The following is a 144179-nucleotide window of genomic DNA, read 5'->3' as shown; positions in this document are numbered from 1 at the left end:
GTGTTGAAAGTGTAGGTCCTGTGTTCCCACACTCTGTCTTCCTCCTTTCTGGTGCTGCTGATAGTGTTTTCTTCCCCTCCTGCTCCCGCACAAAGTTGCAACATTGTTGAAAATTCAACTATCAACACCGTCTGCTCTTACATTCCCACACATTTTACCCTCTTTCTTGAGGGATCCAAATTTTATTTTCTCATACCCTGTCCCACCTGCAAATTAGGGGCATAATACTATAAATAAGACTTTGCCAATATGGTTCCTTATCACAATTGATCAAGATGGCAAAAGATTATCTGCTGCGAGGGCCATCCAATTGATTTTGGAAGAGAGAGGGGCTTCGGATGATGATGTTGACAAAGAGGTTTCAGAATATTTTACATTTCTGAAAATTCAGAGTCTGACAGTGACTTTGAAGAAGAGGATGAGCTTGAGCACCATTTAGTAACAAAATGAAGACGAGTACCCCATCAGCAGACAGCTCCAAGACCAGAACAAGCCCACCAGACAGCAAGTGAAAAAATATGGATGTCATTAACTGGTGAAATTGAATGGTCTTCTTGCCCAAGAAATGAGCCACCCTGCAGAGCTGTTACTGTGATAAGCCAGGGCCAACACGGCTGACAGTTACTCATGTGCAGGACATCAAGTCTTCATTTGAGCTTTTCATCCCAGATTCCATCCAGAAAATTATTCTGGATTGCAGTAATCTAGAAGGAAGGTGTGTTTTTGGAGACAGGTGGAAGGAGATGGACCAAATTCATCTAAGAACCCCAAAGGCCTACTTTGGGGTTCTTATCCTTGCAGGAGTTTTCAGGTCCAAAGGGGCATCCACAGAATCCCTGTGGGATGCAGAAACCGGCAAGAACCTTTCCGTGCATCAATGTCTCTGGAAAACTTCCACAAAATTTCCAGGATTATCCGTTTTGATAACCGAGACGACAGACCAGCTCGACGGCAGAGAGACAAGCAAGCTGCCATCAGGACAGTGTGGGATAAGTGTGTGCACCACCTCCCCCTGTTTTACAACCCTGGGCCTAATGTCACCATTGATGAGCAGCTGATCCCATTTAGTTGTGAAACATATTGCTTCACGTGTAAATGTGTTGTGTCTTTCCACTCACTCCACTTGATTATAACTGATTTATGTTTTTATAACATTTTATAAAAAAAAAAAAAAAAAAAAAAAACGAGAAGCACATTAATTCATAAATGTGATCTAACAAAGGTAAAGGGAAAAAAATAACTATGTTTGCTGTTCATATGGCTTGTAATTGGATGAAGTAAACATCTGTTTAGTAATTTAACATAAAATTGTTTGATAGTGTTAATTTGGAAAGCCAAAAACTCTAGTGGGTCCACCAGACCCATGAACACTGGCTGAGTAACAAAAATATGAACACCACACAAGGGTTAATTACTCATTTGGAGAAAGTACTTTGTTACACTACTCGTTACATTGATTCCTTATCACGCTGTAAAATGACCTGAAACACATTGTCACATAATTATCAGTTAACAATACAAACCTTAGGCTACACCCCCACACACCAGCACAAATCCCTTTTCTATATTTTTTCTTTTTGTTCTTAGTTATGAAAAGAAAGCCAGCGACACAACGACAAGAAGAAAACCAGCACAAACAGACTTTACAGCGATCGCCACAGTGATTCTACTTTAGAACCACGAACAGGTAGAAATAAAGTTAGCTTAGCGTTAGCATATAGTCTGTGCAGATGCTTGCACTCTCGTCCTTTTGTGCTATAAAAATGAAAGTAATGTCCATGTCTCCAACCCTATTGACAGTCCACTGTTTTCCATAAACTGAAATCAGCTGATTGTAGCAGAAATGCACATAAAGAAGAAAGTATTTTTGTTTGATTTTTTATTTTTTCATTTTATCCGCCTCTGCTATGCATTGCGATCATTGTCCCGTTGCATGACTAAATTTCTTTCGCTTTTCTGATAAATGGGCTAATACTTAACTCTAGAATATTTTGGCATACAGAAGACCTCGTGGCTCATATGACTGCAAGGTGCCCAGAATCCTGTGGCCTGTATGGCCTCCCTGCATTGTCAAATACCACTGATATGTGTACCAGTGACATCTGACCCTCCAATTTGGCTAGAGAGTCAGCAACACCAAATTTTTACTTTCACCCAGAAAGATGATGTCCTCTAGTCCAAATTTACAATAACCCATAAAAAACTATTTTAATGGTTCTACTAATGGAAGAAGACCAAGACAAGGCTGCATGCCCAAACATGAACATTGCATGAAAATGATGTTAGGCTACATCATCTAAAATCATGATTAGGGAAGTTGCACCTCTCATAAATTGTTTTTATGTGGACTAAATTATGACATCAGCATGCAAAGCAACCAGCACATATTGTGGGCGAATGTGCTGCTGATGACGATCAGACCAGATGTCACTGAGTCGGAAACCTGAAGACATTAGAAGGGGTGAGCTGGTTCAGCCCCACTAACAGTAGGTTATCTGTGAATTTAAGTTGTCTCCAGTGAAGGTTTCTAAAACTTAAAGATTTAAAATGTTGAGTGCAATGCAGAGGTGGGGATTAATGCTATTTCTTTACATCTCCATCAGTGTGGCTCATCATAAAATCAGCACACCTTTTTGTCTCATCACAGGAAATGACACCGAGCTGTTGTACTTCTAAAAGTCACTGAACACCACCTGGCTGGCACCAAATGGCAGATGAAGTTAGCAACTGGTGTTGAAAATTTAGCTGTTAAAAAGCCATTTTCCCCAAGAGTTGACACAAACGGAAGCAAAGCAAAGACTTAAGTTGTTCACACTTGTTAGGTTGACAGAAACATGACTCTGAATGAATGCTAAATTTCTAAGTCTAACTTACTCCATGTTTAATAAGCACTTTTTTGCAATCCTAGTAAACTAATAAGTTATAATATATAGTCACCAGCCACAGGTGCACCTGTTCAACTGCAAATATCTCATTGGGGGGTTTTAGGGGGTGAAAATGCTTTGTTGATGTCAGAGGTCAGAGAATAGCCAGAATAGTTTGAGTTGATTGGAAGGCAATAGTAACTTAAATAACTACTTATTACAATGAAGGTATGCAGAGGAGCATCTCTAAAGATCACACTGTGTGCCACTTCTGTCAGCTAAGAACGGGTCACTGAAGCTATAATTACCACGGGCTCACCAAAATTGGACAACAAAACATTGGAAAAACATTCCCTGGTTTGATGAGTCTCATGTTTTGCTGCACCATTTGGTTGGTAAGGTCAGAATTTGGCATAAACAACATGAAAGCATGGCTCCATCATGCCTTGGAACAACAATTTAAGCTGATAATGGTTGTGTAACTGTGTGGGGGATATTTTCTTGGCTCACTTTGGGTACCTTAGTAACAACTGAGCATTATTTCGTATCGTCTCTGACCATGTCCATCCATTTACAACCACAGTGTACCATCTTCTGATGGGACAAAACCTCTGAGGAATATTTTCAGCCTTTTGTTGAATCTCTGCCACAAAGAACTAAAGCAGCTCTGAAGGCAGCGTGGGGTTCCAACCCGAAACTAACATGTTATACCTAATAAAGTGGCAAGTGAGTATACATTCACTTTGTGGGGTTTTCCATTAAAAAAAACATCAACTTTGAAATGAATTTTTCAAAGTAACAAAAACAAACATAAAACTGATGTCATGTTTTATGGCCTTTAAATAAAGAACACCAGCAAATTCTAAGCTTCATATATTTCTTTTCCCTATCAACACTGTGTTCAGGTAGTTCAGCTCTGTGAGTGATCTCAGGACAATATGAGCAAAGGAAACTATAGACTAGAATCAATTTATGGAACAGAATACTGATAGGAGATTCATCTTGAATATCAAAAATGCGTCATTGTTAGCTGGTTGATTATTCCTCAGTTGGAGGACTTCGTCTCCCTCTTTCATAGAGAGGAGGCCTTGATGCATTGTCAGTCTAAGAAACTGATTCATTTTTAAATGAATCATTTAAACCACATCTAAAGCCTGGTTTCCCTTTATCGTTCACTGGCCTGAGACAGACAGAGGTGGAGAGCCTTCATGGCCGAGCTACATGCCAGCCGGTATTCTGGACATTAACTCGCTCACTTTTCAAACTGACTGTGAATGCCCTTCAGAGCCAGACACCGGCCTAAATGCCACTACATGCGGCTTTCTTTGATTGTGAATGTATGCAGGCTTTATTTCCATTTCCATTATTCCCCCTAAATCTGTTATAAAACAAACAAACAAACAAATCCTTGCAAAAATGCTCACACATGTGTAGTTTTTCACACATAGGGATCTGAGGTGCTGTTTTTCACTGACATGTAAGGACCCATTACATTTACATCTGCGGTTATCATTGCGGTTGTTGCTTTGAAATGAAATAAATGTGGAAAGAAAAGTATTGATTAGCCTTTGGGAATATGTAAAAAGCCAGATGGACTCTGTGAAACCCTTGATCTGAGGTGGTTTTATATAAACACATAGCATAAATATATAACCTTTGAACTGCTTAGTTGATGGGTTTGATGACCTAAGTTTGTAAAGTAATACCATTTTCATTGTGAAATGTTACACCATTTAAACAGCATATACTTTTAGCACTGCCAGCAGCTTTCTTATGGCAACTTTTGAGTCGACAATCCCACAAACACACTTTGCATTTTGACTTCCATAAAATTTGTAATCAAAGTTTTCCTCCTCCAAAACAAGCCAGACCATCCGTGTTTTTTCTTCCTCTGTGATCCATCTTTCCCACCTGGCAGCGAGGTGCCATCGACAAAGTGACATCCTCTGCATTCATGAGCACATCATCATCTGCTCTCCTCACCAGGAATTAGCCCTTCATCACTCAAATCTCACAGAAGCTTTAGAAGTGCTTAACTTTTATCTGCATGGGGCACTGAGAAATGGCTGGGGCCATTTGAATCGGGTTAATAGGACAATATTACAACATTTTTCTTAAACTAATCAATGCAAATGGTAAATTCCCACTGGTAATTAATAAGTAACTTCAGCCTATTTCCCATCGAATTGCCTCAGCATTCATTTCATGACTATATCTGTGCAAAGTCATCCTTCACTGCCAGCTCCTAGTGACTCTCCTCTTTCTATCAGTGGCTGTATGGATTTTTTCCAAATGATAAATTGGACACAGGGAGCCGCTGAGGTGTGACCAGGTGTCAAAGGGGTATAGCTTTTTTGTCTTAAATGGTCCTAATTATGCTGAGGACCTTTAGAGCTGTTCCAATAGGCGCTGATAAAATGTTGTGGGATGTAACGCTACAATAATCAATGAAAGTAATGCAAAGCCCTCTGCATTAAATGTTTGTATTTTTTAAAGTAAAGTTGCTCTCTTATTTCAAAATCGACTGCATAAAATAAAATAGTCACGTTTCAGTGCTTCAGAGTTGCATCAGTGTTTGTCTGTCGTTCACCTTCTCTCTTTTGACTGAAGAAACGCACCGATTGTATCCCATCCATCACTTCCATCCATCCCTCCTCCCACTCTTCAAACCCAGAATCGAGTAACGGTTAATTTCTTGTCCACTCTCTCCTTTGGCACCGTGGAAGGCAGAAACTTTGCACCGCATAACGCAGACTGGCATCTTCCTCCAAGCGATTCCAAACGACTGATGCTCTTTCACGCGTTGAGAAAGTGGAGATGAACCAGTTCGACGCTTAAAGAGAGGCATTGAAAAAAGTTGTGGATGGTTACTTTCGCGCACAAATATTTAAAGGACTATTTTGTCTCCATAAGTTGCAGGGCTGTGCAGGAGCAGGTCAAATTCTTCCCTCAGCAAACCTATCCTCCGCAGGCAGGCTGGAAGACCATCCACCCGGGAGATCACAGCGAATCCGAAGAGCGCAGATGATCGCATCTGGTGTTTGTGGCGTCGCGCTGGTGCTGGGGTTGGTGGTTCTGATTCCGGTGGTGGTGAACTCCGCCGGAACTCCTGCCCGCTATGAGATGCTCGGATCCTGTCAAATGGTGTGCGACTCCCACGGGACCGCAGCTACGGCTACAGCCAAGGCAACCAACCCGATCAAAGACAACCGCCTGGTTCAGTCGCTTCCCACGTTCATTCAGGGTCCTCCAGGAGAGCCGGGACGCGTCGGGAGGATGGGTCCCAGGGGTCCGATGGGCGAACCCGGGCCACCTGGACCTGCCGGTCCTCCCGGGGAGAGGGGGCCACCTGGCCCTCCGGGTCTACCGGGGGCACCGGGAGCGAACGGGCCAAACGGTGCCATCAGTGCAGCCACTTACAACACCGTCCCCAAGATAGCCTTTTACGCAGGACTGAAGAAGCAGCACGAGGGATATGAAATACTGAAATTTGACGATGTTGTTACAAACCTTGGAAACCACTATGATCCCTCTAGCGGGAAATTCACCTGTTCGATACCGGGGATTTACTTCTTTGTTTACCATGTGCTGATGAGAGGCGGGGATGGAACAAGCATGTGGGCTGACCTCTGTAAAAACAACCAGGTAGGACAACTCACGATTGCTTTATAAAAAAAATAAAAATAAAAAAAAAAGCTTGATTATTTTGACATTAGTTTTCTTGCAAAAAATGTAGACTTTTTGAGATTTTTACGCACAAGTCGCACATAGAGCGACACTTCCTGGGTATTGTGAAACAAAGTTACGTGAGGGATTTTTAAAGCTTCAAATCAAGATAAGACGTGGAGCTGTCCGCGGTTCTGATTTCGAAACGAAGCCGTTTCACAAACTGTCACATTTGCCTTTCAGGTGAGAGCCAGCGCCATCGCCCAAGACGCCGACCAGAACTACGACTACGCCAGCAACAGTGTGGTTCTTCACCTGGAGCCCGGGGACGAGATTTATATTAAGCTGGACGGCGGAAAGGCGCACGGGGGCAACAATAACAAGTACAGCACCTTCTCCGGCTTCATGTTGTACGCTGATTGAAACGCGGACAGATCTGCTGAAGAGACGAGAAAGAGAGAAAGAGACTGGGAGGATAAAAGAGCTTCTCTGCATATAGCTTGCTTCACCGCTCGTGCTCAGTTCAATGTCAGCTGGATTATTAGAGGCAGAGCTCACCGTTTCTATAACTCGAACAGAATCAGCAGTGATGTGGAGGAGGTCATGCAAAAACAGAAAACTGTGCTGGGCAATAGCGACGAGCTGACAGTGTAATTACAAAACCAAAATAACAGTTTTAATTTGTACAGCACCCACTTGTACCCTTGTCACATTGATTAGTGTTGCTCGTGCTCCCTGAATGAAATGTCGTGCTTTATGAATTAAGTTTGCAGACGGTAGCTCGTGTGGTTACACATATCCCTGTAGATGGAAAGTTTATAATGTGATGACTCACCTATAGGTGCAAATATGATATATATATATATATTCACATGACCGCTTACAGTGCTGTTAAACCATTTGTGTGCTTTATTTAAAGGCAAAAAAAAAGAGTCACAGTGGGTGAAATTTGGATGAAAATGTTGAAAAACTGTAGTTATGCATGTTTAATCAAAATGACGTTTTAACACTGTGCAACATTAAGAGACTTGACAAGAAAAAAACTGTAAAGGGCCATTCGTACTGATGCACGAATTCATCAGTGTAACTCGTTTTTCTTGCGTGTGTCAACATGGCATCTGGTTGAGACAACATGGTGGTCTGGTGGTTAGTCACAAAACTGGACAGCCACCGCTGACAGAAATGTTATATAACGCTCATCAATCTGCTTGCTGATTATTAAACTCCTCCAGAGTCGACTGTCAATTCAGATGTAAAATGTAGTGCGGTATTAAATCCTCACGCTCACTTTGTAATCCTCCTCAGAAGATTAATCAAAGTTAGATAGTTGTTCACGCCGCACAGTCAGCTGTGGCGATCGCGCCATTGATCATGTGGCGAAGTCACCCTGCGAGGCCACCTGTTCCCAGATGAGAGGAGAACATGTCCTTCATCCGGGCCTGCCAGCCAGTCAGCCTCCCATAGACACGCAGACACCCACCGAGGGGCAACAGGACAACTCATCTAACACAGCCACATTGTGTCAAGAGCAGAGCAGCATACTGATTAGTAATGCGCTCATTATTTCCCCTCCATATAACGTGTTTGCATAAGTGTCGCCTACGAATATAAAGAGAGCAGCTATGACATTGAAATTACAAATAACAATAAAAAAAATTGAAAAAATCAATTAGCACCGTGTTTGTGAGCACCTGGAAATATTTATCTTGGATTGCAATCACACTTCTACTGACGAGCAAAAGATTTTCTCGTGCTATAACAGGCACCGTGACCCTGCAAGGCCTCCTTTATTAATTTGCTTACAAAGTGAATCATGTATAATCACAAATATTTAAACAAAGAGAACATGTTTTGCACTAAAAGAGCCTCTATAAAAATCCAAAAGCCTGTAATTATTTTCCTTTGAAATATAATGGACGTTTTGTTTTGCTGAAAACGGTGAAATTAAAGAAAAATTTACATATAACGGTGGCAAGCTCGTTGCTGTATGAGCCCAAGAACACGTTAATGCATGACTCCGGATCGTGATCAGTATTCATTACGAGTCGTCATCAGAAGACGAATAATAGCCGGGTGAATTCGCCCTCCTCGCGCCTCTATTTTTTTAATTATTTGAAGGTCAACCAGCATTTAGGATTGTCGATAAGGATCTTGTCCACCTGGTGCTGCGATATGCCCCTCGTCAGCATCTTTGGCACGATGTTCTTCAGGATGTGAGAGTAGCCGTGGCCGCCGTACTTGGTCAGGCGGTTCTTGGTGTGGATGTCATGAGCGATCACGATCTTGTCCTCATAGCCCTCCTTCACCAGAAACGCCAGGCTGAACACGAGAAAACAGTGGGGTGAAAAATGAGGGCCCTCGGTCTTTTAGCCTTCATTCATATATAGGAACAACATATATACATGAGCATAACTTATTCAGCTCTCTTAACGTTATGGGAAATTTGTGTTTCTATATAGCGTTACTTTAAAAAAACAACTACACGATGAGCTCTTCTTTATAGTGAAAGTAAAAGATTTAAGGTGGAGTTAAGCTCCAAACACAAGGATTTCTATTACTGGACTGGACACTGATTCCTGGAGGTTTCAAAATAGTGAACAACACGCACACACAGAAGAAATCCTTACTCACGCTTTCACTCTCTGGCTGTCGCTGGGCATGTCCACGTCCAGGTTGTACGGATAGTTCAGCATCTCAGTTCCAAACAGATCATACTCCAGGTAACTCCCCAACTTAGCAAACTCCAGCAGCTCACCTTCATCTAATATCGTCCTTTAAAAAAGGCCAAAATAAAGCTGATAGTTAAGATGCTTTGTTTGGAAAAACAAAGCTGTTGCAAAGATGCTTTCCAGATAATGATGCATGGCGGATCAGAAAAAAGACGGCGCTTTTTGAAATTTGAATTATCAATCCATGAAACCTGTTACCACTGATATTCATTCCTATTCTTCTGTAATTTGGCATACCTCAATCACTGTCTCCTCATTTCCCTTCCCTAATGAAAAGGCTTCTTGACATGCTCCCCTCCACTGAAACCATTTCTGATGAGGCTTCAGTGAACAGAAGGACCAGATGCATCTCTGAGGTCCTGTGTCAGACTTTTGTTGGATTTTTTCTTATGTCTTAAGTTCATGACTTTCACATATTGTTCATCTGCTGTACATAGCACTTCCACTTCTTCAGTTTCCTCAAGATTTTTTATGATTCACTGCACATCATGCTGAGATATTCAAAAAGCTATCAGTTTTAGGCTAAGAGCAACCTTGTTTGTGTAAAAATAATACATTGTGCCTATCAAACTGTTTTATCTTTGACATTTTCATAGGTTCAACTAAAAAAGTTGGAACAAATTATGTGTTTTTGGCTGCTCGCAACAAGTCCTAAAGATACAATTTAAAACTGGATCTTTGCTAAGTTGCATGTTATACACATACAACACTGATTCATCCCTTGAATTAGATGGGCTCGTGTTAAGTAGTTAAAAAAGCATTCCTCTAAATATGGTCAGGTATACATATAAAAGGTATAAAATTACTGAAATAGCAGCCAAAGAAAAAGAAATGAGGGGTGTCTCAGGACTTTTTGGCCAGCTGTAACTCAAGTCTGAGAACCAGAAAGCCTTCAGCAGCTAAAAATTAGGAAATATGGAGCAAACAGCATCATTTCAAGCAGTCACTGGCAACACAGTCTCACGAGCCTGACCAAGGACACCAAGGTCCAGGCTTTTTCCCTTTCCATCTGCTAAATTACTAAAATGTATTAAGATACTGAAATAAAAAATGTTTCAAATTAAATGTCAGAGAGGGCACGTGTCACAGGAAATTGTGTGTTTGACAGGAAAAGGGCACCCTAATTTTCGCTGTATCTTAATGACTTTATTTTAGTGACATCTCACCTGTCTAGGTGAGACATAACAGTTTTGCTGATGTCACCACCGGCCTCCTGGAGTATCCGAACGATCTCAGCTGGAGCGGCGTGATCCCTGCCAGGATGGATGATAACAGGACAGCCCAGCTGAGCCTGAGCGTGCGCCGAGGCTCGCAGCACTTTTGTCTCGCTCTCCGTGATGGGCCAGCTGGTGCCGATCTCACCGATCACACCGCAACGGATGTCTGTGCCGTCAGCACCGTGAAGGACCTCACTGATGATGATGTCTGTAAGCTGAAGGTCAGGAAATGAGGAGCTGGCGTGTGTTCATTTATTGAGAATACGTTTTTTAATTTCCCTCTTTCCCTTTACTAAGGATTGAAGGAGATGATGAAAGCATAGTTGTAGTGTGTCTAAATATCACTGAGTACGGTATTCTCAGGGTCATTCTCAGGTGTAGCTACCAAAAGACTAGACAACGTTGTCAGAAATCCATTCAAATCAATCAAAGGGCGTGAAAAAAAATCCTCACATACTGAAACAGGCCACACTATTTGAGTTAGCATGCTTAAAACTTTCTAACAAAGGTGTGTGAGCTCCAAACCCCACCACAAACTGGGTCGCACCTTCTCCACACTCATTCCTTTGGTGGCCTCAGAGTGGGTGCAGTCCACGTAGTACCCTGCACCTGCAATGATGTGGACCCCGGTGTCCTTGGCCAGCTGTCGGAGGGTGGGAAGGTCCCGTTCGATTCCAGTGGTGGTGTTCTCCACTATCGTTCCCCCGCCGGCTCTCCTGTAGGCCAGCAGCTCGTCCCGCACAGCGGCGGTCTCCTGCTTCAGGAGCAGGTTCTCGGGGGAGCTGTACGGGTTTTGCCTGAGCCAGAACATGTGCTGCATCTGAAACGGGTTCTCCGCCACTGCCTCGTCACCTGGGGGAGGGGGCGAGAAGCAGCACTCGAAGCTCATGGTCAGGTGCTCGTGGGTCATAGTACGGCCAAGCTGGTCTGGATCTACTAAACCCAGCACGGTCTGGACCCTCCCGCTCAACTCAGACATGATGCTATGAGGAGTGTTCAAGATTTCCCACAACCTGAAAAGACATACAGTATCATTTTTTATTTATTTTTTACATCTATTTTTTTTTTTTACATCTCTCAGACAAATATTTCAGTTTTTAGAGAATGATCATTGAGGTAATTGAGAAATTTGGTCATCCCATGACTGTAAAGCAGAGCTGCTCCTTTTTAAAAATGACATTACCTACAATTTCATGTCTGCACCCACGAGGCTTATTTTCAACATAAAAAACCAACTCATTTAAAAGAATCTCAAACTAGTTTTTACCTCGACATGACGATGCTGTACATGTCTGCCAGGTAGAAATGCCTTGCAGATGTAGCCATGATTTACACAGGGGGAAACAATTATCTGATCCCCAGCTCAATGACCTCAATGTGCTTGGTGGTATGTTTTGGGTCATTTTTATGCTGGACGACCCATCTTCAGTGTTCTTGCTGGGAAAAGGAGGTTTTAGTCCAAGATATTACGGTACATGGCCCCGTCCACTGACGTCCAAATCAATTTATAATTTTTAATGCGATGTGATCTTTTTCTAGATCTTTGGTTGACATTCTGTCTCGCTCTATTAAAATGAAGCTACCATTAAAATTAGAGACTGTTCATTTCTTTGTAAGTAAACAAACTTATAAATTTCTGAGGGTCACTGACGTTGCTCAGCTTGTGAACACAAACAGCAGGCATCTTTCATTCCCGCCTTTGGCTGCAGCAGGTCTGCTTCTTTAAGCTTCTGTTATTGACTCAGTTCCTCATATTTATTTAGGATTACTCATAGACTGTATATAAGAGGATTACCCACGACCTTTTACATAAAACATGATTTAAACCAGCACTGAGTAAGAAATGGGCCCCTGTAGACCTGTCAATGTTTGCCACTGTCATCTGTTAGCAACTCCACCCTCTGAATGTGCACGCGCGGAAGACCTGAGCTGACCCTGAGAGCTGTTGTAGGCTTGACAGTCGCCGTCACGTGACCGCTGAGCCTGGTTACCGATCAGTGAAGCCAAATAACAACATCCATCCTTTGTTTTATAGTCCTCGTGTAAAGCTTCGGCCGTGCCGTGCAGCACTGTTACACATCAGGCACGTGTGTGAGTGCGTGTGTGTTGGCAAAAAGACAACGCATTCGCTCACCCTGCTGACTTTACAGTGCATACCAGAGCGGGACCTTTGGACTGCCAAGTACAAACCCCGAGCCACACTTTGAAAAGTTGCATTTACTTACTCAAATCTTTGCTGTATGCTCGATGAAAAAAAAACCCTTCAGACCAGCACTGTACGCGTTAAGTTGTTACTCTACTGGAACAAAGTAAAACTGCTTCTCTTTAAATAATGTGCAGCGGAGTCAGACCTGCAGCAGTATATTTAGGGGATTTAAACTTTCACCGAGCTTTAGAATGAACTGTATATAAACTGTAAGACAAACAGTCTGCTGACCTTGTTTCTGCTCACTTCAGCCCACCTCCTCCTTCAGCCGATAGCTGCTTTGACAGGTTAGCTGAACGCCTTCGGTGATCATCGCGAGATATCGCGAGAATACGCTTCTTGTAGCATATAACAGGGAGAGCAACAAAGTTTGTTGAAATATAGCGCCAAATCACAACAGCGGTAACCTCGGTGCGCTTTATTTTGTAAGGTAGATCCTTCAATAATACAGAGAACACCCCCAACAATCAAGCAACACCCTGGAGCAATTAATTTATTGTAATTTTTTGTATTGAAGAAGCTATCTTCTATTTTTATTTTATTTTATTTTTTACATCCATCCAACTTTTATCTGATCAGGTAAGGTTAACTCAGAGGTTCCCAAAGTGTGGGGCCCGCCCCCTAGGGGGGGCGCGGTATGAAAAGGAAAAAAAAAACACTTGGACACTGCTAGCATAATGGACAGGTCTTTTGACGGGGCTCCCACACAAACGCAAAGCAGGAGATGAAGCATAGCCAAATATGTTTTCAAACAAACTTCCTTCTAAGCCAAAGACTAGAAAATATGGTGAAGCATATCTTCCCTTTGGCTTCACCTGCACAAGTGCCAAGGTAGGTCTCCCCTGCAGAATTAGTTTTCTCTGGTGGGAGCACGCATTGGGTTCTCCAAATCACGGACAAACAGTATCCCACATTCTTGATTTTTAGTTCACAAACACTTCTTGTAACGACTAACTACTCCTGACATTTTGGAGATGTTAGCTCTTTATATAATAAAGTTACAGTGGGATACAAATAATATCAGACTGATCCTGCTGTAATTTGTTCCCCCGGTTCAAATCACGGACAAACAGCATCCCATCCCACAGTTGTTCATGTTTTTAAACCCATTTTGGACAGAGAGGCATTTTTTTAAAAAAATTATTGATAGCAATGTTGAATATTATTACTAGAGATGGACCGATCCGATATTACGTATCGGTATCGGTCAGATACTGACCCAAATTACTGGATCGGATATCGGCGAGAAATAAAAAATGTAATCCGATCCATTAAATATCAAAAAAGCACCTCACAAAACTTGCTACACGGTGTAACTCGGCTCATAACCGTAGCACGTTGCAGCAGTATGCATCACCTGATAGAGCGGCTGTGTGTATTTGTAGCCTTGCTAGCAATCCGGCATTTCATCTCCGAGGAAGTTTTCCCAGAGAGAAGTAAAGCAAGTGTGTAAGTTCATCTCTGAATGTTTGTAAAGCATTCCCACGTTAAGCTTAACAACCGATATATGGAGGGACTGCCTCTCTCTCTCTCTCTCTCTCCTGCTGCTACTTCAATCGTGAAACTGCTTAATGATCAGCTGATCGGCTTTTCTGTCCTGAGTCCGTCTCTCTTCTTAGTTTTTGGCCCACTTCTCACCAGAAAGAGGAAACCAGCGGCTGAACAACAGCAGCACTATTAAGCTTGATAAGCTGTTGTTAGAATTTATTTAATATTACTTTCTACACCAGGATCTTTTTCTACGTAGCTGACGGCTGGTAACTGTGCAGGGGTGGATCTAGCAAAGTTTAGTCAGGGGGGCCGATAGGGCATGAACAGGGAAAAGGGGGCACAAAGACATACTTTTCTTTCTTATTCTCATTTAAAATGCCTAGCTTTTAATAAATAATTATCTGACTCTTACACCCAAAGTTTTAATCTGATGTAAAATATATAGAAGTCCATTACTGTATATAGTAACTGTTAAGTCTAATATACCCTAGTAAGCTATAGTACTTTTTCCTTTGGGAAAGTACCATCTGTGAATTCTGCAATTCTGTTGAAGAAAGATGTTGAATCTATTTAATTATTCTTGAAAAATAATTTATTTCTGTGCATTTTTCCACACTGCTTCAAATTAAATTTGATTACATCGATTAAGCATCATGAGGTGGAGGGTGGGGGGTGGTTCCCTATTTTTTTTTTGCTGGGAGTTTGCAACCGTTTTAGTTAGGTTGCTTAATATTTCTGCTAAGTACTCTTTAAAATACCAGAATAGGGAGGATGGAGTAGGTTTAAGTTTATTAGATTGATCAGTATTGCTGAACTATGAAATATTTTGGGCGCAGTGTATTTTTTACATACAGGTATAACAGAATAGCTTTAGTGTTGTTATTTATTTAAGATAAGATAAGATAAAACTTTATTAATCCCTCGGGTGGGTTCCTCTGGGAAATTCGGTTTAAAGTTGAGTATAAACTTATACAAAATGCAGCAAGATATTAAAAAAACGTTTTATTGATTAAAAAACACACTATATCGGATTCATATCGGTATCGGCAGATATCCAAATTTATGATATCGGTATCGGTATCGGACATAAAAAAGTGGTATCGTGCCATCTCTAATTATTACACAGGAAAAAATCAACTACACGTAAAATAATTACACCGTGACGCCTCTGCCTTTCTAAATGGAGGGACAGTAACTGCGTGTGTGTATGTAAGCGTGTAAATACTGCAGATAGTCAGATTAACAGTATTTTGTCTCTATCTGCCATTCTGCAATTCATCTCATGTAAACAATAACGTGGCAACATGTTACCAATTTCAACGGAATTTGAAAACAAAATATGGGTGTGTGTGTGTGGTTGGAGGGTGTGTTTGTGCGGGGGGGGTTACAACATTTTTCTTGTAAAACAAAGGGGGGCCCAGCAAAAAAAGTTTGGGAACCACTGGGGTAACTAAAGCTCATCCCAGCTGATTGTGAGTTGGACCTTAAAAAGACTAATCAAAAGTGTTATTAAAACACTTTATAAACCTCTTATAGATGGTGATTAATGAAATGTTAACACCAGTTTATTTTGAAAGCATGAGCAATTTAACAGATTTATTCACGTAACCACATCAAATGGGAGGACATATGAAGATGATGCAGGCTTTGGGAGACAGACTGTGACTCTTTCTGTTTGCTCTTCACTCAGCAGATGGTCTCCACAGCAGCATTTGGTCTGCTGGTGCAGGGAACTGCCCTGTGAGCACTCACCATAGCTCTGGCCGTCCCTGCAAATGGTTTGGCTAAATCACATGATGCAGGGGCCCGTGGCATCCATTTGTCAACAAGATGACTCCATAGATCAGAATGATAACATATGGGACTGGGTTCAGTTTTCATGTTCAGAGTGAATAAATGGCCATATGGCTGTGGTGTTTTTTTGTGTTTATTTTTTCATTTATTTATTTTTTAAGCCCCACGGCAGACTGGCAACCTGTCCAGGGTGTATCCTGCCTCTCGCCCTAAGACAGCTGGGATAGGCTCTCCGCCGCGAGCCTGACAAGGATAAGCGGAAAAGGATGGATGGATGGATGTTTATTTTTTGTCTTGCTCTAACCCAACTGTTCCCAACTGTGGTTCAAACAGGATTGTTTAGGTTTTATTTCATCACCTCTAGATCTTTGTTCCACTTGAAGTTGAAGTTGTGTCCTTTGGACTAAAAATTGTGGAAACCCCACTTATTTTTATCGATTTCTATCACGTTTTATGTCTCTATCTTCCTTAGTTTACTCTGTTGTCTATTCATTAGCATTTAATGAAATAAAAACTCTTAACAATAAATAAAGGAGAAACATTTTGACTCAGTTTTACTCCCCAAAACAGGCACTCAAAATGAGACCAAAATACACGACAAATCGCAGAAATATACAAAAATGAACCTTACACAAAAAAAGCACTTATATATATTTAAAGAAAATCAACCAGTATTACTTATAGTAAGCTGAGAAACAAAATCAATGCTGCCAGCCACCGTGACAGCAACTACATAAGCACATAAAATAATCAGGCAAAGTAGCAGGAATACAGAACAAAGGTAGTGAGTCAAAATATAAGGATTTTTCCAGTGCTGTTACTCATGAGCCCATACCATACCACTGCAGGGTTCCTCATTACAAGAGAAGATGTCACCTCCCGTTCATCTGCATGGATGACATATTTCCGAGGGTCATAACCAGAGGGAGATTCTCTGGCATGAGTAAAACCATCTCTCATGTGGACTTATACTTCCCGAGGCCCAGCTCAGCCTTTAACAAGCATTTAAAATAGATATATAGTTTGATTTTATGGAGATAATGTTCTTCTTGGGCAGTTGTTCAGTCCTGATCAGAACCATCAGATTTGAAAAGTAGAGTGCAGGCTGTTCTTTTTCCGGTTTGGAATGATTGTACAGCATACATCTTTAATCACATGAATTGGTTTGAATTTGTTTTGGATTTTCTCTAATCCACACAGGGTCCAGACTACACATACACCTCCACTAATATTTGGTCAAATGTCCCTTAGCAAGTTACAACTTGAAAAGACGCTTCAGGCATAACTGTGGCTCGATATTTGACAACTCTTCCTGGCAGAATTGGTAGAGTTTAAATCAGTTTGAGGCAGATTTTAAGGATAACCTACACATTTTCAATAGGATTGCACTCTGGGTTTTGGAAAAGCAATTCCATCAGCTTAATGTTTGGCTGCTTTATCCATTACAAAACCAGTTTTGATGCATTTGGCATCATTGTCCTTTTGGAGCACCCAGTTATGTCCAAGTTACCTCCATCTAACTGTTGATTTGATGTGAAGTTGAAGAATTTCATTATTCCGTCCATTTTGAGGATGATGTTGTCACCACCATGCTGGACAGCTGGTACAGTGTTATTGGGTTTGAAAGCGTCACCTTTACTCTTCCAAAAATACTTCTTGTCATTGTGACCAAATAGCTCAATCTTTGTCTTGGCTGGCCAGGAAACTTTTCACCAGAAGGCATTTGGCTTTACCACGTGGACAGCTGTAAATATCAGTCGAACTTGAAGGTGTCAATTTTCATGCAGTGCTTTATTTTTTTGGTCAGCATCCCCTCAGTCCATGATGAAATCTCTCCGCACTGTGGACAGTGACACTGGTGTTCCAGCAGTTTCCAGTTCATGGCAGGCTTGAGTCTTGGTGGTTCTTTAGTTATTCCTGAACATCCTAACAAATTTCCTCTCATCTGAGGGTGACAGTTTGGATCTTCTTCCAGACCATGGCAAAGTGATGACACATCCAAATCACTTCTACTTATGTAAAACAGTTTGAACTAATGATCCTGGAATCTGCAGTTGTTTGGAAATACCAATAACCAATTCTTTTTATGGTGGCAAAGAGAAAGAACCAGTTGTAGTTGATCATGATCACTAATGAAAAGTTAATAGATCTTGTTGAGTTGAAAGACACTGTAGAACCTTCAACATCACACAATATTAATGTGAGTTTTACCCGGTGTGGATAAAAGAAAATCCAAAATAAATTCAAATTTGTGCCACCAGTTCTTCTTTGTTTTTTTAAGTCATTAAAGATGCATGCTGTACAATAATTCCACCCTGGAAAAAGTTTTTTAAAAAATCACTGAAAGCCCAAACTTACCACCGCGATCGCGCCAATGAATAGTGTATGGAAACGTTTTCTTAATCTTATTTTCATTTCTCCTTTTTTCACTGTAATTTAGATATAAATTCAAGATATGATTGCGCATAACCTAAAATCATTGCTGTGACTGCTAAAAACTCTCTGAGACTGGACTTCAGGCAGTATACGGAGCAGAAAATCGGACAAATGTTGTGCTCTGGCGCCCTCTGGAGGCAAATTAAGGGAACATCAATTGTAGTTTTATGTGAAAGGCAAAAGATAAAATGCTTTAATCGTTTTAAATACCCACTGTTGTCCACTGAAGTAACTGAATATACACATAGCTGTACTCTTGCCTGAGGGGGGGATGTGGTTCTTTCAGTCAATAACTCTGATGTGAATGACAATAAAAGCTGTGGCGGCCTGATTGTTGTTTCTGGTCTGTGTCACATTTTCAGGCTGGTTAGGCTGACCAGTGCTTCAGGCTCTGTGAATCAATAAATTAGTGTCAAGAAATAAAAGTGAGACAATGCATTATGAGGACAATGAACTGTGATGTACCGCAGAACTCACCCTCAAGTAGCTACAAAATTCAGGCAGAGGCAGAGGTTTCTTGATGGTCCACAGACAAGAAAATGTGACTGAACACTGACCTTCCATTCAGGTTTTATTCATTAAGATTGTTCTATCATTTAAAAGACACATCCTCATTATGCCTTTCTTCATGCCTGGTTTGATTTAATGGCAGGAAATACATAAATCCAACTAAAGTAGAAGAGAAAGTACATCTATAAAGATTCACCATACAGCATCTGAAACACTGGATATCAGTTGAGTATCAGCTACAGCTTACACATTAATAAGTCACTGTAACAGTCATCACTCATTTGTGAAGGCTTTCCACAAGATCTTGATCTCTAGCTGCAGGGCTTTTTATCCATTACATCATCAGACGCATCAGTGAGGTCAGTCTGATGTTGGCTTGTTAAAGCATGGCTCGCAGTGTACTTTATATTTAAGTGTATTGTGGTAGATGTGCATGCCTCAGGGTTGTGTGCATGCTCTTGGTTCTTTGTTTGCCAAAGAAAGTCAACTCTTTTTTTTGAAACGAACCATTTTTTTTGTGCAGGAACACTTGAAACAGGAGATGTTAAAGCTCAGTCTGAGATCTTTTTCAGCCAGAGGGCCCAAAAAAAGAAAAAAAGAGATAACTGAAGTGAAATATAGTACCGAGTTATGTTAAATTTCCCAAATCTTATAAACATGACAAATTTCTTTTTTAAAAAAACAAAAAACAAAAAACGGCTGTGTGCCCACACAGACGGTCAGAGAGAGTCCATGTTTCAAAAAACAAGAAGTTTCTGTTGGAATCCAATTAAATATGAGTCCAGACTGGAGATTCAACATAATGCTGCTTTTACTGATTTTAGGGGTTTTGTTTTCTTTTAGGGATAAAGAGATTTAAACTTGAAACACAATATTGTGTAAAATATTAATACAAGCAATCATTTTAAATGAGACCAATGACAGGAATAAAAAGCTCTGCAGAGTAAAACTACACCTTAGAGTGTGAATGCATTATTTAAAACATGAAGTGGTTTCAAAGTAATGAATATACACATAAAAAACTAATATTTGCTGCAAACAGAACAGGAAGAGGAAACAGACTTTTGATTGTTGCAAAGTTCCATGAAGAGATGAGCTCAGTTCATTTTCAACTCAGTTCAGTTCTATTTACATAGCACCAAATCACAACAACAGTTCCCTCAAGGCAGTTTGTATTGTAAGGTAAAGACCCTACAACAATACGGAGAAAACAGAGTAAACGCCAACAATCATGTGACCCTCTATGAAGAAGCACTTTGGTGACAGTGTGAAGGAGAGACTCCCTTACAACAGGAAGAATCCTCCGACAGATCCAGGCTCAGGGATGGGTGGCTATCTGCTGCGACCAGTTGGGGGTGATGGGAGGGAGACAAGACGAAACACAGTGCAAAGAGATTAATAATGACTAATGATTAAATACAGAGTGGTGTATAAACACAAAAACATACAAAGTTAGTGAAAAAAAAGGTGAGTGAAGAAGAAACAGTCGGTGCATCATGATGCACCGACTGTTTCTTCTTGCACTGTGCGATGGGACGCTGATTACAGGTTTCTAAACTCCATGAATATTTACTTTTTTTTACTATAAATCCCAATCGATGACCATGAATTTTGCATGAAGCATCATGCTAATCCTTTTATCACAGGTCCACATGACAAGTTGATGGTCTTCAAGTTGCTTCTTATCATGTGATCTCCGATATAAAAACCAACTGGGTAAACATCCTCCCAGTTCTACTTCTGGAGCAAGAAAAAAACTTCATCATGGCTCCGAAAGCTTTGGTTGTGGTTTGTGCTCTTTTTATGGGAATGTGCATCATCACAACAGGAAGACCTGCCGTTGCAGCACACGCCTTCTGCAAGATTATCTGGTAAGAGTTAATTTATCCATGAGTGGACAGACTTCAGATTTCCTTCTTTTAACCAACAGTGATTGATAGATAGATTACATGATAGGCTTTTTCTTTTTTTATTCTGTGCCCAGGTTATTTGGAGTCCTGTGTGATAAAGTTAGCCTCACCATTGTGACACAGATTAAAGCCATGGGTTCATACAAGGTCAGAAGACTGCTAAAGTATTGTGTTCTTTTTGTAGGGTGAAATAAATATTTATAAATAAAAAAACATTTGACTGAATTTCCATTCCAGCTGGGCCCTGTGACTCCATTCCTAATCCAGGCCAACCACACTTCTGCACTCGGTCAGGTCGAGAGCGTTAACTTCACCATGATCTCCACATCTATGAGCCTGGGCTGCCAGGTAGAGGTAAAAGATGTTTTCCTCCACCTGATCAACACCTGATCAACACAAGATGATCTTTGACTTAACTCTGGTGCAAAATGTGCTAAACATGCTTGTTTTGATTACTGATCAGGGTTCATCTGTGTCTGCATTTTGGTACAGCTTGTTTGACAATGGCACTAATTACTGCAATCTGCACAATGTAATATAAGGCACGTTTTCACACACTCTGACTGGATTCATTCTTACTCTAATATTAAGCTCTAATGTTTCTTATACGCAAAGAAAACCTTCCACACAAAGAAAATCCAGTTAGAATCCAAACCTATGATGTGTAAATGAGTCCGGTAACTGTCTGTCTTACCTTTTTGTCTCCTATCTGGATAGGAAGTGGACTTACCGAAGCTCCAGGCTTTATTGAGTTCACTAATGAGTGGCTCTGCCTCAGATTTGGAGTCTGTGCCTGCAAATAATCAGGAGATTTGAAGTGATCTGTCACCGTAACTGGAATTTCTGACAATATTTCAAACAATAAGAAGAGGTTCACTGAAATAACAGCCACTGTTTCTGCGTTAGCAAGGGAACTTCTTCTCTGAATGGTTTGGTTTTGAGTAATCTGTCTCAGCTCATTTTTGCATTTGCTGCTGCAAATATGTGTGATTTTATTTTAAAAAGTTTCATCTTATCCATCTATATTATACTTATTTTTCACTGAAAGATGACAAATGTTCCAAAAATAAGAATTCAAATGTGCCAGCATGAACTTACTTGGAGCACAAATCAGAAGCATGATAACACAAGACCTCTTTATTACATTCATAAAAAGAGGTAATAATAGACTAACTGCCTTAAGTGGCAAACAAACACCTTACTGACAAACCCTAAACAATAATCCTTTATTCTATATTTTCATTCAGTTTTAATTTAAGGCATAAGGCAATATATTAAAAACCTTAAATGTTGTAAATAAATAATAGTAAAAAACAAACACAAGACCATTAACAGACTTTTTTTGTTCCCCACCTACAGCATGCTGTGCTCTGACTCTCACAGGCTTCGGGTCATGCTGAGCAGATTTATTGGATTTTCTTTAAGAACAGCTCAGTTATTAGCCTCACAGAGTTAGGGTTCACAATTATTAAGAATTATTGACAACTCTTAGTTGAATTTCTGTAAACACTGTTATCATTTGCTTGATTTTGCAAGTCTTGGCTTCATCGTCTGTGTTTTCTCAGCAGCGTTGTTTCTTTTTTTGCTTTTTTTCTGTTAATCTGATAGCAATCAAGCATCAAATCAAACATGCTAGCCTGCAAAAGCCGCCTGGTCAAAAGTCAGAACAGCAATCTTAGTTGGTCACAGCGTGTAATATTCTCATCTCTTATCTTCTCTTCACTTCACTAAACTGTGAACGGGTTCGACAAGAGGTCGCCCGACAGCGACTATAAAGTGATTATACACATAAAAGCGTAGGAGCGCAACACTCTGACTTTGTCATGCAAGCCACACGATTCTTGAGCAGTAGGAAAACAACTGGTCATGGTCGGTTTCATTTGTTTTCCTTATCAGAAGAATTCTCCTCTGCCTTCTGGCTGAACACAATCAGGAGGCAGTTAGTCAATCTGATTGGTGTATTATTGTTGCGAGATCAGGCTTTAAGGAGGAGGTAATATGTTGTTACAGGCTCGTAGATTTTCACTGTAGTGTCAGTGTCTTCATTTATCCAGGCAACCAGAAAGCAGCCAGCACTCCAAACCTGAAATGATTAGCTGATCAATGAGGTAGAAATTTGGGAAAAAAAAAATCGGTGCGAGTTTTTTCTTCAGTTGGTTAAAAGTGCTGTCAAAATAGGTTGGGATCAGCTTGTCCTTTATGTGGAATAAAGCTGAATTACCCAGTTTATAATCCAACCATGTGTAAAAGTATACTCCTTGTTCCACTCCTTTTGACCTTTTGACAAAACTTTTCCCCCCATTTTGAAATAACGATCTTGAGAAATGTACAAGAAATAAAATTCACATGGGTTCGATGTTTATGAGCACTATTGACTTGAACTGGAACAGAAAAGTCAAATTCTCAGCCCAGAGGATACATGGGCTTTCTGGTGATTTATTGGTTTGAGATTGTGGTTTAAGGGGCATAAAATCTGATGTTTTACTGATATTTTCATTACTAGTACATCCCTACTGTGCAATGCAGTTCGGTCTGTTTGTGCTGTCGGCAAACTGATATACTTAATCACTTAGAAAAGGGAATAAATGCAGGTGGTGCAGCTTGTTTAAATAGATATGATGTGTATAAACACTGTATTTTTAAATACATCAAAACGCATTTGCATTTACGTATGACTGAGAAACCACATATACAACCATAGTGAAAGTTATGGTTGTATATTGTATGTCCACTGAACAAGTGGAGAACAAAGAAGTGGCAGGCCAAAACAACAACAACAACAAAAAAAACCCACTGCAGTGGTTGAGCATTATTTCAAAGTCATGTGCTTAAGAAATAAGAAAAAAAAAATCAGAAAAGACCTGACACAGGACCTCAGAGATGTATCTGAAGCCCTGAGTAAAGTGCTCTAATGGACCCTTCAGTTGGATCAACTGAAGGGTCCATTAGAGCACTTCACTCTCGTACTGCAGGCTTACTTGTTGTTCCTAGAGTATTTAAAAGCAGAATGGGGGGGAGAGCCTTTAGTTTTCAGGCCCCTCTTTTGTGGAGGGGCCTGATTCTAGTTTGGAATCAGGAAACAGGCACTATCTCTACTTTTAAGATTAGGCTTATAACTTTCCATTTTCCTAAAGCATATAGTTAGGGCTGGATCAGGTGACCCTGAATCCTCCCTAGTTATGCTACAGTAGGTGTAGGCTGCCGGGGGATTCATGAATCATACTTGTTATTAAGCTCAGTCTCTCTCCCACAGCAGGTCTTTTGTCCTGTCTACCTCCTCTCACCCCAACCAGTCACAGCAGATGGCCCCGCCCCTCCCTGAGCCTGGTTCTGCTGGAGGTTTCTTCCTGTTAAAAGGGAGTTTTTCCTTCCCACTGTCACCTTGCTAATAAGGGCTCATATGATTGTGGGGCTTTCTCTGTATGTATTATTATAGGGTTTGCCTTACAATATAAAGCACCTTGAGGCGATTGTTGTTGTGATTTGGAGCTGTATAAATAAAATTGAATTTAACTGATTTGGACTATTTACTACAGAAATGTTCTCAGTAGAAAGGAGACTGTTTCATTAAGGAAAGGTAACAGGAGGAAAATACTGAGGTATGACAAGTTACACCTTAAACATCATACATTTGACAAAATGAGTCAGGTTTACAGAGCATAGCTACGGATCCAGATCTCACATCAGTGCAGATTTAAAAATTGCACTTTTTTTTTTTTTTACAGTTTTGCTACAGTGTATTAACTGTAGCAAAACTGCAACATTACCAAAGCCAAGCCCATGCTCTCATCATAAGTAAATGAGGCTTCTTACTAAAATCAAATCAATGTTTATGGAAATAATTTTTCCATACTGTAATACTTTCATGATGGTTCCCAGTTGATTGTGTGGCTCAGGAGGTCTATTAAGAAGGTCAGCAGTTCAATCGCTGCTTCCCAGTCAGCATGCTGAAGTGTCTTTGGGCAATGTACCAAACTCCAAATTGCCTCTGATGCTTCTATCAGTGTGTGAGTGTGTGTCTGAAAGATAAAGTGTGTATGCATGAAAGCAGTGTGCAAATATGAGCAGCATTATGCACATTCACATAAGTCATTCCTGTTTTATAAAAGATACTCACCTGTCAGCCAGTTTTAGAGGCTGCGGTGGTTGGGGCCACTGGATATGAGAATACGAGAGAAGCAGGATGACCCTGTATAGGAAGAAGGTTAAAATAATAATGTTTTATGTCCTATTTACTTGATTTAAAGGACTGACTTATAGAAACACTGTCACCACCTGTTTTTTACAGTTTATCTGATCATTGCATTGTCTGACCTTTGGGTGAATTTACTGGGATGTCCACTCATAAGAAGATTGGCAGCAGTCTGGAATGTTTTCCACATGTGAATAATCCTTCTCAGTGTATAATAAAGAACTTCAAAATGTGTTGGAAATGACCTTATGACCCTTTCCAGATTGCTGGGTAAAAACAGTTGCTTAAGGTCTTTCCTCCTTGGCATTGTGTTACTCTCCTCCTCTCCTTTCAGACCAGCCAAATGCCAAAACTTCTGCTTTTATATAAGCCGCTGATGTCCTGGCTGTTACTTACCCTTTTAACGCCATTGGAAGCTGTAATGGTATGTTTAATTTTGGACACTCAGCTTCTAAATTCTGGCTTCATGTTTGTTGAATAAATATTGATGTAATGTAATTTTTCCTGTGTTCTGGGGATGTATTTAAATTTTAAGGTCAGATTATTTTTATGCCATCTTATGTAAAACCTTTGAACTTTTTTACCATGACTGTACAGCGATTCACCTGGAAAAAAAAAAACAAAAAAAACAGGACTGTAAATCACAACTAATCATAAATGTTTGTTGCTATGTCATGTGACTACTGAATCGCTCACAATTAAATGTGTCACGTTCAGACGTCCTGTTTGAGAGAAGTAAGGCAGTGGCTGTCTGAGCCTCACGGGTACTGCTCCACTTTAACTTCATGATGAAATCATGTCCTCTCCTGTCCTCAGCACTATCAGCCATCGCCGCGGCTTAAACGTGGCCTAAGAGTAAATTTAATCAGGATATTCTCATTTGCCCAAGTCAAACCACAGTCAACAGTGACTAATGTGAAAACCCAGTTCTACTACCCTGTATTAGTCCACACTGTGAGGATCAGAAGAGGGCAGTGACAGTCTGCTTTTGTAAAGATGTAAAGAGATTGGCTTTTATCGGTTATTTAAGTCAATTTAAATACTTAATGCTCAACCTGTAGAGCCTCATTGAAAATAAGCAAAAGAAGATTAGACCAAGTAATTTCTTCTCTGTACTTTATCAGGCTTTTCAGGTGGCAAGTTTGTATCCCAGGCAAAACCATTCGTTGGTTAATGCCATGAAGTCCAATGCAGAGGTGAGTTCACTTACTAGAATCAAAATGAATTATTTAGGATGTTCCAGCTTCTTCCAAATAATCAAATAGTATGTGTTTATTCAAAAAGATCCTGGCTAGTACTCTCGCCTGACAGCAGGTTGGGCATGTTGCTGTAACTTTGGCTGTTATTAAGAATGCTGCTGAATCCATAAGAAGTAGACTGGGCTTGGAAAGTCATTCAAGTACATAAACAGATCAATACAGAACTCGTACGCATTCGCATATCATAGAGGCAAATTAGAGCTTCCTGGTAGGTGGAGTTAATTATTATAACTGGGAGCACCTGGTCAGTCTGCCTGGGCATCTTAAAGTTTGTTTGGTTGGCTGCGGCCTGGTTATTTTAGGTTTTCCTCACACATAACACTCTGCGCCTAACACTCACTCACTCCTCCAACTGCTGACACACTGGTGAAACTGACGAACGCACATTATGAACTTCATTATGATTTATGATTAATAAAGTGAATCTCCCAATATTTGTTTAGGAAAAAACTGACATATAACCAACACCAACCAAACACACAGATACTCAGCTCAAAGAAATTGTTAATCTGTTTCAGCTGCTTTGGTGTTAATGGAATAAAAGCAGGTGCACTAGAGGGGCAACAATGAGAAAACCCCCTAAACAGGAACAGTTTTGTCTTTTCCGACTGTTTTTTTCACTAATTTTTCATATGACTAGGCTCAGTGTCACTTCTAGTATATAGCATGAGGTGATACCTGGACCTTGCTGAGGTTGCACACATCGTCTAACTCCTCCATCAAAATGTATCATCGCCAGAAACATGGAGTTCCTTTAGGTGAGCTGCACAAGGCTGTAGAGGGTCTGGTATCTGCTCCTTTGTGCAAGGAGGAACAGGATGAGCACTTCCAGGGACAGATACAGACTTCATGAGGTTGGTCTGAAGACCTGATGTCCTCTAGTTAGGCCCTATGCTCACTGCCTGGCATTGTGAAGCCCAATTAGCATTTGCCGTAGCAGATTTTCAGGACCACCGCTGGTGCCCTATGGTTTTTACAAATGAGAGCAGCCATGACAGACATTATGTTATGTGTTATGTTATGTGATGGTCTTGGAGACATATCCATGGAGGGATGCATACTAAGCAACAGGATCCTGACTGCCATTAGGTATCAGGATGAAAGCCTTGGGTTCCAGCTGGTGCCCAACTATGCCCGTACTCATGGCGAGATTATGCAGGCAGTTCCTGAAGGATGAAAGAACTGATCCCGTTGATTAGCCCCACGCTCGCCTGACTTAAGTCTAATAGAACACCCCTGGGACATTATGTTTCAGTCTGTCCGACGCTGCCACGTTGCACCAGCGAGCCCTGGTCCAGATCTGCAAGGAGATCCTCCAGGATACCATCTGTCGTTTCATTTCCAAACATTGTCAGGCAGGAATTCAGACAGAGAGATATCCTTTTTATAACATTGTTTTTCCTAACATGCTACCCAGTATCTATGTCTGTAATGATATTCAACATGCCTTCTGTTCTCAATGACGTCTGATGTGTTTTTAAAATGTTTCTTTATTTTTTTTAACATGACTACAACATGAACAGAGAAACCATCATTTAGACAGACTGGTTCGTTCGTGGGGTGGTTTTGCAGTTACAGGCACCTCCTCTCATTTATGTCTTTCTGCCATCACTTTGCATTTTTAGGCATGACCTACAAACAAACAAGCCTAACAGCAAAATTTGTGCATGAGTAGCTTTTGCATCTTAAAGTTTTCTTCAGTATTTTGAACACATTTTTGTCATTTTATTTTATTGAGGCGGAGCAGTTTCCCATTTCCATGGTATTATCACAGAAAGAGCAAATTTATCATGCCAAAGACATGCTACTAAAATTAGCTCTACACATAAAAATACATTTATTTGCTCCCTTTTTTCTTTAATAATCTGGATGTGTAAGGCATGAGAAGTGTAAAGGATCTATTGCTCAGGTGAAACTCACTTTGCACTGTTGCATTTAAAAAGACTTGGTCGTCAGGCTCTGTGTGTTTAAAAAAAGATCCCATCCCAACTGATTTACAGGCTCTGGGTCTGTGTTGTAATGAACGGTGGCCCTGCTCTGTCATCCTTGTGTAGCAAGTGACGCAAATATTGCTTTTTCTAATTAGACGTTTTAAACATCTTTGATAAGGGAAAACGACATGCAGGTGACTGGTGTCATTTTTTAAAGCTCAACAGTCACACACAGCTCTTACAGCCATGTTACTGTTATTAAGACCAATGTGTTAATAAAAGCTTCAGTGTAATCAACAAAATTAGAGCCATAACTATCTCTGAAGGCTACGTAGCAACGTGGTAGAAATTTGGCTGCAGAATTCAACCCTCAGTATGTTGTAGTGCTTGGAGTAAATGTTTCCAGCCTCAAAAAGTCTGGCAAGTCCGAGAGAAACAGACTGTGCCAAATTAAAATGCAATTAAAATGCAAGTAAACAGGATTTCTAAAGGATACATGCTGCTGAGTTTTATATAGCTCTTTTACTAATGATCATACCTACAAGCAATTAAAAGAAAAGGTAAATCAGGAAATGATCTGGGGTGGAATCAAACCCGAGTTACCCGCCCTGCCAAGTGCCCTGCCATTAATTTATTTTGACCTTTAATGACCATTAATGTCTATTAATGTAATAATCCATCCACCTTCTTCCTGTTCACCTGGAGCATGGGATAAACTATCACTTGTTATACAGTATCAAGTATAAACATGTCTCCCTGGACTGCTGAATCACAAGATGTAACGCTAAGGGAAATCGTGTTATTTGTCAGTAACTACTGTCCTACTGTGAAATCGAATAATCGTGTGATTTCACACAACATAGCCATGACAGGCCATGGTTATTACAGCCACACACATCTCCAAATACCAGCACTCACACTTACATGCAAACTCATAAACAACCTCCCACTAGAGAAAGTGAAACCAGGTCATGCAGTATTTGTTTATTCTCTTTAAAGAATTACACCTGCAGCACTGATGTAAGCGATACTCAGATGCGAACAGGCCCAAATGTAATAAAACCTTGAGAGGTACTGTGTCTTGCTGATTTGCTTGAAGGCTGCTTGTTTTATTCGGGGCTGACATGTTTACTTCCTCCACAGCTGTCTTGTTGTGTTAGAGGGGTTTTGTGTGTCCTTGCAGTGCCCCTGCAGCACACTATGAGCAATTCGGGAGCACTAATTAATCAGCTTAAAAATGTGCAGAGTGTCCACTGGAAAGTGGGGCACTTTCTGGCAGAGGTGAGCATCTGGTGGCAGAGCCCGCACCCATGGGCTTCGACTTGGACAGACTAAGTTCCCTGTCCCAGAGAACTGGCTCTGGAACAGTCCAAAGACCACAGAGTCACCTCCAAGCACACCCAAGGTACAGGAAGAAAGTCTCTATGTTGGGAAGGAAATGGCAATTGAGGCTGTTTAGGCGGTTTGAGAATTTAGTGAGGGGTATAGGAGAAGGTGCGATTAGGGGACCTTACAGTTATAAAAGGGAACTAAAGTTGCACAATAGAAGGGAGTGGCTTGTTTCAATGCTCCTGTGATCTGTGCTACATTTAAGCTGTTAACATTAATTACACTCCTATATGGTTTAAAGAAGAAGAACTGGATTTATAATAATTATTATTTAATTTAATTTAATAATAATTTATAATAATTTGAAGTATTCACCCAGCAAAATAGTTGTGAAAAGTGTAAAATGTACTATCTTGCAGCTTGTGTGTTGTAATTGCTGTCTGAACTATAGGCAGAAATTACTGTTCTCTGTAAATGTCAAGCATTCAGGGAAAGTTTATGTATTTTGGTCAGCAATTATTTTCCTTCACGTATAAGCTTCGCTGAGTTTTACAGTTCAGAGGTTCTTCATCTGCTTTGAAAGGGTAAAATTTTTCTATGCTCACTTCTAAACTCTGTTTAATACGAGTAAAATAAGTACAATTTATAATGTCAAAGGTATTAGTGTTCCAACAGTCAACATACACAAATATGAGCTGGGTCTTTCAGTAATAAATATGACTTTTTTTATTTTGGCCAAACCTTTAGAAAAAGAAAATCACTTCTGGATTCTTGAATGAGGATTTCTATCCAGGAATTTAAACTTTTTATTTAAAAAAAAAAAGAATGTTATTATTGTTAAAGGTTAAACCTTTCAGTTATCTATTGAAGCAAACTATGGTGAAGTGCTTTCATTTCTGTATGTCAGCTGGTAAGGTCGTGATTTAAAAGAGACAATAATTGAGCCATGTAAAGAGGTACTGCAGTCGTTTGAATCACATTTGTCTAATAGACAGATGGGAGTCTTCGCCACACACAGAGGTTAATTAGATATGGAGTTCTGCAGGGTTCCTTGGTAGGACCAGATCTGTTTACACGACATGCTTCCATTACGTTTTTGTTATTAGAAGGTATAGCATGCATTTTCATTGCTATGTAGATGATACCCAGGTCTATCTGTCAGGGAAGCCAGAAGATGAACACCAGTTACTTAAACTGGAATATTTTGAAAACATAAACATAAAGACCTGTTTCTAAATTTAGATAAAACTGAGGTAATTGTAGTCTACCCTAAAAATCTTAGAAATATAGTATCTAACCAGATGCTTAGTCTTACACAGTGTTACTGGACGGCATTGCCCTGGCCTCTAATAACAATGTGAAGAATCTTAGAGTAATATTTTACCAGCATATGTCCTTCAAAGCATAATGCATATTAAATTAGGGCTGCTTTCTTCTGTTTGCCCAGTATCTCTAAAATGAGAAGCATCCTGACTCAGAGTGATGCTGAAAAACTAGCTCATGCATTCTAGGATGGACTTTTGTAATTTATTCTTGTCAGGTTGCCTTAAAAGCTCCCTGAAAAATCTTCAGTTGATCCAGTGAGAGTAGTGACAGGGTGAGCGGAGGTATTAGCTATATTGTCTTCGCTTCATTGGGTCCCTGTAAAATCCAGAATCAAGTTTAAAAGACTTATTCTCACATACAAGGTCTTGAATAATCAGGCCCCATCTTATTTTAAACACCTCACATACTCTATTATCCCAGTAGAGCACTGCAGGTTTACTTTTGGTTCTAGAGTATTTAAAAGTAGAATGGGAGGTAGAGCCTTCAGCTTTCAGGGCCCTCTTCTGTGGAACAAGGTCCCAGTTTGGATTCTGGAGACAGGCACCCTCTTGACTTTTAAGATTAGACTTAAAACTTTTCTTTTTGACAAAGCATACAGTTAGGGCTGGATTAGGTGACCCTGAATCTTCCCTTAGTTACACTGCTATAGGCTTAGGGTGTTGGGGGTATTCCCATGATGCACTGAGTGTTTCTTCTTTACTCACCTTTTTTCCACTCACTGTGTTTTTATACACCTCTCTGCATTTAATCAGTAGTTATGATTAATTTCTTTCTCTGTACCACAGCACGTTTTTGTCTTGTCTTCATTCCCCTCACCCACAGTTGGTCATGGCAGACAGGTGCCCTTACCTGAGTCTGGTTCTGCTGGAGGTTTCTTACTCATAAAATTGAGTTTTTCCTTCCCACTGTCGCCAAGTGTTTCTCATCGGGGGCCATGTGGTTGTTGGTGTTTTCTCTCAATTATTGTAGGGTCTTTACCTTAGAATCTAATTTATATTAATAATACTTTCTTTTACTTCTGTTTTTCTCAGTCTATAGACATGATAGTGTATTCGCAGTATTTATTAGGCTATTACGACATGTTTAGTAAGACTCTTGATATCTAAAACACTGTGCGTCAACTGCTTTCAGTAGTTGTGTTTTGATTGTGGTACCTGTACTGAGTTTCCTAAATCTTGCCTCTATGCAATAATACTTAAAATGACTACACACTGAAACTAATGAAAATTAAAATAAAAAAAACAAAAACTAATTAGAAAACACAAAACTATAATAACTCTTATTCAAACCATCAATTCTTCCTCGGAAGTGATGATGCTAACCATCACATGAATCACTACAAATGTAAACTACTGCATATATCAGAGACAGACATGTTTTATTATGAAAATCATACCTTTGTTGTCCACCTATTCTAACACTGGCGTTTGTTCATCTTTACCAGTGGTGAGACCATAACCCAGTACAGCAGCTCAGGTCAGTCCATTTCCTAAAATCAGGAAATGGATACAAACAAGGTATTTCCACACTTGAAACTCAGAGAAAATAAGCACCTACCTTCTTTAACATTTAATTCTAACATGTAGAAAATTTGAACCAGAACATTTTCTGCACTTTTCTATTGTAACTCTGAAAGAAAGTGGAGAGTCCCACACAAAAGGCTACATGTTGAGTAGGTTTCCTTATCCTGCATGTGCCATCGTCAGTGATTTAATAATAGCTTTAATAATGTGATTTTTTTTAATCTTCTCAAAATCAAGGCCTAAAAGCTTGGAACATTGAGTCTTCTTGATTGCTTTTGTCACTGTTCATTTCAGACATGCTAAATGTATCTTGTGCAAAACTGAATCCCAGTTTCTTAAATAAATTATCTTTTAATGCTGCATATAAATGTGCCTTTGCATGCTGTCGCTGTGATGGAGAGACGGGTTATGTTTGTGTGAGAGCGTGATAACAGGACACGTTCATTATGCACTCGTTTTATTTACAACACACAACATGTTCTTTATCCATGAAATGGATGGATTAAAAACAGAACTGCCTGAAGGAAACAGTATACAGTCTGGCTTATATATATATATATATATACATATTATGCCAAATGTTTACTTCTTATACACTGTGCCTTGGAGTATATACGGCATGTACTGCCTCTGGCTATCACATCTAGACTGCAGTGACTGCAAAATGCTCCTCGTCTCTTGCCTCTCTGGTGTAATGACTGCTGTCTAATCAGCCCCATCCACTTCCTTTAATGACACTCTAAATTAGCCCTAATGCTTAGCAGCATGTGTCAAGGCAGACCTTAAAAAAAGCACTCAGGAGTCTGGGGACAACCAAGGACATGTTGACGCGCTGTGACCTTCTGCTTTTCACATATCTAAAAAAAATTCCAGCGGTTCGTTCACTTGATGCATGACAAAGTTCACTGAAGAGTTTTTAACCTTTAAACATTTGGTCTCCCTCTCAAAGACGGAAAACCATACGCCAAACGAAATGGTTTGTTGCTTAGGCAGTAACAGAAGGACAAGGATTACTTAGTAGCTGTGAGACTAGAAAAAATATTGCATTTCAAACCCATTTTATTGTCAATTTCTTGCCCTCAGTACAATGCAATGCAAGAGTTGAGGTTCTGAGCACACAGGAATAAATACGGCAATAAATACAGTACTGACCTGCCTCACTTCACACGCTCTGGCGCCACCAGATCCTCACCACAAACACACAAACTGATAAGACATCATACACGACACTGAGCCAAAGGCTTTTGCTTCAACCTGATCATGGATCGACAGGGACTGATGTGCACAGCGATTTAGCACTGCTTCGGGAAAGCAAAGCTGCTCCTGTCTTTACATTTTCTTTCATTACTGTTGACTGTTGCATGAAAACTAGAACAGCAAGGACAGAGAAGGAAGCTAGCCATTTTTACATGGATCATATAGCATGACTGCCAATGCAGAAAAAATCCAAGTCTGATCAGCCACTTCATTTAAATACTGAGGGAAAGACTGGTACGAGGATGACCCACGGGCAACGGCTATGAAAGAATGACATCTTAGTTTAAACACGGCATGCATTGCCCTTATTTAAGATTTAATTTGTATCTGTTACAAATTATGTATAATAAAGGTTTTAACCCATCAATCACAGCTCCATACATGTACCTTTCAGTAGATCATTCAAAGATAAGAACATTTTAAATCTAAAATTCCCTATCTGATATGTTATAAAATGGCATTGCCTCAATATCAGCGGAGGGTTATGTAAGATATCCTGTACAGTTGGTGCCGAGGACCATTTCAAGTACAAGAGTAGCAAAAAGAACTGAAATCACATTATGAATGGAGATGGATCATCTGGCATACTCTGAGAAATGCTACGCCGCACAACCCCGTCGTTACATATATGGCAGACCGACATATTAATTAGGATCCAGGCTGTATTGCATTTATAACACATTATATGGTGACAGAAAAGCTTTTGCTCAGTTTGGCTCCATCTCACGTCGGAGAGAGCCTGTCTTTTTATGTTGTTTTGTTTTCCTAAATTCATAAGATTTATATATGTACTATGCATATATTAAATGACACATATTATACTGTATATGAGAAATATTTTAGATTAAATTTAGCTGTTTTTGTTTTTCCAATAATCCTGTTAATTCCATTTTTTATTAGTTCTATAAACTGGGATTAGTAAATTGTTAATGTAACATAGTGTTTGTATAGTGGTTAGTCAAGAGTTAGATTGCATAAAACAGCCTGAGTTTTAAAAACACAGACAAACCTGGTTAAGAGTTTTTTCAAATATCAAAAAAAGTTAGTGTCTTTATTTCTGCTTTTTAATTCTTCTGAATGTTTAGACATATTTTCTTGATTACAGCAATGCTGTGCATCAAAACCTTGTTGCACAAAGTAGTGAGACGATGGAGCAATCTGGGCAACAGCACTGGCCACTGATACGTGTTGTGCTTGTGGTAAGTAGAGATTATTTGCTTCTATTAAGAAATATGTTGTCTTAAAAAAAAACAGGTGGATCAAGTTATTTTGTTCGATATGAAATATTATGTAAACTTACAAACCTTGTACCAAAAAAACATGGATTTGTAAAGCTTTTTAAAATATATGGATTAACGCTGTTTGGAGTACTGTTGTCCAAACCGGTCAGGTAAAAAGGATGCAGGTTGTTGGTTGTTCAGTATAATAGTTCAATAATAGTACAGTACATCTATAATGCGGGTATCCACCCCTCTTTTCCCTCAAACCTACACTGTAAAAAAAATAGTAGAAATGCAGTACAATGTACGGTTTTAAAATGAATTAATTTTCCATATTTATATTTTACTCATGGTTTGTTTTTTTAATGACCTTCTGATTTCACCACTTACCGTTCATGGAAACTTCTGTAAAACCAAAAACAACAACAACAACAACGAAAACAGGTAATGCACAATGTAAATTACCCGCACATTTGTGCCTTTTTTGTTTGTTTGTTTGTTTTTTACAGTGTACAACAAACGCCCTCCTCTCTCATACCCTCAGGTGATGGAGTAAATGAAAGCTGATAGCCTACTTTCCACCAGGCACAGCTTAGCACATTTCAAGAACAATAAACCTCCTCAAATACTGCTTTAATGTCTGGGCAGTAAGGAATTCACTCAGCATCTTCAACTCTCTGGACCAGAGAAAAGGAGAAAGAGAGCAAAGGGAACTTTAAGCAATGTGTGATTAAGGCAGTCTCATGAATATTGCAGAGAGGTTTTTTTGGCCCCTGTTTTGGAGATAGACTCCACAACAGTCTTGAATTCCTACCTCTAACGGCTGCGTCTTATCCCAACAGATTAGCGAGCAGACGGGTGGATATGAATAGACATGGCAAAAGAAAATCAGAGTATGGTCCACGAAGTTTGATCCACGCAGGGGGAAAAAATATCCCATCAAAAACAACACATCAAGCAGTAATCCTCTTTGGAAGAAAAAGGTCATATTTGGTTCGTGTGTGAATCCGCAGCACAATGAATAATCTTTTACAGGGGACCCTAAATTAAGGAAAGCACAGCTCAGGGCAATTTAATTAAGAAATGAAAGCAAAGTAGAAGCCTATATCTAATTTGTCCACTGAAGTTAGTGCTTGGGGCTTTTTAAGTGGCGTGCAGAGATGGGGATAGACAAAGGTCCCACTTACACAAGCTTAACTCTGTCTCACTTAATTGAGTTCATTCCAAGATACAGAAAAAGTCAAAGCTGATACATACATATTAGTTAGACATAGGTGTGGCTCCAGCACCGTCCTCGTTTGAGTTCTGCTGATCGTTTCACTTCTTTGCAGTTTGCATGTCACGAGTTCGAGCAGTTCTGAAATCTGCCTACATGGCAAACCTCATCTGCTGTACCGTTTACAGCGCTCCCAATTACTGTACTTAGGGCTTGGAGCAATAACTAGACCTTTATCAGAGCTTTACAACCCTTTCTATACAGTGCAGCGACAATCCCTCAGACCCACTCCTGCATGGAGCGTTTGCAGTACAGTATGTGGCGCTGCGTGCTCTTCCTCCTGAACTGGAAAACAGTGTAGAGGAGGACCATCATGCACAGCGCCAGAACGCAGGGGATAGCAATGGCCACCGCTTTCTCCGTACCTCCAGCGCTGTCTAGTTTGATAACAACGTCTGCATCACCGTTGTCATAGTGGCGCTCCTCTACCACCGTGGGGCTCCAGTCCCAATCGGGGTCGGCGGGTAGGCTGTCGCAGCCCATGAAGTCCCTCAGAATGGACCTCGGGTAGTTAGGCTCCACGCGAAGCAGCTGGTTGTTGAATTTCCAGTACTCCTTTCCTTTGTAAAAGTAGGTGAAACCTGGGGATTTAGGGATATAGGCAGTCTTTTAAAGACTTTTTGGGGATATTTTGAATTTGTTAAACAGTGTAGAGACAGATGGAAAACAAAGTAATGGATTGCAAGATGCATCAAAGGTCTCCAGCTGGAATCAACATGTCTTATTCAGCTGCCCCCGCCGCCCACTCAAAACACATTACTTGCTCTAAAAGTATTTCACAGCTGGTTGCACTACTTTATAGTACTATATACTAGTCGTTTTTGTGTTTGTTTTTATTACCTTTTACAGGCATCTGGTATCACATTATTATTTCTTACAGATTTTACAGTCAGTAATGCAAACATACCGTTGGCCTTGTCCACAAAAGCCCCTTGTGGAGAGTCAGGGATGCCCTTCCAGATGGTGATGGGTTTGGGGTAACCCGGGTCCATGGTTCTCATATCCTCGTTGTACCGCCAGTATCTACAACAGGACAGGCAAATATATCAAAAAAGAGTCAATACGGAGGTTCAGGGACACCTGTTAGTTAGTGCAGTAGTCATAATAAGTATTAAAAAATGTTAGCACACTTGTGTTACCACCACTTAGTCACTTAAAATGGAAACAATAGATGTATTTGTCATTTTAACAACCCTGTAGCCTTGAACATCACAGGCATTAATATCATACAAAGACTTAGGACTACTTTGCTCAAAACACACTTAAATATTTTTTTTAAAAACTGTTGCTAAGTTTTTCTTTTACGCGACAGCTCCCTTAATCGGGACTTCACAAAGACGTTGGGTGGCAGTGATTTGTAAAGAACTGCTGGCCAGGACCTCAATAATGACACTGACGTTTTAGCTAATTGGAGATATTAATACTGATGGCGACAGATGTTTTGAAACACTCTTCACACATGAGCAGGGATCATGCACATATACAAGCAGCCATCAGTGGATCAGTGGATAAGACATAATAATCAGACACAGCATTAAAAGGAGAAGTTGGGATAACAGTGAGTTGCAAAAGCAGCTGACAGACAGGATTATGCTGAGCTTGACATCATGGCCTGCCTGAATTTATGCTACAGCTCTGTTTATTTGTGTAACATATAAATTATGCAATATAGAACAAAACCACTTGGGAGACAAAGTCTATGTTTAGCTTGAGATAATCAGGACTCACCAACATGTCTGCAACACTGAAAATAGGTCTACTGCTCAGTAGGTCAACCAGTTCAATACAGAACAGGCCTTCATTTCATGTTGATCTGCTTAAAAGTCGCACTAAGCCCAGAAAGCAATAACTGTAGTTCAGCATTTACCTTCATGAAAACAAAGACATTATAGCCTGGGATGACGAGAGCACTGCACTGGATTTCTGCTTACTGTCACAAACTCATATCTATAACTCGCAATCAAATGTCGTTTTTTTTTCCATGTGACTATTTAACGATCAGCAACAGACTTCAAGTATTTCACATGACCACAGAAAGTGGTAAATCAATCATCCATGCTCTGTGTGTATCTGCCACATAGATCTGTTTCACTAGTAGCTGTGATTGATGTGCTTCTCATACACTTGTGCTCACGCACATAAATCTCGCTGCAAACTGTCATTTCTTTGAATTAGAACAAACACCTCCCTGTCATACACGCAGGGAGAGAGAGAGATAAAATCACGCTCAAGACAAAATGTCTTGTTTGTCAAAATGTGGCAACTTGTGGTTTGGGATGATAGTATCATGACAAAGCATTTTGTCAGCTCCCATCACAGCGTCCTATGACCTCTTAGGATATGATTTAACTTGACAGCTTAACATGTGAGTCACTCTGGCATAAACTCAAACTTTAGGACTTGCAACACACTCAGATAAACACCAGATTCTCATATTTGGTGTGTTGGAATGAATCCTTGGATTCAATTCAGTTCAAACTGCAGGTACCCAATTATACTCTGCATGAACCCATGCACAGGATAACATACAGTCCAGATGCAAAGCTTTTAAGATCAAAGAAGGTAGTAATCTCCATCGTTCCCAAATCAAAAAAATCTCAAATCCCCAGCGGTTCCTTGATCTGGCCAAACAGATCAAACTCAGTAATCTGCTAACTAAGAACCAAGTGGTTACTTTGAATCAAACCATTCCTCATGAGGGCCACCAGGCATTTGCCAAAAGGTACCTTAACAACTCCAGAGAAGCAACATTTTACAGACTGAAGACTGAAGTATATCACCATGATTCTAGGCTGGAAACCGCCCACTGAGCACCACCTCCACAAACCCATCTGCACAGTCAAACAGCGGTGGCAACATGATGCTGTCAGGAGGCTTTTCAGCAACAGGGACTGGACACCTTTTCCAAAGTGGTCCAGCTTGGGCAAAAGCTCACGTCTTGAATTCTGGACCCAAAACAGCATTTCTGGAGAGACTAGAAAAATGGGAGCTCATTGACAATCCTGATCGAGCTTAAACTGTTCTGCCAAGATGGATGAGAGATAATGTTTTTAAAAGAGAAGATGTGCCAAGCTTGACGGACACTTGTAGGAGACTTCAGGCCATCAATGCTGCAAAAGGTGTCCAAACCAAGCATAGCCAAAAACCTTCCCCTTATATCGCAGTGGAGGAAGAGGAAAGCACAAAAGCTTTCTTTTGTCTTTAGGATCTGCTGCGTAACATAAAGGTTAAAACATATTTAAATTGAATTCAACTTTATTTGTATAGTGCTGAATCACAACAACAGTCTTTATATTGTAAGGTAAAGACCCGACAATAATAGAAAAAGAAAACTCTAACAAACAGACGACCCCCTATGAGCAGGGACTTGGCAACAGCGGGAAGGAAAAACTCCCTTTAACAGGAATAAACCTCCAGCAGAACAAGGCTCAGGGAGGGACAGCCATCTGCTGTGAACGGCTTGGGGTGAGGGAAGGGAGACAGGACAAAAGGCACACTGTGGATGTGATGTAATCAATATATGAGTGTATAATAGATCTATAATCTAATAATCATATTCTATCTATAATAGAATATGTTAAAAAACATTCTATCCTTCAAATGTGCCCATGGTGATGGTGTTTTTATTCTGAGCAGTTTCAGTTCTGTCCAAATCTTTACACGACTAATAATCTGCACAGACCTGTCTCCTTTGAAGAAGTAGGTTTTGGCGACATCCTCCCACCAGACAGCTGTCTCGATACTCTGTGTGGGCATGCTACTCCCGAACAGCGAGATATCCTGAGGGTACGAAGGCTGGAGAGTTGTGTCCTTGAAGACCCAGAAACGGTTTCCTAAAATACACGGGCAAAGTTAGATTGCACTGGGACAAAGAAAATAACTAAATATGAGTTCAAAAAAAGCACCACGGGCTTTCAGCTCATTCAACTCTTTTGTGTTGTTGTTTGTCTTTCTTTTCATTGAGGCTTTTTTCCCCTGCTCATGTAATTTCAAGGGTCGGAAGATGTCACCTTGTTTTAAGAATATGTGTTCAGCAGAAAAATCTATGCAGTGTTATCTACAGTACAATACAATAAACAGCAAGCTGATTCTCTGAAGACAACTCTACTGAGACTTGTTGTGTTGAGCTTTATTGAAACTATTGTTGCATTTAATTCAGTTTGATCATAAATGCCTCAGGCGGAGCAAAGAAGGGTTGCTGTGCAGTAAGTAGCTCGACGCTCACATGCACAAACCCACCAATACACACAAACACACACACACACAGTTAAGTCCCTATGAGTGAATAAATAAAGCATGAGGCACCCTGATCCCACAGAGTGACAGATGTCATGTTAATCTGCCTGGTGGACGGACGGCTCCACTGGACCTGCACTCGTTCTCCTACCAGACAGAAAGCAAAACAACCTCACTGTCGCCTGTTACAGTAAAAAAAAAAAAAAGATATGTACTGTAAAGCTTGCCCTGCTCCCCTGATTTTCACATTCCTTTGTATTTTGTGCCTTAATGCTTTGTTTCAGTTCCTGTTTGCTCCCATTAGTATTCTGCTTATGCTTTATTTTCTACAATCTCTCGTTCTCTCCTTTGTGTCCTTCTGTGTAAAGCTTAAGTCTTGTTGCGGTTTCTTGAGTAACTTCCTGTTTTATTTTGATAGTCTGTTGTCACTCATGTAGTGCTATTAGTTTTACCATGTTAACCCTCAGTGTGGTCTTAGTATAAATAGTTGTGTGTTTTAATTTGTGCTCTGTTGTGTTGCCTGTCACCTGCATGTCTGTTTCTCTATGCGTTTCGTTGTGGTTTGGACTCACTGGCCTTCATCTTGGATTAATCTTTGGACTAATAAACGTTTTCTCTGCGCTTTGAATATCAGGTCTTTACACACACATATACATACCAACACAACACAAAATGCCCTTTCCAGTGTTCTTGAAGTGATGGTATGCAATAAAATATTGTTTTAATTAACCAGAATATGGAATTTCTGCAGAAATTGTGGTGGGATTGCTTATCCTGCCTAATTTGGTCTGTGGCTCGCTGCTAATAAAAAATTGGAGGTAAACAGCTTGGCTACAAACACAGAAGGAAGATAGATGTTAACATTTAAAAGCCTAAAAACATGAAAAAAAAATAGTTGGGTTGTATTTTTAAAATGTGGAAAGAGGTAGGCTGTTAGAGACTATTAGCATATTTGGACTTTTGTGCATGTGTGTGTGAGAAAGAGGCAAACAGCAGCAGCTTTACTAGTGTCTCTGAATTTCTCATTCTGTATGGGAGCACACCCATGGATTAACTCTCACCCAGGTGTGCTCTGGGATGCCTAAGAACTCATAAATGACTAAAAAATACTGGCGTGTTTGTTTATCCCATGCTATATTCCCATAGTCAAAATCACAGACATTATTAGATACACATATGTAGCCGGTATGTACCCAGGATACTTAATAAAAGCACATTTTGTCCATTTTTTTATTGGTAGGAACATTTCTTTAGTTTAACTTTTAGTGGCAAACTGTTCGCTACATATATTGTAGTTAAGGATAAAGAAGATTTGTTGTATAAATTTGTGTCTTTTACACTAAAATGTTTTTTTAGTAAAGCCTGGCAAATATGAATGCATTTCCTTGCCCCAAAAGCATATGTAATTTTAAACGTAGCATTGTTTTTACATTTATTGTCATATTGGAGCAATAGCTTCAATTTTGGCATGTGTGGATCAACCAATCAATCACACCTCTGGTGCCTCCAATAAACAGGAAATGGCACACGCGCACAAAAGCTGTCACTTCGTCTAATTTGCTTTCCTCTAAATAAGCTCAGTTCACGCTAATGCATCAAACTGTGGTAATTCTGGCCCTTTTGATTGCAAAGTATAATATGATTAGGTCCACCACTGAAGCTATAATGAACAGCCATCGGTAGCGATGAGTGCAGAGGCTGATTCTGATTTTCTTACATTTTCTTAATTCTTCTTTTTATTGAAATTAATGACCTAATCATGTCAGAGAATATTTGATGTCTTGTTCTAAAATGGTAAAATTGCGAGAAATTTATTAGAGGTTGTTTGTGCAGTATCACACATTGCCCCCCTGCTCTTTATGGTTTAGTTTTTTCTTTACCTACCTTGACTGAAATACACCATCATATTTACATTCATGTTTAGAAACCTACATTATTTTTTGGTCCTGCAGTCATTAGACTGTTTGGTGCCCTAATGCCATCAACAGATTATTTAGGACCAGTTAACGTAAAGGGGGTGTTAACTACCAGTAGTTGAACTACACTCACACACACACACACACACACACACATATAAAGAGCGGTTGCTGTTATTACCTTTGAAAAAAACAAATTTCCCTTCACTGTTTTCGTACACGGCATCAATTTTGGGAGGTAAGCCATTCCAGAAGTAGCTTATCTGCATGGGGTAGCCAGGAACTACCGAATTGTCTCGTACCCTCCAGAACCACTGGTCCTGTAAAAACGGACAAGGTCAAATCATCACTGCTCTTTATCACCACTGTTGAAATCCCAGAATGCTCTGATGTGATGACCTATTTTACCTTGAACACAAAGAGCTCATTTCGGAGAATGGCCAGAGTGTTGAAGCCTCCATCACAGATGTTAGGTTTGGAGTTTGGGCTGGAGGGTTTGGCACTCAGTGGAGGCCGATGGGGTCTGGCATGGCGATCATGTTTACGTGGGTCGGAAGGAGGGTGAAAGCGAGGAGGTGGGACTGTGGGTGGAGGCCGGGTGGGCTGTGGGGCTCTATCCGGTGGACCTAAAAAAACAAAAATAGAACGTATTTTATCTGCATTCCTTTATATTCATCTTTTTCAAAACTTCTGAAAGATTTAAGTCGGTGTCCAGTGAGTTTACAGCTTTTTGGCCATTGCGCCTTTTATTTTGGCACAGAAACTGTATCCTTTTTTTGGCTGAGCATTAGTGGACTCACGTTGTTTTGAAAGCATAGATTGGCTGCCCTCTTTAACAGCTGACAAATGCTGCTTACTGGCATCGAACCCAATATGACTGACGCAGCAGCATTTGAATAAGCAAGTGACTAAGCTTCAGCGCTTGTCTATTTATGTTGTTTTGCTATACAGCTTCAGTGAAGTGTTGGAACAAAACAAGACGTAAGAGTCTTGATTACGTGCTCTTTCAGATTTTCAGCTCGTGCTCTGAAGAGAAATTCACTTGGGAAAGTTACCGTAGATTTTCTGGATGCCCTGTAGGTCATCATGAGGTAGTTTGAAGTCCTCAGTGTCCATGTACTGATAGAAAGGAGCCATGATAGCAGTGGGGTCATTGGAATGCTCCAGACCGAGGGCGTGGCCCAGCTCATGAACCGCAACCAAGAATAGGTCGTTACCTGGAGAGAGGAAGAGGATGGCATGAGTTAGAATCCAAAAGTTCAAAAACATAAAAAATAAAGAGAGATTACACATTATGATAAAACAGAACAGGCAAATATTAACAGTATTAACACTCATAATGGTATGATGACCCTGATTCTCGACCTTTTCAATTAAAATCTGTTTGCTCTTGAGTCCAGGTGAACCTGTAAACACAGGTCTCCATCCACAGCTATCACCAGTGCAAAGGCTTAACAAGTGAAACGTACAGAGACACCCTGCAAAACTAGATTCACAAAAAAGAAAAAAATACTGTGTGAAAAAAAGTTTTTATGATTACCTAGCATCAATATGTAACCTGCTCTGTGCAGACAAATCCAATAATTGTTTAACCATTTATCGAGCCCAAAATGCCAAACACGTACTACTCACAGGATTTTAAATGTGAAAATTTGATTCTTTTTATTGTTTTGTTATTTAAAATCCTGCTACTTTTGGATTACTGTTGATTAAAAATCACAAAGTATTTTCAAGGCTTTGCATTCCCCAGGTGCAGCTTTCACAGTTTTTCTTTTCTTTTCTTTCTTTTTCTTTTTTTTTTACAGACTAACCATTCAGTGCATAATAGTTAATTTATCAGCAGCGAAAGTTACAAGGAAAGCGAACTGGAGGTAAAATATGAAACAGGTCCACTTTTTCTCTTTTAGTACTTAAAGGAAGATAAGCCACATGAGAGCATCAGAGAGCGGGGAGGGACACACTCACATTGCTGCCCAGGGCATCGGGCAAGAAGCGCTCATTTAATGCACCTGAACCCATATGAATGTTGGCACAAACAAACATTGTGAGTCTACGTCACATTGCATGCAAGCGCGCGCACACACACACCCACAAATGAAAAAATAAAAATGTCACAGTTGGTACATATGGCCAGTGTTCAGCTCATAGTGTCAACCTGATTTAGAGAGAAGTACACCATTTAAGTACAGCTTGTGACTGAAGCTGTCCCCAGGAGATTGTTGCCCTTTACAACATGATATCCCCCTCTGCCAGGAGCGCTGCACAGACCAGCGACTGACCGTCAGCCAGCAGCTAAAAGGTTACCCACCCCCACCACCATTTATCTAACACCACCAGCCTCTTCCACCTAACCCAAATTGTCCCATAAGGACTCCCAGGAGACAAGCCCGAGCTACCATTAGCGCACATGTCAACATGCAACATTTACAATTACACCGCTGTGAAAGCCCATTAAAGGTTGCAAAGCTTTCCAGACACATAAGCTGAGACGGGTGCTTTTCAAAATCAGCCCCAACACTCCAAATGGATAACCATGGGATGCTGCACAGGGGTGAACATGAATTCAACTTGGAAGCCTGAGACAGTTACCATTAGGGCATGAGAAGAAAGGGGAGAGAGGGAGAGGAGCTGATGGGTGGCAAACAGGTTACCAGAACAAACATAAAGTGAACTGTAACCCCCCCACCCTCCCCCGCCTCCCCTCAACCCCGATAAACCGGATGGGATGGGAGAATGCAAGCACTTAGCATATGGATATTAGCAAAGTAGCCTAATATCATTAATATTAAATTATATAATGGTACAAATACCAGTGGGCTACATCAAATTCAATAAAACTGAATAAGCCAGCAACCACTGTCTTAAAATAGTAGGGCCTTCTATCCTCTCGTGTGAAGAGCTTATTACACCACAAAAAAACATCAAAATCCTGACAGATGGGGTGATGCGTCTTTACAGAGCACGGGCGGATCAAAGACATCTCTACATTCTTAGTTTTTTGGTTAAGCATCCCTCACACTCATGCCCTGTGATACCATCTCTGTCATATTGCCCTCCTGCCGAGCCATCTGTACTTAGATGGTTTTCCTTCAGTCAGTCCTCATTTATCTCTTTTTTTTATTTCTCTGTGCTTTCCTCACATCTTCCATGCAGTTTTTGTTTATTTACCTTCCTGCCAACATTCAGCATTTAAAACCCTTCTTTTTTTTATTATCTTAAAATCCCCCCTGCCCACCTCCCTCCCCATCCTTGCTGTAGCTTCTCCTTTCTTGTGCTTTGCTTGCTCCATTGTTGCCGGTCTTAGTCACCTTGTCTCATCCCTCACGCCAGCTTTCCCTTTCACTCACCATCATGGTTGGGGTTCCCAAGCGTCCAAGGCTCATCGGAGTCAAAGTGTGTATCTCCTCCTATGCCTGGGCCCGGAAAATAGGCGTGGGCGAGGAATCCTCCCTCCCCATCGAAGGGTGAGCTGTCACCGTGAAAACCAGAAGCGAAGATGATAGTGATGTCCACGTCACGCCTGCCAGTCTCCAGGGCGCTGTACGGAACGGCCTCGAAGCGTAGGGGAGTCACACCCTGCCACACGTCAAACGCCCGCCGGATGGCATCGTGAGTCTCCCGGGCGCCCACCTTCGGGGTAACATTTTTTATGCTGCGGGAAGCCGAACAAGCATACCAAGTGAAAAGGTTGCTGAAGAGAAGGTGGAGGCACTCGCTCTAAAGATACTCTGCAAAGTCCGAGTTTACTTAAAGACACAAATCACATATAATTCCAAACTTCAGGGAGGAAAATAAAACACATCCTGCTTCATTGTCCTGTTAATTTGTCTGATCACCCTCCCCCCCAAACACGCTTTTCAGAATGAGAAGCAGATCCTTAAAAAAAGTTGCACTTGACAACTATTTCAAGCCCGGCAGCTTTTTACTGAACTTTTAACACAGCAGTCGTTATCAGTGTCTGGCAGGCAGAGAGGAATGGGAAATCTTCTCCTCGCTCCCCGTTCATTTTCACGAATAAAGTGCAGTCAGCAGCGGCAGCACTGGCTCAGCACTGATTGACATTCCATTAGGAGAGGTGGCTCATCAATTCAAATTCAGGCAAGAAGGGAGGATTTGAATAAATTGACAGTGTTATCGTCTATTACTGCAGAAACCTGTCAATTTGCAGTTGTGCCAGAGACCCGTTTATCGGTTCTTCTCAGAACCTATTAAAAGCGTGGGCTTAATCGGGCCTGATAAGATGAGTGTTTAAATATTTCTGCTGAGATTATGGATAATTTACACTGTGAATTTTCAAACAATTTAATATTGGGGAGAGAAAAGCCCCCGATTTTCATGCAGCTCTGCTAAAACGGCTCGTTTTGTTTTATGAAAATGATCGAGCAAAACAAAAAACAGGAGGAAAAAAAAGCAAAACAAAACAGCCTGATCTTGTTTTGTTTTTTTGTTTTTTTCGTTTCGCCACCAAGTTATTTATAACTGTGGAGCAAACATACTCGCAGCACACATGGGCACATTTATGTGTTAATTTATGTGTTTCTGGATGTGTGATTATCACTGTATTTTTGTGCGCGAGCCCCCCACACACGCGTGACGTACTTGCTCGGTCTCTATGACAACACGGAGCATGTGATCCCAGGTGGTTAAAGAGGAGGAGATGAGAGACAGAGGAGAGCTGAGGAAATTAACACTAGCAGATCTGAATCCGTAACCTCCCTATGACAACAGGCCTCAGCCGTCTGTCACCTGTAGGTTATGTGTGTTCGCTGCCACTTCTGTCCCGTCAGAGCGTATCTCCGCCTCCGTGACCTTGACGTGCTTCTGAATTTGTCCGGAACACCGCAGCGTGGCTTTTGCATCCAGCTTAAAAAGTGATGAGAGAAGAGAAGAGAAGAGAAGAGAAGAGAAGAGAAGAGAAGAGAAGAGAAGAGAAGAGAAGAGAAGAGAAGAGAAGAGAAGAGAAGAGAAGAGAAGAGAAGAGAGGGTGACTTAAGTTTGCTGACTAAAAAACTTTGGATCTCAGTTTTGCGTCACAAGACAACACGAAGCATTGAAGTGAACTCAGCAGTTCTCTTCCTGACAGGTGCCAGAGAATCACAGAACCAAAATAAGGAATGCAGAACAGCGCTAAACTACTCCAAACTACAGCCCTTCATGTTTCTCATTCATACCCACGTCACAACTACAAAACAAACACAATACATAGGCAAAACTTTAATTCTCACCTCAGGGTGATATCACTGCATCATCATGCAAAATGAGAAGAGGGAGAAGTGTTAAAACCTTCACCTGAGGTTGTGTGAGGCGAGGTGACGCGAGGTGAAACAAACATCTCTGTCTCTTTACTAATTCTTTGCAATACTGATAGCCCATCCTGCATTTTAAATGAACGAGTGGAGCATAATGCATTAACATGACATTAATGGCCTAGTGGAAGTGCATGTGCTGCTCAGCTGTTTGTGTTTGCGCAAGTATGTCCACCACACATGTATACACTCACTCCTTGGTTTTCTCATCCAGTGTCCCTGTGACATTGAGCCCGTAGACACGCTGCATGGCAGCAATAGCTGAGTGCATGGTTTGGGCCGATCGCAGGACAGACATGCCTGGTTCTGTGTGGGGAAGGTAGCCATACCTCTGTAGCCATCCCTGCAAGGGGTGAAGAAGGAGAAAGATTTGAACCATCATATTTTGTCTTGGTTTAAGACCAAAGCTCAGATCTGAGAGAGGGAAACAGGAAAGATTACACTACAGTGTTGCACATTTTGCAAGTTTGGGAATATTACAAAAGGCATATGATTCACCACACAACACACATATCCACCAAACTCTTGTAATGTATACAATACATTAAAAGTGGGAGTATAATAATAATATGAAGGTGCATCATTCATTGTGAATCTCACAAGAGACAGTGACTAACCTTTGGCTACAGTACTACTGAATATTAATAAAACAACAGAATGAGCTGCAGCAGTGTTATATTTAACATCACAGTATGCCTGAGAGTATCAAAAGCTAATTTTGAGAAACACACACATATACAATAATCTATAGTCAGTTATTTAGTTAAATTGTCTATCAAGCACATTTTTTTAGGGTTTAAAGGGTTGCTTGTGTGGACAGCACTGCTAAAACAAAAGCAGCTGAATCCCTGCTGCTGACCTTAGTCAGTGTTCGTGTCTTGCGGCTCTCGGTCAGTGTTCATGAGCAGGACTGTGGCCCTGCCTCCTACTGCCCTAAAAAGCCAGAGTGTGATTTGATGCAAACAACAGAGATGAAGCTAAGAATCATTCAGGGGCACCGACAGGTTCAGTCCTGAAAGTGAGCTTGGCACCCACACTATCCACAGCTGTCCACACACCAACCAGGTGCCTCCCTATCACCACACAGCCAATGAGATATGTTCCAGCTAGCTAATCTGACTAACTGTCTCCTCTGCCCATCCCTCCCTCTCCCTTCTCCCTCTATCCCTTACTCAGCTTTGCTAAACGCCTTTTTTATCCCTCTTATTTTTCCCGGTTTCTCCCGTGGATGCGTTTCCTGTATGAGTTGTGTTTGTTCAAAGGCACAGATTTCAGAGAGATATCAGGCAAGATTTCATTGAGCCATTAAATTGAATAATGGTGTGTGTGTGTTACTGTCAGCTTCAGCATTTAATTTCTTCAGAGTGGTGGGAGGGGAGCCTGTGGTGAGGGTGGAAATGACATCAATTAATAAGGTAGAAAAAAGAAGCAAATCCTATTATGCAACTTGTGTCTGTAGATGTTTTATCTCCTCCAACACTGTGATGCTGCCAGAGCACATCTCACTTCATGATGACCTGTCAAAAAAGTAGCTTCTCTAGCAATACAACAGAAGCGCTGAGGCATTTTGGGTTCATTGTACTTTAAATAGACGGATCTCAGTGCATTCATATGTGCACATTTTGGATCAGTGGGCTGGATCACCTCACTTCATGAACCGCAATGTAATAACCTGAAATGAGCATCCTTCTGTTTCATTGCACCCAACAAATGAGGGATATTTTTTTCCAGTGCGTGAGCTGTCCTGACAGGCTTGGAATGTCTCCATGTTATGCTTTATCGCATGTGCCCACGGTTAGCGTGGGTAACTCAACATACATGTTCTGTTTTTTTTGTTTTTGTTTTTTCCACGCTGAGGCAGACGATGTGGAGGAGAGAGCACGGTCATTTATGATTCTCAGAGTCGGGGGGAGGTGGTGGTGGTAGGGGGGTAGGAGGCCATTTATCTTACCTCAACGCTGAACTGATGATCCCCCTCTCCGGACACGGCACACGAAATCCAAAGCAAAAGATGCAAGCAGAATGCTGCCGCGTAAAAACAATCCGATGGTTTTCTTTTACTGGAGGATACTAAGGTCATAATGACCCGTTTTTCCCAAGTGTTTATTAGAAGAAGCCGCCCGTCTGCTTTGTGTCAAATGAAAACCATCGGGCGAGCTGTCAAGACAGATTCAGATGAAAAAAACGGACCCCGCGTTTTTCTTTCTTTCTTCTTAAATATAATCCCGATGGTGTGATGTTCCGATGTCAAGCAGAGATAACTCGGCGTGTCAGACCCGCTGCCCTCGCCATTCTTATTTACATCGGGGGCTACATCTATCCAGCAGCATCAATGGCCATGTACAGTATCCAGCCTGCGCAAGATAGGCTCCCTCCCGACTCGACGCCTGCGCTTTGATTTCTCACACAGCGCAGCGCTGCTTGGCAGCATCATAAGAGCTGCCCTACAGAGTGCATACGAGATAAAAACGCAATTTCTCAGCACTGCCTGCACATCTGACGTTTACATTGCAAAGGCGACGGCTCTGTGCAGTTTGAAGCGCACACGTAGCCGCATGTTTTGATCTTAAATACCGAAAAACAAAGGCCGCAAAGCCAGATTTTAAACTGTGTGGCTTGCATTTTCGCTCTGATAAAGTAGGTAACTGCCTTTATGCGCTAGACAAACTGCTAAATAGTACCGTGCCACGAATAACCATCAAATACAGTGTATCAGGACAGATGCTGATCAATTGCATGATCGTTTATCTTTAAATGTTGGTCCTGCACTTATCCCACTATGTGCCCTCAATCTTGAGGACCCAGAACAGAAGACCTGATCGACATTTTTAGCGCTAACGGCACCAAAAACCTGCCTGAAGCATAACGAGCCACCAGATGGCAGCATTTCGTTGAGGAAAGAGGCCACTAGCTGCTTTTTTATTTTTATTTTTTTGCCAGGACACTGAAGACAGGACAAACTGAGACCGGAATCCACCCCATATAAACTAATGAGGCGAGAAATTAATCTGACATTCATTTCATATGGCACACAGAAAGGCCCTAGGCCTGTGGGAAGGAGTGCAGTGGGAGCTCATGACAAAAGTCAAATCACACTAAAAATTATTATTTTATTATTACCATCATTATTAATGTTTGCACCCAGGAGGGAGGGAGGTGTGATTTATTTGCCAGCAGACATGATATAGTAATTATATCGATATAATGATAAAAATAATTCAGGGACTGAATAAAAAGATCGTATGGAGACATCAAGGAAAGCTGAGTGGCCTAGTTAACATTTAAGCCTCTCAGCGTGTCCTATCCTGCACTCTTCTGTTTGGCCTATGGACAATTTCAAAAGGAATTCTTGTTTTTCAAAGTGTCTGAATCTGATGTTCAAGTGGAAAGAATGAGGCTACCTGCAGAGAAATGTGAGCTGATTAAATCTACGCTGCAATTCTGATCTGTCACTCGCACAATACAAGGCTGGATTAAATATCACCTGCAATGTGCATTGCTGCAGCCAGTCAATCACTCACGAATGACTCAAAGTTTCCTGTAGTCACGCACACTGAATGACAGATTAGAAGAAATATGATGGCATGGGCACGGCACGGAAGCGATCAGTGTCACCAGATTTAGGAAAGTAACCCTCTACCCAGCTGTGATGCTGAGAAATGAAAGCCTATTAAGGAGCACATACATAAGTGAAAATGTCATCTTAGATTCTAACCATTTATTATGACTGTTATGCATATTTAGATGTTTATAAGAGTAGGACTAAATATACTCAGAACATCAAAAATGAACATATTCTTAGTGAATCTGATCTTTTAATCATAAAAGACTCCATGTCAGACTGTCAGACTCCTGAACTCTGCCTCCTGACATCTGACCCACATTTAACTCATGGACTGAACATACACACACCCACAACCACCTATAACTGAACACACACACAATGGACAAAACCAAACTGAACCACCACTCACAACCACTTGCACTTTATCTAACCACTGTAGAAATTAGCCACATATCACTAATCTAAACTGCACTACTGTAAATGTTGTATAGACAATCATTCTGTACAAAACAATAATTATAGTTCTACAACTTTTTACAACTGTTTATAACTTATATAGTTAATATTTCATATTTCTGTATAGTTTTCATATTTATATCCTGTTCATAGCCTGTACATACTTATAGTTATAGCATATTCATAACAAACCTTCATACCGTGTACATTATAACATACCTATAATAGACCCTTTTTTGTAATATATCTATATTATTGCTAAAGCACTTTCTGGATGGATGCAAACTGCATTTCGTTGCCTTGTACTTGTGACATGTGCAATAACAATAAAGTTGAATTTTATTCTATTCTAACATATGTGTATTACTTTGTTGGTGTATGCGTTTACTACACACGCTTACATATTTTGTAAAGTGCTACTACCAGTATGGCTTCTTCATCTTAGCTGCCCACATCACAATACTAAAGCTACACAGCTAAATTACCTGTGAAGCCTGAGCACACACAACCTTCAGGAGATTATTGCCATTACTCATAAGTGTGAACAAGCTGTTCCATGTTTTGAAACAGGATGTGACCGGTTGAGAAGTTGAGAAAGGGACGGTCATTGGTTTAAAACAGTTCATTCATTTACTTTGAGGTGTTTACTGTGTAACGCACTGAGATGTCATGGAGACCACATGCTCCGACAAGTTGAACGTGGCTCAGAGCCAAAGACCAAGGGCCTCATCAGGAGAGGTAAACCATAATGCAATAAGACGAGCATGCACGAGCACACACGCGTGTGTTTGTTTGTGCGTGTGCACGTGAACTCGGTATTACAAAACAAACAATTCCTAAAATCAAATATTTGCCTTCACTATTTTATTTACTAAGTTTAGCTTAAGGAGAATTGCCTTGAGGGGGGCCAGATGGTGCGATACAAGGTAATCTCACTGGCTTCTCTAATTAAACCTAATTAATTGGTGGCTGACAGTTTGCTGTGAATGCCTGGGGCTTTTCAACCATACCACTGCAGACAGGATTTAGCATGCTATTATTAAAGCTTTTAGGGATTCACTCACATCTAATCTCAGCCTTGCAGTATCTCACATGTCATGAATATGGCAGCCATGACAGTCCAAACTAGAGCAGTGAGATTCACAGCAAGGAGTCAAAGAGTTAATGCTATACACTCGAAGCAGATTAATCTGCATTATGAAGATGCTGAAACAAAATTTGATGGTTCTGCTCATCATTTTCCAGGAGAAGCACCTAATGTACAATTATGCTTTCTACAAAAAGGTAATCACGAGTTCTCAAATAAATGATCTACTTATTGTTGTGCCTTATATCTAATTTAGGGGAAAAAAAGGTCTCTCACATTTAAATGCTAAACAATAGAGCTTTCCCATTGTTTTATTCCAGCTTAATTAAAATGCATCCTTTTGTGAGGACAATGTAAAAACACAGTAAATGGGTCCTTTATCATTTCTGACAGCCCATTGTAAATTACTTTTTTCCCCACTCAAACAATAGGCCAAAACATAGTTTGTTTTGTGTTAATCTATCACACGAGCAAAAGAAAGCATTAAACTTCCCGTCTGAGAAGCTGGAACCAGCTAAAGTTTGTAGAAGATCAAAAACTGCTGCTATGCTACTAAACTGCTTCATTTGTGTTGGTTATCTGCATCCTCCTTCTCTGGATCATAACTAGGGATGCTACGGCTCCGAGTGACAGCTGATCCTGTATGATCCCGTATTTTTTAATCCTCTTTTTTGCTTCTTCAGCGCAGTCTCAACCCTGCCATGTACAAGAAACAGCATAAAGACATAACAACAGCAGCGGCGGCAGTGGGGATTGTTATTTTGTTGCACTTGTTTTAAAACTATATATATTTTGGGATGTTGCCAGTCCACCTGGGCTTTGTCATGCTTATCAGATATAAGACCTTAGGGATAAAGGGGTAATCTCCATCAAAAACATGGTCACATACTGTACCAGTTCTGCCTCGTTGAACCACTTAATAAGAGTCCTTGTATAAACATTAGTCAAAGAAATGTTTTTAGAGGTTGAGGATTATTTATACTGCTCAACTTTTACTGCACTTCAAAGACCTCAAGCTGCGAATATGAGCTTGATTAATTAACTCGTACTGCTAATCTATAATCTTACTTGAGGAACAAATACCACAACACGCAGCGCTTATTTAGCATGAGAGATGGAAAATGTGAGACTATTACAAGGTAGCGCATGCAATTATTTTACCAGCCGTAGCTGTCATCTCTCATCCTCTGAACACGTTCGCCTCTCTCTTTCTTTATCTTACTCTGTTTTGATTTTCTGGTTCTGGCCATTATTCTTGTTTGTTCAGTGTTTCTGCTTTGTCAGCTCTCCAAGACACACAGAGCCTCAGAGCAGAATGTGGATGGCGACTGCAACGCCTTTCTTTCAGACTGTGAAACATTTCATAATTGAAATATTGGCCACTGGTGTAGAAATTGGTCTCTGGAAAGAAGCCAAGGTGATTTCTCTCTCCCTTTTTTCCTCTCTGCCTCAACTGTGGCTGAGTGTGAGACAAACCTTAGTTTCAGAGCTTCTGAATGTGATAAATGACCTTGAAGTGAGGCTGAAATGTAATTTCACTAAAAGTACAACAGGAATATTTTACCTTCCTGGCTCGCTTTATGAACTTAGTACCAATTTATGTCTTTATTGTGTTTCCTTAGTTTACAATACCCCCCCACCCCCCACCCTCAGTTACTTAGAGTGGGGGAAATAATCATTTGAGCTCCTGATGATTTTGTAAATTTGCTCACTTCCAAAGTAATGAATAGTCTCTAACTTTTATGATAGTTTAATTTTCATGGAGAAAAACAGCATATCAACCAAAAATCCAGAAAATCCAGAGAAGGTGATGCTACTGATGTGATTATTCCGAAATGGAAGAAATATAAAATGACCATCAATTAACCTCGGTCTGGAACTGCATTCGAGATCTTATCTCATGGGGTGAGGATGATCATGAGAAAGGTGGTGGATCAGCCCAAAAGTACACAGGAGGAGCTTGCTAAAGATCTGAATGCAGTTGGGACCACAGTCACCAAAATCCCCTTTTCCATTGGTACTTACTCAGATCAACTTGGCACGGATTGCCACGGGTTTCCATTAGGGCACAGTACCTGGTACCAGGTACTTTTTTAGTACCAGCTCGCTCCAGGTTCGAAGCGAGCCGAGTAGGTACTAAAATGGGACGTTGTCAGACTGCATGCCACTGATTGGCTGGTCCGTAGGATCACTCAATGAGTCATGAGAGCGTCTAGTTCACGAAAATTAAAACCACCATTTTTTAAACCCGGCAATAAGGGAATTGGCTACAAAAAACACCATATTCCCCGAGCCTGATGAAAAGCCACAGTCCGAGCAGCAGTTATAGTCTTTTTTTTTTTTTTTTGTACAAATTAACAATTACAGCGCATATCTTACAAATCAAAAAGATATGTACAAGTATAAGTATAGGTGGTTAAGAACAAAGCAGCCATCGAACAAAGAACAAAAAGAACAGTATAGGTCAGAAATAACATAAAGCAGCATACAAGTACATTAAATGACCTTCCATATAAAATAAAATTAAAAATTAAAAAACAAAAACAAAGAAAACAAAACAAAAACAAAAGTACGCACACACAGTCTAGCTACATCAGTTGAAAAGCAGCATCAAAAATTCAAGTAAGGTGTGAGCTTTATTTAAGTTACACTTGTCTAATGAAGCCTTCAATAGAAGGACTTCATTTTTAAAGCCAGCAAAAATCGGAGTAATTTTCAAGAAGCGACATTTATGAATGAAAAATTTTGCAACTATAAATAAGATGTTAATCCCAAATTCTATTTTCTTATTTTCTGTTTGTAGGCCAAATCTAATTACTTGAAAGGTTAGAGATGGGCAGTCAATATTTTTAGAGGTTAACCAGTACTGAAAATCATCCCAAAAAGATCTGGAACTTTCACATGAATAAAAAAGGTGCTCTGTAGTCTCAATATCAGTGTTGCAAAAAGTGCATGCGTTCGTATCTATATTGAATTTCTTGTGAAGATAGTCCTTGGACGGGTATATGGCATTTAAGATTTTAAAGTGATTTTCTTTTGCTTTTGGTGGAATTGGAAAAGAAAGATACTTAGTCAAAAACCTCGAATTATAATCTTTAAACAGATATTTTCTTTTTAATTGAGAAGGAAAAAGTTGTTTGGTTAGAATGGTCCTTAAAAATGTATTATTGCATGTCTTTCCTTTAAATTGACGATAGTCAATAATTAAGGACGGTTCACGAATTATAGAGGAAGAATAGGTTAAACTGGCTTTAGCCATCTGAATCATTGCAGGGGGAATGGCTTTCACAACTTTAATGAATTTACTTTGAGTACATGATAAGCCATAATTATCTATGAATAGCACTTATAGTCTTTATCGTCCACCTTTGTTGTAGTGTTCATGTCGCTTATTAATTACGCCACTGGAAGCTCGGATGCGTTGCTATGATGACAACAACGCACGTCTGGTAGTACCAGATTGTAGTCGAAAACCAGTCCACTCAACTCGAGTCGTGGCGATCCGTGGCAAGTCGATCCCAGTAGGTACTAATGGAAAAAGGCGCTAAAAACACCACTGCAGCGCCTACAAGGTCCTCCTGCTCAAGAAGCCACCTGTATATTCCCATCTTAAGTTTGCAGTGAGCATTTAAATGATTCAGAGAAGGAGTGGGAGAAAGTTCTGTGGGCAGATGAAACCAAAACTGAGCTCTTTGGCATGAACTTGGCCCAACCTTTTTGGAAAAAGAGAAATACTGACTATGACCCAAAAAGCACCATCCTCAGAGTCAAACATGGAAGTGGAAACATTATGCTTTTGGGCTTTTCTTCATCACATGGCCAACGGCTGTAGCCATGTACTCTTAAATCCTGGATGATTCCTTCCTTCCTTCAGCCAGAACACTGAAAAAAGGTGGTGAATGGGTCTTCTAGTATGTTCTAGTAGTGACTCAAAACCACCAAGGCAACAAAGGAGAGGCTAAAGATAAAACACATACAGAAAACAGCCAAGCAGCATCCAAGAAACCTGAAAGGTTTAGTGAGTTTCTGCAAAGATGAGCGGGTCAAAATCCCCTGAGATGTGTGCAAACCTGGTGACCATCTATAAGAAACGTGTTCCTGCTGTGCTTGCCAACAAAGGTTTCTCAACAAAGAACTAAGTCATGTTTTTCTTGTGGATCAAATGCTCATAAACAACAAGGGCCACTGACTTTATTTGTCTTTAGCAATCACAGTACGAAGAACAGTCAAATTGACAGTTGCACCATGGACAGCACAGGGAACAAAAGCTCACTGTGCCGTCTCAAGTGAAACGTTAGCCTCGCATTAGGTAATTTCTCCTCGAGGAGAATGGTTATAATTTCACCAGACACAATAACCCCTTCCTCCAACAGTACGAGCAAAGACGCTTTTCTGTGCCAATAGGCTGCGATAATGAAATAAACACCAGTGTGAAAAATGATTTCCATCACTCCTGCCCCCATAAAGTCTGATATGTGTACAACAACAAACACATCTGAGCAGCTCGACGTCCAATTAGGCTCAGCTCTCATAAGACAGACACTCTGTCAGCACTCTCGAGACATTTTGTACATTCAACCCCTGCTTGACACTGATTCTGACGACCGTCTTTCATACATCGCCAAATGAATACGGATAACATCAAAACAGGATGTCAAAACTTACTGTTGAGGCCTCTAAAAGTTATAGGCCTTGGCATCCTGGATGAGTCATCATCATACTAGCTTTTTCTGCCTAGGTGTTTACTTAAAATAGATCCAGGTCTTCTGCAAAGTGACAAAAATCCACCAGTAAGGAGGCGTTTGGCAGTAAAACAATGCTGTAAGTACATATTTGTCTCTCTATAGTCCAGTTGCAGCCACTTGGGTCAGTGTTATTACATAAAAAACACCAAAGGATTGAAATCACACCAAAAACAGACAGAACCAGTCTCTGTTAAACCCACATTAGAAAACTGGGCCAAGCAATGTGGCCACCTTTCAGTAAATATTGGCTTAACCAGCAGGAAGTACAGGAAAACCAGTCAATGTTTAACCATTTTGTACTATCCTTATTTACAATTCAGAAAATATTTATTTGTTTTTTAAAGTGAATATGTATTTGATTTTGATTAGATATCACAAATTACTATACAAGCTAAAAAATATCAGTCTGATTTTAGTGCAGCTATACATTTTTGTAGATCTTAGTATGATTGCACTCACTGGGCACCTTATCAGGTACATCTGCTCAACTGATTGTTGGTCCAAATATCTAATCTGCTAATCACATGGCAGCAAGTCAGCAACACGTGATCAGGACAACATGCTGAAGTACAAACTGAGCGTCAGACTGGGGCAGAAATGTGATTTAGGTGTTGAGATCAGCTGAGCTGGTCTGAGTATTTCAGATCTGATCTGCTGGGATTTTCCCACACAGCCATCTCTAGGGTCTTTTTCTGGTCTGGAAAAGAGAAATAAAATCCAGTGAGCACTAAAATGCCTTGTTCGTGCCACAGGTCAGAGGAGAATGGTCAGACTGATTCAAGCTGGCTGGAAGGCAAAAGTAACTAAAATAACCACCTATTACAACCAAGGTATGCAGAAGAGCATCTCTGAATGAACGACACAGCAGCAGAAAACCACACCGGGTGCCATACCTGTCAGCTAAGAACAGGAAACTGTGGATACAATTTAAACAGGCTCATCACAACTGAGCATCCTTCAAAAGCCACAGCCTACCTGAGGATTGTTGCTGACCATGTCCATCTTATTATGGCTTCTTACAGCCATCAGACAGCTCAGATTTTCTCAAACTGATTGTTTGAACATAACATTAAGTTCTCTGTACTTAAACAACCTCCAGTTACCACATTTCAGTCCAATAGAGGACTTTTGGAATAGACAGAACAAGAAATTCAGATGTGCAGAGACTGTGTGATGCTTAATATGGACAACAATCTTTGGGGAATGTTTCCAGTGGCTTGTGGTTCTGAAGGCAAAAGTGGTCCAATGTGTTGTTGTGCCAAAAAGTGATTTCCAGTAATTATATCTATTTTGGCAAAATGGCAAATGTTGACAATGGTCAACACGATTTATGAGGAAGTTATATATAAAATTAAAAAAAAAACCTTTTTTCCGAGTTTCTTCATGACTCTGCATTATTGTACTCTGATGTTTTATTTGCTTTAATTTCCGCTGGTCTCTTCACCACATCTCTTCATAAAGACATTTTAATGTCAATTACACTTTTTTGTAGTTAAATAAATAAAGAATATCCAAAAGTCACTTTATGGCCCACAAGTGAACTCATTTACCACAATACCGATAATAAATTTTGGTACAAAATTAGCAAGGATTTTTTTCTTTTTCTTGCTGTTTTATTTTTGTTTTTTTGCTTATTTACCAATTCAAAAATAGCAATAATAATGTGCTGACGAAAGAAAACAGCTAATATTTCATTCATTGAGAATCGGTGACGCTCTTTCAGGTTGTCAGAGACTTTATGAGGGACATCTTCCTCTTTTGCTTGTTTGTCTTTTTCTTCACCCAACCAAGGAAACAGACCATAAAAGTTTCTGTTCTGCAGCTACTGAGCTACTGTTGTTGCCTTTGTTTGCTCAAGGAAGTTTATTCAGCGTTTTTATTTGTACCTGTACCTGTGTTAATGCACGCTGTGGCTCACATTATGGCCACTTTTATACAGTGCAGTCCATTTTCCGAAAATGCTGCCTTTTGTTTTCCGTTTTTTTTTCTCGTTTTTTCCTGTTTGGTTTGTGCAATTCTTTGTACATCCGGCGTGTACCTGAGCAGCGCTAGAGGCGCATCTGTCCTCCCTCCTGGTGACGTCAGATCAAGCCAGTAGTTTGTCCTCACTCGCTGCCTGAGCTGGGACTGCTGAAGATATCTGCGAGGGGGAGGAGGAGCTGTCAGAGTTTGAATTGCCCACAGAAGGAAAGGTGTTTTTTACTCCACGAGGAGAGAGAGAGGGGAAAGGCGACGTTTTTAAGTTTTGGGAAAGCGGAATATCTCGGCTTGTTGGCATGGAATGACACCTCACCGGGAGCTTCAAAATAACACGATGGCAGCCCGTTTTCTCAAGTGGATCAGTCTCACTTTTCTGCTGTGGCTGAGCTTCTGCGGTCTGGTGGAAAATAAAGGTATGTGAGGTGTACGTAGTTGGGTCTTAATGGTAAGCAGGCTTTCACTTTCTTCTCTGTCTGCGTGTCCAGTCTTTACTTAAAATCACAGAGAAATCTCAGGCCGGTGTTCCAGATTAACCGGCGTCGCGAATTAACTGGCGTTAGTGAACCAGATGTGTGGTAGACTTGCTTTTCAGGAGCCGCTTGTTTAATATGGCATTATTTTTGTGACACTATTCTGAGCGCACGTAAAAAAAATTTTTGAGCGCACGTAAAAAGAATTTGCCAGTACAATTATTACAGTACAAGTTATTTTGAGCGACGAAAAGCTATATTTCAGCTACATTTCAACATAATTCACTGCTGCGTGCAAAAAATGTATTTCAGTGTTTGCTATTATCCATATACACACACAATAGCAGCCTCTCGCTCAGCTTTATCATTTGCTCCTGCTCAGAACTCTGCGGACCTGCTCGCAGTGTGTCGCTCGGGCTCTCAATGTTTCTTCCCCTGCACGTTCAACTTTCTGTACACCGTTATGTTTGTGCCACAAAACCAACCAATCACAGACTTGGATGCAAAAAATTCTGATTGGCGGTTTTGGTCTCCAATCAGCTTGCGAGCTACTGTAGGCAAATATCCCAGAATGCATTAATGCATTTCGCCCAAAACTCAAACGAAGCAGTGGTGGAGGCAGGGGCGTAATTTCCAGGAGGGTTAGGGGGGTTATGACCCCCCCAGTAATCAGACTCAACCAATATAACCCCCCAATAAAATTATGAATTATCTTGCATAAATAGGCTGTTGATTTGATTAGTGATGTGCAGCTGTGATGACAGATATGCTGTGCAGTACTATTAAGTATAATTACTCTTCGTTTTGTTACTTTCCACCCCCAATTGATCTCGTTTGAATTTCCAGGGAAAATGTGAGTCACGATATATATCGCGATATATTGTTTTCTTATGTATACCTAATTTTCCGATTAAAATCCTTTAAATTTATCAAAAATCGACAGGCCTTGTGTGTGAATTCTGGTTGTGACTTTTGACCTGGAACTGATTTTATGTGGTACACGGCGCACAAGAATTTGTCAAAAACTCTTTTACAATGACTTTGGTGAGCTACGAAGCCGCACTGCTTGATAGATTGTGGGAGCATTACGGCTACCGTAGTCAGGAGCCTCGCGGAGTAATCTGGGTCCAAAACTCTGTCCGCTTCAGGTCCTAAAGTCAAACAAACACTGCGGCATCACTGAGAGTTAAAAACTGTCTAAATTCTTTCACCTTTAATAAAATGATCAATGTTGCTGTTTTACCAGGTGTAACAATTAAGTTTAACATCTAGGCATCCATTAAAACAGTATTTATTAAATTTAATGGAGTTAGAAGTTAGCAGGAAGTTAGCTCGCTAGTTTCCACCTAAACAGGATATACCATGTTCTGACTGAGAGATTTCTGAAAAAATAAAGACGTACAGCTCTGCTATCACTTCCAATATAAATGAAGACAGAAAACTAAACAGCAGTGACGTTTGTAGGGTTACTGAAGTTGGGTCAGCTGGTATATAATGATGTGCTACGTGATCACTAGCAACACAGCTATGTTAGGGTAACATAAACACGGTGAAGCTGGAGGATGAATGCTAACTTTTTTCCACTCGATAAAAATTAACGTGAAGGTTCCTGATGGTTAGGAACAAATGCAATCGCATTGCAGGATGCTGTAAACGGATCAAACTTCAGTCAGGAGAACAACTGAGATAATCCATCCACAATAAGAGGTTAGTTATTAATATACTGCAACAACATGGGAATAGAGCAGCTGCGAGAGAATTCAACATTAATGAATCAATGGTACGGAAGTGGAGGAAGCGCAGTTTTTGGCTTTCCTCATATTTTAAAACGTGATTCGTCTCTGCGCTATTACTGCCGCCCGGCATAATTTGCAAATAATACTGCTTGCAGCTGCTGCGATGCTTTCAACCAAAACATGTGCAGCTTGATGAAACCATCAACATGCGCTATCGAGGTAGAGTGGTATAGTCAAAATCTCTACCGTTGACCAAATTCATATCGTTTCTACCGTGTACCGTTTCTACCGCCCACCCCCAGTTCAAGTTGTTGTTGATTTGTGTCTTTTTGGCCAAGGGCTGAGACAGATGTTTCTATGTGCCATGCTGTGTTTTAACTAGCACACCGTGTCAATAGCAGTCAAACTGATTTGAACAAGATGGCAAATTCATCTTCATGACAACATTAATGACACTCCTTTGGAATCAAAAGTCCAAATATCAAAAGTCTGTGTTATGTCTTCTAGTATTCAATTATATTTCCTGATGTTTTAGATTTTTACTGGCACTGTCATATTCGTACATTTTCTTCTCCAAGGACACACTTGTTCTGGAAACGGTAACGGTTTATGTCTTTGGACTATGGGAGTACCCACACAGGAAAAACTCCACAGTAATGGCCCCAGCTGTTTGGTGGATTTGATCCCATGCCTTTTTTGTTGTAAATTGATGGTGTTTGCCACCACATCACCATGCCACCCCCGATATCACATTAAAGCCATAATTTGGATATTGTGGCACCAATAGTCAACATAAAAAGGAAGGAAAAACTGTCCAAGATCGGTGACGATGCATTTGTGAGGTAATCCAAAGGGGCTTGAAGGTTTATTGTGGCTGCTGTCTGCAGCAGTTATGCAGTTTAAGGCAATTTCATGGGTTTAAGTTGCAATAAATATGTTAAAATACTGTATTTTCAATAAGTCAGATTTAACGTTGTTGGTTTTAAAACACACATATAAAGGTTCTACAGAGTTAATGTTCAGTCTGTTTTTTGGGGTTGACAGTATTTTTCAGTTACATGCCACACTCTGTAGAGGGCAGCATGCTTTCTTTTCTCGGTTGGTGGTAGAGCTATGTAGACACATGCAATGAAGTTTTCCAGCTGTGGAAAAGAGTGCACTGCAAGATCCGTTGTCATTAGCTCCTTTAAGTTAATGTGGCCAGTGAGGTATGCAATTTGTATTTTATATGTTGGTAGAAAAATAAGATGTTTGTTTGTGACAGAACTGTCGAGTTTATGTTAGTTACGTGTAATATGTTAACATTTTGTAAAGCTCAAATTGTGAATGTTTTTATGTTGTTGAATAATATGCTTTATTGTTTAATCTCTATGAGAACAATTTACTATGGAAATTGATTATTTTATGTTGTTTGTACAGTTCTCATGGCGTGGTTGGTGGCACCTGTGTCCAATAAATGCCTGTAAAAATCAAGAATGCCTTTTGTCTGTTTTTCAACTCGGAGTTTCAGTTATATACGTTTTAAGAAAAAGTACAGTTATTTTCTTAGGAGTGTAATCCTTGGACTTCAAAAAAACAAGACCGGCAGATCCGCATTTTCCAGGGATGCTCGACTAGTCGGTCTTACTTAGCAGTGTCTGTTTGACCTATTAAAATGTGTTTGTGTTGCTGGGAAGGAAATGAACATCTAGTCAGTGGTTTACGCTAAGATGAAGTAAAAAAAGAAAGAAAGAAAAACCTAAGTTTAGAAAAATTTGAAATTGGTTGACATCATGGCATACTGTTCGGTGTTTGGACTCTTTTTTTGTTTGTTTGTTTTTTTGTTGTTTTTAAATCTCAGTTTACAGATCACGTGACCTATTTCACCCTGGAGGTCTCTGTGCTGGGACTGTGTTTCTGTCATGGAAACACAGTCAGCTGCATTTTTTTTTAAAGGTTAAACTGAAGAGGCCACCTTTTAGAGCTAAAATACATGTCGTGCTTCAGTTCTGTTACATCAGATTTAGAAGCGTTACAGTTGAGATCAAACTGGCAAGATTCAAGAAGCATTACAGATGTAACTTTGCATTAATTATAACTTCATATTTACTTTGGAGGCATATCTCCGGTAGTTCAAAGAAGTAATTAAAGTAATGCCCACAGCTTCTCCCAGCAGCCGACCACAAGTAATAACGGATGATTTAGCCCGCTCGCAGAAGTCAAGTCTACAGTAGCGCAAAGTCTACAGTCACTGTAGACGGTTACGTCTTTTCATTGGCCCGGAGTCTACGGTGACCGTAGACACTGTAGACTCGGGCCTTGGGACTCTTCTCTAAACTAGTATAGAGAAGTATTCTCTAAAACTAATCAGAAAGTTATGTTTAAATATGGTGATTTTAACGTTGACTTGTTGAATCCGAAAAAGCATAAAATGACCACAGAATTTCTAAACACTATGTACAGTTTGAGTTTACATCCTAAAATAACCAGGCCTAGCAGAATTACACCTCATTGTGACACTTTAATGGAAATATTTTCACTAATAATATGGAAAACAACATTGTGAGCAGATTATTAATTAATGAAATCAGTGATCACCTACCTGTTTTTGCAGTTTATGACACTAATTACAAGAGAAATCAGCGTGAGGAACAACTAAGATACAGACGTGTAAGGACAGAAGAAACCATGAATGCACTTAAGAATGATCTATTACATCAGAACTGGGATAATGTTTACAAAGAAAGTGATATATATATATATATATTGCATATGGCACATTTTTAAGAATATTCAGCGAATTGTATGATAAACTGTCCAACAATAAAAAAAATACAACAGAAAGCACAAATATTCAGATAGACCATTGATCACTAAGGGTTTACAAAATGCATGTAAAAAGAAAAATGCACTCTATAGGGAATTCCTAAAACAAAGAACAAAAGATGCTGAAAATAAATATAAAAAATACAAAAATAAACTGACCAATATTTTACGCATATGTAGAAATGAGTATTATAGTAAAACATTGATCAACAATAAACTGTCACGGGCGATCTGCGATTGTGGCTCAAGAGCGGGCAGTTCGACTTGTAATCGGAAGGTTGCCGGTTCGAGCCCCGGCTTGGACATTCTCAGTCGTTGTGTCCTTGGGCAAGACACTTCACCCGTTGCCTACTGGTGGTGGTCAGAGGGCCCGGTGGCGCCAGTGTCCGGCAGCCTCGCCTCTGTCAGTGCACCCCAGGGCAGTTGTGGCTACAATGTAGCTTGCCATCACCAGTGTGTGAATGTGTGTGTGAATGGGTGGATGACTGAACGTGTAAAGTGCTTTGGGGTCCTTAGGGACTAGTAAAGCGCTATACAAATACAGGCCATTTACGGTCAGTGTGTGTAGAGTGTTTGGAGGACCCAGGTGCGGACACAGACGCAGGAGGCAACATTTTTGCTAAACTCAAAGCAAGCCTTTATTTGGGGCTGATACAGAAGGCAAAATAACAAACCATAAACTACAGCAATGACAAAACTAAGAACCTAAACTGGAAGAAACTAAAGGCTATGAACGAAGACTGGGACTGAGGACTGAACTATGACGAAGTACTATGACTGGCTATGAACACGACATGAAAAACTATGAACAAGATCTCGGTGCTGGCACATGAAGGTAAAGGAAAACATGACTAGAGTAAGTGACTATGAACATGTCCAATACCGAATCTTGCAGGCTAGAATCATGACGTGCAGCTAGAATAACAGGGTGGGAGAAACAGATGACACGACGATGAACACAGGAAGACTGAGGACTTAAATACACACATGAGGTGATCAGGGGAAGTGGAGACACATGAGGCCACAGCTGACTAGAATGAAACATAATGACAACACATTAGGACTAAATGCAATGAACAAAGGACATCAGACTCTTTCAAAATAAAACAGAAAACACAGAGGGATAGACATTACATGAACTTGACAACAAGAGCCACACAGACATGACACATGACAGGTAGGTGCACGAACCAGGGAGACTGAGTACAGGGGGAGATGACAAAAGGAGTTTAGGAAACAAAGGACTAAACAGCAACCTGGAAATTAACTAGATGTGTCACGACTGGGGCAGCAGTCATGTGATGAACAAATGAGGACCCAAGATGCAGACGGTGATGGAGATGCGAGTGGAGGTTTATTTACAGTGAAAATAACAGAAGTGAGGGCAGGACTGAACATAAACCTAAACTGGGTGAAACTAACAAACAAACCTGGAACATAAGGTCAGCGGGAGAAACTCAGAGATGGCAGATGAGGACGACAGAACAGGGAGACGTAGAGAAACATAGGGAATGAACACAGACGACGCAACGAGGAGCACAGGCAGACACGCAGACACGCAGTATAAATACTCACACCAGGTAATTAGGAAATGGCAGACAGGCGGGGACACAGCTGGAACTAATGGACATAACGAGACACAAACCTACAAAGTAAAACAGGAAACACACAGACTGTTTTACACAACCAACTGGGGACACGAACAGAACACAGAGGAGAGACACACACAACTCAAACCCTAAGAACAAATACAAAATCAGAATAAACTAGAAAAATGATAATAATAAACTTAAAGCGCTGGGTCACCGACCCAGGACCATGACAAGATGAGTCAAACTGAAACTAGAACACCAATGAATACAAAATTATACATTAAAACCCTTGTACCGTGACATAAACATAATATGAAGGAAATATGGGATATTTTAAACAGTATCATTAAAAATAATTCTGGACAACAAAGTTATCCTTAATATTTTATTGAGAATGGCAATACAGTGGAAAAACACTGCTGATGTGATCAATAGCTTTAATAATTATTTTGTAAATATTGGACCAAATCTGTAGTGAATGCCTGATTGATAGGAACCCGAACTCAATGTTCCTCACAGCAGTGGACGGAAAAGTAATAATTGACATTGTAAACATGTGTAAATATAAAACATCTACTGATTGTAATGATATTGACATGAAAATCGTCAAGAAGGTCATAGAAGGAATCATAGGACCTCTAACATACATCTGCAACTTATCATTTCAGACTGGAAAAGTTCCAAACAAAATGAAAATAGCTAAAGTTGTGCTGCTGTATAAAACTGCAGATAGACACCACTTCAAAAATTACAGGCCTGTTTCTTAGATAAATATAAATTACTCTCTGACAGTCAATATGGATTCAGATCAAAAAGATCAACTTCACTGGCATTAATCAAATCAACTGAGGAGGTTACAAATGCTATAGATCAAAAACAGTAAGCAGCTGGACTATTTCACTATATTTAAAGGAGCTGCTGGATACAATTACATCAGAAATGAGCAAAATTAAAGATAGTTTGACAGGAATGAACTATTGCTAAATCTCAGTAAAATTAAATAGTCTTATTTGGGAATTCCCTAAGAAACACACAAGTCCAGATTCATATAGATGGTGTGGAAATTGAAAGAGTTCTCAAACTCAAATCGCTTGGTGTGATAATAGATGATAAATTAAGCTGGAAGTTGCATATAAATCATATACATAACAAAATTTCAAGAAGTATTTCAATTTTGAGTAAAGTAAAACACACTCTGGACCACAAATCACTCCACATTCTCTACTGTTTACTGATTGCACTGTATTTGCATTACTGTGCAGAGGTTTGGGGCAATACTTACAAATGTTCGCTATCATCAATCTTTATATTATAAAAAAGGGCCATAAGGATAATCCACAAAACTGGTTACAGAGATCATACAAATCCACTATTCTTAAAATCAAAAATACTAAAATTCACAGATCTGGTTCATTTTCTCATGGTACAAATTATTTATAAAGCAACAAACAACCTACTTCTTAACAATATTCTAAAATTGTTTTCTAAAAGGGAACCGGGATACAATTTGAGAAGAGAATTAAATTTAAAACATCCTTGTATCCATACAACACTAAAAAGTTTTTGTATCTCTGTGGAGTGAAGCTGTGGAACAGACTAAGTAAAGAAATCAAGCAATGTCCAAGCATGAGTCAGTTTAAAAAGCGGTCAAGGGTATGGTTTTTGCAGGGTACAGGGAGGAGGTAGAGCTCTGATAGGGTCTTCTTGTCCGATATTTTCATAATGCTGATGTGTATTTATGTGTGTGTGGGTGTACGGGTACGTTGGTATGAGTATATATTAGTGGTACAACGGATCACGGTTGATCTGTAATCCGAACCGATCCCACTCCACGGTTTGGCACACACGTGACCCGAAGATTAGAAAAAGAAGGGGAAAAAAGCATACGGTGCGCGTGGTCGTTCTGTCAAGCGATAGCTATGGCCAGCACTAACAGTTCAAGTGGAGGAGCAGAGGAGTTTGTGGTATTTAAGCAGCCCTTTGCTGCCCAAACCGACCAGGCTAAAGCTATTACAAAAGCTATTGGGGTGTTTAGCTGCAGACAGATGTAAAATTGTTCTGTTTCAACTGATTTAAATTGACTTCATGCAGCTGACTGTGTAAAGCTTGGTTTGAGAGTGAACATCAACTGAATAGGTAGTTGTGTTGAGTAATTTCTAGTCAAATAGAAAACAAAAGGGATTTGTCTTGTTTTGTCCAAAGAATTTGGCATGTACATGTTTCTACCTTTTCTCTGTCATTCAGCTCGGCTTACACTTTGGCATTAAGAGAAAATAGGCTTGTTGACTTCATGAATTTAGCTTAAATTCTGTGTACACAGGAAAACTGTGTGGACATGTGCTCTGCTCAGATCTACAGACATTCAGAATCTCTTAAATTATTTCTTTTTTTCCAGTCTAGACCTCCTTTTCGTGTCTTTGAAGACTTCAAATTATAAGAGTTCAAAGCAAGATCTGAGCTTACTGGGTGCCAGCTGTGGGGAGCTTTCCTAACAGGAAATATTCTCTTCTAAAGCCCGAAATGAAACAACATACATACGGTAGTCTGTTTGTGGCTGCCTTCTAAATAAGATAATGGGAGAGAGCGCTTGACTGAGAAACGCACACAAAGAAAAGGAAACGTGAATACCTTCCTTGACCTTAACTTGTCATGTGGACATGACTTTACAACCCCGTGTCAACAGAGAGGAGAAAGGCATGCCTGTTAGCTGTTGAGCTGATATTAAATCAAGGCATCAAATCCAAGTTAGATATAAAAGTTGTTTTGTTTTTTTTAGGGAAATTTGTAGAAATGAAAAGCTCCACTAAGGCACAGCTGTTTAATTGGGTTCTTCTGAGAATATGATTACATATTACAATGCTAACACACAGATGTTTAAGTATAGTTTTTACTGTGTTGATGATCAATACAGCTAATTATTCAGATTTTTAGACCAATACAGCTGGGACAGGTGTAATGATGTAATTGAATGTAATAGATTGTAAAGCCACACATCCAGTTGTCTAATACCACAAATTTCAGGCAAGCATTCGTATCAAAAGAAGAATGAGTGGACACCAAATGCATTAGGACTTATCTTTTAGTTCTTGTCCAGTTTCTTCAATTTTTTTCAGGACACACTGCTGACCATGCTGAGATATGCCAAGTTCTCAGCTAACAGCTTCTTGGGAATCAGGTTGTTGGTGCTAAAAGACTATTTTATGCCTATCAAACATTGTTATCTTTGGCATCTTTTTTGGAGGGAGATTCATCGAAAATACAAATTATGTATTTTCAACATCACTTTAAAAAACTACAAGTAAACCCGTCTCATTGGAAGAAAAACATAAAGAAATGAGGCTTGTGTTTATGCCTACAGGTTTGTCTCCAAAGCTGAAAGAGCTCTGTGATTACCACCAGGTTATCTCCTGATAGCAAGTAAAGTACAATTCTGACAAGTGAATAACCGTCCTTCCTTATGACAAACCTCTGCCTCAGTTACGAGCAGTTATAACGCTGTTGGCAGTTTTGTGTCAGGGTGTGTTAGAGGAGGAAAAGAAGATCAGCTCTTCTCTTGCTTTGGTTCCAGCATTTTACAAGCCAGCATCACCTCTCGCCGATTTCATCACCATTGTAAAACGTATTTCATCGCAGCCATTTATAGATGAGCTGACAGCGTTGTTCATGATACTGTAGCTTGATTTGTTTTACTCCAGCAGCACTAAAATGTAATATACTCGACGCCCCTCGTGAGGTACATTTTCTAATTGCCTAGTAAGTTTTTTTTTCGTTGAACTCAGAATTAATTTCCTGGTGGAACTTTGAGCAGAACATCTTCATTACTGCATGTTTTCATAATTGAAGCCAGAGGCTTGTAAAAAAAAAAAAAAAAAAAAAAAAAAAGGGACTCCTGCTTGCTTCACTAGCAGTTTTTCCTTCTATAAAAAAATAAACGATTGAACCCAACCCTGTCATTGCGAGACTTCCCACTAAACCATTAGCGAAGCCCACATATTTAAGTATATACCTAAAAGTCACATAACTCTTAAAGCATTACTGATAAATGGTCAATATATACACCTCCGCTTTCATTTTTATAACAAACCACTTCAGCTTGATAGCTCTGTAGCTGGGTGGAGGATGGGTAGGGCTGATATGCCCTGGAGAGTGCAAATCTGGACCACTGCCAGGAAGTAGGATTAGCCCGCTGAACTGGCACTGTATCCACTTCATCAACAACCTCTTCCTGAGCTGATTAGACAGGAGTCTGAGATATTTTTTTGTCATATCAATCCACTTGTTTTAGTATTGTTCCTATTATCAGTTACCAAGCTTTACACAAGATTAGTAATACTTTTTTTTAATTCAAAACATTTTTATTGAGTAATTGTGGATACAGTTTATTTAAAAAAAAAAAAAAAAAAAGAAGAGGGAAACACAAACTCTGTTTGCATTGAATATATAACAGAACTTCTCATGTTAGAAAATTGGTAAATAAAAAGAGAGGAAAACAAACAAGCAATGGAAAAAAAAAAGAGAGAAAAAAATAAAAACAAAAAAACCCAACAAAACAACAAAAGCCAAAACCTGGGAGGGATTATGATAGTAACTAACCGTTTCCTTAAGAACCACACAGAAGTTAGCTGCAACATCACTGAGCTTCACATTCCCATTAACACAGACAGACATCAGACCTCTATGGAAAAGCAAATCCATTAGTCAGCTGGAACATCCTTAAGTTGAAGTTTAGAGACGTTTTTCAGTAAGAGACCCCAAATTTTATCAAATGTGCCCTTTTGGTTCTGGATGGAGCAGTGGATCTTTTCCAGACTGAGACACGACATGATATCAGCAAGCCACTGAACATGGGAGGGCATGGAAGCAGCCTTCCACCTCATCAAAATGGCACGTCTAGCCAGGAGGGAACCAAAAGACAGCACCCTACGCTTTGCTCTGGGAATATACTTATCATCCTCTCCCGGTGTACCAAAAAGAGCAAGGGGGTTGAGAGCTAGTTTCTGGCCGGTAGCCTTGTTCAAAGTGCAGAAAACCTCCTCCCAAAAATTTGCCAGGGCAGGGCAGGTACAAAACGTGGGTTAGATTGGCATCATCAGACCCGCACCTGTTACAGCAAGGGTCTAAACTGGGATAAAGCTTAGCTAATTTGAATTTTGATAAGTGGGCCCTGTGGACTACTTTGAATTGTAATAGGGAATGACGGGCGCAGAGTGATGTAGAATTTACCAGAGAAAGGACTGAGTCCCAGACGTCACCTGACACAGATATACCCAATTCCTTCTCCCATGTGGACTTGAGGCCTACAACGGGAGCTGGGGTTACACTGCACAGTTTAATGCGAGACATTACACCTTTGCCTGATAGTTGCAAATTAAGGAGCTCGTCCAGTAAGTTTGTGGCTGGAACTTCTGGAAAATTGGAGAGGTGGGATTGCAAAAAATGTCTGTTTCCTCTCCACTGCACAAGTTGAAAGACCTCTGAGTCCTTATTGTGTACATATTGATGGTCCAAGTCTTTTATTTTATTGTCTCATTCTTGCCTTTCTTTTAAGTTTACCCTCTTCATATTAGCTGTATATGAAATGATCTGTCCTCGGAGATAGGCCTTCATTGAGTCCCAAACTAAAAGGCTAGAAATATTTGGGGAAAGGTTTGTGTCTACAAAGAGTTTAATTTGGTTATTTATAAATTCAAGAAAGGTATTATCAGATAGTAGTGTGGGGTTAAAACGCCAACTCCTGTCTGTTCTAAGTAAGTCGGGGATAGACAGAGTCAAAATTAAGGGGGCATGGTCTGATATAACTATGGCACGGTATTCACAGGCACATACAATACTAGTCAAGTAATTGTCTAAGAAAAAGTAGTCTATCCTAGAAAAAGTGTGATAGACGTTAGAGAAAAAAGAATACTCCCTGTCGGTCGAATGCAGTGGTCACCAAGTATCCCTAACCCCATATGTAGAAAAAAGGGAATGAATACACAAGGCTGACTTACTAAGACAGGCCGGTTTTAATGAGGATCGATCCAAAACAGGGTCCAACCAGCAATTTAAGTCTCCGCCAAGTATCAAAGAGTATGAGCCGAGGTCTGGTAAATTAGAAAAAAGATGTTCGAAAAACTTGGGATCATCTGTGTTAGGAGCAGTGTTGGGGAGTAACGGAATACATGTACCGCCGTTACGTATTTAAAATACAAAATATGAGTAACTGTATTCCGTTACAGTTACCGTTTAAAAAGGTGGTATTCAGAATACAGTTACTTTGTTGAAATAAATGGATTACACTGCGGTACTTTCCTGTTTCATTTTGTCGCGGGTCAGGACTGTTTGGGTTTTGTTTGACAGCTACGTTCTGTTGTTCCAGGCGGCAGCGTTACGGTTGCCATGGTTACAGGGCGACGCTCTCTCTCTCTCTGCGACTGTGTGTTTCCTGGGTGAGAGAGCGCCTTTTCGTTGTTGTTGTTGTTGTGCTAAGCTAACAGGCAGAATGCTACAAGCATAGCTCTAAAGAATGTAGCATCATGGGCAGTGTAGTCCGTGTTGCAGGGAGAATGGACTGCCATACACGTTATGGGTCTGTGAGCGCGAGGAGGGAGAAAAAGGGGAGTGGAAAGGTACGAGTTGTCATCGAGCAAAAACGGGAGCTGGAAGCATGTAAATATAATAATAACCACTGTAGCCAAGAAGAGAGCCTGACGAGCCCAGCTGTAAGTAAGCTATTAAGACTCGACTGTACACTGTGTTCGTGTTTTCCTCCGAAAACAATAAGTTCCGTTGCAGCAGTCTTTCAACGCCTCTCTCTGTCTCTCGCAAGAAAAGTTGACCCACACAACAAAGTAAAGCTATTTTTCGGCTACGAGCCGACAGGGACCCCGCCGTATTAGTCAGAGGTCCCTTTACTACAGTTCGGAGTCGCGGACCTTCAGTAATAGTAATAAATCACACAGCAATAGTACATTCACGTTGTTGTTGTTTTATCCTATTGTAAAGTGTCCTTGGGTGACTTGAAAGGCGCTCATAAATAAAAATTTATTATTATTATTATTATTATTATTATTGTTGTAAAAAGCATGATAATATATTAAGTATTCCAAAGTATTCAGAATACGTTACTGTCATTGTGTAACGTAACGGAATACGTTACAGAATACATTTTGGGGCATGTATTCTGTATTCTGTAATGGAATACATTTTAAAAGTAACCTTCCCAACACTGGTTAGGAGCATATGCATTGACCAAAACTACCTGTGTGTTATACAACCTCCCTGAAACAATGACAAAACGACCGTGTCGATCTGAAATCACGTTAAGGTGTTCAAAGTGAACCTTAGGGCTGATGAGAATGGCTATTCCTCTGGCCTTGGCCTCAAAACAGGAAAGGAACTGCTGCCCCGCCCACTGAGACATAAGCCATGAGTTATCCAAACCTCTGATATGGGTTTCTTGTAAAAAGACAATGGAGGCATTTTCTTGCTTAATTTGTGCAAAAACCTTTCTTCCTTAATGGGATGGTTTAAACCTTTAATGTTCCAGCTGAGCAGATTTAAGGGACTAATCATGTAAGATTATAGGAAGATAATGAAGGGATGTATAAACTGTCTGTCATACCTGGGTGAGAGAAAAGTATGGGAGAAGCCCAGAACAGAACATGGAATAACACCCTATACGAGTTCTGTGAGTTAAAAAAAAAAAGAGACCCTCCAACAACACACACAAAAAAAACGCCTGAACCCCCCTCCCTCGCCCTGACCAAAGGAGAGCTACTGGAGAACACAGCAGCAAGCTCCCCCATACAACACGCATTCCTCCAAAAGGAAACAGCTTGCAGATCAGAACTACTACTAAGTCGGCTCTCGCTCAAGTCTGGAAAATGTACTTAAAACCTTAATCAAGAATGAAGAGTGACTTCCCTATAGACGAAAACAGAAGAAAAAAACCCAAAACAAACAAAAAACAAAAGGGAAGACTGACAGCGCACTCTGTTAGTGTAAACAGCACAGTAGAAAGGTATGGAAAATGCATGGAAAAGAAAGCCCAAAGCAAAAACAAACAAAAATACTAGCAAACACACACCCAGAAAAAAACAGAGAGAAAAAAGGAGAGATATATTTACATAGATAGTGGTTGTTAGATTTGTGTTCTCATGACTAAATATATTAATTTATCTTATGTTGTGAAAGACGTTTTCTGATTTCTCATTTTATTTTGGAAAGGATTTTATTTTGGTGATTTTATTTATTTATTTATTTAGGACAGTGCATGTTAATGAACATAAATGTAAAAAAAAAAAAAATTACATGAATGTAAACATGCCAGATTATAGCCAAAGGCTAATTTCCATCTGTTGTCCTTAAACATAAAAAAATAGACATAATAATTCATAAAAATTCATCATTCATTCATAATAAAAACTCCATCACCAAACTTACACATACACACCATTCTGTTCCCAAATAAAACATTAAAACTATACAACTCATACATGATCACACACTTGATTTGTCCATAACCAGTTTTTAACCTTTGCCTTAAACAAATTGAGTGTAGAGCATTCTCTAATGGGTTGAGGAAGACTGTTCCACAGATGGCCACCCTTAACAGAGAGGACATTCTGCCCAAATGCTGTCCGTCTGTGGGGTATAAACAAGTCTCCTCGGATTGTAGCTCGAGTGGTCCTGTCTGAGCTTTCTTTATGCCTAATGAACTGCTTTAGTGGTGGTGGAGCAAGGGAGTGTAAGACTTTATATATTAAACACACTCTTTTAAGTTTCACTAAGTTATTGAAGTTCAGTAATTTATGTTTTTTTAACACATGACAGTGGTGGTGGGAAGTCGGTTTTTTGTCAAGTAGTTTTAAACTTATATTATAGTAATTATAGATTACTTCACTTCCTGTTCCTTATGTTCCGAAGCACAAACTGCTGAAGTAATGTATGGTTTTCCCTCCTGTGTTGCTAACAATAAAAGAAACGGGAAAAGTAATCAACCAACCAAGTGTGTGCATTATTAAGAGAACATGGCCGAAGAAGAAGAAAACTCTTCGAGCTCAACAGTGGTAATGAAGGCAACGCAAGTGAATAAATTAAATAAAAATAAATATACAAATAATACTTAAAACCTAATTGGGTTTTCAGGTCAGAGGACACGTAAGCAACTAAATTTGATTCCTTTTAAACACTCGAGTCACTGACAGTATTGATGTTAGAAAGTCGTCTTTGCTGTCTTTCTTTCTTTCTTCCTTTTTTGTTATTGAGGCTTGGCGCGTTTACAATTTGGTTACTGTTTAATCCACTGATTCCTTATGCTTCTGAGCTAGAAAATGATCAAAGTAATAAATGTTTGGCAACTGTTGGCCAATTTAAAAAAGAAAGTTACAAATCTGAAATGGGTATGTATGTTTTTCAAAAATAAAAAACTTAAAATGCACTGTTCCAAATTATTATGCACACAGAGTTTCAAAAGATTTTATAGGTTGTAGAGAATTGAAAATGGCCATTTGTTGAATTTGCAGCATTAGTAGATCAATTTTACTGAAATCAAAAGCTATTTCAATCAAAAACATCTTAACAGGTCAAGTTACATATTAACATAGGACCCCTTATTTGATAGCAGTTTTACAATTCTTGCATCCATGGAACTTGTGAGTTTTTGGAAAGTTTCTAATTGAATGTCTTTGCAGCATGTCAGAAGAGTCTCCCAGAGCTGCTGTTTGGATGTGAATTGCCTCCCATCCTCATATTTTTTTTGCCTGAGGATGCTCCAAAGGTTCTCAATAGGATTGAGGTCAGGGAAAAATGGGGGCCACACCATGAGTTTCTCTCCTTTTATATTGATAGCAGCCAATGATGCAGAGATATTCCTTGTAGCATGAGATGGTGCATTGTCTTGCATGAAGATGGTTTTGTTGCGGAAGGCACAGTTCTTCTCTTTCTACCATGGAAAAAAGTGGTCAGTCAGAAACTCCACATACTTTGCAGAGGTCATTTTCACACCTTCAGGGACCCTAAAGGGGCCGACCAGCTCTCTCCCTCCCTCCCAAAACATGACTCCACCACCTCCTTGCTGACGTTGCAGCCTTGTTGGGACATGGTGGCCGTCCACCAACCATCCACCACTGCATTCATCTGGACCATCAAGGGTTGCACTGCACTCATCAGGGAACAAGACTGTTTGAAAATTAGTCTTCAAGTAGTTCTTCTCCCACTGCAGCTGTTTCTGTTTGTGAGCATTGGTTAGGGGTGGCCGAATAGAAGGTTTATGCACAACTGCAAGTCTCTGGAGGATCCTACACCTTGATGTTCGCAGGGCTCCAGAGGCACCAGCAGCTTCAAATATGTGTTTGCTGCTTTGTAATGGCCTTTTAGCAGTTGCTCTCTTAATCTGATATATTTGTCTGGCAGAAACCTTCCTCATTGTGCCTTTATCTGCACGAACCCATGTGTGCTTTGACTCAGCCACAAATCTCTTAACATTATGGTGATCACGCTTACGTTTTTGTGAAATAGCTAAGGTTTTCATTACGTGTCCAAGGCATTCAACTATTTCACGCTTTTCAGCAGAAGAGAGATCCTTTTTCCTTCCTATATTGCTTGAAAATGGTGGTCTGCTTAATAATGTGAAACATCCTTCTTTAGTTGTTTTTCCTTTAATTGGACTCACCTGGCAAACTAATGATCATAGGTGTCCGAGATTGATTTCAGTGATCCAAAGAGCCCTGAGACACTAGTCCATCCATGGGTTTAATTGAAAAACAACTTATTTAATCTTTATGACACTTAAACACAATTTGCATAATAATTTGGAACGCCGTGTAAAAGATATGGTTAGTCCACATGCCTGTCCGTTCGAAGGGACTTAATAGGGGAAGGATTGAAGATGGTTGCCTAAATTTCTTTCTTCCTTTTCTGCAGGTTTAATGTTGGAAAGTTGTTTGTTTGTTTTTTAAATCCCGGCGTGCACACTTATCGTCCATCCTCTGGTGTAGTCATTAGAATTTGTAGTGTGTGTTTTATACACTGTGCATCCGAGCCGTGGTCCTTGTGTTCAGCAGTGTAGCTGATAGCGAGAAAAGAGTCTAGTCTGCCAAGTCTCATGCCTTTGATGACTAGCCTGAGGTTGTGCAAAAAGCCCTTCTCTGTCTCTGTAGTGAGAGGGTGGCCTTGTAACAACGGCCCTGCTCAGTCATAATCATCTTAAGCAAGCAAGCTTTGGACATTGTTTTGGAGCTGCATGTGTGATGTGCTTTTTTTTGTCAGGAAAAGGAGAACGCTCCGCACGTTAACAATGGAAGAAAACTGAGCTGTGGGCTTTGGAGAGAAGTGTTTGATGAAAAACTACCAACACTTTCTGTCAGTCCCTGCTATTCATGCTTCTATTGTGGAGATGAAAATACTCCAAAGGTTTTAACAGAGCACTCCCTGGCTTCATGTGCTTGGCAGCGGCCCACCATAGCATCTCAAGCACTTTTAGCTTGATGTGTCATCAGAAAGACGTAGCTAAACTGTAAAGCATTTCTGTGCAAATTAAATCGGTCATGCTTTTGGCAAGTACAACACAACACGCAACTAAATACCCTTTCATAATTTTTCAGCGCTGTGAGAGTTCCTCAGCTGTACAAACTTATTCCCTGAGCTCCGTTTGTTCCTGACACTTGCCCTTTGCCAATGTGGATGAGGAAGAAACTACTCATCAGTGGACTTGGGGCCTGCTGATGTGTAAAGCGCAGGCTGAATTTGTGAGTAAGGGATGAGCCACAGAGCAAAGCTTACTAACATAAACCCCAGGGCTTTTACAGAATATTCCTTTTATGGGGTCACTCTCTGTGAAGACTCCAGTGGGGCAGAATTGCTGGAGACATGACTGAGGCTCTAACAGAGTTGTTGGCAGGCAGCGCTGTGAAGCAGTGGCTAGAGCTACACAGAAATGAGACAGAAATGAGCCTGTCAGCTATTGGGCTAAAAATAAGAAGTCCTTAAGCAGGAAGGGTGTCTCGAAGAGCGTCTGTCTCTTCTGTTTGGATGAACTGAGGACTTCAGTCAATGGGAGTTGTAATGGAGGATGTCACTCTAAGAGAGACAGACTTGACCTCCTGACTATGAATGATGAAATGATAAGGTGCTGACTCTATGAATCCATAATCTCAACAGGGTTGTCCGAAAAGAACAGATGGCTTATCCACAAATCCATTTCCACTCAAGTATCTGTCGTTCACTCATTTATTGAACAAGAATCCAAGTTACATATCCATAATGTGAGTGAGGGGATTTTAAAGTGCAGTAAAATGCTATATGCTGTGTGGTGAAGTGATGGTGTGGTTTCTGTTGGGAAAGGACATAAAAGTCTTACATAATTACGTGAACAGAGTGAATTAAATGTGTAATACAACAATACAAACAATACTGGGTAGTAGAACATTCAGTAACATAAGGGAGTATCAACAACTGCTAGTTTTACTATTTACATAAATCCTAACTAGACACTTTACACAAGAGCCAACATGAGAAATTAGTGACGGTCCTTTAATGACCACATGGCAGAGGCTGCTTCGCAGTAAATGGCAGTAATATTCGATAAACAAAGTGTGCGCCAAGGATTTAAACAAGTGAGGATAATGTCCGCAGCAAAGAACAAAAAGGATAAAACACAGAAACTTAGCAGTCTCATGGATGCACACATCTAACACCATAAGAAGGAACGAAATCCACACGGTGAGTAAACCTCTGCTGACTCTCCCCACCTGCAGCTCCGACCGAACTCTCTGCATCGAAGTGTGTGCGTATTGATGAGGTAGAATTGCGTCTTCTGATTGGTGAAAAGGATGGGTTGCCTCACCGCTGATTGCCTAATCGGCAGCTGTATGCTGATATGTTTACTTGGCAGATGTGGCTCCGTTTGTCAGTACCCCCAACTGGCTGGCCTTTTGTACAGCCGCCCCCAACTTTGCGGAGCAAAGGTGCACGTCACTTAGGAAGGTCAGCCAGTAGACTCCAGTGGAAGAGCTGGAAGTCTTATGAGTCGGGCCACTGGTCGTGTATATCCCTTGTCTCCCACCTGTATCTGAGTGGTCCGAACCCTGCCATCTGCTCCAGGGATGACTTGGATGACCTTCCCAACTGGCCATAGGGCACAAGAGAGCTGCTGGTCCACAATGAGAATGATAGTGCCAACAGTCAACTCGCCCCTTTCCTGTTGCCATTTGTGCCGTGTCTGGAGTGAAGGTAGATAATTCCGAATGTAGTGGATCCAGAATTGATCCGCCAAGGCTTGGCACTGCCTCCACCTACCACGGCTCATGAGTTCTGTTTCTGGGTAGACAACCTGTGGCATACCGGGATCAGGCCAACCCATCAACAACATGTTGTGAGTGATTGGTTCAGCATCTGCTACATCTTTGAGACATAACCTAGCGGCTTAGAGTTGATGATGCTCTATACCTCGTTGCATATCGTCCTAAAGACTTCCTCAGTGACATGCTGCGAGCCGAGAATGGTATGCGGGAGATTTGTTCCATCAAGTCAGCGCTGACTTGATGGAACAAATCTCCCATTCCCAGGAACCACCGAAGCGTGGAGCCTGTGGAGGGTTGAAACAAAAATTAATCTGCTGGCTGGCCAACTGTGATTTCAGAGCAGGGTCAAGAGTGTTGAAAGCCTCCTGGAGTTCAGAGCTGCCACCTTTGAAGTTGGTACCTTGATCAGACAGTAGCTCGAAGGGCTTCCCACATCTCACGATGAAATTGGCTGTGCCACTTCCTGCATTCAGGACAGTTATACTGGTGCTTCCGGATGGCCTCTCTCCCTCGAAGTATCCTGAATCTGCGCCGGAACTCAGCAAAGACCCTGTTGGAGCCAGGGTGAGCAAGCTGGTGATCATAATCCTGGATGATGAGCTTTGTGATAGCATGCTGAGGGTTGAGAATGACAGGATGCAAGATGTCTTGGCTGAGGGTTTCACATCTGTGAAGCCGCCCCCTTACACGAATCAGTCGAGCCTCTGGGTCGTACTCAGGAGCCAAGGCAAGTAGTCGACTGCTGGGAGCTACCGTGTTGTGAGATGACAGCCGAACAAAATCTTCAGGGAAACTGTCTTCCTGTACCTTCTGGAGAAGTGCTAGCTCTGCTTGCCTGTAATCCTCTAGTGACTTTTTCTTTTGTCTGGGTTTGGTGAGTAAGATTGTACACTCGATCTCATCTTGTTTGGTTAATGTCTCAAATGTTTACTCTATATTGTCTGCTTTCACTGTGGTATTGTGGCCCATTGCAATTTGTACCTCAATAAGTAATCATGCTTTCGCCAACCACTTTTGCCAATATAATCTAAGAATATTTACGCAAACTCAAACATATCACAGCCCTTTAGTTCATGTAGGGCTGTTCGATATAACGATATATATCGGATGACCATATGAAAACATCTATTGTTTCATATTACGCTATTGTTTGAGTAGTCTTTCTGTTTGTCATCATTTCAGTGTATTTCGAAAAATCTCAACAGGATCTTGAGCTTTATTGTGTAAGGTTTATTTGCAAAATAAACAACCGGACAGCAGTGCCACACACTGGGTTTACCGTTGTTGCTGCGACAACGTGTAAAAACAGTGGCTTGTCCATCCGTAATGTGGTTATTTTAAATATAAGAGAAAGAGAGAACTTTAAGAAATTAATATAGCCACTACAGTGACCATCAAAACGATGAAAAAATATTGCCGGTTATCGTTTGTTTCGTGGTGTAAAAACCCCCCCGATAAAAACTGTTTACGGCAATATTTTTTTTATATATATATATATATATATATATATATATATATACATACATACATTATTATACCAGCTGGGTACCTGATCACGGGCAGGGCGTAGGTGTTGATAGCCCGGATCTTGTTCTTACCGTTCAGCTGACTCCTCAGGACTTGCCTGACCCTCTGCAGGTACTTGGTGGTTGCAGCTTTCCTAGCAGCCTCTTCATGGTTCCCATTCACCTGCGGGATCCCCAGGTACTTGTAACTGTCCTCTATGTCTGCAATGTTGCCTTCTGGTAGCTCGATCCCCTCAGTTCTGACTACCTTCCCTCTCTTTTTTATCATCCGACTACACTTCTCCAGCCTGAATGACATCCCGATGTCATTGCTGTATATCCTGATAGTGTGGATCAGTGAATCGATGTCTCGTTCACTCTTGGCATACAGCTTGATGTCATCCATGTACAGGAGGTGGCTGACAACTACTCCATTCCGTAGTCGGTATCCGTAGCCAGTCTTGTTAATGATCTCACTGAGGGGATTAAGGCCTATGCAGAACAGCAGTGGGGACAGATCCAGAAATCCTACCAGTGGCTGGACAAAGCTGGACTGAAAGACAGCACAGAGGCACTAATCATGGCAGCACAAGAACAAGCTCTGAGTACAAGATCCATAGTGGCTGGGGTCTATCACACCAGGCAAGACCCCAGGTGCAGGCTGTGTAAAGATGCCCCTGAGACAATCCAGCACATAACAGCAGGGTGCAAGATGCTAGCAGGCAGGGCATACATGGAACGCCATAACCAAGTGGCCGGCATAGTATACAGAAACATCGAATGTGCCGAATATGGCCTGGAAGTTCCGAGGTCAAAATGGGAGATGCCCCCAAGGGTGGTGGAGAATGACCGAGCTAAGATCCTGTGGGACTTCCAGATACAGACGGACAAAATGGTGGTGGCTAACCAACCGGACATAGTGGTGGTATACAAACAGAAGAAGACGGCCGTAGTGATAGATGTAGCGGTCCCGAATGACAGCAACATCAGAAAGAAGGAACACGAGAAGCTGGAGAAATACCAAGGGCTCAGAGAAGAGCTCGAGAGGATGTGGAGGGTGAAGGTAACGGTGGTCCCCGTGGTAATCGGAGCACTAGGTGCGGTGACTCCCAAGCTAGGCGAGTGGCTCCAGCTGATCCCGGGAACAACATCGGAGATCTCTGTCCAGAAGAGCGCAGTCCTGGGAACAGCTAAGATACTGCGCAGGACCCTCAAGCTCCCAGGCCTCTGGTAGAGCACCTGAGCTTGAAGGATAAACCGCCCGCAGGGGCGTACTGGGTGTTTTTTTTTGTTGTTGTTTTTTTTTGTTTTTTTTACTCGGCTACAGATTGTCTCTTTCAGAATGAAGGTAGCTTACCGCTTTTGCAAACTTTTGTTGCACATGTTATTCAACATGAGCAACTTTTAATTGGAGAAAGTTCTCAGGTTAAAGTGTAACACACATTATTCCCGGCAGAGTTATGGAGCAATATTTCAGATTTCAATTAATTATGTCCCCACAGTCCGACCTCATTTCTTTTTGTTTTGTTGTTCTAGGAAGTCCATTTATGGTCATGCAGTGTTGGGGAGTAACGGAATACATGTACCGGCGTTACGTATTTAAAATACAAAATATGAGTAACTGTATTCCGTTACAGTTACCATTTTAAAAGGTGGTATTCAGAATACAGTTACATTGTTGAAATAAATGGATTCTTCTTTTTTCTGTTTCATATGTTAAGCAGTGTTGGGAAGGTTACTTTTAAAATGTATTCCACTACAAAATGTATTTTGTACGTATTCCGTTAAGTTTCCATTAAGTTATTCAATGAGAGTAACATATTCTGAATACTTTGGATTTCTTAATAATATTATTGTGCTTTTTACATTTTTTTTATTATTACCAACTAGATTTTTTAATCTTAATATAAAGTGAGTAACAGTAGGGTGGGCTCGTAGCCGAAAACCAGCTTTACTTTGTTGTCTGGGTCAACTTTGCTAGCGAGAGACAGAGAGGCTGCGCCCTCGGAACTTATTGTTTCGGAGGAAAACACGAACACAGTGTACAGTCGAGCCTTAATAGCTTACTTACAACTGGGCTCGTCAGACACTCTTTTTGGCTGCAGTGGTTCTTATTATATTTACATGCTTCCATCTCCTGTTTCTGGTCGGTGACAACTCTACTGTTCGACTCTCCTTTTTCTCCCTCCTCACGCTCACAGACACATAACGGGTATGGCAGTGAATTCTCCCTGCAGCACAGACTACACTGCCCATGTGGCTACATTCTTTAGGGCTATACCTGTAATACTATGCAACACTGATGTTAGGCTATGCCCTTTTTATTTTTAGTTTTTCCACACCAGTGGAAACCCAAACAAAACACGCAATAAGAGGCTCTAATGCCTGTGTCTCAATCTCACGGCACATGTCACCCATACTTGCGGCCCGCATAAATGACGTGAAGAACAAAGTAAAGCTGGTGTTCAGCGATGAGCCCGACACGGAAACCGACGTATTAGCCAGAGGTCCCTTTACTACGGTTCGGAGCCGCGGACCTGTTTTATATACGCGCGGAATAATCACACAGCAATAGTACATTCATGTAGATGTAAAATGCACGATAATATTATTAAGTAATCCAAAGTATTCCGAATACGTTGCTCTCATTGAGTAACTTAACAGAATACGTTACAAAATACATTTTGGGTCATATATTCTGTAATCTGTAGTGGAATACATTTTAAAAGTAATCTTCCCAACACTGTGGTCATGGAATATCAGATCATTTACCACCTGCAAGAGAGTTGTTTAATCACCAAGTGGACAAGGAGAACTTTTACTGTGGCCGTGTGCCTGCTTGCTCGACCAATTGGCTGTTTGCTTTACTTCCTTGTTTGGCACTCAAGGTCTGATCTTCCCTTGGAGGAAGTTTGTTGAACCATCAGCCTCACCTGTCTTTTTCCACCTTCACTGCTCATTATAACTCAAAAAGGGAGCAGGCTGCTTATATATAACTGGGAGATATGCATGTATATATACTCTAAGTGATTGTCTCTGTTTGTAAAATAGCGTTCAGGATGTTCAAATCAGGTTTATTAATATTCACAGCTGCAAAAACCCGACAACCTTTTGTTTATTACAGTTTGGTTTTCGCAATCTGAGTAATAATTAGAGGGTTAATTACAACTCACGTGGCTCTTCTAATTAAAACCGTCAGCTTGCTTTGCTCATCTGCCTCTGTTACTCGGGTAACTGCTGGACTGCAGGGTTCATGTCAGGGAGAACCCTCAGGGACTAGCTAATGAGGAGGAAGAAGAGGGAGGGCGGTTGACAGCTGTTTGTGCCTAATTCTCACTGATTAGCTTCCTTTTGCGCTTAGTGTGTATGAACCCAGCACAACATCATAAGTAAAACACACAGTGCGATTGAAAAACGCAGTTTTATCCTTTGATACCAGTCAAATATGGTTAAACTAGAAATTAGACTTTTAATTTTGAGATGTAGACATGTGAGTCTCCTCTCTTAAAAAAAAGAAAAAAGAAAGAAAATAAGGGAAACGAAAAGAAACCTACAACTGTCATGGAATTTGTGACACACCAGAACTTTTCTGGAGAATACCACAATGGGTTGGACTTACTGGTCACAGGGATTGTTTTAACCAGCCTTCATACAAGTGGAAAGATTGAGACCTTTGCCAGCATAAAAACACGCAGCTGACTTTGACTCGCGGGCCAGAACTTAACTCGTCACTGAGATTTGATTTTGTTGTAGATGCAGCCCAGATCTGTTATTTTCACATGAAAGCGTGCCAAGTTATGACTGGACAGACTAAATTCTCCAACAGAGATACACACACACACACACACACACACACACACACACACAGAAAGTCATAAACGGAACCAGCGTGTTGCGTAAGCAGGGGCTGTTTCTGTTTCTGACTGATTGCACTGTGGGCCTTGGTTTAAATACTTTGGTGACTCTCCACTGCAATTCCACATGATTTACAATCTGAATCGTTTAACATTTAAATGAACAATGATGAATTCTCCTTTCTTGCAGTGTGCCAAGGTGTAACCAATCGTTTAAACCTTTTGGGAACTAAAGAGGACCACTACAGGAACATGGTGAAGACCTACAGCAACTGCACCGTAGTCTTGGAGAACCTGGAGATCACATACATGGAGGATCACCGTGACCTGTCCTTCCTCCGGGTAAAAGCTGCACTTGGTTAGGAGTTGAGGATAAGCATGTACATAGCAGATTAGAGAAAGAGTGCGATTAAAAGTTGTCCAACCCTCTTATACTGGATGTGTGTAGCCTCTTGCATCGCTTCAGTTCAGATAATTAAAATCAGTGGAGAGTGAATAGGTATGATGATTCGGTGTATTTATAATGCTGTGGACGGAGCTTTGCTTAAGGTTGTATAGGGGTTTGCACACTGGGCACACACACTCTCATGAAGGGTTGCACACACAAAGACAGAAAAGCATACAGTCAGCAGATATTGTTCAGCGAGCTTTGTTTCCAATGATTGAAGCATTGAAACCCTTTTTTGTCATTATACATATTATAACTAGATTAGAAACTCATTATAAATACTATACAATAATTTAACTAAACACTTAATATAAATATATAAATATAAATACACAGTGCAGTACTGGATGACAGAGACAGGCAGAGAATTGATGATATTTCAGTGCAGATTACTTTTTGTGAGAGGAAGAGTCTTAAATTATGTCCTATTTTTTTCATCCTCTTTTTCTCTCGTCACTTTACACCTGCCCAATCGTCCACAGTCCAGATAAGTCAACCCAGTATACTAATTAAGATCACCAGGAGTTATTGTGGCTCTGTCTCTATCACCTCTTGAGCAACATACTGTACATACTGTGCTAACCATTCTATTAGTAGTACCGGTGGGCTGTCTGTAGCCCTAGAGGTAGACCTGAGGCAATATATTCTGGCTAAAAGTTTTATGATTCAGTGCCATCGACATGTTTTTGGCTTGTGAGCACATCTGTCGGTTTCTTATGAATTTGATATATGAAGAGCGCATCGAAGGAATCACTTACATGAAATATCTCAAGAAAGATGTCAAAAATAGCAACCATCACATACATTATATGAATAAAAGTATTTGGGCCACACCTCTTAATCTTTGAACCCAAGTGTTTCCAGTCCCATTGCAACAGGCGTATAAAATCGAACACCTTGCAATGCAGTCTGCATTTACAAAGATTTGTGAAAGAATGGGTCATTCTAAAGAAAACACTGAATCTGACTTTGGTACTATTTTAGGATCCCACTATTGCAACAAGTCAGTTTGTGACATTTCTTCCCTCCTTGATATTCCACCATCAACTCTATGTGCTGTTATTGGAAAGTGAAAGTGTTGAAGAATCACTGCAAGTCAGCCTGAAAGTGGCAAGTTAGAGGCCGAGGCCGCCGATACCTGAGGAGCACGGTGTGCAAAAGTCACCAACACTCTGCCAGAGGAGGTTTAAACATCCTCTTGTATTAATATCAGCATAAAAACCTGTATGCTGGGAGCTTCATGGTATTTTTCGATGGCTAAGCAGCTCATTTAGGTGATATGTGTAGGTGTCCCCGTGCTTCTGAACATTAATTTACACACCTCTATCAGTCAAACTGAATGTGACTCTAGCACAATAAAAATAGGGCTTTGTCTGCCAGTGTTATGGACAACCAGTTTTGCAGTTTTCTCTTAAAACATTAATGTAAATGTATCTAAATTCACGTCACAGAAAATGAAAGGATTTTTTTATTCAAAAATTAAGTTTGTCTTTTTTTCCTTCTTCCAGTCAATCAAAGAAGTTGGTGGCTACGTCCTGATCGCCCTCAATACAGTATCCAGGATTCCTCTGGAGAACCTGCGCATCATTCGAGGCCATTCTCTCTATGATGGAAGTTTTGGTCTTCTTGTGATTTCCAATTATAACAAATCTGCAAATAAGGGCACCGATCAGATTCTTCTGACTAGCCTGACAGGTAGGTTAACCCCTAAATATAATCATGTTTTATATGACACACAAACTATGTAAATATTCCAACGTGTGCATGTTTGCGTAGTAGCTCATATGAAGTTTTCTTTTTGCAGAAATTCTTAAAGGAGGAGTAAAATTTTGAGCAACCAGCTTTGCAATGTGGAAACAATCCAGTGGTCTGATATTGTTAATGTTGGAAACATCAGCATTGATCCAACTCCTAGCAAAAACAAAAATTGTAAGTATTACTTTACACCAGAAGACAGAGATATAATTTGTTGTGAGTTAAAAGGTTTTTAATTTGGTGCTTTGCAATGTTTCTTTTTCAACAGGTGGAAAATGTGACTCAGGGTGTTTCAATGGCTCATGTTGGGCACCTGGTCCTGAAAACTGTCAGACTTGTAAGCACTGTTTTATTAATTGTTAGCTTATTTACTGCAAACAAGAGCAAGGTAAAACAAATCTGTGCACACAATCCTCCAATTTTTCATAATTTGAACATGTTTAAAGTACTGTAATGCACGGTGATGATAGGGCATCAGAATCAAAAGCAGAACAAATTCATTCCTGGGCTTGGACACTCCACTCAACTTCTGCTGCTCTCATCTCCAGTGACAAAGCTGAACTGTGCCCAGCAGTGCTCTAAGAGGTGCAAAGGACCTTCACCAAGCGACTGTTGCAATGAGCATTGTGCCGCGGGGTGCACGGGACCCAGAGCTGAAGACTGTCTGGTGAGACAAAGACACTTTTAATGTTACTGTGTGATATCGTATAAACATGTGACCAAGGCCTGTGTTCACCAGCCAATGTTTTAGTTATGCCTTGCTAATATAGGTCGGATCCCCTTTTGCCTTAAATGACCTTAATTATTCGTGCCATTGATTTTACAAGGTACTAGAAAATTTCTTCAGAGATTTTGGTTCATGCTGACATGATAGCATCACACACATTTTGCGACACAAAATCTTATTTTGTCCAATTTTGGTGAACCTTGTTTGAATTGTACCCTAATTTTCCTGTTTTTAGCTAATAGGAGCAGCCATTAGTGCCACGTGATTGGTTGATTAGATATTTGCATTAACAAGCAATGGAACAGGTGTACCTGGTGAGTGTAAGACTCCCAGTCAAACAGAAACCAACGCAAAGTCACCAAAACTAATAAAAAACTGTTCCTAAGTGCAACACTACACTACGTAGTTCTGCTACTCTGTAGGTTCCTGAAGAAGACCTTCCAACAGAATAAAGCTCTCACTCTCAGACATCTGTTTTTATCATCCGAAGTTTGTTATTGGTTTCAGTAGAGATGAGATGTGGAGCGTCTGATTAGATCTTGCACTTGGCAGTGCCTTGAATAACAGCGTCTGTTCTGCCTCTCTGTGCAGCTATGAGTATTAAGCCAAGGCTGTGATAAAGGAATGCAGTGTTATCATTAGTGCGGGGCTCTGTTTTGGTCCCAGTGTGCTAGATGACGCTTGTTTGTGCTGCAGGCCTGTCGGGACTTCCAGGATAATGGGGTGTGTAAGGACTCCTGCCCAGGCCTTCATCGTTACGACCCCAACCTGCACCAGCTGGTTCCTAATCCGCATGGAAAGTACAGCTTCGGGGCCACCTGTGTCAAAAGCTGCCCACGTAAGGCCGGCTTTAACCAGATCATTTTTTTGTTTAATTTTAGTTTTTTTCACCTATTTCTGTTAAACTTTTAATCCTAGACAGATATATTAGGTTAGCATACATTTAAATGTGCATTGTAGCTATGACTCGACAGTCAAGATAAATAAAAGTAAAATATGGGTTCCAGTCGCCAGCATGAACCTTTTGTTCCATATTGCGGCATGCTGACTTGCTGAACAGTTGCCCAGGTTGTCTTTCAGGGTTGTTAGACATTCAGTCGAGACAGTTTTTCCAAGTTTAATTTTAAACTGTCTAAACAAGAAAAGAAAATGATTGAGAGTGTGTTAATGCAACAACTGCTTTTTATCATTTTAACTTGCACAGGTCTGTCCCTGTATTTCTGTGTTTATATTATATCATCATTATGCATCGCTAGTTAAACTGCTGTATAACTAATAAAAGATTATTTCCTGCAAAAAATTAAATTAAATTTGGATTTTTTTTTTTTTTTTCAGATATTTTATTTATGATTTTAAGACGATTTAATATCTATCCAGTGCATGATGAATATGAGATTATCATTATCATCATCAGCAGCAGCTTATATTTTGCATATTTTTCCAGGTAATTATATTATTTCTGATTACGGAGCATGTGTGCGGACGTGCAGCGGTAACACATATGAGGTGGAGGTAGGAGGAGTCAGGAAGTGCGCCAAGTGTGATGGGCTGTGTCCAAAAGGTAGGAAAATAAGCTGTTACTGTGTAATCTGTACAAAAAATAAAACGTGTTTGTAGTGGTCAAACTTGAATAAGACGCTAAGGACAATTTCTTACAATGTTGTTTTCACAGAGGTTAAGTCGTAAAATGTAAATATGACAGAATGCAATAATTAAAATTATTTAACCCCTGAAAATAGTGCAGAAAAACAAACAGATGTCCAAACCAATTATTTTTATTGTTTTTAACTTGATGCAAACAACTTCAAAACGTTGGGACAGCAGCATGTTTACCACACTGTATGGAAATGTATATAACTCCTGCCAAGTTGAATCTTTATAATGAATGCGCATTAGACACATGCATTAAATGCACATATGATTTCGATTTCAAAGACATGTCACTCATCCTTAAGCTATTTCTGTTTGGTTTTATATTCAGAGGAACACAGATGCAGTACAATACAACTGAACAACATTTGTATTAAACTCAGTCATTTTAAGGCATTTTAAACAACTGAGATGATTTTTTTAAGCAAATGGTATTGTTTTGGTGAAAACTCAATCGGCCAGATTTTATGCACCGAGTTGTTAAAATGTTCAAGATGACCCGCGGAAGCGAGCATCAGAACAGGAAAGATTTTAGTGTGCATTGCAGCCAGACGGGTTGCTCGGAGTATTTCAGAAACTGCTGATCCACAGAGAAAATACCCAGTTAGCTGCAGATCTCTAGGCAATTAATGCTGCCGCTGACCATGTCTTCCTTTTATGACCACCATGTACCCATCTTGTGATGGTTGCTTCTAGCGAGATAATATTTCACATCACAAAACTGAAATTATCTGAAATTGGATTCTTGAACATTTTGAGTTCGCTGTACTGAAATGACAAATCGGCAATAACTGTGTGATGCTATCACATTAATATGGACCAAAATCTATGAGAAACTATTATTAAACTATTATGATTAACTATTGTTATTAACTAGTATTTTTTTAAATGTTTTTTTTTTAGTGTGTAATGGACTTGGAACAGGAGACTTGGCTCACGTTCTGTCTATCAATGCCACAAACATCGGTTCCTTTGAAAACTGCACCAAAATCAATGGAAACATCGACATCATCCACACATCAATTTATGGGTAAGTCTGGGCTATGACTAGCATTGCTGCCTTTGTGCTCGATCACCTTTACCAGCAGTCAGTACGGTGTATTTTCTCATTTTTAGGGATCAATTCACCAAAACACCAAAGATGGATCCTGCCCAGCTTAATGTGTTTAAGACAATTAAAGAAATTACTGGTAAGACTGCGTAAGGGCTGAGTCATGCATCTAAATGCGTGCATCTAAACAGTTTTATGGTTAACAAACCTTGTTGCTTCAGGTTTGTTGCTTCAGGGTACCTGTAGATTCAAACGTGGCCAAATACCATGAGCTCACTGAGTCCTTTTGAGAATCTGGAGGTCGTTCGGGGGAGAACTAAACGGTATGTTCCTTGTAAAGACCCCCTGTTGATTCAAACCGCAGTGTTATTCAACCCGTCACAAAATGTTTTCTTTTTTCTTCTTCTTATTTTGTTCTCGTTTCCCATTTGGTAGCTGAAGCCGCAGTTTGGTTGTGGCTGGGCTACATATCACCCACCTGGGCCTGAGGTCCCTCAGAGAAATCAGTGATGAAGATGTGTTTGTCTCTAAGAACTCTGAACTCTGTTACACCGATGCAAAGCACTGGCAGAAGCTTTTCAAATCACCACACCAAACTGTTAATATAGAGGGCAATGCCAACGCTGCCACCTGCGGTAAATTCTGTTTGTCTCACACCGGCTTCAGACGCATCTTTGCTGTTGTTGTTACTTTTGATTATGCGCTGCACGAGCAAGATTTAATTACAGGATCCTAATTTCAAAATTGGATAATTATGCAGGAAAGAGCTCTCACTGAGATTGTGTGTTTGGGTTTCAGCTCTGAGAAACGACACTTGCGACAAGAAGTGCACGGCAGACGGCTGCTGGGGTCCGGGCCCCAGTATGTGCATTTCGTGCCGCGACTACAAACGCGACGGGAGCTGCGTCGACTCCTGCAACATCCTGGAGGGGTGAGGGAGGCATCTCTCTGACTGCCTTTAATAAGCTTTGAAAAACAAGTAAAAACACTACAGGTCTCCATGTTGTACAGTTCACTCCTTCAGAGTCTATTTTTGTATTTCCAAGACTTTGACGCTACACGAGCCTGAGGATTAATTGACAGAAAAAGAAAAGCAGATATGATCCGAAGTATTTTGAAATTCAGTCTCCAGTGGATTTAACAGTCGCTCACATCTGTTTATCTTCGGAGACCTCTGTCCAACAAAGAATCTCGACGTGCTTACAGTTGAAAAAAATAAATAAAACACATGTAACAGTTTCAAACAAGTTGTGTCATACTTTGTTATTGTCTATTTATTTATTTTTTGCAGAGAGCCACGTGAGACAGCTGTGAATAAAACCTGCATCAAGTGCCACCCCGAGTGTCAGCCCATGAACGGGACCGCAACCTGCAGCGCGCCTGTATGTTTGCCATCAGCAGCTAAACTAATATTACAAAACAAAACACTTTGCAGTTGTGTTAAACAGTTCTGTGAGCGTTGCTTAGAAGAGATTAACATTTGCACAGCGTGAAATCCAATCCAGACGTTCTGCGGATTTGTCAGTCAGCAGCAGCTTTGATCGGCTGTAATGCAGCGCAGCCACAAAATGTGCAATTTGGTTGTTTTCTTTTTATTTTACTTTGATAACTGGGAAATAAACCCTCCAATTATCAAAAACAGAAGCGCAACCTGACAAAGAGAGAGTGGGAGGCATCACCCCATTTGGCTTGTTCGAGTTTCTGCGCATGCCAATTGGGTTGATAGGTGCCACTCAGCCTTTTCAGCTACTTATGAACTCTGTTTTGCGCTGGCTGCCTTTCGTTTTCGTCTACCTGGACGGTATATTGGTGGCCAGCAGCTCGGCGGCCATTCATAGTTCAGTTGAATTCAACTGTATTTATATAGTGCTGAATCACAACAACAGTCTTTATATTGTAAGGTAAAGACCCTACATTCAGACGACCCCCTATGCGCAGGGACTTGGCGACAGTGGGAAGGGAAAACTCCCTTTAATAGGAATAAACCTCCAGCAGAACCAGGCTCAGGGAGGGACAGCCATCTGCTGTGACCGACTTGGGGTCAGGGAAGGGAGAAAGGGAAAAACGACACACTGTGGATGTGATTTAATCAGTTGGGCAAGTTACTTTGAAAAAGTCATTAATTATAGTTACTAGTTACTACTTCAAAAAAGTAACTGAGTTACAAGATTCTAAAAGTAATTAATTACTTGAAAAGTAACTATTACGTTACTTTAAAAAAAAATGTTTAACCCTCTGGGATCCAGGTTATAATTGGCCATTTTTGACTACTTTTGATTTTCCCTCTACATTTCACCTTTAAAAACTATTTACTTTGCCTTGTTTGGTATCATTCTTTTCAGCACAACCTCACATGTCTGAATTTACAGTTACATTTTCATTTTGACATACTGTATTAACACAATTGATCTAAAATCAGACAAAAAACACAAAATCCGAGTAGAATAAATTATATTTTTTACTGTAACAACCACAAACATGTTTATTGAATCATATTTTATAACTTTAAACGCAAAATATAAATTGTCAATTTTAAAATCATATGCACAAGTTTTGCAAACAACAGAGTTATTTGCAGCCATTTACCTTTTACCTTTTTTTTTAAATAACCATTTCAAACTATTTACATAACCATCAGGTGTTCTGCATTCAATAAGATGCCACACAAATTATTTGTGCCACTCCAAAATAATAATTTCTGTCCACTATAAAGTAAAACATCACAGCCTGATACCTGCAGGTCTGACAGCAGCAGGTGTATCACTCCTCCTGTTTTTCTACCTGGAGACAGCAGTCGCCTCATTGTTCTGACACACAACACAAAACTATCCACAACACTACACAAGACAACACATTAACTACACACTCCAAACACGCTAAACGTCACAAATCTCTCATATCTCAAAACTCGCTCTCTCTTTTTCTGCTGTCTTTCTCTCTCTCTCTCTCGCCGTCACTCCTAAAACTTCCCCCTCTTCCTAAACAACCAAATGTCATGTTGCCATAGCATCTTTTGATTGGTTGACATGGTACATTTTTCCACCAAAACGAATGGGCTGTTTTTTGTTTTGTTTTTTTATTTTTTTGGTCATAAGCAGAGAGTGCTTGCTAGCGCTGTCCTTAGACAGTAAACGTGGTGAAACTATTCAGGAAAAAAAACACGCGTATATATTGTTTATCATGACTCTGGTTTTACGTGGCCTATCAACCCAATTTAAAAACTAGTATATATCACCTTGTTGCTTTGTCATCTTAAAGTGGTCATGTGATTGGCTTACCACAACTACTAGGGCTGTGCGATATGACCAAAATGTCATATCCCGATATAAGAATTCTATCGTCCAATAATGATATAAATCACAAAAATTTAACATTTTCTGTAAATTCTGTGAATCTCGGGCAGCTCGACTTGCGTGAAGTGTTTCCAGCTGGGCGTCATGTACCTGGAGTTGAGTGTTTTAACTGATGCGTGAAACTATATATTTTTAGACATAAGTTGTAACGGCCGCCGTTTTCTTTGTGAGTATTTATTACACAGCGTGCTGCGGGGAAAAGCCTGTGCTAACGTTTGAGCCTAAGGTTTATTTTTTAGCACCTGACGGCTCTTTTTTGCTTCTCATCCGTAAATACTCTGCATACTATTTCACGTGATTCAGTTTATTTTGAAAAGTTTCAACAGGATCTTGAGCTTTATTATGAAAAGTTTATGTGGAAAATAAACGAGCGGACACACGATGGTTTTACCGTCGTTGTTGCTAATGACAACGCATAAAAACAGGTGCTTGTCCGTCTGTAGTGTGGTTATATTAAATATAAGAGAAAGAGAGAACTTTAAGAAATTAATTTAGCCACTACAGTGACCATCAGAACGATGAAAAAATATTGCCGTAAAGAGTTTATTTTGCGACACCAATCAATCAATCAATCAAGGCTTTATTCGCCACGTGCAGGTTGCCCTGCAGTGAAATAGGACCCCCCCCCCGACCTTACACACACAACACAGACATCACATGGGGATACAGGTCGGAGATTGGTAGCATTACAGAAAAAAAACACTGAAATATACACTACAATGGGAAAGTACAAGAGAAAAAAAAGAGACCTCTAGAGAACAGGAAACAAAAAAACTCCTCTGCACAAAAAAGCACATAAATGTCCACAGCACAACATTATGGAACACGTAACAAGCCACAGGGTCGGGTGGGGGGTGAGGAGTAATCGGAAGCAAACACAGCAGCCATCCTGCCCAGCGCTACCATTCCAGCGTGGGCTCAGACCCGCCGTGTTCCCACGAAACAAACGATAGCGTAAAATGAAACAATAGACGTTTTTATATCGTCATCCGATATATATCGTTATATCGAACAGCCCTAACAACTACTATATTCTTCCTCAGTCAAACAGCAGCACTCGTGCGATTGTTTTGCCCCCTTAGCTCCAGGTGTTGTGCCAAAAAGTGATAGTCTACCAGAAAGCGATTGGCACCCGCGGGAGCGCACGCAGCTGCTTAAATCTGTAGCCCAGATTACTTACATAGACAGCTGCTTCCGTGCAACTGATGTAAAATGTGGTAAGCTGAACACAGCTTCAACCGTCTGTTTGTTGAAAAATAGTAACGCGACCGCACCGCATTTTCTTTTTAGTAACAGTAACGGCGTTGTAACGATAGGAATAATAATTAGTTAGATTACTCGTTACTGAAAAAAGTAACGCCGTTATTCCCATCACTGGATTTAATCAATATAAGAGTGACTCTATTGGTTTTAATGATTTTATTTATACAAAATAAAAATTTCTACTATAACAGAATATGTTAAAAGACATTTATCCTTCAAATGTGCCCATGGTGATGGTGTTTTTACTCTGAGCAGTTTCAGTTCTGTCCAAATCTTTACACGACTAATAATCTGCACAGACCTGTCTCCTTTGAAGAAGTAGGTTTTGGCGACATCCTCCCACCAGACAGCTGTCTCGATACTCTGTGTGGGCATGCTACTCCCGAACAGCGAGATGTCCTGAGGGTACGAAGGCTGGAGAGTTGTGTCCTTGAAAACCCAGAAACAGTTTCCTAAAATACAAGGGCAAAGTTAGATTGCACTGGGACAAAGAAAATAACTAAATATGAGTTCAAAAAAGCACCACGGGCTTTCAGCTCATTCAACTCTTTTGTGTTGTTGTTTGTCTTTCTTTTCATTGAGGCTTTTTTCCCCTGCTCATGTAATTTCAAGGGTCGGAAGATGTCACCTTGTTTTAAGAATATGTGTTCAGCAGAAAAATCTATGCAGTGTTATCTACAGTACAATACAATAAACAGCAAGCTGATTCTCTGAAGACAACTCTACTGAGACTTGTTGTGTTGAGTTTTATTGAAACTATTGTTGCATTTAATTCAGTTTGATCATAAATGCCTCAGGCGGAGCAAAGAAGGGTTGCTGTGCAGTAAGTAGCTCGACGCTCACATGCACAAACCCACCAATACACACACACACACACACACACACACAGTTAAGTCCCTATGAGTGAATAAATAAAGCATGAGGCACTCTGATCCCACAGAGTGACCGATGTCATGTTAATCTGCCTAGTGGACGGACGGCTGATAACTACTGTAAAGTTTGCCCTGCCATTGTGGAGAGGAGAGGGACTTTTAATTCTTGTTCATCATTTGATGTTCTCTTTTATTCTTAGTTGGGTTTTTTTGTTTGATTTTCACATTCCTTTGTATTTTGTGCCTTAATGCTTTGTTTCAGTTCCTGTTTGCTCCCATTAGTATTCTGCTTATGGTGTATTTTCTACAATCTCTCTTTCTGTCCTTTGTGTCCTTCTGTGTCATTTGAGCGCATTAGTACTTCTTGCCGTTTCTTGAGTAACTTCCTGTTTTATTTTGATAGTCTGTTGTCATAGTGCTATTAGCTTTATCATGTTAACCCCTCAGTGTGGTCCTAGTATAAATAGTTGTGTGTTTTCATTTGTCCTCTGTTGTGTCGCCTGTCACCTGCATGTCTGTTTCTCTATGCGTTTAGTTGTGGTTTGGACTCACTGGCCTTCATCTTGGATTAATCTTTGGACTAATAAACATTTTCTCTGCTCTTTGAATTTCAGGTCTTTACACACACACATACATACCAACACAATACAACATGCCCTTTCCAGTGTTCTTATAGTGATGTAATGCAATAAAATATTGTTTTAATTAACTAGAATGTGGAATTTCTGCAGAAATTGTGATGAGATTGCTTATCCTGCCCAATTTGGTCTGTGCCTCGCTGCTAATAAAAACTTGGAGGTAAACAGCTTGGCTACAGATACAGAAGGAAGAAAGAGGAGGAGATGAGAGACAGAGGAGAGCTGAGGCATTTAACACTAGCAGATCTGAATCCGTAACCTCCCTATGACAACATGCCTCAGCCGTCTGTCACCTGTAGGTTATGTGTGTTCGCTGCCACTTCTGTCCCGTCAGAGCGTATCTCCGCCTCCGTGACCTTGACGCGTTTCTGAATTTGTCCGGAACACCGCAGCGTGGCTTTTGCATCCAGCTTTAAAAAAGAGAAGAGAGGGTGACTTTAGTTTGCTGACTAAAAAACTTTGGATCTCAGTTTTGCGTCACAAGACAACACGAAGCATTGAAGTGAACTCAGCAGTTCTCTTCCTGACAGGTGCCAGAGAATCACAGAACCAAAATAAGGAATGCAGAACAGCGCTAAACTACTCCAAACTAGGGGTGGGCTTTGATTATCGATTTATCGATTAAAATCGATTCTAGCTTGGATAACGTGATATCGATTCATTAAAGTCCTGAATCGATTTTTAAATATAAATTTATTTTGCCCGAAACACCAGAATCTCAGGTTAAACCTCACAAAATTTCAACAACCACCAAAGAGCTAAAACAGTAAATGAAAGCAGGTACACGGATTCTGCACAAAGACGTAAACACAAACCCGCCGGCGGATCAGAATCAGTGAGATGTCGCCTTTCTCACCCGACGGCACGGACACGGGGCTGAAAGCCGACAGCTCACTGATTCTGATGTTTCGGCGGCTCAGTGCTTTGCGTTTACGCCCTTTTTGCGCTGATTCTGAAGCTGCAGGTTTTTATCTCTCTCCAAACAATATTGACTGAACCAGCAGCAAAAGAAGATCCAAACTACTTCACATTTCGCTTCACAAAAACATTGTCATGAATTTCCTCTTAGTTTTGCTGTTTTGCTTCCACCACGATAAAATCACACTTCATACGCAGCTGTCTCTCTCTCTGTGTGTGTGCCTGAAGAACAGTTTCCCGTCTAAAAATCTCTGTTTTCTGCATTATTCGCTTGTTTATTACGCACAAGTCTTTGAAAACGGCATTTTCGTCTGAAAACGCTCCGCGTCCACACTAGCGTTTCCAGTCGTTTTCACAGAGTTTTGCGTCCACGTTGAAACGCCTGAAAACACTTACGTTCCAGTACTGTGCATGCGTGAAACGCAAGAAGATTCGACCTGCCTCATTTAGTCTGCTGCTTATTTACTTCCCGGCTCTTTGAAAAGTCGCGGCAGAATGTTGAGGAAAAGCACTGAGTTTTTTAAATGGACTAACAATGACGTGGAGTTGTTGCTGCGAGTAACACAAATGTACGAAGTTTCAAAAGCGAGTGAGAGTTAAAGAATTTGAAGAAAAGCTATCTGGAGCATGTACAGACTGATATTAATCTTTAATAGGGCTGTTAAAATTGAGAGCAAACAAAACAACTGCTGTATAATGCCCTCCGTAATTGGTCACATGACTGCATCACATGATAAAAATGCGTCATCGTTTTAGAAAGTCTGCGTTTTCCGTCAGCGAAAACACCATCATCTCTGTCTCTTTCCTTTTACTAATTCTTTGCAATACTGATAGCCCGTCCTTCTGCATTTTAAATGAACTAGTGGAGCATAATGCATTAACATGACATTAATGGCCTAGTGGAAGTGCATGTGCTGCTCAGCTGTTTGTGTTTGCGCAAGTACATCCACCACACATGTATACACTCACTCCTTGGTTTTCTCATCCAGTGTCCCTGTGACATTGAGATCGTAGACACGCTGCATGGCAGCAACAGCTGAGTGCATGGTTTGGGCCGATCGCAGGACAGACATGCCTGGTTCTGTGTGGGGAAGGTAGCCATACCTCTGTAGCCATCCCTGCAAGGGGTGAAGAAGGAGAAAGATTTGAGCCATCATATTTTTTTTGGTTTAAGACCAAAGCTCAGATCTGAGAGAGGAAAACAGGAAAGATTACACTACAGTGTTGCACATTTTGCAAGTTTGGGAATATTACAAAAGGCATATGATTCACCACACAACACACATATCCACCAAACTCTTGTAATGTATACAATACATTAAAAATGGGAGTATAATAATAATATGAAGGTGCATCATTCATTGTGCATCTCACAACAGACAGTGACTAACCTTTGGCTACAGTACTACTGAATATTAATAAAACAACAGAATGAGCTGCAGCAGTGTTATATTTAACATCACAGTATGCCTGAGAGTATCAAAATTTTGAGAAACACACACATATACAATAATCTATAGTCAGTTATTTAGTTAAATTGTTTATCAAGCACATTTTTTTAGGGTTTAAAGGGTTGCTTGTGTGGACAGCACTGCTAAAACAAAAGCAGCTGAATCCCTGCTGCTGACCTTAGTCAGTGTTCGTGTCTTGCGGCTCTCGGTCAGTGTTCATGAGCAGGACTGTGGCCCTGCCTCCTCCTGCCCTAAAAAGCCAGAGTGTGATTTGATGCAAACAACAGAGATGAAGCTAAGAATCATTCAGGGGCACCGACAGGTTCAGTCCTGAAAGTGAGCTTGGCACCCACACTATCCACAGCTGTCCACACACCAACCAGGTGCCTCCCTATCACCACACAGCCAATGAGATATGTTCCAGCTAGCTAATCTGACTAACTGTCTCCTCTGCCCATCCCTCCCTCTCCCTTCTGCCTCTGTCCCTTACTCAGCTTTGCTAAACGTCTTTTTTATTCCTCTTATTTTTCCCGGTTTCTCCCGTGGATGCGTTTCCTGTATGAGTTTTGTTTGTTCAAAGGCACAGATTTCAGAGAGATATCAGGCAAGATTTCATTGAGCCATAAAATTGAATAATGGTGTGTGTGTGTGTTACTGTCAGCTTCAGCATTTAATTTCTTCAGAGTGGTGGGAGGGGAGCCTGTGGTGAGGATGGAAATGACATCAATTAATAAGGTAGAAAAAAGAAGCAAATCCTATTATGCAACTTGTGTCTGTAGATGTTTTATCTCCTCCAACACTGTGATGCTGCCAGAGCACATCTCACTTCATGATGACCTGTCAAAAAAGTAGCTTCTCTAGCAATACAACAGAAGCGCTGAGGCATTTTGGGTTTATTGTATTATCCCTCTGGGCTCTATTCTGGCCATCTGTGGCCACTTCACTTTTCTTTTTTCAACCATTTTCATTCTGTTAATGCAAATGGAATGAAACTTCCCAAAGGTCTATATTTTTTTCAGATTTTTTAATTTTCAACATCAGCTCCTTAATAATATCAATAATACACACTATACACCAAATTGTTCCTCTTGGCTCTATCGTGGCCATTTTTGGCCAGTTGAAACCCATAATAACCACCTTTTTTGATTCCTTGTTTTTGACAGTGCTAAATCATGCAATTTAGGTAAAATCGCTTTGATTCTAAACTCAACACATGAAAATTGTAGTTTTTAATGTTTTTTACCAAATTACATAATTTACCCATTTTTGGCCAAACAAGCAATTTCATGTAATATTCTTAGTTTCTAGTAGCGGCCTTTTTTAACATAAGGTTTGATTTTAAGGATCTAATAGTTTGTGTTTGTGCATGACATTGCAGCACAAACATGTATTTGCAAGACAGACTGGAATAAATTATGACGCATCAAATATTACGTAGGCTGCAGTGAATTTCTGTCGATGCAGGCTATTGAGCTTTGAGGTTCCCAGTCAAACTTAGCTTTGAAGCACATGCTAAAAGCACTTTTACTCTTGTATTTTTCATGAAAAGATACCATACCCAAAATATTAACTCTTTAAAAAAACGCCAATCATAGGACATTTTGCAGAGTTCAAAGCTACAGCTGCAGCTTGATCGACATTTTTAGCTCTAACGGCGCCAAAAGCCTGCCTGAAGCACAACGAGCCACCAGATGGCAGCGTTTCGTTGAGGAAAGTGTCCAGTAGCTGCTTTTTTTATTTTGTATTTTTTTGCCAGGACACTGAAGACAGGACAAACTGAGACCGGAATCCGCCCCATATAAACTAATGAGGCGAGAAATTAATCTGACATTCATTTGATATGGCACACAGAAAGGCCCTAGGCCTGTGGGAAGGAGTGCAGTGGGAGCTCATGACAAAAGTCAAATCAGACTTTAGATTTTTTAAAAATTATTATTTTATTATTACCATCATTATTAATGTTTCCACACAGTTTGCACCCAGGAGGGAGGGAGGTGTGATTTATTTGCCAGCAGACATGAAAAATAATTCCGGGACTGAATAAAAAGATCGTATGGAGACATCAAGGAAAGCTGAGTGGCCTAGTTAACATTTAAGCCTCTCAGCGTGTCCTATCCTGCACTCTTCTGTCTGGCCTATGGACAATTTCAAAAGGAATTCTTGTTTTTCAAAGTGTCTGAATCTGATGTTTAAGTGGAAAGAATGAGGCTACCTGCAGAGAAATGTGAGCTGATTAAATCTACACTGCATTTCTGATCTGTCACTTGCACAATACAAGGCTGGATTAAATATCACCTGCAATGTGCATTGCTGCAGCCAGTCAATCACTCACGAATGACTCAAAGTTTCCTGTAGTCACGCACACTGAATGACATATTTGAAGAAATATGATGGCATGGGCACGGCACGGAAGCGATCAGTGTCACCAGATTTAGGAAAGTAACCCTCTACCCAGCTGTGATGCTGAGAAATGAAAGCCTATTAAGGAGCACATACATAAGTGAAAATGTCATCTTAGATTCTAACCATTTATTATGACTATTATGCATATTTAGATGTTTATAACAGTAAATGGTAAATGGCCTGTATTTGTAAAGCGCTTCTCTAGTCCCTAAGGACCCCAAAGTGCTTTACACAACCAGTCATCCACCCATTCACACACACATTCACACACTGGTGATGGCAAGCTACATTGTAGCCACAGCCACCCTGGGGCGCACTGACAGAGGCGAGGCTGCCAGACTCAGACCACCACCAGTAGGCAACGGGTGAAGTGTCTTGCCCAAGGACACAACGACCGAGACTGTCCAAGCCAGGGCTCGAACCGGCAACCTTCCGATTACAAGGCAAACTCCCTGAGCCACTCTTGAGCCACGAGTTGGACTAAATATACTCAAAACATCAAAAATGAACATATTCTTAGTGAATCTGATCTTTTAATCATAAAAGACTCCATGTCAGACTGTCAGACTCCTGAACTCTGCCTCCTGACATCTGACCCACATTTAACTCATGGACTGAACATACACACACCCACAACCACCTATAACTGAACACACACACAATGGACAAAACCAAACTGAACCACCACTCACAACCACTTGCACTTTATCTAACCACTGTAGAAATTAGCCACATATCACTAATCTAAACTGCACTACTGTAAATGTTGTATAGACAATCATTCTGTACAAAACAATAATTATAGTTCTACAACTTTTTACAACTGTTTATAACTTATATAGTTAATATTTCATATTTCTGTATAGTTTTCATATTTATATCCTGTTCATAGCCTGTACATACTTATAGTTATAGCATATTCATCACAAACCTTCATACCGTGTACATTATAACATACCTATAATAGACCCTTTTTTGTAATATATCTATATTATTGCTAAAGCACTTTCTGGATGGATGTAAACTGCATTTCGTTGCCTTGTACTTGTGACATGTGCAATGACAATAAAGTTTAATTTTATTCTATTCTATTCTATTCTATTCTAACATATGTGTATTACTTTGTTGGTGTATGCGTTTACTACACACGCTTACATATTTTGTAAAGTGCTACTACCAGTATGGCTTCTTCATCTTAGCTGCACACATCACAATACTAAAGCTACACAGCTAAATTACCTGTGAAGCCTGAGCACACACAACCTTCAGGAGATTATTGCCATTACTCATAAGTGTGAACAAGCTGTTCCATGTTTTGAAACAGGATGTGACCGGTTGAGAAGTTGAGAAAGGGACAGTCATTGGTTTAAAACAGTTCATTCATTTACTTTGAGGTGTTTACTGTGTAACGCACTGAGATGTCATGGAGACCACATGCTCCGACAAGTTGAACGTGGCTCAGAGCCAAAGACCAAGGGCCTCATCAGGAGAGGTAAACCATAATGCAATAAGACGAGCATGCACGAGCACACACGCGTGTGTTTGTTTGTGCGTGTGCACGTGAACTCGGTATTACAAAACAAACAATTCCTAAAATCAAATATTTGCCTTTACTATTTTATTTACTAAGTTTAGCTTAAGGAGAATTGCCTTGAGGGGGGCCAGATGGTGCGATACAAGGTAATCTCACTGGCTTCTCTAATTAAACCTAATTAATTGGTGGCTGACAGTTTGCTGTGAATGCCTGGGGCTTTTCAACCATACCACTGCAGACAGGATTTAGCATGCTATTATTAAAGCTTTTAGGGATTCACTCACATCTAATCTCAGCCTTGCAGTATCTCACATGTCATGAATATGGCAGCCATGACAGTCCAAACTAGAGCAGTGAGATTCACAGGAAGGAGTCAAAGAGTTAATGCTATACACTCGAAGCAGATTAATCTGCATTATGAAGATGCTGAAACAAAATTTGATGGTTCTGCTCATCATTTTCCAGGAGAAGCACCTAATGTACAATTATGCTTTCTACAAAAAGGTAATCACAAGTTCTCAAATAAATGATCTACTTATTGTTGTGCCTTATATCTAATTTAGGGGAAAAAAAGGTCTCTCACATTTAAATGCTAAACAGTAGAGCTTTCCCAGGGTTTTATTCCAGCTTAATTAAAATGCATCCTTTTGTGAGGACAATGTAAAAACACAGTAAATGGGTCCTTTATCATTTCTGACAGCCCATTGTAAATTACTTTTTTTCACCACTCAAACAATAGGCCAAAACATAGTTTGTTTTGTGTTAATCTATCACACGAGCAAAAGAAAGCATTAAACTTCCCGTTTGAGAAGCTGGAACCAGCTAAAGTTTGTAGAAGATCAAAAACTGCTGCTATGCTACTAAACTGCTTCATTTGTGTTGGTTATCTGCATCCTCCTTCTCTGGATCATAACTAGGGATGCTACGGCTCCGAGTGACAGCTGATCCTGTATGATCCCGTATTTTTTAATGCTCTTTTTTGCTTCTTCAGCGCAGTCTCAACCCTGCCATGTACAAGAAACAGCACAAAGACATAACAACAGCAGCGGCGGCAGTGGGGATTGTTATTTTGTTGCACTTGTTTTAAAACTATATATATTTTGGGATGTTGCCAGTCCACCTGGGCTTTGTCATGCTTATCAGATATAAGACCTTAGGGATAAAGGGGTAATCTCCATCAAAAACATGGTCACATACTGTACCAGTTCTGCCTCGTTGAACCACTTAATAAGAGTCCTTGTATAAACATTAGTCAAAGAAATGTTTTTAGAGGTTGAGGATTATTTATACTGCTCAACTTTTACTGCACTTCAAAGACCTCAAGCTGCGAATATGAGCTTGATTAATTAACTCGTACTGCTAATCTATAATCTTACTTGAGGAACAAATACCACAACACGCAGCGCTTATTTAGTATGAGAGATGGAAAATGTGAGACTATTACAAGGTAGCACATGCAATTATTTTATCAGCCGTAGCTGTCATCTCTCATCCTCTGAACACGTTCGCCTCTCTCTTTCTTTATCTTACTCTGTTTTGATTTCCTGGTTCTGGCCATTATTCTTGTTTGTTCAGTGTTTCTGCTTTGTCAGCTCTCCAAGACACACAGAGCCTCAGAGCAGAATGTGGATGGCGACTGCAACGCCTTTCTTTCAGACTGTGAAACATTTCATAATTGAAATATTGGCCACTGGTGTAGAAATTGGTCTCTGGAAAGAAGCCAAGGTGATTTCTCTCTCCCTTTTTTTCCTCTTTGCCTCAACTGTGGCTGAGTGTGAGACAAACCTTATGATGCATGCTCAATCATCCAGGTAAGTAAATCTCCAAAAGTTGATTCTGTTCATCTGGACGTAGCGTTTTGTGGGAGAAATGTTTTTTCACTTCTTCAGTCTCAGCTGACTGCAGGTTTCCCCAATCTTATAAACAGTACATTTGCATAATGACTGAAACCAGCCCACTGAAGAACCATTTACTGGGCTGGGAGGTCAGTTCCTTAATCTTAATTATGCAAATTCTCATGACCGTTGATCAACAACCACTGACCAATGGCCATGAGTACCATTCACAGAGAGTTGGGGAATGGCTGCAATCACAGCATTGTAAGATGGCGAAAGATGTACCCTTAGGCCCCCTCCTCGATTCAGAGATGGTCTTTCCCTTTTCACGTAAATTGCCTCCTTGACTCCGCGCTCAAATCAGCGTTCCTCTGAATCTTTTAGTGAAATTTATTTCACTAAAAGTACAACAGGAATATTTTACCTCCCTGGCTCGCTTTATGAACTTTGTATCAATTTATATCTTCATTGTGTTTCCTTAGTTTACAATATTGGTCTTATTGGTATCTTATCTTATTGGTATATATGTATGATTTCTATACATTGTACATCAGATGACCACTTTGGTTGTAAGATTCAGAATATTATGTATTAAAAGCTAGATATTTTAAATGAGAATAAGAAAGAAAATTATTTATTTGTGCCCCTGCCTGCCCCCCTGTCAAAATTTTGCTAGATCCGCCTCTGCACAGTTACTTAGAAAAGGATCCTAGTGTTATTTGTCTCCCAGAAACAGTTCATAACTTCCCTTCAACTCATTCATGTCACCTAAAAGGTAAACCTGTTTCTCCATCACCTGTTCAGCTCTGATGATTCAGTAAAAACATCTCCTGGTTTCATCTTCATGTTTCCCTCTCACCACATGTCCAAACCGACATCATGACCAGCAGCTTTTACCGATGTGGCTCCAGCAAACATCAGCTGATACTAGAAATTAATATTAAATAAATTCTAACAACAGCGTATCAAGCTTAAAGGTGCTGCTGTTGTTTCGCGCGACATCCGCTGATTTCCTCGTTCTGGCGCAAAATGGGCAATAAACAAACAAGAGAGACGAGACTAGTGGCGACAGAAAAGCCGATCAGCTGATCACTGATAAGTTTCGTGATTGAAGTAGCAACAGGAGAGGGAGGGGGAGAGGATGAGAGAAGAAGAGGCAGCAGCATAAAGACAAAGAATAACTCCAGCTTTGTGGGGGGGTTTTCATTCTAACTGAAGAAAGGGACAAATCGCGTTCCTTTTCACCTCAATACCAGGTGGTCGGTTGCACCCGACCACCTCGGATAAAACACATTATTGTCATGGAGTGGTCTAGCTAGTCTACAGACCTCAGTCCTACAAAAAGCAGCCAGCAGCATCCAAGAAACCTGAAAGGTTTAGTGAGTTTCTGCAAAGATGAGCGGGTCAAAATCCCCTGAGATGTGTGCAAACCTGGTGACCATCTATAAGAAACGTGTTCCTGCTGTGCTTGCCAACAAAGGTTTCTCAACAAAGAACTAAGTCATGTTTTGCTTGTGGATCAAATGCTCATAAACAACAAGGACCACTGACTTTTTTTTTTTTTTAGCAATCACAGTACGAAGAACAGTCAAATTGACAGTTGCACCACGGACATAGCACAGGGAACAAAAGCTCACTGTACCGTCTCAAGTGAAACGTTAGCCTCGCATTAGGTAATTTCTCCTCGAGGAGAATGGTTATAATTTCACCAGACACAATAACCCCTTCCTCCAACAGTACGAGCAAAGACGCTTTGCTGTGCCATTAGGCTGCGTTAATGAAATAAACACCAGTGTGAAAAATGATTTCCATCACTCCTGTCCCCATAGAGTCTGATATGTGTACAACAACAAACACATCTGAGCAGCTCGACGTCCAATTAGGCTCAGCTCTCATAAGACAGACACTCTGTCAGCACTCTCAAGACATTTTGTACATTCAACCCCTGCTTGACACTGATTCAGACGACCGTCTTTCATACATCGCCAAATGAATACGGATAACATCAAAACAGGATGTCAAAACTTACTGTTGGCCTTGTTTTTATGGGCACATTCAGTGAGGCCTCTAAAAGTTATAGGCCTTGGTATCCTGGATGAGTCATCATCATACTAGCTTTTTCTGCCTAGGTGTTTACTTAAAATAGATCCAGGTCTTCTGCAAAGTGACAAAAATCCACCAGTAAGGAGGCGTTTGGCTGTAAAACAATGCTTTAAGTACATATTTGTCTCTCTATAGTCCAGTTGCAGCCACTTGGGTCAGTGTTATTACATAAAAAATACCTAAGGATTGAAATCGCACCAAAAACAGACAGAACCAGTCTCTGTTAAAGCCGCATTAGAAAATCGTGACAAGGAATGTGGCCACCTTTCAGTAAATATTGGCTTAACCAGCAGGAAGTACAGGAAAGCCAGTCAATGTTTAACCATTTTGTACTATCCTTATTTACAATTCAGATATTTATTTAAACAAATATTTATTTGTTTTTTTAAGTGAATATGTATTTGATTTTGATTAGATATCATCAATTACTATATAACTAATAAATATCAGTCTGATTTTAATGCAGCTATACATTTTTGTAGTTTTCAGTATTAGTGCACTCACTGGGCACCTTATCAGGTAAATCTGCTCAACTGATTGTTGATCCAAATATCTAATCTGCTAATCACATGGCAGCAACTCAGTGTACACATGATCAAGACAACATGCTGAAGTACAAATTGAGTATCAGACGGGGGCAGAAATGTGATTTAGGTGTTGAGATCAGCCGAGCTGGTCTGAGTATTTCAGAATCTGCTGGTCTGCTGAGATTTTCCCACACAGCCATCTCCAGGGTCTTTTTCTGGTCTGGAAAAGAGGCAATAAAAAATCCAGTGAGTAGCAGTTTTCTGCACAAAAATGCCTTGTTCACACCACAGGTCAGAGGACAATGGCCAGACTGCTATAAGCTGAGTGGAAGGCAAAATTGAAATGAACACTTATTACAACCAATGTGTGCAGAAGAGCATCTCTGAATGCACGACACAGCAGCAGAAGACCACAACGTGTCATACCTGTCAGTAAAGAACAAGAAACTGAGGCTCATCAGAACTGAATTCAATTCAATTTTATTTATATAGCGCCAAATCACAACAACAGTCACCTCAAGGCGCTTCATATTATACAGTAGAGCCTACAATAATAGATACGGAGAAAACCCCAACAATCATATGACCCCCTATGAGCAAGCACTTTGGCGACAGTGGGAAGGAAAAACTCCCTTTTAACAGGAAGAAACCTCCAGCAGAACCAGGCTCAGGGAGGGGCGGGGCCATCTGCTGCGGCCGGTTGGGGTGAGAGAAGGAAAACAGGATAAAGACATGCTGTGAAGAGAGACAGAGATTAATAACAGGTGTGATTCAATGCAGAGAGGTCTGTTAACACATAGTGAGTGAGAAAGGTGACTGGAAAGGAAAAACTCAATGCATCATGGGAATCCCCCGGCAGCCTACGTCTATTGCAGCATAACTAAGGGAGGATTCAGGGTCACCTGGTCCAGCCCTAACTATATGCTTTAGCAAAAAGGAAAGTTATAAGCCTAATCTTTAAAGTAGAGTTAGTGTTTGTCTCCCGAATACAAACTGGAAGCTGGTTCCATAGAAAAGGGGCCTGAAAACTGAAGGCTCTCCCTCCCATTCTACTTTTAAATACTCTAGGAACAACAAGTAAGCCTGCAGTACGAGAGCGAAGTGCTCTAATAGGGTGATATGGTACTACAAGGTCATTAAGATAAGATGGGGCCTGATTATTTAAGACCTTGTATGTGAGGAGCAGGATTTTGAATTGAACTGAGCATCCTTCAAAAGCCACAGCCTACCTGAGGATTGTTGCTGACCATGTCCATCTTATTATGGCTTCTTACAACCATCAGACAGCTCAGATTTTCTCAAACTGATTGCTTGAACATAACAATATGTCCTCTGTACTTATACAGCCTCCAGTTACCAGATTCCAGTCCAATAGAGGACTTTTGGAATGTGATGGAACAGGAAATTCGGATATGCAGCCGACAAATCTGCAGCGATTGTGTCATGCTTAATATGGACAAAAATCTTTGGGGAATGTTTCCAGCGGATTGTTGAATCTATGCTACAAACAATTAAGGTGGTTATGAAGGCAAATGCGATCCAACTGTGTTGTGCCAAAAAGTAATTTGCAGTGTTTCTATTTTCTATGTGTAATGGCAAATGCTGACCATAGTCAAGAAGATTTTTTTAGGGAGATATATATAAAATAAAGAAATAACCTGTTTTCCAAGTGTCTTCATGACTCTGATGTGTTATTTGCTTCAATTTCCACTGATCTCATCTGTTGATAAAGATATTTTTAATGTCAATTACACTTTTATTTACCCAGATAAATAAAGGATATATAAAAGTCACTTTCAAACAAACAAACAAACAAACAAAACTGACTGCACCTTCTATGCTCTGGCTAAATATGGTCCACAACTCATTTACCACAATTTAAATACAATCATTTTTGGCACAAAATTAACAAGGATTTTTTTTTCCTTTTGCTTATTTATTTATTTATTTTCGTATTTATGACAAATTTCAAAAATAGAAATTAAAATGTACTGATGAAAGAAAACAGCTGATATTCCATTCATCGAATATCGGCGAGGCTCTTTCAGGTTGTCAGTGACTTTATGAGGGACATCTTCCTCTTTTGCTTGTTTGTCTTTTTCTTCACCAAACTAAGAAAACAGACCATAAAAGCCGGTGTTTCTGTTCTGCAGCTACTGAGCTACTGTTATTGCCTTTGTTTGCTCAAGGAAGTTTATTCAGCTTTTTTTTATTTGTACATGTTTTAATGCACGCTGTAGCTCACATTATGGCCACTTTTCTACAGTGCAGTCCATTTTCCGAAAACACTGCCTTTCTACCCCCTTTTTTTCGTTTTTTCCTGTTTGGTTTGTGCAGTTCTTTGTACATCCGGCGTGTACCTGCGCGAGAGGCGCATCTGTCCTACCTCGTGGTGACGTCAGATCAAGCCAGTAGTTTGTCCTCACTCGCTGCCTGAGCTGGGACTGCTGAAGATATCTGCGAGGAGGAGGAGGAGCTGTCAAAGTTTGAGTTGCCCACAGAAGGAAAAGTCTTTTTTACTCAACGAGCAGAGAGGGAGAGGGAAAAGGCGACGTTTTTAAGTTTTGGGAAAGCGGAATATCTCGGCTTGTTGGCATGGAATGACACCTTCTCACCGGGAGCTTCAAAATAACACGATGGCAGCCCGTTTTCTCAAATGGATCAGTCTCACGTCTCTGCTGTGGCTGAGCTTCTGCGGTCTGGCGGAAAATAAAGGTATGTGAGGTGTACGTAGTTGGGTCTTAATGGTAAGCAGGCTTTCACTTTCTTCTCTGTCAGCGTTAACTTAAAATCACAGAGAAATCTCGGGCCGGTCACGAAGCCGCAGAGAAACTTGATCCAGAATAGGAGGAGGGGGGGGGAGAAAGTTTCTCACAGTCTCGCTGCTCCGGCTGTAACCTGGTTAAAGCTACAGAGGGGCTCAGAAGAGGTTAGTCACTGAAAACGAACACACTGATTTTATTTTTTATTCTTTTTTAAAGAAAGAAAGAAACGAGAAAAAAAGTGATTTTTCCTTTTAGTCAATTGTTCAAATCTTTCCCCACCAAAAAAAAATCTGGCACTGACCGTACCGAGAAAATCTGCACCACTCTGAGGATCATGCAGGCAGGCAACGGATGTGGATTTGGGAAATTTCAGCCTTTTAATAATCTCGTCTGTTTATGAAATGTGCGAGCGCTGTGTGAGCTTTACATACTCCGTTTTGTGACAAAACTCTTACTGGAACATGCTGAAGTACACTTCATAAATGTGGATTTCTTATCCTTTCTCACAGACCAGATCTCACACCAGCGGTCACATTTGTTTGTTAGTATTTTAAGCATCTTCAGACGTGATAAACATCTGATCCTAGATCAGCTCGAACATTCTCCTTAGTCGACTTGCGCAAACGATATGAAGTAGGGTTTTGTTTAAGTGTTCTTTTGGCCCTGAAAATAAGGTCAAAGTAGTCTTATTATTTTTAAAGATAGCAGTGTTATGACTGTTCCTTTACTTTTCTCCCCCTATTTTCAGTATCCTTGAGTTATTTGGAAAATCAGTAGTACATTAGTTGTTAGCCTACTTTCAAAAACTTACAAATTATATATATATATGTTATTTACTCCTTGTTGGTTTGAGTTACTCAGGACCCACAGAGGCCAGATGTTAGGAGAGAAAGTGACCAAACATATCACTTTACTCCCTAATGGATTTAACTTCCTATTCTCGTGAATCATGTATCATTACTCATTACAGTGTTGTTCCCCTTTTTAAGCGGATAAGCGTGTACTCATAGTGCCACCGGCCCACGTGCAAGCCCCATCTCTCCTGTCTGGTTCCACGAGTGGAGACCAGTGCCGCTTTGAAGAGAACCATAACAAATCAAAAGTGTTTGCGAGCCAAAAAGACAGAGTCCCTAAATATTTCTGGGCTTCTAAACAAACTGGACATTTCATGCAGCAGCAAGTCTCCCACAGTAAATAAGGATTTTGGAATTTTATTAAGACAAAAGAAGATTAGTGATGAGCAGCTGTGATGACAGATACGCTGTGCAGTACTATTGGGTTTAATTACACTTCTTTTTGTTAGGTTTTTTTTTTTTACAACTGATCCCATTTGAATTTCCAGTGAAATGTGAGCTGCAACATATGTTTTTGACAGTTCAAGTTGTTGTTGTTGATTCGTGTGTTTTTGGCCAGGGGCTGAGACAGATGTTTCTATGTGCCACGCTGTGTCTTAACTAGCACACAGTGTCCAGAGCAGTCAAATTGATTTGAACAAGATGGCAAATACATCTCCATGACGCTCCTTTGGAATCAAAAGTCCAAATAACAAACTATTGGATATTTGGGCTGTTGTGCAATCGTAATAAACTCAAGTAACATGTAAATGAAATCATGTTATTGATTAAAGAAAGAGTTACTAGGGGGAGTCGTGCCATCGCTGTGCTGCAGGTTTATCCAGTAACTTGAGAAGAAACCAAATATGGAGTGAGTTTATTAATAATTACATGATGAACACTTGAAAACTTGAGCTGTTTAGTGCTTGGATTATAGTCTTGTCTTGGGGAGATTTGCATGTGTATGTATAAAGACATGCTGATACCAGTCTACTTACTGTAGGACTGGATATACATGATATTACTATGGTAGTAATGGGGGCGCGGGTGTGTTACGCCTTCTAGTATTTAATTACTTTTCCTGATGTGTTACATTTTTACGGGCACACCTTCTCAATATTTTTATTGTGATATTTGTGGAGATGTCATATTCATACATTTTCTTCTCCAAGGTCACACTTGTTCTGAAAACTATACTGGCTGTCACAGGGCAAGAGGTGGGGTACATCCTGGACAGACAGACACATTTTCACCTATGGGCAATTTAGAATCACCAATTAACCTAGCATTCATGTCTTTGGACTGTGGGAGTACCCACACAGGACAAACCCCAGTAAATGCCCCAGCTGTTTGGTAGATTTGATCCAATGCTTTTTTTGTTGTAAAGTGATGGTGCTAGCCACCACATCACCATGCCACTCCAGTTTAAGCTTTAGAAAAAGGTAGGGTCGTTTTCTTAGGACATCAAGGAGAGTGTAATCCTTGGACTTTAAAAAAACAAGACCGGCAGATGCACATTTTCCAGGGATGCTTGACTAGTCAGTCTAACTAAGCAGTGTCTGTTTGACCTATTAAAATGTGTTTGTGTTGCTGGGAAGCAAATGAACATCTGGCCAGTGGTTTACACTTAGAAGAAGCAAAAAAAGAAAGAAAGGAAAATGTAAGTTTAGAAAAATTTGAAATTGGTTGAGATCATGGAAACTTTTTTGCATATTATTCTGTGTTTGGACTCCTGTTTTTTTATTTTTTTTTTATCTAAGTTTACAGATCATGTGACCTATTTCACCCTGGAGGTCTCTGTGCTGGAACTGAGTTTCTGTCATGGAAACACAATCAGCGGCATTTTTTTTAAAGGTTTCACTGAAGAGGCCACCTGGTAGAGCTAAAATACATGCAGAACTGCCGTGCTTCAGTTCTGTTACATCAGATTTAGGAGTGTTACAGTTGAGATCAAACTTGTGGTCGTTGGCAAGATTCAAGATGTAACTTTGTATTTACTATAATTATAACTTCATATTTACTTTGGAGGCATAGCTCCGGTAATCCAAAGAAGCAATGAAATCAGCCAAAGTTGCCATCTGTGATGATTTAGCTTATTACATTTCTGCACTTTGCTCGCCCTTTTAGCCCACCTGTTTCTAGGGGTGCTACAGACAGGCCATTAAGGCTTTTGGAAATGAATTTGAGATTTGATAATGCAGAAGCTTTTCCCTCAGGACACCCCGCCTGTCACTCTTGTGTTCCTGCTGCAAAATGGAAAAGCTCCTCGTTCCTTACACTGGCATAATTAGTTTGTTATTGCGAGTAATGCCCACAGCTTCGCCCAGCAGCCGACCGCAAGTAATAACGGATGATTTATTTCACATTTGCTAAATGGTTTTAGAATGATTACTCCTTTGTGACTGTTTGTGACTGGCTTTGTACTGCAAAGGCGATGATTATATATTTTCTTTTATTGTGCACTCAAAAATTTCTAAGCACTTCTACTTTTTGTTGTAGAATGATGCCAAGCCGGAAATATGCAGTAAAACCTTCCTAAGAGCCACTCTAACTGACACATGAGTTAACCAGTGAAAGATGAAACTAATCACAGGAGCATGTCAAGAGCTAAATCCTTAATCCCAAATCGAGGCTCCCTCGCTTGCTTTTGACACAATGTAACCCGCTTATATCAATATGCCCCCCCCCCCCCCCCGGTTAATCAAGTTCTGGATAGAAAGCGATAGAAAGATAGGAGGAAGTCTGCCTCAATCACTGCATTTACATCTGCTTGCACACCTGCAAAAGTTAAGCTGAATCATGACAACATTTCAGTCCTGCAGTGCATCCTGAGTAAGTGCTTTTCCCTGTGTAACAAGCCAGCTTCCCCCATAAGTCATCTGTTTTTTTTTCTTTTCTTTTTTCATCACTTTAAGAAACCCATTTCTTTTCTAGGATTGGATGAATGTTAGTAGTGAAATATAGTTTATGATCTTGTGTAATCCTAGAACATCTTGCATGCATTTTAGTGTTCTGAGTGATCCTAGTACTGCTGTGGCTGCTGCTATCTCTTGCAGGTCCGCTGATGACCTTCCCAGATTTACATCTGCTGCAGTCATTGTCAGAAATCATGTTTTTTTTTCCCCTTAATGTTTGGGCCATGGGAGCAGGAATATAATTTCTTCGTCCTTCTTCCGCCTTCTCTACTTGCTTTGATGAACTGCACCAGGTCTGAGCAGCATAGACTGCTGCAGAGGTGCAGGATTTTGGTTTCACCCTGAGACAGTAGTGCCTCTATAGAAAGCAGGTTATCTGGCAGCACTGATACTTTTGTCAAGCAACTGAGATCTGTGCTGTGTAGCAGACGCACCCGAGGCTAGACATCCATGTCATCAAGAGGAAGCCTAGAAGTGAAGCAGCTTTTGTTCTTTTTACCTCATTTTTTTTTCTGAAAAGACAATAAAATCTATTGTGTCGACCTACAAGTCAAGTAGTATTGCACTTCTGTAAATGTTATGCATTTGGTTCCACTACCATGAAGCATAAACCCAGAAATCCTCGAAAGCCTAAAGAAGAAGTTTCTTCGATGAGTGATGAAACATTTCTCCAGATGAGCAGAATCAGCTTTCTGGGGTGTAGCGTGTAGACTTTAGGCAATATTATCCATTAAATGCTCCAAAAGCCACCAACGCCACAAACAGAATCTTGTTCATTGAAGACTCGATAGTTTATAGACAGTAACCAATGGATATTCACAGCATTTGTGCAAATGCCATCCCTCCTTACCATACGGACTGTTTACCTCAAGGCAACCGAGGCTTGCTCAAACATGACTGGCCAAAAGAATTCAGACTACAAAAGGAGGACAGATTGAAACCAAACAGCTAGAATACTAAAAAAACCAAAACAAAACAAAAAGAACTGCAACCATTGCTGCAGATTAATGTTCATATTGAGATATGTGTTTATAGTGGCAATGGGGATTGCCTGGCTTATGGAGCCAGCCTCAAGTGGCCTGGATTGCAGTCTTTAAAAACTTTGTTTTCTCAGTCAGTAAACCAGTGTTTTTACTGCAACAACTAAAGATGCTACCCATTCTGTAGTTTCTATACATTAAGTGAGAAACCAGCATGGAGTAAGGGGCTAGATATGTGGGTTACTTATTGGGTTACTTATGGTAACAAAGCCATCCGCAGCACTTTATGGCCTTTCCATGATCCGCTGGTTGTGCATGAAGTATTCAGTGGAAAGAGACCCAGAGTTGAGCTGGAAAAAAAGGCTTTCTGCTATCTCTCATCTCATCAAGTGCAGTGTCGTGTCAAAAGGGAAAGGAGGCCAAAGCTCCAATAGTTTTATTATGACTGCGTTTGTATGTGTTAAAGAATGCTTTGCTGAAGTAGGTGGGGGAAAGGGGCGTTGTGGGATTGTCACACTTTTGTCTGATTTCATTCTTTTTCCTTTTGGAGTAATGCTTCAAGCCCTTGTTTGGCTGAAAAATGACTTTATCTTTGGTAAACATGCCATACAGCAGCTCACATCTGATTCATAATGTACTAGAAATTCACAGTGTGTTGATAATCAGTGTTTTTCTAGGAGTGCCTCATGTGCAAATATGAAACTTGGGTTAAGCTGCAGTGAAACTGCTGAAACAGTAAGCTGACTTTAGCTGGAAAGTGGGCACTGAACATATTTCCATCCTGCAGGCTTTTAGCCTGAATGAAAGCCATGGTTCTGCCACACTGCATAGTTCTGAAACACGTTTTTCCTTAGAAAGAAATAGGTTGGTGTATTTGTATTCAGTTTGGAGCTCTATAGATGTGCATGTCATTGAGATGTCAATGGGACGGACAGGGGTTGTGCACAGATCAAAGGAAGAATCGCAGCAGCAGAGACAAGCAGGAAAGTCGGGATACGCAAACAAACATCAGAAGGATGGAGTGCGATCTTTGACTTTGTTATCCGTGTCCTCGTTTAATTGTTCATCAAAGAGGCCTCGTCTTCTTTTTTTAGTTTGCTGCCGCTTCAGTTTAGCATCCAAATTGCAGATGAGAGTCTCTCAGCATTATCCTGCAGACCTCCTGCAGGTGTGTCGTCACCTCTGTTGACCTCCACGTCATTATGAGGCGCGATGCTTCAAACTGCATCCCGGACAGAAGAGGAATCCCCTACAGGGACGAGAACAATAGCTTCACAAATAAATGTCCATCTCGGAATATTTCAGAAGAAAGCATTGTTTGTGAGGGGTGGCGACCGATCTCAGAAACTTGCTTCCCTAATAGCATTTAGGCTCTTCCTGTGCGGTCTGAGCGTGATTCACTAATGTGAGACTGTGTTAGAGGTTTGGACCTTGTGGCACAATATGGTTAATTAGTCCAGGTTATGTATATGAGTCCCAGCGTTTGTCAAAAACTATTGCATTAAAGGTTCAGGATGTTTAATTGTTCACCACTTTGCAGTGTAAAGAGAGGGGCTTTCCTGCTTCTCTTCCTGATTACAAAAGGATGTTAGAGGTCCCCAAGAGCATTTAACCAGAAGCATTATGCTATTTTTTTTTTATTGGCGTGCATTGGCTTTGGTCCATTTTTTTGCTCAAAAGATTTGTTTTTTCCATGCTCACTCCTAACAGTGCTGGCAGATACTGATGTAAAATTGTTCTGCTTCAACTGATTTAAATTGACTTCATGCAGCTGACTGTGTAAAGCTTGGCTTGAGAGTGAACATCAAACTTTATCAGCTTAATTTTTGGCAAACATAAATCCTGATGCCTTTCAAAGGAGTTCTGATCAGGCTTGTCTGGTCTGTAGTTTTTATTACCTATGAAAAAGAGTGTTTCCTCTGTTATTAAAGCATTATATACTCCATTAAAAGTTTGCATGTCATGTCAATCAAGACAGACTTACAGTATACGACTCCCTTTTATAGATTGAAAAGGTAGTGCTGTTGAGTAATTTCTAGTCAAATAGAAAACAAAAGGGATTTGTTTTGTTTTGTCCAAAGAATTTGGCATGTACTGTGTCTTCAGTGTGGAAAAGAAAAACAGGTTCAGTGATGTTTCTACCTTTTCTCTGTCGTTCAGCTCGGCTTACACTTCGGCATTAAGAGAAAATAGGCTTGTTGACTTCATGAATTTAGTTTAAACTCTGTGTACACAGGAAAATTGTGTGGTCATGTGCTATGCTCACATCTACAGACATTCAGAATCTCTTAACTTATTTCTTTTATTCCAGTCTAGACCTCCTTTTCCTGTCATTGAAGATTGATCTGAGCTTACTGGGTGCCAGCTGTGGTGAGCTTCCCTAAGGATTCTCTCCTAAAGCAAATTTTAAAGCTCGAAATGAAACAACATTCATAATCTGTCTGTGGCTGCCTTCTAAATAAGGTAATAGGAGTGCGCGCTTGACTGAGAAACACACACAAAGAAAAGGAAACATGAATACATCAGCCTCAGAAACCCCAAGTCTGGACAAAGGGTTCCTTATTCAAGACTTCTTTGACCTTATCTTGTCATGTGGACATGACTTTACAACCCTGTGTCAACAGGGAGAAGAAAGGCATGCCTATTAGCTCAAATTCATGAGGCTGCTGCGTGAATAGCGGAATCAGTTGAGCTGATATTGAATCAGGGCATCAAATCCAAGTTAGATATAAGAGTTTTTTTGGAAATGAAAAGCTCCACTAAGGCACACAGTGTTTAATACTTTCTGAGAACATGATTACATATTACAATGCTAAAACACTGATATTTAAGTATTGTTTTAACTGTGTTAATGATCAGTACAGCTAATCATTCAGATTCCTATACAAATAAAGCTGGGACAGGTGTACTGATATAACTGAATGTAATAGATTGTAAAGCAGCACATCCAGTAGTCTAATACAGTGGTCCCTTGCCATAACGCGGTTCACGTTTCGTGGCCTCGCTGTTTTTTTGTGTGCAATTTTGCATGCTTTTTTCTTTTTCTTTTTTTTTTTACAGCGCATTGTGTTTTGCGTCCTGATTGGCTGTAGACAATTGTCAATCAATCTCGTGCCATGTCTCCTGTACAGTACAGAACGCGTTCAGCTTGTCAAATTTACATAAATCTTTGATTGCTGGCAGGGTGACTCTGAAGTGCTGTACTGTATGTTTGTAAGTTTTCTCCACAACAAACACAACAATGTTGACGAAACGTTTGCACCATCGAACGCACCTGTGGTAGCACCCAAAAGGCAGAAGAAGATGCTAACCATCACACAAAAAGTTGGACTTCTGGACATGCTAAAGGAAGGTAGAAGTTACTGTATTTTAAAGATTATAAGGCGCATTAAGCGAAACAAAACATTCAGATAAGTCAAACTTTACTCAACTTATTCTTCTTGCTTCTACCACTTCCATACCATTTATTCATTAATGTTGAATTCTCGCACAGCTGCTCCATTCCCATGTTCTGAACCTGAAAACAGGGTTTGATCTTTGGTTTCATTCTACAATACTGGACTTATTTTTCTACGAAGGTCGAACTTTGAGAGTGTTTAAACAAGAGAGAAAAGTGTGACAATGTTCATGCCTTCAAGTGTGCAGTGAGGGGTTTTACAGCCTTAAAACATCTCTATATATAATTGTAAAAAATAAAGCTGACTACTTTGCAGTTTTCACCTTTCACAGGTTATTTTTAGAACGTAACTCCTGTGATCATATCATTCATATCAAAAGAAGAACCGGTGGACACCAAATGCATTAGGACTTATCGTTTAGTTCTTGTCCAGTTTCTTCACATTCTTTTCAGGACACACTGCTGACCATGCTGAGATATGCCAAGTTCTCAGCTAATAGCTCATTGGGATTCAACGTGTTGGTGCTAAAAGACTATTTTTATACTTATCAAACTCAAACTGCGCTATTGTCGGCATTTTTTGGGAGATTCGTTGAAAGAACAAATTATGTATTTCTAAAATCACTTTAAAAAACTACAAGTAAAGGCATCTTATTGGAAGCAAAATATAAAGAAATGAGGCTTATGTTTATGCCTACAGGTTTGTCTCCAAAGCTGAAAGAGCTCTGTGATTACCACCAGGTTATCTCCTGATAGCAAGTAAAGTACAATTCTGACAAGTGAATAACCGTCCTTCCTTATGACAAACCTCTGCCTCAGTTACGAGCAGTTATAACGCTGTTGGCAGAGTTTTGTGTCAGGGTGTGTTAGAGGAGGAAAAGAAGATCAGCTCTTCTCTTGCTTTGGTTCCAGCATTTTAGAAGCCAGCATCACCTCTCGCCGATTTCATCACCATCGTAAAACGTGTTTCATCGCAGCCATTTATAGATGAGATGACAGCGTTGTTCATGATATTGTAGCTGTGGCAGTGACTTCTACAGAGTTGATCCTTGATTTGTTTTACTCCAGCAGCACTAAAATGTAATATACTCAACGCCCCTCGTGAGGTACCTTTTCTAATTGCCTGGTAGGTTTCAACAACACCAATGTTTCGTTGAGCTCAGAATTAATTTCCTGGTGGGACTTTGAGCGGAACATCTTCATTACTGCATGTTTTCATAATTGAAGCCAGAGGCTTGTAAAAAAAAAAAAAAAAAAAAAACACAAGAAAAAAAAAAACAAGCACTCCTTCACTGGCAGTGTTTCCTTCAATAAAAAAAGATTGAACCCAACCCTGTCATTGCGAGACTTCCCACTAAACCATTAGTCAAGCTCACATATTTTATATACCCACAAATCGTATAACTCTTAAAGCATTACTGATAAATGGTCAATATATACACCTCCATTTTCATTTTCATAACAAACCACTTCAGCTGGGTGGAGGATGGGTAGGGCTGATATGCCCTGGAGAGTGCAAATCTGGACCAGTGCCAGGAAGTAGGATTAGTCCGCTGAACTGGCACTGTATCCACTTCATCAACAACCTCTTCCTGAGCTGATTAGGCAGGAGTCTGAGATTATTATTTTTTTGTCATATCAATCCACTTGTTTTAGTATTATTCTTATTATCAGTCACCAAGATTTACACAAGATTAAAAATACTTAAAACCAAATTGGGTTTTCAGGTCAGAGGACACGTAAGCAGGCGACTAAATTTGATTCCTTTTAAACACTCGAGTCACTGACAATATTGATGTTTGAAAGCCGTCTTTACTATCTTTCTTTCTTCCTTTTTTGTCCACGTTGGTTACTGTTTAATCCACTGATTCCTTATGCTTCTGAGCTATAAAATGATCAAAGTAATAAATGTTTGGCAACTGCTGGTCAATTTAAAAAAGAAAGTTACAAATCTGAAATGGGATTCTGTGTTTGGAGTTGGAAGCATCTTTACATCTGCTGAGCTGTGTTTAAATCACGGTTACTACAAGGTTCACTGAGGAACTAGACTGAGGCTTTTGATTATGGTAGATGAGACATTCAGATTTCCTTTTTCCGCCACTTGAGAGACCTTCTCGCTTAAAGGTTAAGTCAGTTTAACCTCAAGGTCCATTTAGTAGCCGCTCTTGAGCTTTCAGATATGTCAACTTATCTATGCCTGCTCTAGAAATTTGCACTCAAGAAAATTTCACTAATTTTATTTGTTTATTTTAAAGGAAATCCACCTGGGACAGTGGGGATTTAGGCTTGTGCATAGTCAGAACTGAGTTTTAACTTATTTTTAGCCAGTATAAAAGACATGCTTAGGCCACATGCCTGTCTGTTCGAAGACAGGCATGCGGCCATAGGGGAAGGATTGAAGATGGTTGCCTATTTTTTTCTTCTTCTATCTCTGCAGGTTTAATGTTGGAAAGTTTTTTTTGTTTTGTTTTTTTGTTTTTATCCCGGCGTGCACACTTATCGTCCATCCTCTGGTGTAGTCATTAGAATTTGTAGTGTGTGTTTTATACACTGTGCATCCGAGCCGTGGTCCTTGTGTTCAGCAGTGTAGCTGATAGCGAGAAAAGAGTCTAGTCTGCCAAGTCTCATGCCTTTGATGACTGACGCAACGCAGCCAGGCCTGAGGTTGTGCAAACGCCCTTCTCTGTCTCTAGTGAGGGGGTGGCCTCCTCAGTCATAATCAACTTAAGCAAGCAAGCTTTGGACATTGTTTTGGAGCTGCATGTGTGATGTGCTTTTTTTGTCAGGAAAAGGAGAACGCCCCACATGTTAACAATGGAAGAAAGCTGAGCTGTGGGCTTTGGAGAGAGGTGTTTGATGAAAAACTACCAACACTTTGTGTCAGTCCCTGCTATTCATGCTTCTATTGTGGAGATGAAAATACTCCAAAGGTTTTAACAGAGCACTCCCTGGATTCATGTGCTTGGCAGCGGCCCACCATAGCATCTCAAGCATTTTTAGCTTGATGTGTCATCAGGAAGACGTAGCTAAACTGTAAAGCATTTCTGTGCAAATTAAATCGGTCACGCTTTTGGTAAGTACAACACAATACGCAACTAAATACCCTTTCACAGCGCTGAAAAATTATGAGAGTTCCTCAGCTGTACAAACTTATTGCCTGAGCTCCGTTTGTCCCTGACACTTGCCCTTTGCCAATGTGGATGAGGAAGAAACTACTCATCGGTGGACTTGGGGCCTGCTGATGTGTAAAGCGCAGGCTGAATTTGTGAGTAAGGGATGAGCCACAGAGCAAGGCTTACTAACATAAACCCCAGGGCTTTTACAGAATATTCCTTTTATGGGGTCGCTCTCTGTGAAGACTCCAGTGGGGCAGAATTGCTGGAGACATGACTAAGGCTCTAACAGAGTTGTTGGCAGGCAGCGCTGTGAAGCAGTGGCTAGAGCTACACAGAAATGAGCCTGTCAGCTATCGGGCTAAAAATAAGAAGTCCTTAAGCATGAAGGGTGTCTCGAAGAGCGTTTATCTCTTTTGTTTGGATGAACTGAGGACTTCAGTCGATGAGAGTTATCTGTCTGTCCTCTGTGTTGAGGTGCTCCAACCTGGGGGCAGTTGAACTGGGCTGGGAATGCTTAAACCAACAGGGATTTCCCGATCCACATCTGCTTTGTCTTGCTGGAACGATGTGTGAAGTGTGTGGGCTACTTTTGCTAGTGGTTGTTGGTTTTCTTTCTCGCTCTCACTCACCCTCATTTCTTCTTTTCCAGGCATGGCTCAATGATGATTGTTGGAAAGGAGGATTTGGGGGGGGGGGGGGGGGGGTTGGACGCCCACTCGCTCAGTCTTCCTCTCCAGCTTCCTGTGGGATTGAAGAGTAGTATGGTTTTAACAGGGAAGGAGAAAGAGAAGGAGAAAAAGTGGGGGGGCTGGGAGTTGTCTTGGCCAGAACGGTCTTCAATAGGGAGAATGTCTGGATGTTAAAGAGGAAGTGGGTTAAATGTCGGAGCATTTCAGGGGAATGGTTGGTGCATTATTGGAATGTAAATGGGGATGAAGTGGTGAGTTTTGAGTTACAGCAGTGGAGCTGATGGGTGCCTTTACTGAGCACTAATGGACTTTCCAACAGGCTATGAAGGAGACTCGCATAATTAAAACTATTCCTCAATTATTTCAGCTGTTCTTTTATACTCATCATTTATACAGGAAGTGTTTCAGCTCTGGAGTAGGAGGAGCACAGTTTTGTGTAGTTCACTCCGGAAAAATCGACTTTCTTCCCACAAATTTCCTTCTGAAGGTTTATCTCTTCTGTTAACTATGAAGAGAAATGTTGATTATTCACAGGAGAAGCTCAAACAATAACTAGGATGAAAGTCAGTGAGTTAGGCCTCTTGTAAGTCAATAGGCACATACAGTAACATATTTATTTTTTAAGGATTGGGTGAACTTTGTTCACTGAAAGTTAAAGAAAACCAACACACTTTTTTCTCTCTCTTGCCTCCAGCAAACAGTTGCTTTTGTTTCTCTAGTTTCTCCTTCTCTTTGTCTGAGACTTCTGCCCACACGATGAGTATTTAACAAACACAAGCAGTAGATAGCAAACAAAGCTTTTTAAGGATTTTCTTTTTCCAAGCAACTAGGCAAACAAAACTTTGGCATCCACTGTCCCTTTCATTCTGTTTTGGTTTCTATTAACTTCTAAGCGAAATCATGTTTGGCGCAGTGGAATTATTGTGCAATAACCTAAACTGCTTTACCAAAACGGTAAAGCTGTTGGATGAGAAACCAAAACAATGAGCTGATAGAGTTTCATGGAGCTCAAGGTAACTTCATAATCAGGTGTTATTTCTTTGTCGAGGTTTGTCCTTTCACACACTGTGAGCTGACCTGTTGTTAATATCAAATATTGATTATTGTTGCCTAAATTAAGGAAAAGTAGTAGTTTTTTTTTTTCGTTTATAAATCAAGCTCACTGCTTTCTCCCAAAGGTCAGTTGATTATCCCATTAATGTAGCCTTTCCAGCACTGTGTACTGCCTTAAGGTCTTGAAAATGCTGATCACAGTATGCAGCAGTGAGTATACATACTTTTTTCCTGTGTTTGTGCAGAACCTAAATCCACAGTTTCCTCACACTGAGGTGGAGAGTAAACATTATGATGGGTCCAGCCACAGGTATCTGGAGTGTCTCAGTGACTGGTAGAGAGGAATCATCAGGAGCAAAGAGTAAACATGAGCCTTTTTGGTCTTTATTTGGTCACTTTGCTGAGCTTTTAACAGCTAAACTTCACTGACTGCGCTCCATCTGCAGCGGGCCCAACAAATGCAGTCACTGGGACTGAACTGTTATGAGGACGAGATGTATTGAGTAAGACCCTTCATTTGCTGGTCTTCTACAGCTGTCCACCCCTATGTCTTGTCCCCTTTGTTGGTCTTTAGGGAAAGGTCATCCACGGCCATACGTCAAGTGTTCGGCTTTACACCCTCTTTCCACAGTTTGACCCCACAGCCGGGTGTCCCACATTTACTTCTCTGTTGGCTAAACCACAAACCAGTCCTGACATTTTTTTTGTTCTTTTTGGTTTCAGTTTTTTTCCCCTGTCATTTCCTTTCAGTCACTTCTTATTCTCAAATAGTACATGAAGTTCAGTTTAAATCATTCTTCGTGTCCTCCTCTCCCTAAAGACGACTGTTAACAACCATCTGGTTCAGTGTTGCGGGGTAGCCAGCTAACCCCATGCAAGAGCAACTTCCTGAGATGTCAGAGGGCCTTGTGTTTTTGCATTCATTGGGGATAGGGAGGGAGAGTGTCTCCATGTGTGTGTGTGTGTGTGGAGGGGAGGGTATCCTCTGAGTCCACACTGACCCCTTTTTTCTTTTCTGAGGCCCGAAGATGTTTTCTCTGAGGGATTGATATGACTCCCACGCAAAGGAAGAGTGCATTTCCCCTCAGCAAAAAAAAGCAGGACTTAAAAATTCCTGATATCCTAACTACAAAGTATGTTTATATGAATGAAGCGCAACACCACTGAATGCACGTATGACCACTTGTAGTGCCTTCTCAATCTCAGCCAATCAGAAAACATAAGAGAGGGACAAGGGAGCTTGAATGTACTTCTTTGAATTTTTTTTTTTTTGCATCATTAACTTACTTGCCTTTGGGAAATTTACAATTCCCTTAAATCTGAAGGTTCAGGAACTAAAATAACCACAACACCAGTAATCGTCAACTTGAAACTGAAGCCAACTAAAGCAGATTGTATGGTTTCTTCTTCTCTTCCCATCACCATCCTCTTACAATACACATGTACTTCTAAATAAGTGAATTAATCTTGGCATCGATTTGTTATAAAAGTGGCGGATACACTGGAGATTGAATTGTGCAAGATATTTTACCGTAATGCTGTTGACTTGAGAGAGTCCTGTCACTTAGCATCGTTATCTCCCTTTAATCATGTATACGTTTTCAGGTAATGTAATTATGAGACTCTGGACAGAGCATAATTGAATCACAGGTAGTGAGTGAGAGGAAGAGAAAGCGGCAAGACCATTTCTGTTGTCTGCAGAAAGGTATAAAGCATTATGATTTAATTTTGTAGATGGCGGCTCACTTTGTTGGGGGAAACCATTAGAGGGATATCAGGGGAAGTTTGGTTTACTTTCGTGAGGACTCGTTATTGCCTTAAAAGGGAGGGGGGGGGGGAGCTAAGTTTCATCCAAACATGCAAATAAGACCTCAAATGTAAATTTGTGCAACTGACTTTTTCTTTTCTTGTCTGGGTTTAGTGAGTAAGATTGTACATTCGATCTCATCTTGTTTGGTTAATGTCTCTCAAATGTTTACACTATATTGTCTGCTTTGACTGTGGTATTGTGGCCCGTTGCAATTTGTACCCATTTTCTCAATAAATAATTATGATTTTGCCAACCATCAAAGAAAAGGTTTACATTATATACGTCAGTCTAAGAATATAATCTAAGAATATTTATGCTAACACAAACATACGACAGCCCTTTAGTAGGGCTGTTCGATATAACGATATATATTGGATGACGATATAAAAACGTCTATCGTTTCATTTTACGCTATCATTTGTTTCGTGGTGTCGCAAAATAAACTGTTTATGGCAATATATTTTTCATCGTTTTGATGGTCACTGTAGTGGCTATATTAATTTCTTAAAGTTCTCTCGGACAAGCGCCTGTTTTTATGGGTTGTCGTTAGCAACAACGACAGTAAAACCATCGCATGTCCGCTTGTTTATTTTCCACATAAACCTTTCACAATAAAGCTCAAGATCCTGTTGAGACTTTTCAAAATAAACGGAATCACGTGAAAAAGTATGCAGACTATTGACGGATGAGAAACAAAAAAGAGTCGTCAGGTGCTAAAAATTCAACCTTAGACTCAAACGTTAGAACAGGCTTTTCCCTGCAGCACGCCGTGTAATAAATACTCACAAAGAAAACGGCGGCCGTTACAACCTATGTCTAAAAATGTATAGTTTCATGCATCGGTTAAAACACTCGACTCCAGGTACACGACGCCCAGCTGGAAACACTTCACCTACCCAAGATTCACAGAATTTACAGGAAATATTCAATTTTTTGTGATTTATATCGTTATCGGACGATAGATGTTTTATATCAGGATATGAGATTTTGGTCATATCGCACAGCCCTACCCTTTAGTTCATGTGTCATTTTAAAGATTTTTAAAGGAAAAGTGCAAGATTTGGATCTCAGCAAACAGTATTTACCAGGATAGAGAGTGTTGACGTTCTAATGTAACCCCTACATCAGAAAACAAATGTGCATTCGCCAAAACGTTGACCCATTCCTTTGAGTCCTCAGTCATACAGGCCTTGAAACTGATCAGCAACCACCGGCTGCTAATGAAAAATGTGTATTCCCCGAATGGTTGGCTAATGGTAGCTGGAGGTTGATGGTGTTGCAGGAAAAGCCTCCTTGTGATTGCTTTGGTTGTTAGCAGGTTGCCTGTAGTTTTCAAGGAATCTGCTCATGCGAACTAGTCATTGAGCCTTAGTGGAACTTGAAAAAGTATGACACAATCCAAAACCTGAGACGTTCGCCTTCACAGTAAAACTTACACATTTTACCGCTACAGCTAGAGCTGGGCGATATAAGATTTTTCCATATCACGATATGTTTTTTTCATTTCAGGCGATAACGATATATATCACAATATAAGCCAAATAACTATATTTGTAAGATTTAAATGTGCCGTTGTTCACAAGTAAAATGTGAAATAATCAGCAGCTTGTTTTGATTTAAATATTTATTTCCCATAAAAAGTTTAACAGGGTAGATGTACTTAAGGAACATGAGACTTTTTCAGATAAATAAAGGCAAATATTGCAAACTACACAAAAAGCAGCCGCTAAAGCGTTTAAGTTTCAAAATAGAACAAACAAAACAGGCTACTAAATTGTCAATTCCACTTAGAAACAAAATATTAATTCTAAAAATAAATCTTAGTTTGTTTTACAGAAGAACAGACAAAATTGACTAACTTTTGTCAATATCAAATAAACTGAGAACTAAAAGGAAATTCTCAATCTCTCCTTGTTGTATAGCTTAGCTTTTCAAACAGTTTTAACAGTTACTTTAGTTTGACAAAAGCCGAATGACGAATTAGCGCTTCCAGTCAGAGACTGAGCATGCACCGGTTTATTGTATTTCCAGACCTGCTTTCGGCACAATTTACAGTGCGCGCTACTCTGTTTGACTTGAAATAGCCGAAATACCTTCACACTACGGAACTTCTATGGCTCTTCCGTTCGACAATCTCTCCGGCACTGGAACCATCATCTGTTTTCTCTTCGGTAACCTTCGGTCACGCTCTCAGTTGATTTTTCTCTAGTCGGCATGCTCATTTCCTCCATTACCCGGGCGGCACGGCGGCTGGCTGCTTCCCAAACAAATACACATGTGCAGCTTGGCACTTGTGCTGTACGTAACAAGTCACGTGACGTGACGCTGCAGCTGTGATTGGTTCGGCTCTGCACTACTTAATTTGGATTGGCTGTTCTTTTTTTTCTTTTTTTTAAGAGGACAAGAGCGGTGAGACCTATCGCAATAGTTTAATTTTTCTATCGAGAAAAAGTTATTTCGCAATGCATATCGTTATCGTTCTATCTCCCAGCTCTAGCTACAGCTAACCTATTTCAAAAGGTGCAAGGGAAACGGTGTTCGTGATTTTCACAGTTTTGTTACCGCGATTGAATGCAAAGCGGTCGCAGCAAGGCCTTTGGTGCAGCACATGTACATCTTCACCTAGCAACTGCCAGCGGCCTCCAGCAACACACACACATTTTTCCTTGACAGCTTTAAGCTGACAGGTGAGTCATAAAAACTAGCACCAGTATAGTTTTTATAGAGACAGGAATTAGTTATAAAAACCCAAAATGTTTTTCTTTGTTTTCACTAGGCAGAAAACATGTTTATTTGTGCTTTAAAGGTGGGCATTTTAATGCTTGGGCCTGTGAAATGGACTCATTTCTGAAGCCAGCCTCAAGAGGCCGAGGGAGGAATTGCAGTTTTTGGCGCTTTTGCCTTGACTTCATTTTTCAATCCTTTCATATTTATGCTTTACCAGACATTCAGTCTCAATTCTCTCCAGCTCAATTTCCAGGATTACTAGTTTGCCTACTCGAACATTGACTTGAAATCTCAAGAGGAGCACATTTGACTAATTTAATAGAGCACCTGTCGTAAAAACAAAAACCAAAAAAACAGAAATCTTTTCTAAATCTGTCATCAAAAAATGTTGAAAAAATATAAAAGATGTTGTTCTTTATTAGGCAAATAACAAACCAAAGTCACCTATATTTGAGCTGGCACACAGGACTTCTCTGAGAAGTAAAAAATGAACAGAACATTCAACTGCAAATATACGTTTTTTCTTCAGGAATCCATTACTTCTGTGGTGTATTTTCATCTTTTTTGCAAAACAGTAAAATTAAAGATTCATGCATAACAACAATAATTGCACTTTAGCATAGCATTTTCATTAAAGACGGCTTGCACACACTGATTTATTACAGCAACACAGCAAACAAGAGCAACCAGAGAGCACAACTTCCCCTGAAGGGCAAGGGCCATAGCCTACTAAAACTCTGGTGTTTTATGATGTTTTTATTACAACATGCTGACATCAGCCTTTTGTATACAACACGCTGATGACTGAGCTTTCACCATGACCTTAAAGTATTACATATTAAAATGGTGTATTTTATTATCTTTATCCATATGATTGAAGCAGGATTGGCAGAATTTTTTTGGCTTCCAGAAGCTGAAAAAATGAGAGATTTTAAGATATATTCATGTTGTGTGTGATTGTTGTGAATCTTTATGGCGTCACTGTGACATCATAGGGCATTATATTGAAGAAGGACAAAAGACCTAGCATCGTTGTGAAGTTTGAAGCCAATACATAAAAAAGTGTGTGATATAGAAAGTTTTTCACATTTGGCGTGACCTTGACCTAATTTTCACCAAAATTAAATCAGCCTGCGCTGTTATTGGTGTCTACAGACACATAAATTTGAACAAGATATTTGAACATCTCTTAAAAGAATGTAGATGCTAACCTGCGAACAAACAGACAGACAGACAGACAACCGATTACCCCCAAAGAAGGACTTTGGTCATTACCAATACTGTTTATTTATTGTTGTTTTGTATGTGTGTATGTATGAATGGTGAACCAAAGACAATTTTCCATTGATTGGGATAATAAAGTTATTCTATTCTATTCTGTATTTTCTTTGTAAATGTTTATTAAAGACATAATGAGATAATTATCTCAAATACTAAACAATCGTTTCTTTTTTATGTAGTGGTGCAGATGCCATAGCCTCCAGAAACAGATATGTGCCCGCACACCCTCGACTTCCAGCGCTAGTTCCCAAGTAAACATCAAAACATGCGACTGGACGTTTCTGCACGTTTAGATGACTCGTGATCGGGTTTATCAGGTCCTTTGTCATTCTCTGACTGGGTGCTGATCAACGGAGCTCAATCCAGCTTGTGCCGCTTAGAGTGTTGCACACTTGCATATATGCTAGTGCACACACCCACACACTCATGCCGTACCACTCCCTGCACCTACCTCCTGGACGTTTTGTGACGACAGTACAGCTGGAATGAGTGAAGCAATCTGCAATTAGTCTTCGTCACAGTATCAGTTACATCATAAGAAACCCCACCCTTAACCTTGCATTATAGCAGGCTGCAAACAGTAGGTTACATTTCAGAATCAACGGTTTATGGACTAAAAAAGCAACTAAACAGGTTCCTGTCATTTCCAGTCTGCGTGTTCATTTCCTCACTAGCAACAGTTTGTCTCTTTCAGAGCGAAGGTAGCTTACCACGTCTGCAAACTTTTATTGTAAATGTGATTCAACATGAGTCATTTTCACTTGGAGAAGGTTCCCAGGTTAAAGTCTAACACACATTATTCCCAGCACAATTATAGAGCAATCTTTCAGATTTTAACAATTATGTCCCCACAGCTTGACCTCATTTGTTTTTTCTTTTGTTGCTCCTGGAAGTCCATTTATGGTCATAGAATATCAGATCATTTACCACCTGCAAGAGAGTTGTGAAATCACCAAGTGGACAAGGAGAACCTTTACTGTGGCTGTGTGCCTGCTTGCTCGGCCAATTGGCTGTTTGCTTTACTTCCTTGTTTGGCACTCAAGGTCTGATCTTCCCTTGGAGGAGATTTGTTGAACCATCAGCCTCACCTGTCTTTTTCCACCTTCACTGCTCATTATAACTCAAATAGGGAGCAGGCTGTTTATATATAACTGTGAGATATGCATGTATATATACTCTAAGTGATTGTCTCTGTTTGCAAAATAGCGTTCACGATGTTCAAATCAGGTTTATTAATATTCACAGCTGCAAAAACCCAACAACCTTTTGTTTGTTACAGTTTGGTTTTCGCGATCTGAGTAATAATTAGAGGGCTAATTACAACTCACGTGGCTCTTCTAATTAAAACCGTCAGCTTGCTTTTGCTCATCTGCCTCTGTTACTCGGGTGTTGGGCTGCTGGACTGCAGGGTTCATGTCAGGGAGAACCCTCAGGGACTAGCTAATGAGGAGGAAGAAGAGGGAGGGCGGTTGACAGCTGTTTGTGCCTAATTCTCACTGATTAGCTTCCTTTTGCGCTTAGTGTGTATGAACCCAGCACAACATCATAAGTAAAACACACAGTGCGATTGAAAAACACAGTTTTATCCTTTGATACCAGTTGAGAAACCCTGTTCTTTTCCCTCAGTGATGTGAATCACATGTGCCTTGGTTAGCACAACTGCATGAGCTGTTATGTGTTGTGAGGTGTGTCTGAGAAATCGGACCAAGTTGTTTGGCTTTCTTTTGTCGAGAGCAGTCATGTTTGGGAATGTGCTTTAGGGATTACGCCAGCACCGCAATTTCTAATAACCACGAGGAGGAATAATTTGTTTTTCAGAGTTAATTGCTCAAGTGAACCCATAATTTAAATCTCAATCAATTACTTGCTTATTATGCGTGCATACACTGTGTGTGTGTGTGTGTGTGTGTGTGTGTGTGTGTGTGTGTGTGTGTGTGTGTGTGTGTGTGTGTGTGTTTGTTAAAAAGCTGTTGCGGTGATTAACTCTGCTGGCTCTCTCTTCATTGCCAGTCAGAACCTGTTTGACCAGCTTGGGGCCTAAACATGCATAAGAGAAGATGAGCTGTTCTAAATAAAATCCATTCATTCATTAAAACAAAAGAAAAGAGCCTCCCTATTTGTTGCACTACCTTCCTTATTCACGCATTGTATTACGTAACATTAAATAGGCGAATTTATCAGCCCATAGTTGTTCTCTGGGAGCTGAAAACTCAGAGAGCATTCATTTATCAACATTGTTTAAGCACTAAATTGTCATTTTGTCATGTCATGAATCCTGCGCTTGAGTCAAATATGGTTAAACTAGAAATTAGACTTTTAACTTTGAGATGTAGACATGTGAATCTCCTCTCCAAAAAAAACCAAAAACCTACAACTGTCATGGAATTTGTGACACACCAGAACTTTTCTGGAGAATACCACAATGGGTTGGACTTACTGGTCACAGGGATTGTTTTAACCAGCCTTCATACAAGTGGAAAGATTGAGACCTTTGCCAGCATAAAAACACGCAGCTGACTTTGACTCGCGGGCCAGAACTTAACTCGTCACTGAGATTTGATTTTGTTGCAGATGCAGCCCAGATCTGTTATTTTCACATGAAAGCGTGCCAAGTTATGACTGCACAGACTAAATTCTCCAACAGAGATACACACACACACACACACACACACACACACACACACACATAGAAAGTCATAAACGGAGCCAGCGTGTTGCATAAGCAGGGAATGTTTCTGTTTCTGACTGATTGCACTGTGGGCCTTGGTTTAAATACTTTGGTGACTCTCCACTGCAATTCCACATGATTTACAATCTGAATCGTTTAACATTTAAATGAAACAATGATGAATTCTCCTTTCTTGCAGTGTGCCAAGGTGTAACCAATCGTTTAAACCTTTTGGGAACTAAAGAGGACCACTACAGGAACATGGTGAAGACCTACAGCAACTGCACCGTAGTCTTGGAGAACCTGGAGATCACATACATGGAGGATCACCGTGACCTGTCCTTCCTCCGGGTAAAAGCTGCACTTGGTTAGGAGTTGAGGATAAGCATGTACATAGCAGATTAGAGAAAGAGTGCGATTAAAAGTTGTCCAATCCTCTTATACTGGATGTGTGTAGCCTCTTGCATCGCTTCAGTTCAGATAATTAAAATCAGTGGAGAGTGAATAGGTATGATGATTCGGTGTATTTATAATGCTGTGGATGGAGCTTTGCTTAAGGTTGTATAGGGGTTTGCACACTGGGCACACACACTCTCATGAAGGGTTGCACACACAAAGACAGAAAAGCATACAGTCAGCAGATATTATTCAGTGGTTTTAAAGCTTTGTTTCCACTGATATTAAGAGGAAGTGTCTTAAATGATGTCACTTTTAGAGTCCTATTTTTTCATCCTTACTTTTCTCTCTCATCACTTTGGACCTGCCCAGCGTCCACAGTTCAGATAAGCCCATCTCTGAGCCGACCCAGTATGCTAATTAAGATCACCAGAAGTTATTGTGGCTCTGTGTATCACCTCTTGAGCAACATACTGTACATACTGTGTTAACCATTCTATTAGTAGTACTGGTGGGCTGTCTGTAGCCCTAGAGGTAGACCTGAGGCAATATATTCTGGCTAAAAGTTTTATGATTCAGTGCCATCGACATGTTTTTGGCTTGTGAGCACATCTGTCTGTTTCTCATGTATTTGATATGTGAAGAGCGCATCGAAGGAATCCTTTAAATGAAATATCTCAAGAAAGATGTCAAAAATAAAGGTCACCCTGACTTCATGAAACACATTATTTTGCCATAACTTAAGCATTCATATGCTATTGATGACCGCTTTTCACCAGAATAGTACAGAATAGAATTAAAGGGATGACATGTAAACTGAAACTTGACTGGTTAGCAAATACAAACAACTGCGAGTCTTATTCTAGTTAGACAGAAAACCCAATTTAATTTATAAGATTTAGAGTTGACAATGTGGAGTTAACCATACATCTCATAGCTTTTATTTATATTTTCTTATTTTTAGCATCCATCACATACACTGTATGAACAAACCCAAGTGTTTTCAGTCCCATTGCAACAGGTGTGTAAAATCGAACGCCTACCAATGCAGTCTGCATTTACAAACATTTGTGAAGAATGGGGAAAGAAAAGACTGAATTTGACTTTGGTGCTATTTTAGGATCCCACTATTGCATCAAGTCAGTTTGTGAAATTTATTCCACCATCATCTCTATGTGCTGTTATTGGAAAGTGAAACTCAGCCTGAAAGTGGCAAGTTAGAGGCCGGGGTCACCAGTACCTGAGGAGCACGGTGTGCAAAAGTCACCAACACTCTGCCAGGAGAGGTGTAAAGCTGCTGAGCTATAAACATCCTCTGGTATTAACATCAGCACAAAACCTGTGTGCTGGGAGCTTCATGGTATTTTTCGATGGCTAAGCAGCTCATTTAGGTGATATGTGTAAGTGTCCCTGTGCTTCTGAACATTAATTTACACACCTCTATCAGTCAAACTGAATGTGACTCTAGCACAATAAAAATAGGATTAATCTTTGTCTACCAGTGTTATGGACCACCAGTTTCACAGTTTTCTCTTAAAACATTAATGTAAATGTATATAAATGCAGGTCGTTCAGAAAATACAAAAGTTTTTGTTTTTTTAATTCAAAAATTAAGTTTGTCTTTTTTTCCTTCTTCCAGTCAATCAAAGAAGTTGGTGGCTACGTCCTGATCGCCCTCAATACAGTATCCAGGATTCCTCTGGAGAACCTGCGCATCATTCGAGGCCATTCTCTCTATGATGGAAGTTTTGCTCTTTCTGTGATTTCCAATTATAACAAATCTACAAATAAGGGCACTGATCAGCTTCTTCTGACCAGCCTGACAGGTAGGTTGACCCCTAAATAATCATGTTTTATATGACACACAAACTATGTAAATATTCCAACGTGTGCATGTTTGCGTAGTAGCTCATATGAAGTTTTCTTTTTGCAGAAATTCTTAAAGGAGGAGTAAAAATTTTGAGCAACCAGCTTTGCAATGTGGAAACAATCCAGTGGTCTGATATTGTTAATGTTGGAAACATCAGCATTGATCCAACTCCTAGCAAAAACAAAAATTGTAAGTATTACTTTACACCAGAAGACAGAGATATAATTTGTTGTGAGTTAAAAGGTTTTTAATTTGGTGCTTTGCAATGTTTCTTTTTCAACAGGTGGAAAATGTGACTCAGGGTGTTTCAATGGCTCATGTTGGGCACCTGGTCCTGAAAACTGTCAGACTTGTAAGCACTGTTTTATTAATTGTTAGCTTATTTACTGCAAACAAGAGCAAGGTAAAACAAATCTGTGCACACAATCCTCCAATTTTTCATAATTTGAACATGTTTAAAGTACTGTAATGCACGGTGATGATAGGGCATCAGAATCAAAAGCAGAACAAATTCATTCCTGGGCTTGGACACTCCACTCAACTTCTGCTGCTCTCATCTCCAGTGACAAAGCTGAACTGTGCCCAGCAGTGCTCTAAGAGGTGCAAAGGACCTTCACCAAGCGACTGTTGCAATGAGCATTGTGCCGCGGGGTGCACGGGACCCAGAGCTGAAGACTGTCTGGTGAGACAAAGACACTTTTAATGTTACTGTGTGATATCGTATAAACATGTGACCAAGGCCTGTGTTCACCAGCCAATGTTTTAGTTATGCCTTGCTAATATAGGTCGGATCCCCTTTTGCCTTAAATGACCTTAATTATTCGTGCCATTGATTTTACAAGGTACTAGAAACTTTCTTCAGAGATTTTGGTTCATGCTGACATGATAGCATCACACACATTTTGCGACACAAAATCTTATTTTGTCCAATTTTGGTGAACCTTGTTTGAATTGTACCCTAATTTTCCTGTTTTTAGCTAATAGGAGCAGCCATTAGTGCCACGTGATTGGTTGATTAGATATTTGCATTAACAAGCAATGGAACAGGTGTACCTGGTGAGTGTAAGACTCCCAGTCAAACAGAAACCAACGCAAAGTCACCAAAACTAATAAAAAACTGTTCCTAAGTGCAACACTACACTACGTAGTTCTGCTACTCTGTAGGTTCCTGAAGAAGACCTTCCAACAGAATAAAGCTCTCACTCTCAGACATCTGTTTTTATCATCCGAAGTTTGTTATTGGTTTCAGTAGAGATGAGATGTGGAGCGTCTGATTAGATCTTGCACTTGGCAGTGCCTTGAATAACAGCGTCTGTTCTGCCTCTCTGTGCAGCTATGAGTATTAAGCCAAGGCTGTGATAAAGGAATGCAGTGTTATCATTAGTGCGGGGCTCTGTTTTGGTCCCAGTGTGCTAGATGACGCTTGTTTGTGCTGCAGGCCTGTCGGGACTTCCAGGATAATGGGGTGTGTAAGGACTCCTGCCCAGGCCTTCATCGTTACGACCCCAACCTGCACCAGCTGGTTCCTAATCCGCATGGAAAGTACAGCTTCGGGGCCACCTGTGTCAAAAGCTGCCCACGTAAGGCCGGCTTTAACCAGATCATTTTTTTTTATTTTTTTTATTTTAGGTTTTTTTTGCCAATTTCAGTTAATCCTGCTAGACAGATATATTACATTAGCCAACATTGATGCGTGCATTGTAGCTATGTCTCGACAGTCAAGATAAATAAAAGGAAAATAATGGGTCCCAATCGGCAGTGTGAAGCTCATCATGCATGATTACACTTTTGTTCCATATTGCGGCATGCTGACTTGCTGAACAGTTGCCCAGGTTGTCCTTCAGGGTGGTTAGACATTCAGTCGTGACAGTTTGTCCAAGTTTAATTTTAAACTGTATAAACAAGAAAAGAAAATGATTGAGAGTGTGTTAATGCAACAACTGCTTTTTATCATTTTAACTTGCACAGGTCTGTCCCTGTATTTCTGTGTTTATATTCTCTCATCATAATCATTACAATAGAGAATAGAATAGAATAATCCTTTTATTGTCCCACAAGGGGAAATTTGGTTGTAACAGCAGCAAGAAAAACACATATACAAACAAACAGGACACAGGAAACAGAACAGAAACATACACCTTTTTTTTACATATTTACATCAAGGACAATAGTTACCAAAAGCAGAGTACTGTACAGTTATTAAAATTAAATATGTATGTAAACAAACATATTCAAATGTAAACATTATGTTTGTTGGGAGCGGTTTTGATTGTGCAATCTGACAGCTGCAGGGCGGAAACGCTCCTTCATGCATCTAGGATGCAGCAGTCTGTCACTGAAGGAGCTCTACAGTTCAGCAACATTGCTAGTTAAACTGCTGTATAACTAATAAAAGATTATTTGCTACAAAAAAGTTTTTTTTCCCCAGATATTTTAATATGATTTTAAGATGATTTAAGATCCATCTAGTGCACATGAATATGAGATTATCAGCAGCAGCAGCTTATATTTTGCATATTTTTCCAGGTAATTATATTATTTCTGATTACGGCGCATGTGTGCGGACGTGCAACGATAACACATATGAGGTGGAGGTAGGAGGAATCAGGAAGTGCGCCAAGTGTGACGGGCTGTGTCCAAAAGGTAGGAAGATAAGCTGTTACTGTGCAATCTGGACAAATATTTCTCACCATGTACAAAAAACAAACTGTTTGCAGCTACGCTAAGAACAATTTCTTATTATGTTGTTTTCACAGAGGTTAAGCTGTAAAATGTAAATACGACAGAATGCAGTAATTTTCTAAATAATTTAACCCTTTTTAATTGAAAATAGTGCAGGAAAACAAATGTTTAATTGTTTTTAACTTGATGCAAATGACTTCAAAAAGTTGGGACGGCAGTTGTTTACCACACTGTATGGAAATGTATATAATTCCTGCTAAGTTGAATCTTTATAATGAATGCACATTAGACACATGCATTAAATGCACATAAGATTTCAATTTCAAAGACATGTCACTCATCCTTTAGCTATTTCTGTTTGGTTTTATATTCAGAGGAACACAGATGCAGTACAATACAACTGAACAACATTTTTATTAAACTCAGTTATTTTAAGGCATTTTAAACAACTGAGATGATTTTTTTTTTAAAGCAAATGGCATTGTTTTGCTGAAAACTCATCGGCCAGATTTTATGCACCAACTGTATGTAACTCCTGAATCTTTATAATGAATGCATATTAGACACATGCACTAAATGCACATAAGATTTCGATTTCAAAGACATGTCATGCATCCTACGTATATTCAGAGGAATTTTAAACAACTGAGATGAATAAAAAAGCAAATATTATTGATTTGGTGAAAAATTGTAGGCCAGATTTTATGCACTGACTCATTTCATTAGGTGTGGCTTATTAAAATGTTCAAGATGACCTGCTGAGGTGAGCATCAGAATGGGCAAGATTTTAGTGACTTTGATTGCACCAGACGGGCTGCTCTGAGTATTTCACAAACTACTAATCCACTGGCATTTTCTAGGATTTCCAGAGAAAATACCCAGTTAGCTGCAGATCTCTAGGCAATTAATGCTGCCGCTGACCATGTCTTCCCCTTGACCACAGTGCTCGCATCTTCTGATGGTTGCTTCTAGCGAGATAATATTTCACGTCACAAAACTCAAATCATCTGAAACTGGATTCTTGAACTTTTTGAGTTCGCTGTACTGAAATGCCAAATCTGCAATAACTGTGTGATGCTATCACATTAATATGGACCAAAATCAATGAGAAACTATTATTAAACTATTATGATTATTTTTTATTATTATTAACTAGTATTTTTTTTTAAATGTTTTTTTTAGTGTGTAATGGACTTGGAACAGGAGACTTGGTTCACACTCTGTCTATCAATGCCACAAACATCGGCTCCTTTGAAAACTGCACCAAAATCAATGGAAACATCGACATCATCCACACATCAATTTATGGGTAAGTCTGGGCTATGACTAGCATTGCTGCCTTTGTGCTCGATCACCTTTACCAGCAGTCAGTACGGTGTATTTTCTCATTTTTAGGGATCAATTCACCAAAACACCAAAGATGGATCCTGCCCAGCTTAATGTGTTTAAGACAGTTAAAGAAATTACTGGTAAGACTGCGTAAGGGCTGAGTCATGCATCTAAATGCGTGCATCTAAACAGTTTTATGGTTAACAAACCTTGTTGCTTCAGGGTACCTGTGGATTCAAACGTGGCCAAATACCATGAGCTCACTGAGTCCTTTTGAGAATCTGGAGGTCGTTCGGGGGAGAACTAAACGGTATGTTCCTTGTAAAGACCCCCTGTTGATTCAAACCGCAGTGTTATTCAACCCGTCACAAAATGTTTTCTTTTTTCTTCTTCTTATTTTGTTCTCGTTTCCCATTTGGTAGCGGAAGCCGCAGTTTGGTTGTGGCTGGGCTACATATCACCCACCTGGGCCTGAGGTCCCTCAGAGAAATCAGTGATGGAGATGTGTTTGTCTCTAAGAACTCTGAACTCTGTTACACCGATGCAAAGCACTGGCAGAAGCTTTTCAAATCACCACACCAAACTGTTAATATAGAGGGCAATGCCAACGCTGCCACCTGCGGTAAATTCTGTTTGTCTCACACCGGCTTCAGACGCATCTTTGCTGTTGTTGTTACTTTTGATTATGCGCTGCACGAGCAAGATTTAATTACAGGATCCTAATTTCAAAATTGGATAATTATGCAGGAAAGAGCTCTCGCTGAGATTGTGTGTTTGTGTTTCAGCTTTGAGAAACGACACTTGCGACAAGAAGTGCACGGCAGACGGCTGCTGGGGTCCGGGCCCCAGTATGTGCATTTCGTGCCGCGACTACAAGCGCGACGGGAGCTGCGTCGACTCCTGCAACAGCCTGGAGGGGTGAGGGAGGCATCTCTCTGACTGCCTTTAATAAGCTTTGAAAAACAAGTAAAAACACTACAGGTCTCCATGCTGTACAGTTCACTCCTTCAGAGTCTATTTTTGTATTTCCAAGACTTTGACACTACACGAGCCTGAGGATTAATTGACAGAAAAAGAAAAGCAGATATGATCCGAAGTATTTTGAAATTCAGTCTCCAGTGGATTTAACAGTCGCTCACATCTGTTTATCTTCGGAGACCTCTGTCCAACAAAGAATCTCGACGTGCTTACAGTTTAACTCCTGTCCTCAAAAAATTTTTTAAAAATAAAACACATATAATAGTTTCAAACTAGGCATGTCATGCTTTGTTATTGTTTTTTTTTTTCTTTCGTTTTTGCAGAGAGCCACGCGAGACAGCTGTGAATAAAACCTGCATCACGTGCCACCCCGAGTGTCAGCCCATGAACGGGACCGCAACCTGCAGCGCGCCTGTATGTTTGCCATCAGCAGCTAAACTAATATTACAAAACAAAACACTTTGCAGTTGTGTTAAACAGTTCTGTGAGCGTTGCTTAGAAGAGATTAACATTTGCACAGCGTGAAATCCAATCCAGACACGTTAGTTCTGCGGATTTGTCAGTCAGCAGCAGCTTTGATCGGCTGTAATGCAGCACAGCCACAAAATGTGCAATCTGGTTGTTTTCTTTTTCTTTTACTTTGATAACTGGAAAATAAACCCTCCAATTATCAAAAACAGAAGCACAACCTGACAAAGAGAGAGTGGGAGGCAGATCTGGGAAACGTATTAAATTACCGCTAATTTATTCAGCCGTGATCAGTGCATTGAATCGTCTTTTCACTAGCCTGAACTAAAAAAAAAAAGAAGAAGAAGAAAAGAAACATGGATCTTGATTGCACAGGTCGTATTTGCCAAACATTTGCTTTGAGAAATTATTACTATGAGACAGTGTAGTTTACCAAATATTTATAACTGCTCTCAATAGAGTCGTAAACATAATAAATCTTTATCTTCTTTTTTTTTCCACTTTCAGGAGTCTGCTAACTGCACTAAATGTGCTAACTTCAAAGATGGACTGTTCTGCGTGTCCCGCTGTCCCCAAGGCGTGCTGGGGGAGGATGACGCACTAGTGTGGAAATACGCAGATGAACAGAAAGTGTGCCAGCTATGCCACAAAAACTGCACTCAGGGGTAAAAAGCACTGCTCAGCAGACCTGAGAACAGGCACAGGCATTTTCTCTGTTTTGGAAATATTTGTCTGTTGTAACACTGATGCAGAAATGTGCCCCGAGCTTGAAGCGTCTGCTGAGGCGGTTCTTGGACTTCTGATTAAAATCAGACACCCCAAGAGACGTGTTGTTGTTCTAGACTGCAGGACTTTTGTGTGGTTTTGCGTGTTTTTCCATTTAAAACAAACCAATTATGTCTGACTTAATTTCTTCTTCTTTTAAATGCTTTTTGGACCTAGAAGGTTTACAGTCATGTGAGGAGGCTCTCTGTGAAGAACTAAGAACACCTTGTGATGCTGTGGCTTTTATAGGCACCTTCAGCAGCAATAGCAAAAGTATATATAACACCTCAGCTATACCAAAGGAAAATTATCTCATGTCTTATAGTAAATCTTAATAAACACAAGAATAGAGGCCTCATATGAGTTTTTTATATAAAGGTTTTTCTGTCTTTGAGCGTATTCTGGTGGACGACAAAGACCACCTGATCGCTTCAGAGCCCTCATGGCAAAGAGATGGGCTAATTGACAGGGAGTGAGGTACACAAGTCCTCTGGACCTCATTGGAGACCCATCAGAGACAGTATGAGAAGGTAAACATGGAGAAAACTGAAACATACGGTACCAGATTTTCTGAATACCTGCCAGAATAGACCAAGAAGGAGAATTCACTGATTGGGTGAGCTAGGCCGACTCCCCTCGAGAGCCCCGCAGCAGGTCTACCTTTGATTGTGTTCAAGTATGTTTTTTGGAGGGTTTTTTTAGAGGAAGAGGTATTTTCCAAACAAGCCATACTTAGTCTTTTTCTGATTGTACTATCATGAACTTCACTTTCATTTAACATGCTAACTGAGGCCTGTAGAGTCTGAGATGTAGCTCGTGGAATTTTTTCCATTTTCTCTGACCTTGGGGTGAGTTTGCTGGTGTACAATCCTGGGAAGCTTGTGGCATTTTGTTAACACACACCTGAATGCTCCAGAGATTCTCACACTTAGTGGTGATCAGTTAAAGTGCTTTTGATTAGCTGAATTCCTTGAGAGGACTGGATTAGATTCCTGTGAAAAACTTTCCTTTTCAGACGACTGTACGTTGTTTTTGCCAGTCTGTAGTACTTTTGAGAACAAAGAAATAATAGCAACAGCAGAGCTAAAAGCAGACACAGCTTTCACAATGATAGAGGATCAGTGTTAAGCCCAATGAGTAACTTGGGAAGTCGGCTGAGATACCTTTAAACCACCGAAAGCTGCTGTGTAAATGAGCCTCAGTGACTGTTGCGAAGAAGAATAGGATATGTGTTTCCACAACTGGGTTTAGTAGTTTCATAAATAAACCACTGGACTGCGTGGAAATAAACAGTCCCCGGTTGACCCCAGTGACTGATGCATTGATTGAAAGTATTTAGTCTTGTAGGCATTTTACAGACGATTTTGGTGCTTTATGTGGCAGAAATGAAATCAAGTACGCTGGGAAACATAAGCGTGGCAACAGTATTGGTTTCTGATTGGTTGCAAAGGGTTTTTCATAGGAAAACAATGCCTCTGTGCTGATTTTGTCAGTTGCATTAGACTCTTCGCACTCATTTGTTTACAGGTGCATTGGACCCGGTCTTGAAGGCTGCCACAGTAAAGGGTGAGTAAACACAGCAACACAGATCACCACTTCTTAGGGATGAGTTAACTTTGCCTGAGGTAGATGTGTTAATCACATTTCTGCTTTCTGCTGAAACTCACAAACGCACTCTGTTTGACAACCTCCCCCCCCCTTCCTGTTTTTCAGCCCCCCTGGTCTTTCCATGGTCGCAGCTGGTGTTGTTGGTGGGCTGCTGGCCGCTCTCATCGCAGGCCTGTCTGTTTTTGTGTTGCTCCGCCGACGCCACATCAAGAGGAAGAGGACCATGCGTAGACTGCTCCAAGAGAGAGAGGTAAGCTGAGTCACCGCGCTTGGAGGAGTACATTAAGATGATGAAGGAAATGTCAGCATTCATTTACAGCTGAGGCAATATGCAAGACTGTGATTTCTTCTCTCTAGTTGGTCGAACCCCTCACTCCAAGTGGAGAGGCACCGAACCAGGCTCTGCTGCGGATCCTGAAGGAACCTGAGTTTAAGAAAATCAAGGTGCTGGGATCAGGAGCTTTTGGTACTGTTTACAAGGTAAAAAAAACAAAACAAAAAGCCGCACCCTGGAGTTGTTTCTTTTTTCTTATAATTGAACCCCAGTGCTGAGCTTTACTGAATCTGGGTCTCTCTCAGAGCCAGAACCAACACACCATCAGCGTTTTCACTCATCTGCTACATCTGTTGTCAATTTTTCTGTTATAAAACCACATTTTTAACAAGCCAGATCATGCACGGGTGACTTCACTCTCACTTTCAGTGCTCGTGTGTTAATTTGGGTTTATGCGTTTATGCAGTGACATTCTGGAAACTCTCCTTCCCTGTGGGGACAAAACACTGGTCTCCTCAAGGTTAACCATTTATTTTAGGGTTCGGTTTTAGGTTAGCGTAACTCTCCAGAGAGAGAGGGAGAGACTGTAGGTCAGCTCGATGTTCTGCTTTGTATTTCTGCCTGTTTTACGCTTTTTGACCTTCGTAGTGTGGACAGTTTTGCAAAGAATGGACTGCAAGAAGAATACAAATGCACTGTTTACTGTATGTTTGAGAGGAGGTGCATGTCAATATTTGTACTTGTACTGCACAGTGTATGCTAACATTTACACATATGCTTGTGCGCTCACTTGATGATTCAGGTCTAATTGCAGCACATAAAATAAAATGCTTGTGTCCATGCAGGGTCTGTGGGTCCCGGAGGGAGAGGACGTGAAAATCCCGGTCGCCATCAAGGTTTTGAGAGAGGCCACGTCCCCTAAAGCAAACAAGGAGATCTTGGATGTAGGTTCACTCATTTTATGTGGTAATTTTTGGCCTCTGTGCTTACTGTAATACTAAATTGGAGCTGAACACAACAGCTCATTTGAAATACTCCCTCCCTGACTCCTTCTGTGAAGGACTGGAAATGAAGGTATACATTTTAAAATTTACAAATGTTACACACATTTTTTAAGGAATTATCACAATATTTTGACTCAAAACTACATCGGCCTTAAGGAGCGACAGTTGTTGGCTGCTGGTTGTCAAATTTCCACTAATGTGTCCTATAATCTAGCTAATGGCCACTTTTCCTTGTAATGGAGAACGTGTCTGTTTACATGGCATTCATCTTATGGGACTGCTGGAAATGGGATTAATTCATGGGAAGGCAGCGTGTGGGCGTTGGTGTAATCCAAGGCTGAGGTGTTCTGGAAAGGAATGCAGCGCTGATGCAGTGCCGAGAAAGCAGCCTGTGTTAAATGCATTATGCACACAGACAAATGTGCATCTTGGATCCTGTGATTTTGTGGTTCTGCTGCTCAGTCACTGCACGTCCACTCGCTGTGGTGGACACAAATGTCCTCTCAGCTTCTTAACTTAAGGGCAGTCTTTCACTGTAAGGTAGAACGTGTTTGGAAACCTTGTTTTCATCAGGCTGTCTGAATTGCGTAGCCCCAAGCCGAGAATTTATTGAGCAATACTGATATCGTGTTAGGCGTGTAGACAATATTTTGCATGCATTTCTGCTTTCATGACAGGAAACTAGATAAAGTTCAGTTTGAATTACTGCTTGCAGTGGTTTCCTTATCCCCATTTTTTAAATTCTTAAAGTACTTTGTCTCTTTTGAGCAATAAAATACACAGCTGTTGGTTCTGTATTACTGCTCCTGAGAAACTTATCGCCTGATAACGGGTATCTCAAAAAATGTCTTGTTTATCATTCACAAGGATATCTCTACCAGCCAATAAGTCACAGGACCTTTGAATAATTAAAAATTTATTTTTTTGCTTTTGTACCTTGAAGGGAACCTGTGCTTTCCCTTACTTACTTACAAAATGTGGACAAAAAAATGAAATTAAACACACATAAAAGTATGTGTCCTAAACACTTGGTTATTTGTTTACCTTGTGTTTTCTTTTTAATTTTTTTTCTTTTAATAATCTTACATGAATCCGATGCTAGCATGGCATGGATTTCCTAAATGGCTTCCATCACCGGGTTTCCTCGCAGAAGTCCATTAAAAGGAAGAGGGCGCTAAGCAGACACGAGCTCAGGGGCTGCATAAACAGCTAATACGTAGGGAAGAGAAATAAACATAATTTTGAATTGTAAATCACGTAAATCATTTATGTCATCTTACAGGAAGCTTATGTGATGGCCAGTGTGGAGCACCCCCACGTGTGTCGTCTGTTGGGCATCTGCCTCACCTCCACGGTGCAGCTCATAACGCA

The 144179-nt window shown here is 40.4% G+C and overlaps 5 protein-coding genes across 7 annotated transcripts in view; 3 read left to right on the top strand and 2 right to left on the bottom strand.

Annotated features, from left to right (window-relative positions):
- The first annotated feature begins 5430 nt into the window (after positions 1–5430).
- Positions 5431–7775, top strand: c1ql3b (complement component 1, q subcomponent-like 3b). The gene is made up of 2 exons (XM_084912799.1): positions 5431–6509; positions 6774–7775. The coding sequence occupies exons 1-2, from the start codon at positions 5889–5891 to the stop codon at positions 6951–6953; spliced, it is 801 nt and encodes a 266-aa protein (XP_084768925.1). The 5' UTR covers positions 5431–5888; the 3' UTR covers positions 6954–7775.
- A 496-nt stretch (positions 7776–8271) lies between these two features.
- Positions 8272–12992, bottom strand: pter (phosphotriesterase related). Of its 2 annotated transcripts, none has more exons than XM_084912796.1 (5): positions 12914–12992; positions 11024–11489; positions 10426–10691; positions 9162–9302; positions 8272–8849 (listed from the first exon to the last, which is right to left on the bottom strand). In XM_084912796.1, exons 2-5 carry the CDS (start codon positions 11453–11455, stop codon positions 8639–8641), a joined length of 1050 nt encoding a protein of 349 aa, XP_084768922.1. In that variant the 5' UTR covers positions 11456–11489; positions 12914–12992; the 3' UTR covers positions 8272–8638. The 2 variants fall into 2 exon arrangements, with proteins under 2 accessions (XP_084768922.1, XP_084768923.1); XM_084912797.1 differs by lacking the exon at positions 12914–12992 and adding an exon at positions 12702–12889.
- A 19831-nt stretch (positions 12993–32823) lies between these two features.
- Positions 32824–50086, bottom strand: mmp16b (matrix metallopeptidase 16b (membrane-inserted)). Of its 2 annotated transcripts, XM_084912121.1 has the most exons (11): positions 49546–50085; positions 47789–47937; positions 47514–47528; positions 47035–47151; positions 45636–45940; positions 43344–43505; positions 42697–42914; positions 42470–42608; positions 39819–39969; positions 37044–37159; positions 32824–36717 (listed from the first exon to the last, which is right to left on the bottom strand). In XM_084912121.1, the coding sequence occupies exons 1-11, from the start codon at positions 49672–49674 to the stop codon at positions 36356–36358; spliced, it is 1863 nt and encodes a 620-aa protein (XP_084768247.1). In that variant the 5' UTR covers positions 49675–50085; the 3' UTR covers positions 32824–36355. The 2 variants fall into 2 exon arrangements, with proteins under 2 accessions (XP_084768247.1, XP_084768249.1); XM_084912123.1 differs by lacking the exon at positions 47514–47528 and having other exon boundaries at positions 49546–50086.
- A 9450-nt stretch (positions 50087–59536) lies between these two features.
- Positions 59537–96500, top strand: LOC146367765 (epidermal growth factor receptor). The gene is given in 15 exon segments (XM_084912608.1): positions 59537–59840; positions 84863–85014; positions 86629–86815; positions 86925–86948; positions 86951–87049; positions 87144–87212; positions 87424–87542; positions 88299–88440; positions 89047–89163; positions 90156–90282; positions 90369–90442; positions 90539–90626; positions 90739–90938; positions 91102–91234; positions 91595–96500. Coding segments are annotated over 15 exon segments (1845 nt in total). The 5' UTR covers positions 59537–59728; the 3' UTR covers positions 91797–96500.
- A 13113-nt stretch (positions 96501–109613) lies between these two features.
- Positions 109614–144179, top strand: part of egfra (epidermal growth factor receptor a (erythroblastic leukemia viral (v-erb-b) oncogene homolog, avian)) — a 45704-nt gene continuing 11138 nt past the window's right edge. Inside the window, exons 1-20 of the mRNA XM_084911840.1 lie at positions 109614–109915; positions 131634–131785; positions 133470–133656; positions 133764–133889; positions 133984–134052; positions 134264–134382; positions 135139–135280; positions 136227–136343; positions 137565–137691; positions 137778–137851; positions 137934–138021; positions 138134–138333; positions 138497–138629; positions 139013–139103; positions 139665–139822; positions 141450–141488; positions 141636–141780; positions 141888–142010; positions 142650–142748; positions 144091–144179. The exon at positions 144091–144179 is cut by the window's right edge and continues 97 nt beyond it. Coding sequence (XP_084767966.1) covers positions 109801–109915; positions 131634–131785; positions 133470–133656; positions 133764–133889; positions 133984–134052; positions 134264–134382; positions 135139–135280; positions 136227–136343; positions 137565–137691; positions 137778–137851; positions 137934–138021; positions 138134–138333; positions 138497–138629; positions 139013–139103; positions 139665–139822; positions 141450–141488; positions 141636–141780; positions 141888–142010; positions 142650–142748; positions 144091–144179 — 2393 coding nt within the window. The 5' untranslated portion in view covers positions 109614–109800. The remainder of the gene's footprint in view (positions 109916–131633; positions 131786–133469; positions 133657–133763; positions 133890–133983; positions 134053–134263; positions 134383–135138; positions 135281–136226; positions 136344–137564; positions 137692–137777; positions 137852–137933; positions 138022–138133; positions 138334–138496; positions 138630–139012; positions 139104–139664; positions 139823–141449; positions 141489–141635; positions 141781–141887; positions 142011–142649; positions 142749–144090) is intronic.

The sequence above is a fragment of the Perissodus microlepis genome, chromosome 18 (genome assembly GCF_051167445.1).
Source record: "Perissodus microlepis isolate ML-2025 ecotype Zambia chromosome 18, ASM5116744v1, whole genome shotgun sequence".
Lineage (NCBI taxonomy): Eukaryota > Metazoa > Chordata > Actinopteri > Cichliformes > Cichlidae > Perissodus > Perissodus microlepis.
This window is presented reverse-complemented; position numbering and strand designations above follow the sequence as displayed.

What these genes read in the sequence shown, in the direction of transcription:
- c1ql3b (XM_084912799.1), top strand. Translation starts at nt 5,889, where the DNA reads ATGATCGCATCTGGTGTTTGTGGCGTCGCGCTGGTGCTGGGGTTGGTG. An exon ending in ACCTCTGTAAAAACAACCAG is followed by an intron (nt 6,510 to 6,773) that starts GTAGGACAACTC and finishes TTTGCCTTTCAG; the next exon opens with GTGAGAGCCAGCGCCATCGC.
- pter (XM_084912796.1), bottom strand. Translation starts at nt 11,455, where the DNA reads ATGTCTGAGTTGAGCGGGAGGGTCCAGACCGTGCTGGGTTTAGTAGAT. An exon ending in AAGGAATGAGTGTGGAGAAG is followed by an intron (nt 10,692 to 11,023) that starts GTGCGACCCAGT and finishes CCTGACCTTCAG; the next exon opens with CTTACAGACATCATCATCAG. An exon ending in GACAGCCAGAGAGTGAAAGC is followed by an intron (nt 8,850 to 9,161) that starts GTGAGTAAGGAT and finishes TCTCGTGTTCAG; the next exon opens with CCTGGCGTTTCTGGTGAAGG.
- mmp16b (XM_084912121.1), bottom strand. Translation starts at nt 49,674, where the DNA reads ATGACCTTAGTATCCTCCAGTAAAAGAAAACCATCGGATTGTTTTTAC. An exon ending in CGAACACACATAACCTACAG is followed by an intron (nt 45,941 to 47,034) that starts GTGACAGACGGC and finishes GGCTTCCCGCAG; the next exon opens with CATAAAAAATGTTACCCCGA. An exon ending in ATGAGCTCTTTGTGTTCAAG is followed by an intron (nt 42,609 to 42,696) that starts GTAAAATAGGTC and finishes CCGTTTTTACAG; the next exon opens with GACCAGTGGTTCTGGAGGGT.